Source organism: Hyperolius riggenbachi, chromosome 4, assembly GCF_040937935.1.
Source record: "Hyperolius riggenbachi isolate aHypRig1 chromosome 4, aHypRig1.pri, whole genome shotgun sequence".
NCBI lineage: Eukaryota > Metazoa > Chordata > Amphibia > Anura > Hyperoliidae > Hyperolius > Hyperolius riggenbachi.
The window spans coordinates 307,482,304-307,626,482 of record NC_090649.1 but is presented as its reverse complement, the minus strand read 5'-3'; positions in this window follow the sequence as shown (position 1 = coordinate 307,626,482).

Below are 144,179 nucleotides of genomic sequence, written 5' to 3'. Positions count from 1 at the left end.
CACTCGACATGGAAAAGGCATTTGATACCATTGACTGGCCCTTCATGCTCATTGCCTTACAAAAAGCAGGAATTAATGGAGCTTTTCTCCAAGCAGTACAATGCCTTTACTCCCACCCCACTGCCCAACTTAAACTGCCCTCAAATGCTCATAACATTATACCTATCCAACGCGGTACTAGACAGGGCTGCCCCCTGTCTCCCGCAATTTTCGCCCTGATCATCGAACCCCTCGCTAAAAAAATTAGATCTTCTATCGATGTACAAGGCGTCAAAATCGGTTCATCAGAATATAAGGCTAACTTATTCGCAGATGATCTCTTACTCACACTGACCTCCCCCCACACTTCTGTCCCCAATCTCCTAAAATTTGTCAAACAATTTGGGAGTATCTCTGGATTATGCTTAAATATTAACAAATCAATCAACCCGGAAGGAGGAAGTGTTTGAAGTCACGTGAGCGCCGAGTGGAACGCATCGTGGGAGGCGCCGAGGGACGGCCGGAGAAGACGTCAGAAGGGTAAGCTTGATCCTCCGCCCAGCCCGCACAGCACAGCAGTACTGGGTGTCATCCGGATAACTACTATCCGGATCACCCGAAGATTGCCCGCCGCTGCCCAGACACTGCCCGGACTTAGATTTAAGGCGGAGGAAAGCGCAGAGGGGAGAGCCCCGAGGTGAGGGAGGGGGGGACCTTCCCCCCTCCCCGCCGAATTGCTGCATGGCTTTCCCCTCATGCTGCGTCCCCTCCAACCCCCACAAAACGGCCCCGAGCGGGCCCCAGGAGGGGGGCCGCACCCCCCCCCCCCCCCCCCCCGCGGGTGCAGGGGCTGCAGGCCCTATTGTTACGCCAGTGCCCACAGGGATGTGTCCTGTCACCATTTCTGTTTTCACTATATACCAACAACTGCACATCCAAAGAGAACTCCGTCAAAGTCATCAAATTCGCTGATGATACCACAATTGTTGGCCTTGTTAAGAAGAACGATGAACGGGCCTACCTCCAGGAGGTGGAAAGAATCAGCCACTGGTGCAAGGAAAACAAGCTAGTGCTCAACAGCACCAAAACTGTGGAAATGGTCATTGACTTCAGAAGGCAGAGCACCACCACCCCCCGCCCGATCCATATAAATGGGTCCGAAGTCAGTAGAGTCTCCAGTGTCCGTCTCCTGGGCACGACCATCACGGACGATCTGAGTTGGAAAGCCAACACCATCTCAACCCAAAAGAAGGCCCAGCAGAGACTCTTCTTCCTGCGGCAACTAAAAAAGTTCGGTATGGCCCACGAACTCCTAAAGTCCTTCTACTCCGCCACGATCAAGTCTGTCCTCTGCTCCTCCATCCTCGTCTGGTACGCTGGGGCCACAGCCAGCGACAGATACAAAATCCAGAGGGTCATCAGAACTGCAGAGAAAATAATTGGGAAGCCCCTTCCCCCACTGGAGCTCATTCATGAGGCCAGGATGAGTTCCAGAGCAACAAGGATTGCAAACGATCTGTCGCACCCAGGCCATCGCTTCTTCCAACGGCTCCCGTTGGGGCGTAGATTCCGGGCCATCCTCACCAAGACATCAAGGCACAGAGACACTTTTTTCCCCACAGCAGTGAGAATCTTGAACTCTGTACGAGCCCTTCGGGGTCCCCCGCCACTCAGGGAAGCACCTACGTAGTCTGACACACCCAATGTTAATATTAGTGTTCTACTTCTCTCTGTGCTGCTCCTCTTGAAATGTCTCTGTATCTGCTGATGAGTTGCTTTACTGTCGTGTTTTTTATGATTACTTGATTCTTTTTTTTTTTGCTGTATTTACTGCTCTCTTCTACTGTCAGTGTGTCTATTTAAACAAATTCTAAGGTGTTCTGTGCTGCTAAAACCAATTCCGGGCATGACTCAAATCATGCTTGGCGAAATAAACGGATTCTGATTCTAATATCTTCCCCCAGGACTTGACACCGTTAGGCGGTCCTGGGGAGCCACCTTGAGGCCACTGATTGATGTTAGGTGGTCGTAAGGTGGTTAAAATGTGAAATAAAAGAATGAACTTTTTTTTTATCAAACACCTGTCAGAGGTGTAATGCTTGGGGTACTCATTTGTAGAACAATAAAAGATGCAATACAGTCAGTCACACTGAGTGAAAATGTCAAACTGGAATGATGAAGGTTATTTTTATTGGCTTGAGCAGTGGAAACAGTATGACACAACTGCTATATTGAACTTGTACAGTAAGTAATTACACATTAAAGAGGAACTTCAGTGAAAATAATGTAATAAAAAATTGCTTCATTTTTACAATAATTATGTATAAATGATTTAGTCAGTGTTTATCCATTGTAAAATCTTTTAAATCCCTTATTTACATTCTGACATTTATTACATGGTGACATTTTTACTGTTGGCAGGTGATGCAGCTGCTGCTTGCTGTTTTTGGCAGGTGCCAACAGCTGTAAACAGCTATTTCCCACAATGCAATGAGGTTCACAGACAGGAAACTGCCAGGAGTACCACGGCCCTCAGAGCTTCTTGCGGGAGGGGTTTCACCACAATATCAGTCATACAGCGCCCCCTGATGGTCTGTTTGTGAAAAGAAATAGATTTCTCATGTAAAAGGGGGTATCAGCTACTGATTGGGATAAAGTTAAATTCTTGGTCGGAGTTTCTCTTTAAAGTAGTATTTCAGTAACTCCTAGGAATGACAGTTATCTATGTTGGTAGTACAAAATGACTAGTTAAAGTGAACCTCCAGACTAAAAATCTACTCAGCAGCACTGAAAAGGCTTGTTGTTTCTTTAACAGTTTCACAGCATCAGAACTTTGTTTTTCATATCCAAGCCTAATTTTTAGATGCTTAGAAGCTAAGCTCTGCCCAATCAAAGAAAACTGCCCGGGCATTTTTACCCTGATGCTGTGCAAAGCATGATGGGATTTCTGATGCTGTTGTTCTCGTTGACTAGCAGCTGGGAGGGGTGATCAGGACACAGGACAGTTGGAACTGTGTCTCATGCTCCCTGTCACCTACTTTCAACAAAAAGATGGCTGCCCTCATGAAATCACAAACATTTGCCTGTTCTTTTAAAACTGGGTGGGTAAGAGATTATATTACCTACCTATTTTAATTAACATAACGAATGTAACTTAATGACAGTAGGTTTGTTTAGGCTGAAGTTCCTCTTTAAGGAACAATGTGACCCTGCACAGTACAGTGCCACACTTCTACTTAAGTTGCACAGCACAGCAGCATTAAAGGGATGCTGTAGTGGACAGTTCTTTTCATAGAACTAGGTGCAGTGTACAGCTAGCAAACAAGCTGGGGAACAACAGGTACCAGGGGTGTAGCAATAGTCATAGCAGCTGCTATGGGGCCCTGGAGCAGAGGGGGCCCAGATCAGGGGTCGAGTGGGGCGTGGACGTGGGTGGACGACGTCCACGTGCTTTTTTCAGAGGGTGGACGCCGTCCACCCTGGCATGTATGGAGGGGAGCAGCACAGTGGAAGGAGAGCTGTGCGGACAGTGGGGAAGGGCGGACATCTCCCCCCCTCCCCTCTTCCCTCACCTTAGGGCTCTCTATCCCTCGCTGCATATTTAGTTCTGGAGGGGAGAGCGAAGGATGGAGAGCCCTAAGGTGAGGGAAGGAGGGGGGAGATGGCCCCCCTTCCACGCTGTCTGCACAGCTCTCCTTCCACTGCGCTGCTCCCCTCATGCTGGGGACGCACCTGACTACCTATTCTGGGGCCAGTTTCTAGGGCCGTGCGGAGCGTGCCGCCCCCTGGGCGCTGTTAGGAGGGGGGCTCTGTAATGGAGGGGGGAGCCGGAGCTGCGGGGAGGGCAGCCCGACCTCTCCCTCCCTCTCCTCTCCCGGGCCGCCCTCCGTGCTCCCCCCTCAGATGCATAGTGAGCAGGCAGGAAGCGCTGTTTACAACTCACCTCCCTGGCTCTAAGCGCCGCTCTCTCGCCGCCGGTCTCCTCTCTGTATACACGCTTATACACACGCTGCTTCCTGTTTAGCCGGAAGCAGCGTGTAGGCAGAGAGGAAAAGACCGGCGGCGAGAGAGCGGCGCTTGGAGCCAGGGAGGTGAGTTGTAAACAGCGCTTCCTGCCTGCTCACTATGCATCTGAGGGGGGAGCACGGAGGGCGGCCCGGGAGAGGAGAGGGAGGGAGAGGTCGGGCTGCCCTCCCCGTGGCTCCGGCTCCCCCCTCCATTATGGGGGACAGCTACCTATCTAACCTATACTGGGGGGGCACCTATCTAATCTAACCTACGCTGGGGGGCAGCTACCTAATCTAACCTATACTGGGGGGCACCTACCTAATCTAACCTACACTGGGGGGCAGCTACCTAATCTAACCTACACTGGGGGGCAGCTACCTATCTAACCTATACTGGGGGGCACCTACCTAATCTAACATACACTGGGGGACAGCTACCTAATCTAACATACACTGGGGGGCAGCTACCTAATCTAACCTACACTGGGGGGCAGCTACCTAATCTAACCTACACTAGGGGGCAGCTGCCTATCTAACCTACACTGGGGGGCAGCAATTTTTACACCCTCGCCCTGGGTGCATTTTAGCCTAGAAACTGCACTGCATATACCCCTGACTACATATACTGGGACATATACCCCTGACTACATATACTGGGCACATATACCCCTGCCTACATATACTGGGACATATAACCCTGCCTACGTATACTGGGACATATACCCCTGCCTACATATACTGGGACATATACCCCTGCCTACATATACTGGGACATATAACCCTGACTACATATACTGGGACATATACCCCTGACTACATATACTGGGCACATACACCCCTGCCTACATATACTGGCCACATATACTCCTGACTACATATACTGGGACATATACCCCTAACTACATATACTGGGACATATACCCCTAACTACATATACTGGGACATATACCCCTGACTACATATACTGGGCACATATACCCCTGCCCTGACTACATATACTGGGCACATATACCCCTGACTACATATACTGGGCACATATACTCCTGACTACATATACTGGGACATATACCCCTAACTACATATACTGGAACATATACCCCTGACTACATATACCCCTGACTACATATACTGGGCACATATACCCCTGGCTACATATACTGGACACATATACCCCTGACTACATATACTGGGCACATATACCCCTGACTACATATACTGGGCACATATACCCCTGACTACATATACTGGGCACATATACCCCTGGCTACATATACCCCTGACTACATATACTGGGCACATATACCCCTGACTACATATACTGGGCACATATACCCCTGGCTACATATACTGGGCACATATACCCCTGGCTACATATACTGGGGCACTCCCCGTGGCTCCGGCTCCCCCCTCCATTATGGGGGACAGCTACCTATCTAACCTATACTGGGGGGGCACCTATCTAATCTAACCTACGCTGGGGGGCAGCTACCTAATCTAACCTATACTGGGGGGCACCTACCTAATCTAACCTACACTGGGGGGCAGCTACCTAATCTAATCTACACTGGGGGGCAGCTACCTATCTAACCTATACTGGGGGGCACCTACCTAATCTAACATACACTGGGGGACAGCTACCTAATCTAACATACACTGGGGAGCAGCTACCTAATCTAACCTACACTGGGGGGCAGCTACCTAATCTAACCTACACTAGGGGGCAGCTGCCTATCTAACCTACACTGGGGGGCAGCAATTTTTAAACCCTCGCCCTGGGTGCATTTTAGCCTAGAAACTGCACTGCATATACCCCTGACTACATATACTGGGACATATACCCCTGACTACATATACTGGGCACATATACCCCTGCCTACATATACTGGGACATATAACCCTGCCTACGTATACTGGGACATATACCCCTGCCTACATATACTGGGACATATACCCCTGCCTACATATACTGGGACATATACCCCTGACTACATATACTGGGACATATACCCCTGACTACATATACTGGGCACATACACCCCTGCCTACATATACTGGCCACATATACCCCTGACAACATATACTGGGCACATATACCCCTGGCTACATAAACTGGGACATATACCCCTGGCTACATATACTGGGACATATACCCCCCTGACTACATATACTGGGACATATACCCCTGGCTACATATACTCTACACATATACCCCTGACTACATATACCCCTGACTACATATACTGGGCACATATACCCCTGGCTACATATACTGGGCACATATACCCCTGACTACATATACTGGACACATATACCCCTGACTACATATACTGGGCACATATACCCCTGACTACATATACTGGGCACCTATACCCATGGCTAGATATAATGGGACATATACCCCTGGCTACATATACTGGGACATATACCCCCCTGACTATATATACTGGGACATATACCCCTGCCTACATATACTGGGACATATACCCCTGACTACATACACTGGGCACATATACTCCTGACTACATATACTGGGACATATACCCCTAACTACATATACTGGGACATATACCCCTGACTACATATACTGGGACATATACCCCTGACTACATATACTGGGCACATATACCCCTGACTACATATACTGGGCACATATACTCCTGACTACATATACTGGGACATATACCCCTAACTACATATACTGGAACATATACCCCTGACTACATATACCCCTGACTACATATACTGGGCACATATACCCCTGACTACATATACTGGGCACATATACCTCTGACTACATATACTGGGCACATATACCTCTGACTACATATACTGGGCACATATACCCCTGACTATATATACTGGGCACATATACCCCTGGCTACATATACTGGGACATATACCCCTGGCTATATATACTGGGACATATACCCCCTGACCACACCCATTTTTTGGCGCGCCGCGCAGGTTTTTAGGGTGAGTCCACTCACCTCTTTTTCCAGGACTAGACCCCTGCGGGTACTTGATGTATTTACAATAAACGTTCTTGTATTCCTCCTCCCCCTCACTTTTGTCTCAGTATCCATGGAGTATATGCAGTGTAGATTGCAAGAGAATGTAAATTACCAAATAATCTCTTATCCATAGGGTAGGGGCAGGTGGCATTGGTCAAAAATGCCCGCATCTGATGGCCCTATGAAAGTTTTGCTATGGGGTCCCATAATCTCTAGCTACGCCATTGACAAATACTCGCTGTAATTTATAACTAAGCACACACAGTTCTATTACACCCTGTAAATCACAGTTATAAATTGGTAAAACATTCTCAACTAACAGCTATTTATCCCAGAAGGCTTGCGGTCCACCCTGGGAGCAAATGATTTGCTCAACAGATGCACATTCTGACCACATTTTTAGCACCGTAGTACTCCAAAGTTTTGCCTACGATTATTTGTTGAGAAAGTAGGGGCATGGTGAATCACTGGGACTGTGTCGCAGGAGACTTCGGTGAACAAGAAAGGCATGATTTGCCACAAGATCGTGCTTTGTATTCTTGCTCAATCACCCCTACGTCCCAGAAAATACATAGAAAACCTCCCTAAGGCTCCCTGCACACTGCATGCGATTCCAATTTTTTATAGTTTTTTACATCTGATTCCGATTTTTAATCGTTACTGTATGCTGCTTTTTTCCTCCCTTTTTCTGTTGATTGCATTCAGGGAATATCGGAATTGCAAATCTGAATCGGAAACGGAACCGGAAATGCAAAACGGATTTGCAGTGTGCAGGGAGCCTTAAAGCGATATGAAGAATCAGACCTCTCTAATAAGGGTTGCAAAGGTCATACACAATGCAATCAAATTGTTTAATTTTCCAGTTTATTTTGGGAAATGATTACAGCAATTGTTTAGAACATTTTTATGCAACTTTTCTTAGGAAAGATGATTCTCAATCAATTTTGTAGAAGATTCTTTAAATACTAAATTAAGTGTAGAAAACATTTTTATGCAATCAATCCATAAAATCAATCATTTAAATTAGAAAAGGCTTTCAGAACTTAGTCCTAAATAAAACTTTTTGACTGTAGTTTCATCTTACTCTATATATGAAAGTACTTCTCCTGTGAGATTTTATCCTCTGCTACTCAAAAGAAGAAAGCAAATAATATACAGTGGGTTGCAAAAGGATTCGGCCCCCTTGAAGTTTTCCACATTTTGTCACATTACTGCCACAAACATGCATCAATTTTATTGGAATTCCACGTGAAAGACCAATACAAAGTGGTGTACATGTGAGAAGTGGATTGAAAATCATACATCATTCCAAACATTTTTTACAAATAAATAACTGCAAAGTGGGGGTTTGCGTAATTATTCAGCCCCCTGAGTCAATACTTTGTAGAACCACCTTTTTCTGCAATTACAGCTGCCAGTCTTTTAGGGTATGACTTTACCAGCTTTGCACATCTAGAGACTGAAATCCTTGCCCATTCTTCTTTGCAAAACAGCTCCAGCTCAGTCAGATTAGATGGACAGCATTTGTGAACAGCAGTTTTCAGATCTTGCCACAGATTCTCGATTGGATTTAGATCTGGACTTTGACTGGGCCATTCTAACACATAGATCTGTTTTTTTTTTAACCCTTCCATTGTTGCCCTGGCTTTATGTTTAGGTTCATTGTCCTGCTGGAAGGTGAACCTCTGCCCCAGTCTCAAGTCTTTTGCAGTCTCCAAGAGGTTTTCTTCCAAGTTTTCCCTGTATTTGGCTCCATCCATATTCCCATCAACTCTGACCAGCTTCCTTGTCCCTGCTGAAGAGATGCACCCCCGAGCATGATGCTGCCACCACCATATTTGACAGTGGGGATGGTGTGTTCAGAGTGATGTGCAGTGTTAGTTTTCTGCCACACATAGCGTTTTGTATTTTGGCCAAAAAGTTCCATTTTGGTCTCATCTGACCAGAGCACCTTCTTCCACATGGTTGCTGTGTCCCCCACATGGCTTGTGGCAAACTGCAAACGGGACTTCTTATGCTTTCTGTTAACAATGCCTTTCTTCTTGCCACTCTTCCATAAAGGCCAACTTTGTACAGTGCATAACTAATAGTTGTCCTATAGACAGAGTCTCCCACCTGAGCTGTAGATCTCTGCAGCTCGTCCAGATTCACCATGGGCCTCTTCTTGACTGCATTTCTGATCAGCGCTCTCCTTGTTCGGCCTGTGAGTTTAGGTGGATGGCCTTGTCTTGGTAGGTTTACAGTTGTGCCATACTCCTTCCATTTCTGAATGATCACTTGAACAGTGCTCCTTGGGATGTTCAAGGCTTTGGAAATCTTTTTGTAGCCTAAGCCTGCTTTAAATTTCTCAATAACTTGATCCCTGACCTGTCTTGGACCTGTCTTGTGTGTTCTTTAGACTTTAAGGTGTTGTTGCTCCCAATATACTCTTAGACAACCTCTGAGGCCCTCACAGAGCAGCTGTATTTATACTGAGATTAGATTACATACAGGTGCACTCTATTTAGTCATTAGCACTCATCAGGCAATGTCTATAGGCAACTGACTGCACTCAGATCAAAGGGGGCCGAATAATTATGCACACATCACTTTGCAGTTATTTATTTGTAAAAAATGTTTTGAATCATGTATGATTTTTTTTCCACTTCTCATGTGTACACCACTTTGTGTTGGTCTTTCATATGGAATTTCAATAAAATTGATTCATGTTTGTGGCAGTAGTATGACAAAATGTGGAAAACTTCAAGGGGGCCGAATACTTTTGCAACCCACTGTATATCTTGTTTTTTTGCCACATATTAGTCTTTTTGCAACCCACTGTAAAAATATGAAAAGGGATGCATGAAGACTATTTTAAAATTAGGATGTAGAAGAGACAGAATTGTGTCGGTCCATGTAAAGGTAAAGCCAACATTGCTTTGTGAAGTAATGCCTTATGCACACATACCGACATACCTATTTATGCCAATCCCCAGACCTAGTTTTTCCTGTGCTGTGGCCATATGGACAGGAAATCCAATGTGTTTCCTGGTTTCGCTGGTGGCATCATCAAAAGGGCAGCCAGCGAAAGCAAATGTTCAAAGTCTGATATTCCTGCTTGATTCTGTAAAGATGAGACTTATCCTGTAGTCACCATGTCTGCTGGACAAAGTGCATCATGATTCATGCCAAAATATTCAGCAAACTTATTTTCCAGATATTAAACCTTTTGTTAGAAATATTTTACCCTCCTCAGGCTCATTGCAGGAATAAAAGCAAGATAAATATATGTAGAACCAGACTGTAGGTCATACAGAATATTATTAATTTATTCATGTATGTACTCTTAATGACAGCTGCAGATTAACCCAAGTTTGCAGAAGATCTCCTGGAGATGACCCTTTGAAAGCATTTTGCGGCACATGATCAGCTTTATTTGGAGGTGAGTTTTTAGTTTTTTTCTTAGAGATTATTGCCTAGGAGAATTTGTGGAGGCACATGATTAAATGCCTTGCAAGTCTCTAATGTGATGGTCAAAATCACGTAATCAAGATTTACTTCTGCTTCCTATTTAGCTTAAAACAAGAAGAAAAATTGAGACATGATCATCTGATTGCGACTAGCCAATAAGAGACTTAATAATAATCTATCACATGGTATTATATGCAGGACGTTTTGAATCAGGATGATACCATTTAATAGCTAACGTAAAAGAAAAGGAGTAAACTTTCAGCTAATAAGACTTCTTTAGACTCTATTCCTGCTACTACTATGGCATTATAAGTAACATTTCTGTTAATCCTTGATGATTGGACTGCTGATGTTGTTTGCGGACTATAATGATGTTGTATTGTTTGCATCCTGCTTTGTTTTATTTGTACATGCTGTCACCTGCACTGTATTTGTTTGTTTGATAAACTTATATCATTTTCCACAGGCTATTTTACCCTTACCGCCAAGATCCATTTTCACCTGTCAGCACCCCTCCCATTCATTTGCCATTAACTTTATCACTGCTAATCACCAGGGCAGTTTCTAGGCTAAATTGCTCCTTGGGCGAGGGTGTTAAAATTGTGCTTTCGTAGGCTCAAAAATGTTATTTACGATGTCATATTTAACCCCCAGTATAGGTAGCGAGCTATAGGTGCCCCAGTGTAGGTCAGGCAGCCATAGGTGCCCCAGTATAGCTTAGACAGCCATAGGTGCCCACAGTTTAGGTTAGCCAGCCATACGTGCCCCAGTATAGGTTAGCCAGCCATAGGTGCCCCAGGTATAGGTTAGCCAGCCATAGGTGCCCCAGTATAGGTTAGCCAGCCATAGGTGCCCCCAGTATAGGCTAGTCAGCCACACGTGCCCCCAGGATAGGACAGCAAGCCTATGGTGCCCCCAATATAGGTTAGCCAGCCATAAGTGCTCCCAATATAGGTTAGGCAGCCTTAGGTGCCCCCAGTATAGGTTAGCCAGCCATATGTGTCGTCTCCCCCACCCCGCAGGCTATGGAGCGAGGGGGAGTAATGGCAGCACATGGGACTCAGCCGTGAGGAAAGGGATCCAACTCTCCCTCCCTCTCCTCAGGTCCCCCTCCGTGCTCCCATTCCATTATAAGAATTGTCCGTCAGCGGCGAGTTAGCAATAACTCATCTTCCCAGTTGCAGGGGATGCTCATGTGCCGCTGGGCTGCTCTCTCTGTGTACAATGCCGCTCACAGGAAGTAGGAAGTAGTAATTACACTACACCCTTTGAGCAGCAATGTACACAGAGAGAGCAGCACGTGAGCATCGCCTGGAGCCCGGAAGGTGAGTTATTGTTAACTCCCTGCTGCCGGACATCTCTTTCAATGGAGGGGAGAGCATGTCAACTGTGCTGCCGTTGCTCCACCCTCCTTTACTGTGCCCCCTCCCCCACTACACCCTGGGCGGTCAACCGGTGTGCCCGCCCATTGAGACTGGGCTGCTTATCACAACTTAATGATCTACAGTGGGTTGCAAAAGTATTCGGCCCCCTTGAAGTTTTCCACATTTTGTCACATTACTGCCACAAACATGCATCAATTTTATTGGAATTCCACGTGAAAGACCAATACAAAGTGGTGTACATGTGAGAAGTGGATTGAAAATCATACATGATTCCAAATATTTTTTACAAATAAATAACTGCAAAGTGGGGTGTGTGTAATTATTCGGCCCCCTGAGTCAATACTTTGTAGTACCACCTTTTGCTGCAATTACAGCTGCCAGTCTTTTAGGGTATGTCTCTACCAGCTTTGTACATCTAGAGACTGAAATCCTTGCCCATTCTTCTTTGCAAAACAGCTGCAGCTCAGTCAGATTAGATGGACAGCGTTTGTGAACAGCAGTTTTCAGATCTTGCCACAGATTCTCGATTGGATTTAGATCTTGACTTTGACTGGGCCATTCTAACACATGGATATGTTTTGTTTTAAACCATTCCATTGTTGCCCTGGCTTTATGTTTAGGGTCATTGTCCTGCTGAAAGGTGAACCTCCGCCCCAGTCTCAAGTCTTTTGCAGTCTCCAAGAGGTTTTCTTTCAAGTTTGCCCTGTATTTGGCTCCATCCATCTTCCCATCAACTCTGACCAGCTTCCCTGTCCCTGCTGAAGAGATGCACCCCCCGAGCATGATGCTGCCACCACCATAATTGACAGTGGGGATGGTGTGTTCAGAGTGATGTGCAGTGTTAGTTTTCTGCCACACATAGCGTTTTGCATTTTGGCCAAAACGTTCCATTTTGGTCTCATCTGACCAGAGCACCTTCTTCCACATGGTTGCTGTGTCCCCCACATGGCTTGTGGCAAACTGCAAACGGGACTTCTTATGGCCAACTTTGTACAGTGCATGACTAATACCCGGTAGTTGTCCTATGGACAGAGTCTCCAACCTGAGCTGTAGATCTCTGCAGCTCGTCCAGAGTCACCATGGGCCTCTTGACTGCATTTCTGATTTATCCTTGTTCAGCCTGTGAGTTTAGGTGGATGGCCTTGTCTTGGTAGGTTTACAGTTGTGCCATACTCCTTCCATTTCTGAATGATCACTTGAACAGTGCTCCTTGGGATGTTCAAGGCGTTGGAAATCTTTTTTGTAGCCTAAGCCTGCTTTAAATTTCTCAATAACTTGATCCCTGACCTGTCTTGGACCTGTCTTGGGTGTTCTTTGGACTTCACGGTGTTGTTGCTCCCAATATTCTCTTAGACAACCTCTGAGGCCCTCACAGAGCAGCTGTATTTGTACTGACATTAGATTACATACAGGTGCACTCTGTTTAGTCATTAGCACTCATCAGGCAATGTCTATAGGCAACTGACTGCACTCATATCAAAGGGGGCCGAATAATTATGCACACATCACTTTGCAGTTATTTATTTGTAAAAAATGTTTTGAATCATGTATGATTTTTGTTCCACTTCTCATGTGTACACCACTTTGTGTTGGTCTTTCATGTGGAATTTCAATAAAATTGATTCATGTTTGTGGCAGTAATATGACAAAATGTGGAAAACTTCAAGGGGGCCGAATACTTTTGCAAGCCACTGTATATCTTGTTTTTTTGCCACAAATTAGTCTTTTTGCGGGCGATACTTGTATTCAGTAATTACTTTATTTTCTATACACTTTATAGAGAAAAACAAGGAATTACAATGAAAAAATACATTATTTCTCAAATTCCATCCCTAGTATTAAAATAAACAATGCTACTGTAAATAAAACCTACACATTTGATTTGCCCACTTGTCCCAGCTATCACATTTAAATTATGTTTCTGCTACAATGTATGGTGACAATATATTATTTGGATATATAGGTGTCTTTTTTTTTATATACCCTAATGACATACATATTAAAAAGTCCCTAAGGTAACTATTTATGGGTTTGTTTTATTTGTAAATGCTGTCACTATTTTATTTACAAGTGTTTTATTTGGGTAACTACAGGGGAGGTGGTGATTAGAAGGGGTCAATAATTATATTAAATGTATTTTTTTATTTTATTATTATTTTAATTTTACTTTTTGTCCACAAGATGGTGCTACACACTAACCTTTTTTTTCCTCTTACTTTTCTTTTATTATTATGAATGAACACGTTCCCATTCACCAATCTCCAAAATGTAAGTCCCGCCGTGAGCGAGCATGGACGTGCATGCACCTGCCGCTGATTGACAGGATGTCCTCCAGAGGCTTCCCATGTCCTTCTCAAGACCACTGAGCCTGTGCTGGAACCCTCTGAAACGTTGTGGCTGTGCTCACATCCATGAACAAGCGCTGTTGCACTAAGCTCTTGCTGAAGAGGTTCCAGTGCTGGATCGGTGGAGGCGGCAGAGGGGCACTTTAAATGGTACACTTTTTCCCCTACAGGAACCCTTCAATAAAATTATGTTTCAAACTAAACAACTTAAGGTTTCCTAAACCTAGCCCTAGTGTGGTCGCTAAGGATCAGGGGATCCCCAACAGCCATCTTGATGATGTCACTACTCATATATGGTTATATGCTGCCTGTAACCTCCCAAGGAAAGAAGGATTCATTCAGATAGCAGCTCTTCTATGGGTAAGTATCTTTGGTTAATTTAGAATATATTTTTTTTCTTTGTTTTATTTTTTGTAACTTAACCCTTTGTGGAAATGGGTAATGGTTACATAGGTACACCTATACCCATTTCACTGGGGGAGGGCATTTGGGGTCCCACTTATCAGATCAGAAGGCAGCAGATCTTTGGACGTGTTTGTGGATCCTATGCCAAGCATGCATTTTCTTTAGAAATGTCCTTTGCCAACAGATCGGTTCCTTCAGTTTCTAGGAGCACAATGCAGGGCTGTGTGATGCATGATACTTCAGGACATTGTATGTACTGTAGATGCCAATGGAAACAACAAAAGCCTATGGAAATAAACACTGTCCATTCTCCCTAGGATGTTTGCTGGACACATTTCTACACTTTCGGGGCCCGTTTCCACTAGTGCCGCGCACGGCTGCGAGACGCATGGCAACACTTCCTGGTCTGCGGGAACGCTGACGAATCCCATAAGCCATGCCATGCACGGCTATGGGATATGCAGCCTCCCGCACGGAAAGTGATGGCAATGTCAGCCGAATCGCCATTGTGTCCTATGGCAGAGTTCAGAGTTTCCCCGCGCGATTTGCCTGCGGGGAAACTGTGGATTTTGCCTGGTTTCTGCGGTAGTGGAAACAGGCCCTTCTTCTGTTACTTTCTGCCTTCTTCTGTCATCTTTGGGTTTCCTCTGTCACCTTCTTTTGCCAAATGTAGAAAAGTTGGCAGAGCTACTAATGGTCAGATTTTTTTGATTGATTTCAGTGGGAACATTTTAACTGCTGAAATTCTCACAGTTTCAAACCAGTTTGCATTAGACGGAATATACACGGCAGGTGGCTGCAGATTATATCAACAGTGTAGTTTTTTTGCACAAATTTCTAGAAATGTTGTACAGTGCAAAACTGTCGTGGAAATAAGAAGTGGTTGATAACACTTCTAAAAATTGTGCAAAACTGCCACACTGTGGGATTGAACTGTCAGCTTGTGTTGTACAGTATGTGTTGTTTTATTTCGCACATAACTGAATTTAACGCTTTCACAGCTGTCAGTCACATCTCTTCCTTGTCAAGCCCAGACAGCAGCTATATTGTGAGAGAGGAGAGACACTTTTTATGAAGCAGGAGTATCCGGACTTATTGACATCATCCAGTCTATCCTACCCTAAGAAGTGCTCTGACTGCTGCTATTTTACCATTAAAATACTATTATGAGACCCTTTTTTGTGTTAAAGCTGCCACGTTACTGCTTACCTTGCTCAGAGGATTCTCTCACAAACTGCACCAGTTCTGAGAATCCACCTATCGCCTCATATTTTAGAAGGAAATTGCTCCTTCTGAAAGTGTCTGAGGCAGTTCTGCATGATTTCTAGAAACTTCCTAATATTTTTATTTCAGACAATATTAATAAATTTGCCCCATAAATCCAGTCATTAGCAAGACACGGTCTATGATGGCATGTGATGCTGCTTCCTCAGGCGGCATTTACCTTATTTAAACAAGCGGCAGCTGCCTCCTGCAGCAGGGCAGACTCGCCGGCTCCCTCTCGGCTTGCCTGCCTGCTTAAAGACCTCAGATCCGTGTGGCCGGCAGAGCCACAGTGAAGAAAAGACAGCGGTTCCCATAGCACGTATACCTGAAGTAAAGTAATTACCTAACTATGGTTACCCCCAGGACTTATGCGTGCGAGGTTGAAAGGCTGGGAAGACAGGAGTACCACCAGAACCTCACTTGACAGGTACAGGTGGGAAGTTCAGACAGTCCAGGTTAGCAACAGATGATAAGAACAGCATGGTATGGAGTCTCAAAAAATAAGCCAAACCAGTAACAATATAGGGGTCATACATAGTAAATGAGAATTACACGGCATCAGAGGATCGGGCAATATCAGATCAAATACAGTTCGAAGGTTGGTCCAGGCAGCAATCCAATAACAAAGTCAAGAGGCAAAGCAAGGACGTACATAGTAGTTTCATGACTAATATCTCACCCAGAGACCCATGCACGGCTCATGGGAACTTACCTTCCATTCGAGTCCATGGCTCCCGGGGGATGCAGACTCGCCATGGTTTGAATGGCAGGTAGGTTCTTTACACCCTGTTTGAAATAATAAATAGAACAATATAAGGGTCATCTTTATCCATTGTGATAAATACTAGCTTTGGAACCATTACTGTATAACATTTAAAGGGTTTAAAGGGATGGGATAAAAATAATGTTGTAGAGTCTCAAATTTTAAAGTCAATATGATCAAATCAAATCACATATTTAAAACATTTAAATACCAATGGAGGGAAAGTCTCTACTTCAAAAACAATAACCCATTTAAATTGACTATGAACTCAATGGCGTATCTAGAGGTCAAGACAATGTAGAATCTCACAGACCTGTATGAATACAATCAGGGGCGCCTCTAGGCATGTTGTCACTCCAGGCGAGAAAATCTGTGGCGACCAGCCCCCCCGCACCCCCATGGCGCCCTTCCATGAAAATAATCATAATGCGGCAGCGTTTCATCAGAAAATTCGCAATGCGGGCAGTGTTTCATCAGAAAATACACGTAATGTAAGGCTGCAGAAGTGAGCTTACGGGCTGTGGGCCAGTGAACACCTGTTCACCACCTGGGGACATAACATCTGGCGGGGGGTGACCGTGGTCCCCCCTGCACAGCACTCATGCCCGCCTGGTCAGCCTGGCACCCTCTACAATGGGTCTGAAGGAGGCACAAAGGGTGACAGAAGGAGTCACGGGGGACTAAAGGAGGCACACAGGGACAGAGGACTAAAGGAGGCACACACCGACAGAAGGAGGCACATGGGGACAGAGGTTGCACATGGGGACTGAAGAGACACATGGAGACATGAGGAGGCACAAAGGGATACAGAAGGAGGCACAGGAGGACAGAAGGAGGCAGAGTGGGACTAAAGGAGGAACAGGGGGGCAGAGGTAGCACACGGTGACAAATAAAGGCAAAGGGGACATAAGGAGGCACAGGGGGACAGAAGGAGGCACAAAGGGCACAGAAGGAGGCAGAGATGGCACAAAGGAGAAAAGAAGGATGCACAAGGCACAGAGGTGTCAGCTGCCTGCAACAGGGGGGCAGAGGTAGCACACGGTGACAAATAAAGGCAAAGGGGACATAAGGAGGCACAGGGGGACAGAAGGAGGCACAAAGGGCACAGAAGGAGGCAGAGATGGCACAAAGGAGAAAAAAAGAAGGATGCACAAGGCACAGAGGTGTCAGCTGCCTGCAACAGGGGGGCAGAGGTAGCACATGGTGACAAATAAAGGCAAAGGGGACATAAGGAGGCACAGGGGGACAGAAGGAGGCACAAAGGGCACAGAAGGAGGCAGAGATGGCACAAAGGAGAAAAGAAGGATGCACAAGGCACAGAGGTGTCAGCTGCCTGCAACTTACGCTAATTAGATTCAGCAGAAGCAAGTAATAGAACAGCCACAGGGGTGTGGCTTAATCTTGGGTGTGGCTTAATTTGGGGGTGGGGCTTAATTCTGCAACATGGCGCCCCGCCAGGACCAATGGCACTCCAGGCAATGGCCTGTACTGAGTATGCCTAGAGGCGCCCCTGAATACAATAGAAAAATGCTGCTTGAAGTGACCCTGAACTGACCTAAAAAATGCAATACTGAACTTACCTGGGGCTTCTCCAGCCCCCCATAGCCCGCGAGATCCCTTGGCGTCCTCTGTATCCCATCCGATCTTTGCTGGCAGCTCCATTAGCTGCACGACTTGGCCAGGAGTCGTGCACAATGGTGCAATGGTGCATGCCCTAGCTTAACCACTTCAGGACTCCGCCTTTACCCCCCCCCCTTAAGGACCAGCGCTGATTTCGAAGATCTGTGCTGGGTGGGCTCTACAGCCCCCAGCACAGATCAAATAATAGACAGAGCAACCAGATCGCCCCCCTTTTTTCCCCACTAGGGGGATGATGTGCTGGGGGGGGGTCTGATCGCTCCTGCATGCGTGTGGGTGGCGGGGGGGCACCTCAAAGCCCCCTCCACGGCAGGATTCCCCCTCTCCCTCTTCTCCCTCCCTGCCCCGGAGATCGGAGGCTGCACAGGAACGGATCTGTCCTGTGCAGCCTCTAACAGGCTCCTGCCTGTCATGTGACAGCGATCCCCGGCCGCTGATTGGCCAGGGATCGCTGATCTAGTACAACGCTGCTACTGTTAGCAGCGTTGTAAAAATGTAAACAAAGCGGATTATTTCCGCTTATGCTTACATTTAGCCTGCGAGCTGCGATCGGCAGCCCGCAGGCTATTCACGGAGCCCCCCGCCGTGAATTGACAGAAAGCAGCCGCTCGCGCGAGCGGCTGTTTCCTGATTAATTAGGCTACAGCCGGCGACGCAGATGTGCGTCGCTGGTCCTGCAGCTACCACTTTGCCGACGCGCGTTATGAGTGCGCGGTCGGCAAGTGGTTAATCATGCACCCGTCACCATGAGTGTTCTGGGCATGCGCGGTTCATTCTTTTGAGATCTGCTCACAGCAGCGGGCGCGTGGTTGAGCCAAGTGTGCGGACGTGCCGCGCATGCGCAGTTGCACGCGTCTCCCGGCCAAGTCACGCAGGTAACGAAGCTGCCAGTGGGGGAACAGAGGGGAACCTGAGGACGCCGAGGGACCTTGCGTGCTATGGAGGGCTGGAGGAAGCCCCAGGTAAGTTCGGTATTGCATTTTTTAGGTCTGTTCAGGGTCCCTTTAAGGAGACTGAACGACGTTTAAATTACTTGCGCCATTTAACAATATTGTGGGATGGGAAATAAATCTGATTAAGATGAATGTTCTCCTAAGGTGATGCATTATGAGTCTTGCTTTTCGGACAGATGGAAGTGCTCACCTGCAACTTCCTTCTTATTTAACCATTTCAATACCAGCTGGTACCACAAAATGAGGCTTACTGACGAATCGATGCACAGACCAGCCACTCTCACCGGTCAGGCCGCGCTCGCTCATCGCTGCAGGCCCCTCGCTCTGCTGTCACTATGACAGCAGAGCTCTGTGAGCCGGTCAGGAGCCGCTTTCTATGCGCCTGACCTTGTCATCAATGTGAGCCAATGTGCCCTGCTCACAGAGCTCTGCTGTCCTAGCAACGGCAGAGGGAGAGATGGGCGAGAGTGTCTGGTCCATGCGGCACGGTAATTAAGGAATAAGCAGCCACAAACGGCGTGATTTCAATTACCGTGGTCAAGAAGTGGTTAAGATGGCAAGACTGTAATTTGTAGTGTAGTAATTTTTGTCACATTACTGTACAAACAAAGAGCACTTGAGTAGTAGCTCTCACTGCAACCTATTAAGTCTGGGTAAATTACAGATTTGCAAAAAAAAAAAAAAAAGTGCAACCTGTTGTAATGCATCAGTACATTTAAAAAAAATATTCCACTGATTATGGCTCAGTAATATTGCTTAAAAGGAACCTGAGGTAAAAAGGGATAACAATTCTGATTTTTCTTTCCTTTTAAATAATTCAGACTGACCAATTGTCCTGCTGATCCCCTGCTTCCCATAGACCCTGAACAAGCATGCACATCAGATGCTCTGACTGAAGTCTGACTGGATTTGCCACATGCTGATTTCAGGTGTGTGATTCAGACACTATTGGTGCAGATCAAGATCAGCAGAACAAGGTAAATGGTATTGTTTAAGGCTGGTTTCACAGTGGGACGTTACAGGCGCACGTTAGAGCAGCCTGTAACGCAGCCCACCGCACAGTAATGAAAAATCAATGGGGCTGTTCACAGTGCCCACGTTACGTTACATTGTAACGCTCCGTCACAAGACAACGTACTGCATGCAGTACTTTAGTTGCGGCTGAGCCGCGTTAGACTGCTTGCACATGCTCAGTAATCTTGTGGAGGAGCGGAGAGCGGCCAGGCACATGGCTAATTAATATGCACTGCATGTTGTGACGTGCAGTGTTTACTTCCTGGAGCAGCCGCTCTGTGCGGCGATTGGCCGGCGGGACCACGTGATGCCGCATGCGCACAAGAGTGCGCATCACTGACACCAGAGTGAGCTGCACAATGCGGCTCACTCTGACGTCCAGATCCAGCACCACCAGGCGTTCCGTTAGGGGGACGTTATGCGACCTTAACGCCCCCTCTAACGCAACGTCCTGGTGTGAAATTAGTCTAAAGGAAATAAATATGGCAGCCTCCATATTCTCCATATTTTCATGTCAGGACACAATAAAATGTGTTTATTAAGTATTACAGCAACCAGGGTATTAACTTATATGGATTTTAAGCTCATACTATTTTCCAATTGGATGGTTTATTGAACTGCAGCAATGAAAGGAAAAGATAAACCCAAAAGCTTAAAGAAAATCTGTAACAAACCCTGGGGGGTACTCGCCTCGGGTGGGGGAAGCCTCCGGATCTGATCGAGGCTTCCCCCCATCCTGTGTCCCACGGCAGTCTCGCTGTCCCCCTCCGAACATCGAGTATGTAAATATTTGCCTTCCCTGCTCCAGCGCAGACGCAGTATCGGCTCTTCTCTCGGAGATAGGCGGAACTAGCCGATCGCTGTCGGCCTGCTCTACTGCGCAGACGCAAGTCTCCTGCACCTGCGTAGTAGAGCGGACCCGACAGAGATTGGCTATTTCCGCCTATTTCCGCCTGCTGCAGCCAGAAAAGGTAAATATTTCACAGCCTTACAAATTGTCGGCTGTGTGTTCCGTGGGCTGCAGCGAGACCGCCGTGACACACAGGACGGGGGGAAGCTTCATTAGGATCTAGAGTCTTACCCCTACCGAGGTGAGTACCCCACAGGGGAACCTTTTTTTTGTTACAGAGTCTCTTTAAAGAGTAACTCCAGTGAAAATGGCTTAGTGAACAAAAGTGCTTAATTTTTACAATAATTATGCATAAATGATTGTCAGCGTTTGCCCATTGTAAAATCTTTCCCCTCCCTGATTTACACTCTGACATTTATCACATGGTGACATTTCTACTGGTGGTAGGTGATGTCAGTGGAAGTAGCTGCTGCTTACTTTTTTTGTGGCAGTTGGAAACAGCTGTTATTTCCCTCAATGCAACAAAGCTCCCACAGTGTGATGACAGCACCATGGTCCTGACATCACACTGTGGGAGTTCAACACAATATCAGCCATACAGAGCCCCCTGATGATCCGTTTGAGAAAAGGAAACGTTTTCTCATGGAGAAGTGGTTACCAGCTACTGATTGGGATGAGGATCAATCCTTGGTCACGGTTTTTCTTGAAAGGGACTCCGAGCACCTCTCATCTCTGGGTATGCTTTTAAGCTAGACAACTTTCAACAAAGTCGTGCTGTGACCCCTCTTGCAATGGCCATGCGCGTCACTTCCTCTTCCTGCTTCATTCAGTGATCTTCTCTAACAGAGAAGACAATGGTGACCCGGAAGTTATAACATAGCCAAGATGGCAGCCGCGATTTCTAAATTGAAACCGAACAAAAACTATTTGGTGCAGAACGGCGATTCAGACATCAAATAAAAGAGGAGAACACAAGCTACAGAAAGGTATGCATCTTTAAGTACTTTGCAGTACTAATCGGAGTCCCTTTAAAGGCATACCCATGAGAGGTGCTCGGAGTGATATAATATAGGTAGATGCACACTTTAACATGTATACCATTTATTTATCCTTAGCTGCTTTCAAAGCTTCGTATTTCCTTGATTTGGTTCCCTATCTTAATGTTTTCAGTTTTTTCATTTTATCGGTAGAACCCTGAACTCGTTTCAACATGTATGCACACAGCGGAACAACAAAATGTTATTTATTGCAGGATTTATGTGGTTATCACAGGCAACTTCGTAATAGTTTTCATCTGAATGTTTACAGTTTTACACATGTGGTGTACACCACAACTGTCCAAGATTTCCTGACAAAAATATGAGAAGTTCTAACAAAATTATAGAGTAGCTCTATTTCAGATGAAAACTGTTCAGTGTTGAATCATCAAAATACCAGCTGTAACTGATCTGTCTAGAAGGCTACACCTTTATGTAATCATGTATGTATTACAAATGTGCTCATGTGTATGCTTTACAAATGTATGAAAAGTGTATATGACTGATAGAGATAAACAACATATTTTAATTACTCTTCCAGGACAAGTTTTAACTTTTAACTTGGGCTGCTGCCATTCCATTTAAAGGATACCCGAAGTGACATGTGACATGATGAGTTAGACATGGGTATGTACAGTGCCAAACACACAAATAACTATGCTGTGTTCCTTTTATTCTTTCTCTGCCTGAAAGAGTTCAATATCAGGTATGTAATTGGCTGACTCAGTCCTGACTCAGACAGGAAGTGACTACAGTGTGACCCTCACAGATAAGAAATTCCCCTTTTTATCTGTTTCTTGCTCTCAGAAGCCATTTTCTGCTAGGAAAGTGTTTTATAGTTGGAATTTCTTATCAGTGAGGGTCACACTGTAGTCACTTCCTGTCTGAGTCAGGACTGAGTCAGCCACTTACATACCCGATATTTAACTCTTTCAGCAGAGAAGGAAAAAATGAACACAGCATAGTTATTTGTGTGCTAAGGCACTGTGCATATACATGTCTACCTCATTATGTCACATGTCACTTCGGGTATCCTTTAGAGTGATTTTTTTTTCATTACTATCCTTTCTGGGTCACCCTCACTGAACTACAAGTAAGCAACCAACCAACTAACTATAACCCCCCCCCCCCACACACACACACACACACACACACACACACAATTCTTGGTGAAGCAGCAGTGATAATGTCATGTGGGCTTCTAAAATCTTAATGTCCTCTGGAGGCAAGTTACTGCTAAAATGTCTAAGAGGAAATGGAGGAAGTGGGGAGTGAGATGCAAAGTGTTTGGGCTTCTAAAAACTGTTTATGGCCCAAGCTTTTTGGGGGAGTGAGAAGCAGAGGCGAGCCTTGCTTGCAAAGTAGTGTGCGTGAGCGTGGCAGGGCATCCACAGCTGCGATTAGAGACTCAGTGATTTCTAGTTACACTTCTGATTTGGGGGGGGGGGCAAGATTTTCAAATAGAAATATATACCTAACTGGACACTGATTCGAGCACAGTGATCTTTAATAGTTAAACCTTGGTTTCTTATTTAGTAAATCGTCCTCAACAAATATTCTTTGCAAGCAGGGGCATAACCATAGCCCCCACGATGGCAGGGGGAAATCAGGGGCTATGATGGCCCACTTCTCCTACCACACACCTTGCAGAGTATTAGATATGTGTTTGTCCCGCTGCGTTGCATTTTCTTTTCTTGCCTGGACAAGCATGCAGATCAGATGCTCTGACTGAAATCTGATTGGATTTGCCACATGCTTGTTTCAGGTGGGTGATTCACACATTACTGATGCCAAACAGATCAGCAGGATGCCAGACAACTGGTATTGTTTACAGGAATTAAATATGAGAGCTTCCTTATGCCTTTCACTCAGGTTTTCTCAAATATTATCTGAATGTTAAATGTAAACACTCCATGTACAAGTTCACAAAAGCAGGGTTTCTTTCTTTTTCCGAATGGTACAGCCCCTGCAAAATTTTATAATAAAAGAATAAAGGATTACTTTAGGTGCAGACTTACATCTATTACAAAACACAAGCATACATTTATTACTAGCAATAACTCTAACAACACCCATCAATGGTATGATAGGTATGTTTGAAAACATGGTATTTAAATATAAGCATGAAATAAACACTTGTTCATTGTGATGCTAAGCTAATTCCTTTTATTTTGGATAGCTTATAATGAATTTAGTTCACAGTGGAAATTTTTGTTACCTTATTTTGCAAGTATGGTACAATCTAAAGTCTGTACTTCAATTCCCCGGTGTCCAGTCATTTCTTTTTAATACTTGGAAACATTTGGCAGCCACGTAGCTTCCATGGTCTGCTGACGTAAATGAGAGAGGTTTGGTGTTCTAGTAGCAGGTGCTGGTGTTGAAGATTTCATTGAATAAATCTGTTTAGGACATCAGTAAAGTCCTTTTAGGGCACCGGTGCTGGCAATAAATGGGCTGAATTCCTCCACACACAGTGAAGTACTTTGCAGCTATTTTGCATTGAACTATACTGTGTTGAGAGATGTGCTGATTCCAAAAAGTCATGAATAATATGTCGATGTGTTTTTTACTGGTCATAAGACTTACAGGAGAACTCACAAACCTCTTATTGCCTAACTGGAAGGTGGATGCCAAATAAAATATCAATGCAAACAGGCCTAAGAGATGTACAGGTAAATAAACTACCACACATGGTCCATAGGGACTGAACCTATTATGTACAAATATGTGTGTAATGAATAGCGGAGATGCCGCCGCGCGGACAATCGGCAGGGCGGCAGTCTCCGCGTTCAAGCCGGCGGCCGTTTCCGCGCAGCAACATGTCTCTGGTTTGCCTGGTCCTTCTAGTGCACACAGATGGAGAGCTAGGCGACAGGACCTTTATGCCAGCAGAAGGGGAATCAGCTGATCAGGCTGATCAGCTGATCCCAGCTGGAATCCAGATTGGCTGAGTGGCTGGGGCGGCGCTGCGGAGCGCTGTAAGTATATATAGGACCTGCTTGCCAGTTGCTGGTTGTCTGCCGTTGCGAATACTCACGTGTGATCACTCACGTCTGAGCACCTCAGTCAGATCCTACAGGGTGTTAGAACCAGTTGGAACTGGGAATTCACACTTAGCCATATTCCGCTTTAGGAGATTACTAGGTTATTACGGTATTATTCTTCAGACTAGTTCCCGGGTGTTGAGATCAAGGACCTCACACCTAAGTCTAGGATATTACTGTTATACTTCAGACTAGTTCCCGGGTGTTGAGACCAAGGACCTCACACCTAAGTCTAGGATTACTGTGTTATACTTCAGACTAGTTCCCGGGTGTCGAGACCAAGGACCTCACACCTCAGACTAGGATTGTATATTATTGATACCTGTTATGATCTCTGGCTTTGCTGACCTCTCTTCTGCTTTCTGATTCGGTACCTCGCATATCTATCTACCCGTTGCCAACCTGGCCTGTACCCTGACACCGAATCAGCCTTCTGTCTCTGTACCTTGTCTGCTTGTGTGTTGCCGACCTGGCTTGTATGACCCTTCTGGCTGTCACCCTTCCCTTAAGTGAACAGTCACTCTGTCATCCTTGAGACACCAACTCTATAGGTGTCCATTAGCTGTAAGACTGCCTGCTCCTCAGGAAATCCTTCTTACAGTCCAGTAAGGGGACTTTACCTATAGGAGTCCACTGGCTGCAGTACTGTCTGATTCCCAACCCATCAGGGAATCCCTGGCTGCAGTACAATCTCCATTTCCTCCTCTTAAGGAGGTTAGTGTCTACACATTCAGAGGCCACCTGCACCTCAGGTGTCCACTGGCTGCAGCGCAGTCTGATTCCCTGCTCTTCAGGGAATCCTTAGCTGCAGTAGTGTCTGTATCTCCCGCTCCTCGGGAGATATCCTTTCTTACTGTTGCACCAAACACTCACATTACATTAGGTGTCTTGTGTCAAGCTATACTTGTATTATTGGTGATTCTGCAGATCACCATATAATCAGGTATAATATCTGTATTATTGGTGATACTGCAGATCACCAATAATCAGATACACTCTGTGTGCTGACACCAATCGTTACAATGTGGCTATTATATACCACTCGTCAACAAAAATGTAAACTTTATAAGTCGAACATTAAAATACACTGGTGCTAGTAACTTTCTGAGAAACCTTTCCTAGCTAAAGCCTGTAAAGTGAACATTGCCCTGTAAAGAGGTGATAACATGCACAGAACCCCCCCCCCCCCCGGTTAATCATGACGTGTGAGACCTAGTAGCCCTGTGAGACCTCAACATGTTTCACACTTAGTGGGTTTCATCAGGAGTAACTAACAGTGCTGCAACAGAACACATAACTATATACAGCTCCCCCCCACATCAGAGCTCCGACAGGGGCTATTGCTGGGCGAATTTTTGATGGATGTGGTGGGGGGCTGTATATGTTTTGTTGCTGCACTGTCACTCCTGATGAAGCAAGCTAAAGGGAAAACATGTAGAGTTGACACAACACTGTATATATTTGAGCACCCCTGATTTGATTCTGGTAACATGTACCTTCTGGTTTTTATAGCCTGTAGAGATTGGGAAACCTTTTTCTTTGCTGTACGCTCCACTTTAGGTGATGCATCATTCCATACATTGGGAATGGCGTACACCTACGTCACCAATCCTACTGTTAAGAAACACCTCGATATCACGTGAGGGCCCAATGAGGTGACGGCTACTGGGTCACACACATCATGGTTAACAGAGGGGTGTCTTTTCTGTGTACGCCATCACCTCTCTATAGAGCGACGTTCTGATTGGAATGGGGGCTTTACAGGCTTTGGCTAGTAGGAGGAGCCAGGATAGCTTCACCCCACTGTACAGTTTAGGTGGGGAGGGGGAGCTAACACTTCTGCTGGTCACACACAGCCCTCCCCTGCTGTATACCTCCCACACTTATACTGTACGTGGTGAAGGTTTCTCAGACGATAACCAGCACCAGCGTATATTTTAACCTCTGACTAATAAAGTTTACATTTTTATCAACGAGTGGTACATAATAGCCACACATTTGTACATAATAAGTTCGGTCCCTAAGGACCAAGTGTGGTAAATAAAATATCAAAACTAAGATTCATATGCAGAACATTTCCTTCTTGCTTTACATTGCTAGCATCTCATTGATCACCTCTATTGACAGCTGCACTCCTGCCCTCTCTATTCACTCAGTGCTAGTACACCGTACATGGCAGATGGTCTTTCCATTTACAGTATTTCAAAGGAGAAGCTGTCTTGCGTGTACAGTGCAGGAACCAGTAAGGGCTGGGACAGCAGCAGCATGGCTGGTAAATAACCTACATATTTACCCACAGGATCTGTAAATTATGCCGATAATACAATACCCCTGAAAATGCCCAGGAGGTGAAACCGTTAGGGTGGAATATGGGCAGCATTAAGAGGCTATGATAACAAACACCTATACACAAAGCGATATCATTAATTTATAACATCCTGGTCACTCCTAGTATCCTGATTAAAAATTCCTTGCAAAAGGCTTGGGAGGTAGACCTAGGTAAACCCCAAAACCAAGATGTTTGGAGTACAATGTGGAATAACACTCTAAAATGTTTCTCCAATACTAATATCACAGAGACTTCAATTAAAGTCTTCCATCGCACCTACCTCACCCCTCTAAGAATATCTAAATATTGTCCCTCTATACTTCCAGGATGTTTCAGAGGATGCCAAGATATAGGTAATTTCTGGCAAACTTGGTGGTCTTGCCCAATTGTTAAGGCAATATGGTCTAGATTGCAGAGGCGGGACAAGGTCCTCCAGCACCCAAGGCTGAGACACCAAAGTGCGCCCCTCCATCCCTGCCACCCCAGCTGTCACACACGGATTGCTATTAGACTAAGAGGTGCCACAGGGCCCACAACCTCCCCAACACCTTAATCTCTAGTTATCTGGCTTGCAGTCACTGCTATGTATCCCCTTTTCTTATTTCTTTCTGCTTCAAACACAATTAGGAATGACAGCTGAATGAATTGTGCGCCCCCTCCTACCCTGCGCCTTGAGGCTGGAGCCTTTCCAGCCTATGCCTCGGCCCGGCCCTGCTAGATTGTATAGAATGGCTAGCATTTTATTTAATAAATCTATCAGCCCGTGTCCAGTTAATGCCCTTCTTAATGCGAAAATAGATACATTATCCCAAAATGAAAATAAATTACTCGCTGAGTTTGCCTCAGCAGTTAGAATATCCATCGGAGCCAAATGGCTTTCTAAAGATCTAGATTGGAATCAAATTGTGGCCAAAATTAACTTCATTTGCCAAAATGAGTATCTTACGAGTTGTATCCAGGACGACTTTAATACCTTTTAAAAAATATGGAAAGCTTGGCTCATTTCTACGTATGGCTCTCATTTACTTCTACGTATCCAGATTTGACACTCAATCTCTGTTTCTTTCAGACATTATCTTTGTCTTTCTTTTTTCTCTTTCTTCTTTCTGGATGCACAATTATTAGAGAATTTGTATGTTCGTAACCTCAACTACCTTCTTTGTTTATTTTGTATGGTATCATTTTAGGATTGTATTTTCTATATTCTACTTTGCACATCCTATTGTTTACTCAATTGATATACACTCTTCAATTCAGTTCCCCATTGTTATGACTGTAGTGAAGCTCTAATAAGTATGTACTGTTTATCTTCACTTTCAATAAAGATGTTTGATAGCAAAAAGAGGCTATGATAAGTGCTGTTTATATGCCGGGTTCCTTTACCAGGGCCCGCAATGTGAGTGCACTGGTTCTTATTGTTTTTTTACTTCTGCTAGAGAGTTTTATGTTGCAATTTACAGGATTTTTTTAAATTAAACATTTTGTTTTATTTTTGTCTCACACCTTTGATATGGTGGTAGGATCACTGTGAATCCTTGTTTATGGTGGACACAGGATCAGACGGCATTGAAGCAGAGGTTGCGATAGCCAAAGAAGCACTGATGAGCATACATGCCATTTGGATTGAAACAATCTATTGAAGTTTGGATTGATTGATTGACTGATTTTTTATCATTCAGTTCTGTGAACTATATAGCACTGAGGTTTGGTGTTGCTCTATTTTATCCTAATGCGCAGGTAAGTACCCTCAGCTGCTGAAACTATAGTAGGTCAGTGCCCCCCAAGAAAAACTTTCTTGTTCGATTGCGCATATCTTCAAGCATGCAGCCATGTGCAGCACCTGACTATTTGAAATCGTCATTGCTTCTGTAAGCCACCTGTACTGCTGTTACATTTAACTGAACTATAAAATCTGCCAGGTCAATATACAAGCATGTGTCCAGCAGTAGGATGGGAGGGAACAAGTGTTAGGGTGGCCTTTAATGAGAGATGAACAGTTCCAGGAGCTTTGGACAGTTGGTATAATAAGTGGACTTTGGGTGGACTAATCTTCTAAGTTTCTAAGTTATTACTCTATGGATGTCAAATAACCTAGCATGTTAGCAGATATTAAAAACTTGGCCAGATTTCCAATGCCTCACTTTTTTGTGGAAGGGGTGGAGAATTGCATTTGTCCAGATTGGATTTATTTTAGCTGATTACCACTGCATTACCTAAATTAACTACCTAACGACCGTGTCACACCAATGGGCGGGAACACGGCAGCAGCCCCAGGACCGCATAACACCAATTGGCGTCAAGTCCTGGAGCTGCAGTTTCCCAGGGGATGGCCGCGCACATGCGCGATCATTCCCTGCTCGTTCACGGGGCGAAGCTCCACAATTAGCCTGCTAGCTGCCGATCGTGGCTTGCAGGCTGTTTGTAAGCGAAAGGGGAAAGAAATCCCCATTGTTTACATCCGTACAGCGCTGCGGTCTCTGGCAGCGCTGTACGAGATTGGCTATCCCTGGCCTCTGATTGGCCGGGGATCGCCATCCTCTCATAGGCTGATGCCTATGAGAGGTGGAACAGAACTGATCGCCGTCCTGTTCAAATGCAGTGAACGGAGTGGAGGAGGGGAGGGAGGGAGGGTGAAACAGCCTGATACATGCTGAAAAAAATAAAAAAACTACTGCCACAGCGATCGGACACCTCAAATGGCATGTCCCATTAGGGACAAAAAAAGAGGTGAGTCCGATTGCTGGGTTCCATAGCTGGGCTGTGCAGAAGGCTGAAAAGCCTGCACAGCCCAGTGCAACAAAAAAGAGCCTGGTCGGTAGGGGGGTTTAACACTGTGGTCCTCAAGTGGTTAAGATGACTTCAGGAGATCACCTGGCCCTCTAACCTTTCCAAAGTAAACAGCTCATCTGTAGGCTCTGTAATCCCAGTTTCCATCCCAAATTCACTGGTAATTCATCAGAATTCTGATTTGAATTCAGACTGAGTTTTACAGCTTACCACTTTTATAAAAGTACTTTTTGCACTTGTTGCTGTTTTTGTAAACTAGTTTCAGAGCATATTTTATAGCTAAACTGTGTGCTTTTTCCAGTATTTTCAAAGGTGGAGAAAAAAAAATAAGTAAACGGTTTACACCTGCATCCACTCCAAAGAAGGACCGGCACCACACCAAGGAATTATAGCTCTTCAAGGTTTAATCAAACACATGTTAGCAACGACAGACTGCTGTTTCGACCCTCCTGGGTCTTTGTCAAGTTGCAGGAATCATATAACACCAAATAACATACAAACATACATATATAGTGAGTTAACACGCCCACAGAGGGGCCTGGTGACCAATCCTGAGAGCGCCTTAATGGAGGACCTGATGGGAGACTGACCACCCTACTACACACCAATAGCAACTCAGCATTTCAAAATGTCACTCACCAATCAGGGTAAAGCGGCGAGTTCCCCGCTGTCAAAGTGTCGGCGGTGCGCATCATAGCAAAGCCGCTACCTCAAACGGAGCAGGCAGTATGACTTCCTAGTCATGTGATCAAATCACATGACTTGAGTCAGATGGCAAAATACAGCCAATCATGTGCGCCCCCCTTTCACAGCATACACAGCCTCCGCATCAGAGCGGTGGGAGGTGCCCAAGCGGCCCAGGATACCGCCCATGTAACCATACCTACATAGACGCTCCACAATACATACAGGCCGCCGCACTCACCACACCACGCGGAGTTAAAGGGGAACCCTGCCAGTCTCTCCCACTGCGCTCTCCACATTGGTCTGAAAGAAATAAAATAATAAAATATCACTCATCAAACATTAAAGAGTAGAAAACCTAATAGAAAATGTACAATATACAATACAAGGCAGACTAGCAGAGGACTCATATTAATTAGGCGCAGAAACTCAGGTCAAGCTCCCTATTCAGCCCTGCTCTCCCCCTTGCGTCCAACCTTCTGATCCATCCCGCCTCCCTACGAAGCAATTCTTTGAGCCTATTCCCCCCCCGCCACTGTGGTGATACCCCATCAATGGCCATAACCCTTAACTGAGAAACATTATGTCCAAAGTTAATAAAATGATCAGATACTGCCTGTCCTGTAGTGCCATTCCTAATAGCTGACTTATGGGCTGAGATCCTAACCTTAAGGCACTGAGTAGTCATGCCAACATATATAAAACTGCATGGGCATTTAATCAAATATACCACGTGATTTGAATCACAAGTGTAATGGCCCCTAACATGATACTCAGTGCCCAGGGTAGGATGTTGGAATACATTACTCCTAATGACACTATTGCACATGTGACAGGACAGGCAGGGAAACATACCAGTTCTCGACGAACAGGATTGTACCGGGGGAGCCGATTTGACACGTAATTTATCTCGCAGCGTGGGCGCACGTCGAAAAGACATCATAGGGGGGCTCCTGAACTCAGGAACCCTTGGAAAACCATCCCGTAGAAGATGCCAATGTTTCCGCAATGAACGTGCCACAACGTCACTACAGACGTTATATGTGGACACGAAGGGAATACGTGGTATCCCCCTAGTGTTACGCTTGCGTCGTTGTTTTCGCCCCTGCGAGGCCTCCAACGGATACCCCCTGGAGCGAAATTTGTTTATCAATTCACTTTTGCGTGATACACATATGTCAGGCTCACTTACAATCCTGTCTATTCTAGACAGTTGACTACCCGGAATTCCATCCTTCACTCCTGCTGGATGAAAGCTATTATAGTGAAGGGTGGAGTTCCTGTCCGTCGGTTTGGTATATAAGTCAGTCCAAATCACTCCCTGCCTATTACACACCAGAACATCAAGAAATGGAATACACTCCAAACTCCAATTTGCTGTGAGTTTGATATGTGGGCATTGAAGATGTACTTCCCGAATAAATTCATCAAGGGCACAACGTGGCCCCCTCCACATGCAAAACACGTCATCAATGTACCGCCACCAACAAAGGGCATGTTTGCGATACAGTGGGTTCAAATACACGAATGTCTCCTCGTATAATCCCATAAATAAGTTTGCATAGGAGGGGGCCACGTTAGAACCCATGGCGGTCCCACGTAACTGTCTGTAGAACCGCCCTCCAAATTCAAAATAGTTCTCTTGCAACACAATTTCCAACAACCGTATCAGAAATCTACGCTGAGCATTACTGCAATCTGTCTGTGTCATAATGTACCAATCTACCGCCTCTACACCTCCATCATGTGGGATGGAGGTGTAGAGGCTCTCGACGTCTAATGTGACCAAAGCCACACCCTCATCAAGGGATGGCAGTGACTTTAACTTGGCTAGGAACATACTGGTGTCCCTAAGGTAGGAGTCCAGAGTCTGAACCATAGGCTGTAAGAGTCTATCGAGATACTTGGCCAGTGGAACAAATACCGATCCCACACCCGCCACAATAGGACGTCCAGGAGGATGAAGTAAAGTTTTATGAATTTTGGGAAGTATATATATATGTGGCGTGGTGGGATTAGCTTGCTGTAGATAATTAAATAATGGCTCATCAATTAAGCCACTGACCAAAGCATCTCGCAGAACAGCCAAGATACGTCTCTGTATCCTAGGTAAGGGATCATGTTGCAATGCCTCATATACACACACATCAGAAAGTTGTCTCTCGATTTCTCCATCATAATGACTCCTATCTAACACAACCACAGCTCCCCCTTTGTCTGCAGGACAAATGACAATATCAGCATTATTCTTTAAGGTTTGCAAAGCGGATTTCTCATTTTTAGATAAATTGTGTGAAGTATGGAATACTCCATCCCTGAAGTCCCGCTCAATCTTAGACATGTCCTCAGTTACTCTAGCAATAAAATTATCAATAATGACATGGCTAGATGGAGTAAATGAGCTCTTATTGCGTAAACCTGCATCCTTCAGTCGTAACACATCATGTTCTGCATTCACAGAGACACTAGGAAAAGCAGGTATACTGCTAAAATAATGTTTAAGCTTCAAGGCCCGAAAAAATCGAAACAGATCTTGATCAAGTTCAAAAAAATCAGGGAGGAAAGTTGGACTGAAGGAAAGACCAAAATTGAGCACATGCTCCTCAGTCTTGGTTAATGTATGGGAGGATATATTTACCACCAGGTTGTCATTGTTCATCTGCCCCTCCTGGGCCTGAGGTTCATCGGGTTCCTGGGCGGTTTGTTTTTGATTCCTCCGCCGGTACCGCCAGCCCCCCCTCCGCTTCCTCCTTCTTGGGGGTGAGCCGGGGAAACGTCCCTTGATGTAGATATATCCTCAGAGCCAGATGATCCAACACCCGAACCTGCACCACCAGGTTGACCTCTGCCAGGATTTCTTCTTTGACGTCTTTGCGGTCTATTCTGTATAGGGGTAACCTGTTTCTGCCATGGATATACATATCCGGACACATAGTCCGTTTTATCTCTATTAAATTTCAGACGTTTAGCCTCCTCCTGGGTTTTAAGATAATCAGCCAACTTTTTCTCCAACATCTCCATAAATTTGATGTAATCATCTTGTGGCATCAAATCTTTAATCTGCAGGGACAAAAATAACCGAGTAGAATTCATAGGGCCAGATGCAATTGTAAGACTTGCCAGCGTTAAACGCTGAAAGTCTGATAATCAGGCGACAATGACGTTGCCTATTCCAATTACACTTAGCTCTAGGCAGGGTGTTAAAAAACTCGCTTGGGCGATATTATCGCCCAGCAAGCTCTATACAACCTATCCGATTAAATTTTTCACGCTGCCGGTGCCGGGAAGCGATTAGCTTAGATGTGCAAAAAGCAGCTCTAAACACACTAACGCACATCTTCTTCCCATGCATCTGTGTCACAACACAAACCACGTACCTGGTGCTCCGGAGACTGAAGTGTAGAGAGCAGCTACTTATGCAACTCGCCACCCGGAAACCCTGAAATGGGAACAGGGCCTCTGAGAAGCGGAGGGCAGAAGTGCTTGCAGGCCAATCGGCGTGACGACTGAGCGCGTGACCAGTATGACGTTGCAGCACCTCCGCTGGCTGAGTACGGTAGTGCAATAACTCAGCAGCCGTTTGATGGGAAGGTTTCTTCTTCGTAGAAGTCTCGTAATCCAGTAAACAGTTCCTAGGTTTGGCAACAAAGCGGGCAGTCGTACGGGCAAGGTTCATCAACAGAGCAGGTAGTCGTCCATAGCAGTAGTCGGCAGCAAATCGGGAAGTCATACAAGCAGGAGTCGGCAGCAGAGCGGGTAGTCGGAACAGGCCAAGGTCAGCAACGGGTAAGGCAAGCATACAAACAGGAACAAGGCAGACAAAAGTCTCGTCACAGGAGAACACACAATGCTGCAATACAACAGCACTGAGCAAATGTTCTCTGCAGACCTAAATAGGCCTGTTGGCGCGCAGCACGTAACGCACGCCCGTGCACGCGCAGTACGCAACGCCGTACGTGCGTAACACGTAACGACGTACACACATGACACGCAATGCTATACGCGCGCATGCGCAACAAGGCAACATGTATGCGTGCACGGCCCTCCGCATCGCGCACGCGCAACACGCAAACCCCCTAAGTCTTCAACCTCCAGGGTCTACGCCATCGAGCGCAACGCGCACGGACACACATCGCCAAGCCCCCTCGGTTGAGACAACGGCGACATGCCCCAGGCCACACGCGGACATCGGTAAGTGCCAGCCGCCGTGTCTGCACAGGTAACTGACCGTGACAATCTGGAAGCCCTTGGTTCATCCATGCAGTGCCAAACCCCTGCAGCTGAGCCGGGCACCCACGCAGATGAGCAACTCACTCTGCAGGGCCGCCGAACATCCGCCACCTCTCGCCGCAACTCCCGTCCCTATAATAATGTCTGAGCCCCGGCAAAGCATCTTTGAAGCTCCTGCCGGGGCTCCCCATTGGTTCACTGTGTGGACCAGTGAATCGTGCGCATCTCCTTGGGGAGTGAGGCAGCAGTACCGTGGTGCTGAAGGACAGCACCACAGCGCAAAACCTTGCATCCCTTTCGCCTAAGTAATGCTCCCTAACAGTCCACCATCGCACGAGTGAAACCGGCAATAGGATTTGCCGGTAATCCTTGTGCGGTGATAAGTAGCTTGCACATGCACATGCAAGCTACTGATCACCCATAGAAAATTTATTGGGATAGCAAAAAACACGATTTTTTGTATTGCTGACTATGAAAAATACCCTCAAAAATGTTTTCACACATCTTCTACAGAAGTATTATTTGGAGCAAACTTGTAAAACATTGTCTAATGAACATATATGCTAGTTATGTGTTGGGGGGGGGGGGGGGGGGGGATTAGGCCAACAGGGTTTTGCTTGGGGGGCCAGCAAATCCCAGTGATGCCCCTGCACCATATAATTAACAGAGAAGGACAATTAGGTATCAGCAGATAGTAGACTGCCAGATTTATTGATTGGTACTTATCTTTGCATTTTCCTGTGTAAATGTTCATTGTGTAAATCACCTCACCAGAGTTATCAGATGTACAGCAGATAGAGAGCAATGAAAAGAGTTTTGACAGGAAATATGACTCAGGACTTTGGGATGTTTACCATTACATGCTCCACTGAGAAAGTATGCAAGCAGGAATTAGGATTATACAGGAGAGAGAACACTTATGCAACAATTAGTAGATCAAAATGTCAATGTATAATGAAACCAATTTTGATTAATTATAGGTTATCCCACCCCAGACAAACGTAATAAAATATTCCATAACGTAAGCCCCCTATGCTGGAGATGTGGGACCCACAGAGGTTCCTTTCTACAAATGTTTTGGAGCTGCTCAGCCCTTGCTCCCTTCTGGGGCCCGGTGAAGTCTACCATCTCCGACTTCACCATCACAGGAGTGGTACCATCTTCAAACCCGGCTTACTATCTGTTGCACAATACCCCCAGAAGATTGGGAAAATACAAAAAGTTTATATCCAAGCATTTGGTTAATGCAAAATGGAGACCGAGAGCCCAATATAGTGTAGTATGTTAATAAAAAACGGAAGAAAATTAAATCGTAAGTATTATACTTACAAACCGGGGTTGCTCTTAGGCAACCACTGTATAAGCAGGTGGGGAGATTAGGCCTGACCCCACTCAGGACTAAGATGTCGCTCTCTGTGGAAAGAAGAAAGGAGGGTTTGTCACCCTTCCACCAAGGGTGGTCGACTTAATGTATGGAAGTACAGAGGCGCCAATAGGATAAAATTCGATAAAAAGTTTAAAAATGTGGCGGTGGTGGACCGGCCACACACAAACAGACAAAAATGCTGTTGATTGGAGAAACAACAATTTATTCACATACTCCTAAACAAGAACTGCAGCGCGTTTCACGGGCAACATCCCGCTTCATCAGGCAATGATTAACCGGTGTAAACACACAGAGGTGCCAAGCTATCATTGGACTCAAAGCTGTGTTGATACTCTGGTTAATCATTGCCTGATGAAGCGGGATGTTGCCCGTGAAACGCGTTGCAGTTCTTGTTTAGGAGTATGTGAATAAATTGTTGTTTCTCCAATCAACAGCATTTTTGTCTGTTTGTGTGTGGCCGGTCCACCACCGCCACCGGAACATTTTTAAACTTTTTATCGAATTTTATCCTATTGGCGCCTCTGTACTTCCATACATTTGGTTAATGCAGGCTGGCTTATGATTGATTGCCACTGGAAATCCTCTCAAGCTCCATCTGTGGCTGAATGGCTTCAGGTTAAGCAGATTGAAGGAGATGGAAAATTTAACACAGACCCTTAAAGGAATACGATCGATGTATGCATTTATTTTTAAATGCTGTATGTTGTAGCACACATTAGGACAAGTACTAGGAGCAATTTGATTCCTCACACAGCTGTTCCTCTCAGCTGTAAAATCCTCCGTCAGTTTTGGCGTCAGTGTTGGATACAAAATGTATCTAAATACTGGGCTCCCAGAGGGCTAGACCATGTGTCTGCACAGGGGAGTTGCTATCAACTCCTCAGTTTATAGTTTAATTATCACCTTGCTGAAAGAATCTTGTTGATATGGTGGTAAGGGGTTAAAGATTCTAGCAATGTGTGTTTATTATCTTTGCTTCTCTTGACTGATAAAGATACTAATAATGCTAATTGTAAACAGTGGTCTGCCCCTCTCAGCAGCTTTTAAAGTGGATGCAGCCTGGAGTGAATCACCACAAGCAGGCAGCCAGTCTGAGTGTAAACACAGACTAGTTAGCTAGTTATATTCCAGCAATATTACAGCTCATTTAGTTACCTGTTACCACCTCAGATCAGCCTATTTCTCCTCATGTCTCCTGCATGCTGTGAGAGTGACACAGTGACATATATTTGTGAGCTGTGTGACAGAGTAACCAAGCAGCTCAGGGTAACCCAAACTACTATGAGCTGTGTGAGAAATGAATTTTTAAGCAGGGATAGCGAGAGAGAGACCTGGGTGAATAAATAAAGTGCCCCTAGCACTAGTGGTAATGTGTACACTAATATGGAGTATTAAAACAAAAAGTCGTTTCAATCGATAGTATTTCTTTAATAATAGAAATGAACAATTTAGCTGTACGTGGGCCCCCAGGTTTGAATAAATTGAATCTGAGGACTATAGAAGGTTGTTATAGCAATTTTTCTGTAAGCAGTTCTGTTCCACCTGACATTGAATATGCATCCTTTCTTGACACCCTTGACTTTAGGGATACGCTAGTCAAATTAGCCACTAATTCCCCCTGGTTCTTTCCTCACTCATTGATGGATGATTCCCCCCCCAAGCGATCTCTTTTCTCTTCTTCTTTCCTTTCTCTTCTGTCCACTCACCTTTTTTTTCATTCCTTCTATCTCTTGTGTTGTGCAGTTTGGTTACCATGCACTTTGGTGGATGCAGCAAGGTCCCTTGCGAGCCTCTTGCAAAGGATCTGTTTTTGGGGACCCTGGGTAGATGATCACTATAGGCCCTAGGGTACCTTACAACTTGAAGTCTTTCTGTGATAGAGGTGTATTACATGCTCATGTTTTCTGATTGCTATTGAGATTTAAAACACTCGTTATGCCAATGTGCTCACCCTTGTGCCCATTGCACTTTGTATCATACATTTTTGTATGCAGTGTTTGCCATGTTGGGTTTCACTGTGCTGGCAGTGCTGGATGGCTGCTACAAGGTTATGTACTATTTTGTATTCCTGACACTGTGTGTAAAGGTGCCCATACACTCGTCAGATTGGCAGCAGATAGATAAGAAATGCATCTGATGATCTATCTGATGCGATTTTAGAACATTTTTTACCAGGATAGAATTCCAATAGATTTCAGTTTGATATCTATTGAAATTCGATCTGATGGCATTTTTTTGCCATCAGATTTCCATTAAGGCCAATGCAAAATGATAAGCAATCTCATCAGATCGACCTAAATTTTCCATCCTGCCAGTTCGACAGAAATCCATCAAAATCGATCGAAATTGGCCATCGATCGGTCGATTGGCCAACCGATTTTCAACCGATTAATCGATCGATCGATCTGGATCGATCGGTCGGCCAGAAAATCGGCTCAGTGTATGGGCCCCTTTATTCGATTTTATGTTCTTTCTGTGAGGCTTGGCAGATCTCCAGTCTTCCTTCAGTCCCTATGCCCCAATCTGACACCACGCTCTTCACCTTATAGCCAAGCCCCCACGTGAATAAGAGACGGAGTTACGCCTACCCCACTACTGTTAACCCCAGGAGTTTTGCATGCAAGGTATAGGGACTGAGGCAGTGAAGACAGTAGTACCACCAGAACCACACTAGACAGGAACAGGCAAGAAGTTCAGACAGTCCAGGTCAGCAACAGATGATTAGAATAGTAGGGTACAGAGTCTCAAAACGTATGTTGATCCAGTAACGGTCCAGGGTTCATACATGGCAGATCAGTTTAACACAGCACCAGAAGATCAGGCAATATCAGGTCAAATAGGCAGAGAGCATCATGGAGCCACAAATTCCAGCATCTAATTGGCTGTTGAATTGCATTAGTCATTGTGCCTGCAGTACCCATGTTTGGCCACTAATGGGGCAGTCTGAGACCATATGAAGAGAGATGAGCCGCACGCCAGCGTTTATAGACACTCTGAGCTGTGCATGCAGACACAAGTGCACGGCTCCTAAGAAAATTGCACCGGCCCGACCCAGAAGCTGGCTACTCGGGCCGCCTCCCAGAGGACGCAGACACGTTGTGGACTCGAACAGAAGGTAAGTTCTTTACACTCTCATTCTTCATCAAATATTTTGAAAAATAAATCTTTAACCACTTGAGGACCCACCCTTTACCCCCCCTTAAGGACCAGCGCTGTTTGTTTGGATCTGTGCTGGGTGGGCTCTGCAGCCCCCAGCACAGATCCGCGGCCACACAGAGCGATCAGATCGCCCCCCTTTTTTTTCCCCCTATGGGGATGATGTGCAGGGGGGGTCTGATCGCTCCTACCTGCAGGCATGTTGAGGGGGGGGGCACCTCAAAGCCCCCCTCCGCGGCGACATTCTCCCCCCTCCCTCTCCTACCTGCTCCCCCGGGAGATCTGGGCTGCACAGGACGCTATCCGTCCTGTGCAGCCAGTGACAGGACGTCCCCTGTCACATGGCGGCGATCCCCGGCCGCTGATTGGCCGGGGATCGCCGATCTGCCTTACGGCGCTGCTGCGCAGCAGCGCCGTACAAATGTAAACAAAGCGGATTATTTCCGCTTGTGTTTACATTTAGCCTGCGAGCCGCCATCGGCGGCCCGCAGGCTATTCACGGAGCCCCCCGCCGTGAATTGACAGGAAGCAGCCGCTCGCACGAGCGGCTGCTTCCTGATTAATCAGCCTGCAGCTGGCGACGCAGTACTGCGTCGCTGGTCCTGCAGCTGCCACTTTGCCGACGCACGGTATAAGCGTGCGGTCGGCAAGTGGTTAAAAAAAAGTTTATTGCATTGCAGCCTGGCCTCATTGAATGCAGCAATGCCCCCTGTTTCTGTGTCTGAAGTTGCACTTAAATGAAATGGTATAGTAAAAATTCATAAAAGGTGGCTTTCTTCTGTGGAATGCTAGGTGTTGCTACATGTTTAGCTGTTGTATCTGCTTTACCAATTTTGAAATCCTTAAAGAACAACTATGAAATAAACTGTTTTTCTGTAAACCCCACATACTTATAGAGCTTTTAGGAAACAACACTAGAAATCTTTTCAGAGGTCTCTCAGCCCAGCCTGTGTGGAAAAAAAATGCCTTGTTTACCAGCTGTTTGTAAAAATTTTGTGTCAGCCTCGGGGGGAGGGGGAGACAGCGCTGAACAGTAAGCTGGATGTAAACTGTTTACTTTACACTGTGAGGCACAGGATTAGGCACACAGAGCTGCTGCAGCTGATGATTATTTACACACATTTGAAGCTATATTTCTGCTTTCTATCATTCTGAACACATTTTACTCACAGGATACTGTTTTGTGAAGATTGTTTCCATATGCTGGATAAGCTGGACACAGTCCTCTATAGTAATGCTCACAGTGAAAACTGTACTCTTTAAATTTCATTATCGTCATATAAATCATGAAAAGATGAAAACAAGCCTTTGTGTTGCTATTTGCTAGTAATTACTGGAAATATTTGTGGCATTTAGAATTTTAGTTAACTTTGATAGTTGTCCTTTAAGTACACATTGCAAACTATTTTCTTTGCTATTCTAGTTAGATGGTAGACCTAGTAAAGAACAGTCTCTATGTTCCTATTGAGATGTTCAAGGCTATCCTTGAACATCTCAATGGTTTCTCACTGATTCCGTTGCTCTTAAGATAGCAATAGAAAAAAACACCTACCTCAGCAGGTTAAGTGTCCGATTTATGAGGTGGATTGTACCAGCTCAGAAGCAAAATGATCACGCTAATGTAACACTACAGCCAGAATTGCACAAGGTATAACATTAAGCTTTTAGAATAAAACTATTCAGAAACAGAACAACCAATGACAAGTGATAAAAGAGGCCTGAGTAGCAAATCATTCATGGTATATGCTGTACATGTGCTCAGTGGTATATCTGAACCAAAAAGAAGTTAATTGAAGCAGATTTACCAACGCAATCACATGACAAACTAAAACAGAGCTCCGCTGTTTCACTTTTACTAACGTTTTACTCCAATTTTGCATGCAATTGTGTTGACCAATCTGCCTCATTACCTTGTACTTAACAGCCTGTCTTCAACTAGTCTTATCATATGCAGTATGATGCACATAACTGTGTGCTTTACACGCTGGCTGGCTGGCTGTTGCTAAACTCTCAGAACATCTGCAGTGTGCTTTTGTGCCTCCATTCACCAGCTTAAGAACGCATGCCCAGAATATTTTTTTTTATCTCATCCAATCAAATATCCCTACTCAGTAAAATACATCTACATCTTACTTACTGTCCCTCCCATTTCAACAGAGCATGTTCCAGAAGACTTCTAGGGTTCTGGCCAGTTATGGAAAACTTGTCTCCATGTTCACACTGACATGTTCCCAGTTAGGTGTGTGTGTGTGTGTGTGTGGGGGGGGGGGGGGCAGATGTTTCAGCTTGTGAGCAGGAAGTCCTGGATTCCATGCACTGTTACTTCGATATTGGGGATTCTCTACACCCTAGGTTCTCAACGTGTGTGTAATGATCTGCTCAGCTGTCTGCACGGGCAGACAGCTGCTTGTCCATTCTTTAGGTATGAGTGCTACAGGTCTCTGGAAAAGAGACCTGTCTTCACTTTGCAAGTTTCAGAGTTGCTCTGCTGCTGAGGAATTTGCATATACTTGTCATGCAAATTGCTTAGCTGCTTCTTCTGATAGCTTGCAGTATAAGGACCATTTCTTCCCAGAGTTCCTTGCTGGTCATGATGGTTTGTTCCTGCTAAACTCTCCTGGAGTATCAGCCTTGCTATTGTTTGTTAGATTATTTTAGAGTAATTCCTTGGGACTGCACTAGGCATCCCTTCTAGTGCAGTCTGGTTGTATTATCTCTATTGCCTTGTTCTGTCTCTCTGTTTCGATTATCTTGTCGCCAGCGGCGGTCGACAGGAAATCGTTCTGTCTGTCTGGGAGTGTAGGCCAGAGCTGCAGTTGCTACTGGCTGCTCCATCTGTCTGGATTGCATTGGCCCTAGTGGTAGCGGCAGTGCTTCCTTCTGCATTCTGTTTTAGGGGTGCTAACCAGAGCAGCGGTTGCTACTGGTAGCCCCATCTGTTTGTCTGTCTGGATCACATCTGCTCTAGCGGTAGAAGCGGTGGTTCCTTCTGTATTTAGCCTTAGGGGTGCTAGCCAGAGCAGCGGTTGCTACTGGTAGCCCCATCTCTCTGTCTTGTCTGGTACGAACGCTTGTTGTAGGCTCGGTGAGGTAACCGTTTAGCAAGCGTTTGCGTTCTCTACTTCATGTTTGTGTTTCATTGGTTAGTTAGGGTGGCACGCTTATCACTGGGCGCCTAACGCGTGGTGATCGTGTCTTTAACGCGTTCGCTGTTGCGAATGAGTGCGGTGTTCACGTTTAGCTAGCGTTTGTTATTTTCCTTGTTGTTCTGATCATTGTGTTGTGCATGTCTTTCTTGTTGCATTTGTGCTCTGTCTGATTCAGTCTTGTGTCACTCTTGGCAATCGCTACACTTGCGATTGCGTTCCCACTTCGTTTTCGTTGGTGTGTGTTCGCCATCGCTGGGTGGCGACTAGATTAGTGGACACACATACATTCTGTCTTTGTGCTCCTTCTCTACACTTGTGCTCAGTCTAGTTCGGTCTTGTGTCACTGTTGGCAATCGCTACACTTGCGATTGCATTCCCACTTCGTTTCCGTTGGTGTGTGTTCGCCATCGCTGGGTGGCGACTAGATTAGTGGACACACATACATTCTGTCTTTGTGCTCCTTCTCTACACTTGTGCTCATTCTAGTTCGGTCTTGTGTCACTGTTGGCAATCGCTACACTTGCGATTGCATTCATACTTGGTTTCTGCTGTTGAGTGTTTCACAGTCGCCGGGTGTCGACTAGATTGGTGGACATACATACATTCTATATCTGTGCTCTTTCGGTCTTGTGTCACTGTTAGCAATCGCCACTCTTGCGATTGCGTTCCCACTTGGTTTCGGTTGTTGTGTGTTAACTGTCGCTGGGTGGCGACTAGATTGGTGGACACACATACATTCTGTCTCTGTGCTTTCTCTCTCTCTAAGGGCTATCTTGCCCTGCATTTCTTCAATTCGTACAATTCCCATCATGGCATCTGTGGCCGTGCAGAGGCTGTGTTCATCTGGACGCCACAGCTCCATCTGCCGGTGGGAATCTCCCTCTACAGGTGCATTGCACCCAAGCTGGGTTCTATCAAATTATACGCTTGTGGAGGATTTCCATAGTGTTGGCGCACCTTCTGTGTGCTGACCACGGAGATAATTCCACAATCCCTACAGGGGGTACTTCTGATGGTTCCAGGGGGTACTTGGAGATGCACGTGCATCTCTCACATGTGACTCGGCGGCGGCTGCTCTGCGGTGGCGGCGCTGGAAGTGCTCCCGCTCTCTCTCCGTGTCAGAGCGGTCAGCTGTTTGGGGTGAGCATATATCGGCACCTGGTCCTGGGGGGGAGAGGGGGGTCGGGCAGAGCTAGGCATGCTATGCATGCTCAGCAGTATCTGATATGCGGCTTTGCGTCCGGAGCTTGGGTAAAAGGATACATAGTAAAAAAAATTATATTGATTTTTAACTTCTACAATGCCTTTTTGGCTCATTTAAATAGTAAATAAAACATTGCAAGAGAGATTTAATTTTCAGTTTTGGGGCTAACAGTTAGTCTTTAACCACTTAAGCCCGAAGGGTTGAAATTTTTTTACATCCGAGCAACTTTCACCCCCCATTCATTTGCCAATAACTTTATCACTACTCATCACAATTAATTGATCTATATCTTGTTTTTTCCGCCAACAATTAGGCTTTCTGTGGGTGGTATATTTTGCTAAGAGCCACTTTACTGTAAATGCATTTTAACAGGAAGAATAAGAAAAAAATGGAAAAAATTCATTATTTCTCAGTTTTCAGCCATTATAGTTTTAAAATAATACATGCCTCCATAATTAAAACTCACGTATTGTATTTGCCCATATGCCCCGGGTATTTCACCGTTAAAATTATGTCCCTATCACAATGTATGGCGACAATATTTTATTTGGAAATAAAGGTGCATTTTTTCCGTTTTGCGTCCATCACTGTTTAGAAGCCCATAATTTATTAAATCATATTGATATACTCCTTTGACATGAATATTTAAAAAGTTCAGACCCTTAGGTAACTATTTATGTTTTTTTTTTTTTTTTTATTATTGTAATTTTTTTTTTATTTAAACTTGTATGTGGGTATTTTTTTGGTGTGGGAGGTAAACAGGGTTTTTTTTAATATATTTATAGGTTTATTCTTAAAACTTTTTTTTGGGGGGGTGTAATTTGCTATTTGGCCACAAGATGGCCAGAATCAAAAAGTCCTGGGAGCGATCGATCTCGCTCCCAGGCAGAAGAAAGGAGACCAGAGCTCAGAAAAGCCGCAGCGTCTGAAGAGACGCTGTCGGCTTTTCTCTGGGGGGGTCCGATCAGCGAAAGGGATTTATAATCCCTTTCACTGATCGGTGGGCTAGCGGCCAGTAGCGGGGGCGCGCACGGGGGGGCCCGCGGGCGCGCGCGCGACCCGCGGGAGTGCGCGCAGCCCAACTGGACGAGAAATCTCGTCCAGTTGGGCTTAAGTGGTAAACACCAAATTAGCGTTGGCTAATTAAAAGCAATAGTAAATGCTTGGAAATTGTTTAGAACCAATTATCATGTATATTATGATTATGGTACTTGTGATAATGTTTACTATGGTAGGGGGTACTTGATGAGTACAGGGTTTTAAAAGGGGTACATACCAATAAAATGTTGAGAAACACTGCTCTACACCCTAAGGAAGAAGCTGCAGAGCCCCAAACGCCAAGTCCACAGCTTAGGAATTAATATTCTGATAACAGCAGCCATCACAGACTTTAGTAAGCAAACTTTGACTACCTGCTCCCAACCCACAATACTTTCTACATACACCTGACTGCAACCCAGTTACAAACCATGAGGGTTGCCAAGAACAAGCCTCAAGTACCTTGCAAGTATCCAAACCAATGCAGATTTTTAGTTTGAACTGAATTACATTTCTTGTTGTGCTACTAGACAATATTCAGTATCACTCACCTCCTAATAAAACTTTATATATATATATATATATATATATATATATATATATATATATATATATATATATATATATATATATATATATATATATATATATAGATAGATACAGATATATATATATATTTTTTTTTTACTGCAGTAATTATATGGCATAAAGACTACGTGCGAACAAAAAAAGGAGAAGTATACAAAAACTTTTAGGCATGACGTATTACAGATTGTGCAGACATTATGGTTTGCTGAGCAGCACAAGACCATGGCTATATAGGAAACAATGATGTTTAAATACAATACATCACACTCATCAGGTGGTGAGTGGGAGGACCCAGGGGGAACCTAACAAATCATTTGTCCCATATGAGATTGACTCTACCGAGGTTGGACTTTAGGGAGTATGAAATCTGCTCTATATGATATATCCACCACATCCTGTCCAAAATTGTGTGATGTGGAGGGATTGGGCTTTTCAAAAAAGCTAGCAATAATGCATCTAGTGGAAGTGCAAAACAATGCAGTGAGAATATTGTGCTTTCTAGTGAGCTGGGGAACTGAAAGAAGAACTGTCGCAAAAATCTTACCATTTAAAAAACACATACAGTACAATTAAGAAGTACATTTCTCCCAGTGTAAAATGAGTCATAAATAACTTTTCTCCTATGTTGCTGTCACTTATAGTAGGTAGTAGAAATCTGACATTACCGACAGGTTTTGGGCTAGTCCATCTCTTCATGGGGGATTTTCAGCATGGCCTTTATTCTTTATAAAGACATTCCCTAAAAATGATTAATACAAAGATGCTGGCCAGCCTCTCTGCTCGCTGCACACTATTTTGGCATTTGGACGGAGCAACTGCCATTCACTAAGTGCTTTTAAAAATAAAGAAACTCCTGAGAACCCCCCTACGAGAAGATGGGCTAGTCCAAAATCTGTCGGTAATGACAGATTTCTACTTCTTACTGTAAGTGATAGCAGCATAGGAGAAAAGTAATTTATGGCTCATTTTACTCTGGGAGAAATGTACTTATTTGTATGTGTTTTAAATTTTAAGATTTTCGTGACAGTTCCTCTTGAACAGAGCGACATACAGGTCTGGGACCACTGACGTGTCAAAGGTCAGGAAGGTTTCTTAGAAGCAACTGGCCCACAGGTCTCAAATAGGAGGGTAGTACCACCAGAAGTATGCTATATCAACATTTAAATCTGTACAATGGAAACACTGATTGAAGATGGAGTCATTAAACTTAGATGATACTAGGGGTCTGGTACCATTCATAAAACAACTTATAGGATTTATCTTTGACAATGATGTTACTAGAGGTCTTTGACATGCCTTTGAACAGTTTGTCCCATTCAATCGGAACAGAAGTAGCAAAAATAGAGGACCATTTCTCCATGGGGGTAATAACTTCCAGGAGAGAATCTTATCATAGTAGAGAGGATATTTTAGATAAAAGACCCAGAGCATTAATATCATAGAGAAAGACCTTCTCCATAGGAGTCAGGTCTGATACAACAACTTTTTGCTGGATCTCAAGGTCAAAGAAGCTTTCTCTAAAGCTGATCCTCAGCATCTACACTTAAGAATATTTATTTTTACTGGCTTTTTTTAGCTTAGAAATAAATATCTGTTGTTATAATAATTGTCATTATTCCTATATTTTTGATGGTGAACTGTCTACAAATTAACCTGTAAGGGCTAGCGGACCAGGCTCTCATCTCTGGTGTGCCGCCGAGCGGGGCAGTGCGGACGGCGGAGTCCGCATGCTCGGCGGACTCCGCCGTGCAGTTGCTTCCTGTGGGGTCCCCTTTGCCGGCCCTCAATCTTCGCATGACGCGCAAGCGCGCGAGGCAGGATCTTTATGCCTCTAGACGGGGAGTCAGCTGACCAGGCCGGTCAGCTGACTCCGGCTGCTCTAGTGATTGGCTGTGGCTCTGGGGCGGTGCTGGGCAGCTCTTTGGCTACATATAGGACTTGCTCAACAGTGGCAAGTTGTCTGCTGTCGTGAATACATCCGTGTTAGCGCTCAGACCTTAGTTCAGTTCCCTGGTTTTGATGCTAAGGATTTCACACCTTAGTTTAGGATTGTATTTGATATTGTACCTGTGTTTTGACTCTGGCTAGCCCTGACTATTCTCTGTGCTAATCGCTATTGTACCTCTGCCTATCTGATTCTTGTTGCTGATCCTGCCTGTTTACCGACTCTGCTCTCGCCTTCCGTTCCTGTACTGCTGCCGCCTTCTCTGTTGCCGAACCTTTGCTTGTCTGACCTTCCTCCCTTCAGTGGAACGTCTCCCACTGGAGGGTTATCTCTGAGGCTTGCCTCTCCGAGACGCCTGCCCTAGCAGACGATTACTGCTAGTGGCTGAGATTCCTCGTTTCTGCCTGGTTTGAGGATCTCACGCTCGGGGTTCCCATTCAGAGGTAACCACACCTCTGAGGAATCGCCGGGTGGTGGATATTTCCACGGTCTTGTGTATTATTTACTGTATTTATTGTCTTTACTGTTTAGGTGTCCAGAGGTCAGTCACACTTGTATTATTGGTGATTCTGCAGATCATCAATAATCAGGTTACATCTATATTCTTGGTGATACTGCAAATCACCAATAATCAGATTCTCTCTGTTCGCTGACACCGATCCTGACAGAACAGCAGACCCACATTATGGATGCATTACGCAGCCAGGTTGAGGCTTTGACCACCTCGGTAAATAACCTCATCGAGGTGGTTAATACGCAACAGACCCAGATCAATCAACTGACTGGGTCTGTGCAGGTCCTTCAAACGACTGTTACCACAATGCAATCCCCTTCGGTCACAGATCTTCGTATGTCAGTACCTGAGAAGTTTTCAGGGCATAGGTCTGACTTCCAGAATTTCCGCAATCGAGTATTGCCCTATTTTGAATTAAGGCCAAATTTATCAGGTTCTGAGCCTCAAAGGGTGACGTTTATAAAGACCTTATTAACCGGGGACTCACAAACCTGGGCATACGGTCTACCGCCGGAAGATGCGGCATTAACTTCAGTCCAGGAATTTTTTAAAGCAATGGCTATAATTTATGATGATCCGGACGCTTCCATCACTGCTGAGAGGAAGCTTAAAACTCTTAAACAGGGTCAGGATTCTGTTGAAGTCTATGCGGCAGAATTTCGAAAATGGGCTGTGTCGGCTAGGTGGGGGTCATATGCGCTGTTGGACCGCTTCCTTTCAGGTCTGTTAGACGCGGTCTCCGAGCTAATGTTGGGTCATCCTGAGCCTAAATCTATTGATGACGCTATTTCGTTGGCCGTCCGAGTGGACCGCCAGTTACGTTATCAGCGTCAGTCAAGAGGGAAAAGTGCACTAAGGTCACTCTCCTATGCTTCCTCGTCACTTACCCTACCCACAGATGAACCGATGCAGATCGGACATTCCCGCTTGACACAAGCGGAGAGGGATCACCGGAGGTCTGAGAAGCTTTGTCTGTATTGTGCAGAGGAGGGTCACTTTGCAAAAAATTGCCCCAAGAAGTCGGGAAACTCTGCCGCCTAGGAGTAGTTGGAGGTAGCACCCTAGGCGAGCAGACGTTACCTCTGAACAATAATCGTTTACTCTTACCTTGTTCTATTTCTTACAATACGATTGCTGGACTGCGCTCTCCACTTCCTATAACAATACAAAATTGCACATAGCGTAACTCTGTATACATTAATTCACACACCACCCGTGTTTCAGTGATCAAAAGTGCGACACACGTGACTACACACTATATGCGCACTCACGTGATAGTTTCTTGGAGTCATGCACATCAAAATAGCAACAGCGAGGTCTGCCCTGCACTTGGATAAATGGATGAGTGGCGTCCCGACTCCCCGTTACCCTCCGCGGCAATCCGGCTGCTGTTACGGCGCTTGAATCTCCCTCTCCGTACTCCCGATCTGTTTCAGTGTAGTAACGTCAGACGCGCTGGACGTAGCTCCGCCCTACGTGAGTGCGCATATAGTGCGTGGGCATTGCGGCTGAGTTTGAAACAGGATTATACTATTGTGTTCTTATGTGTTTTTTTATTGAGGAATTTTTTACATTAAAGAAAAGATGAAGATTTGAGAAAGTGCCTTGTGGAATATGTTTAAACGCTATATTCACCTGTTATCTGAGGTGGTGAAAATCTGGTGAGCAGAATCAGAGAAGGAGTGTGTGGTCACGTGTGTCGCACTTTTGATCACTGAAACACGGGTGGTGTATGAATTAATGTATACAGAGTTACGCTATGTGCAATTTTGTATTGTTATAGGAAGTGGAGAGCGCAGTCCAGCAATCGTATTGTAATTACTATCTGGAAAAGTGTGACAGCGATCCCATTGAAGTGTGTGGATACTTTGTGGACAATTCTGATTGTTATTTCAACCTTGGAGGACAGTGTATATATATATATGATCTATTTGCGGACAGCGCAGCCTAGTTGCTAAATATATCATTGTTCTATTTCTTGGGAAGGCTGGGCCGCGTGCACTGAGGCCTTCGTGGACTCTGGCTCGGCGGCCAATTTTATTGACTACGAGTTTGTAAAAAGATTGGGAGTTCCGTTACATTCATTAAACCGTCAACTAGTAGTCACTGCAGTAGATGACTCTCCATTGCAATACAGACAACCCCTCTCTCAGACCCCGCTGTTGTCATGCACGATAGGGGTTTTACACAAAGAAAAATTACAGTTTCTTGTGCTACGCATGACAACCTCCACTATTATCCTTGGTATGCCCTGGTTGCAGCTCCACTCCCCGCAGATTGACTGGGCGTCAGGCCAGTTACTCAGTTGGTCACAGTATTGTCATAGTCATTGTTTGGCGAAAATAGCTATTTGTATCACCAAGGTGGAAGTTAAAGGGGTGCCAACACAATACACTGAATTTGCTGACGTGTTCTGTCCTAGGTCCGCTGATAAACTCCCACCTCATCAGAGTTTCGACTGCCCAATTGACTTGAGATCTGGTTGTATGCCCCCTAGAGGTCATCTCTATAATTTGTCAGGGCCTGAGAAGCTGGCAATGCGGGAATACATTACAGAAAATCTGGCAAAGGGTTTCATCCGTCCTTCCCGGTCACCGGCCGGGGCAGGGTTTTTGTTTGTGCAAAAAAAAAGACGGTGGTCTTAGACCTGGTATCGATTATCGTGGTCTAAACAAGATCACCATAAAGAATCGCTATCCTCTGCCCTTGATAGACGATCTTTTCACTCAGATAACTAGTGCCAGGATTTTTTCAAAATTGGACTTACGTGGGGCATACAACCTGGTACGCATCAGGGACGGTGACGAGTGGAAGACGGCCTTTAACACGCCTGACGGGCATTACGAGTATTTAGTTATGCCCTTCGGGCTGTGTAACGCCCCGGCCGTCTTCCAGGAGTTGATCAACGAGGTCTTCAGGGAAGTGCTGGGAAAGTTTGTACTCGTGTATCTAGATGATATATTGATTTTTTTTCTCCAAATCTTGTTGAACATCGTAAACATGTCAAATTCGTATTAAAGAAATTGAGACAGAATTCGCTGTATGCAAAACTAGAGAAGTGTCTCTTTGAAGTCACTCAGATTCCTTTTCTGAGTTACATTATTTCCACTTCAGGTCTCTCTATGGACCCAGAAAAGGTCTCCGCAGTCTTGGGGTGGCCCCAACCGGTAGGCTTGAAGGCTCTACAGAGATTTCTTGGTTTTGCCAACTACTACCGAAAGTTCATCAAGGGGTTTTCCTCAGTAGTTGCCCCCCTTACCAGTCTTACCAAGAAGGAGGCTGATCCATATCATTGGACATCGGAGGCCCAGGCAGCCTTCGATACCCTAAAAAAGTTATTTTGTTCTGCACCCATTCTGAGACACGTAGATGTTACCCTTCCCTTCATCTTGGAGGTAGATGCATCAGACATTGGGGTTGGAGCTGTGCTGTCTCAGCATTTAGGACTTCAGGGTAAACTGCACCCATGTGCCTTCTTTTCCCGTAGATTCTCTCCGGCGGAGAGAAACTACGACATTGGTAATCGGGAACTGTTGGCCATTAAGTTGGCCTTTGAGGAGTGGCGCCATTGGCTAGAGGGGGCAGAACACACGATCAGTCTTCACAGACCATAAGAACTTGGAGTACATTGATGGGGCCACGAGGCTTAGTCCCCGTCAGGCCCGCTGGTCTTTATTTTTCTCGCGTTTCAGATTTGTCATCACATACACCCCAGGTAGTAAGAACGTCAAAGCGGATGCTCTCTCCAGATGTTTTGAGCCTGAGACAGCGCAGTCTGCAATTCCCGAGAGCATTCTACCTCGCAAAGTGGTGCTTGCTGCCACTGAGACCTGGGAGGATTGGGCAGTCACATTAGCTGCCTACCAGTTAGATACTCCGGAAGGGAAACCAGAGGGGGTTTTGTTTGTACTACTTCCCTTCCGATTACAGATCATGCAGTTGTTCCATGCCCATAAAAACGCAGGTCACCCTGGGGTCACTTGCACTCTGGACTTGCTCACGAGGTGTGTTTGGTGGCCTTCATTGGCCTCTGATTGCAAAGAGTTTGTCAGGGAGTGTGTTGTGTGTGCCAGGAGCAAACCTTCTCGCCAGGCCTCGGTGGGTACCCTGCAACCCCTGCCAGTGCCGAGTGAACCATGGACCCATCTGTCCATGGACTTTGTTGGCGAGCTTCCTCGGTCCGAGGGTATGACAGTCATATGGGTGATCGTAGACAGGTTCAGCAAAATGGCCCATTTTGTCCCTCTGAAAGGATTCCCTTCGGCTCAAGAATTGGCAGATCTCTTTATACAACACATTTTCCGCTTGCATGGGATTCCGGATGATGTGGTTTCCGATAGAGGAGTCCAATTTGTGTCTAAATTTTGGAGGGCTTTTTGCCGTAGTTTGGGTATGAGTTTGTCCTTTTCGTCTGGGTACCACCCACAGACCATCGGACAGACCGAAAGTGTTAATCAGGCACTAGAACAATTTCTCAGATGTTATGTGGCGGATGCCCTTCGCGGAATTTGCGCACAACAATCTGAAAAGCTCCTCCACGGGGTTGTCCCCTTTTCAGGTTGTATCAGGAAGGTCTCCTAAATTTTCCCCTTTACCGGTGTGTTCCTCTCCCTTCCCAGCCCTGGAAGAGTGGCAGAAGGTTTTAAAGGAGCTTTGGGCACAGGTGAAAAAGAGTTTAGGGGTAGCCTTTCAAAATCAGAAGAAACAGGCAGACAAGAGGCGATCTGTTGAGTGGCACTTTACCCCGGGGGACATGGTGTGGGTGTCGACCAGACATTTGGCACTCAGACAACCGTCCACCAAGTTGGGTCCCAGGTTTATAGGGCCTTATCCGGTGGCCAAAAAGATCAATGCCATTTCTTATGTGATTGACCTCCCAACCAGCATGAGAAGTGGGAGATCATTCCACGTCTCTTTGTTGAAGCCGGCAGTGTATGTGGATTCCTCTCCCCCCCCCCCCCCCCCCCCTCAGTGGTAGTGGAGGGCCAGACATTGGCTGGGGCTCTGGGGCGGCGCTGGGCAGCTCTTTGGCTACATATAGGACTTGCTCGTCAGTGGCAAGTTGTCTGCTGTCGTGAATAAATCCGTGTTAGCGCTCAGACCTTAGGTCAGTTCCCTGGTGTTGATGCTAAGGATTTCACACCTTAGTTTAGGATTGTATTTGATATTGTACCTGTGTTTTGACTCTGGCTAGCCCTGACTATTCTCTGTGCTAATCGCTATTGTACCTCTGCCTATCTGATTCTTGTTGTTGATCCTGCCTGTTTACCGACTCTGCTCTCGCCTTCCGTTCCTGTACTGCTGCCGCCTTCACTGTTGCCGAACCTTTGCTTGTCTGACCTTCCTCCCTTCAGTGGAACGTCTTCCACTGGAGGGTTATCTCTGAGGCTTGCCTCTCCGAGACGCCTGCCCTAGCAGACGATTACTGCTAGTGGCTGAGATTCCTCGTTTCTGCCTGGTTTGAGGATCTCACGCTCGGGGTTCCCATTCAGAGGTAACCACACCTCTGAGGAATTGCCGGGTGGTGGATATTTCCACGGTCTTGTGTATTATTTACTGTATTTATTGTCTTTACTGTTTAGGTGTCCAGAGGTTAGTCACACTTGTATTATTGGTGATTCTACAAATCATCAATAATCAGGTTACATCTGTATTCTTGGTGATACTGCAGATCACCAATAATCAGATTCTCTCTGTTCGCTGACACCAATCCTGACATAACCCATGTTTTTAATTATAAACTATAATAGGGTTAGCTTTTGTGGATTATTTTCAAATCCAAAGTGTTTTTTGGAAGAAAAGTTTCTTATGTAAAAAATTCTCATGGCAAATAGTACACGGTAATATGACCTCTTCTAAATGAAAAAAATATATTCACAACATTTGCTTAATGGCTGCTACTCAAACAAAATCTGTTCCAACACACTTTCATATTAAATATTTTCTTTGAAGATGGCATGCCTTTGAATTTCCACAAAATGTCCTATAAAAAGCTGGCATTTCTTATCTTCCAGCAGAATTTATGGGGAGATGGGTGTCATACAAAATAGTCTTATAAATGGTTGGCGTTATGCCTACTAGTATACAAAACACACCATTATTAAAAGCCAGACTGTTATTCAGTAGCATTTTATTTACGTGCTGTTCAAAATTGTGGGTTTTGAGCTCAGTCTTAAGATTGCATGTCGCCTGTGGAGGCCCCCTCCCACTGCATATAAGGGATATTTTTCCTACATTATGTCTTCATTTTTTCAAAAGTATATTGGCTGTCAGGCATGCTCAGATGTACCAAAATTCGATTCGGGTACATTCGAATTCGGGCAAGGGGGACATTCGGATTCGATTGCAAAATTCGGTTCGGATTCGAATTCAGTTCGGGTGTCGTTAGCAAAATTCGGTAAAAAATTTGTGTTCGGGAATTCGGAAGTGACGTGTGGCAGCAGGCAATGTATTGTGTGGACCCTGGCGGTGGGAACACAGACAGCAGATGGATGAAAATCAGGGCGGCGTAATATGTTGGTGCTTTATAAATACAAATATATAAATAAATTCATAAATAAATAAATACAGCAGCAGCAAGAGGAGGAGTGATGTATGGCAGCAGGCAATGTATTGAGTTGTGGACCCTGGTGTTGGGAACACAGACAGCAGGAGGATGAAAATCAGCGCGGCGTTATATGTTGGTGCTTTATAAATACAATAAATACATAAATAAATTCATAAATAAATAAATAAATACAGGAGGAGGAGTGACGTGTGGCAGCAGGCAATGTATTGTGTGGACCCTGGCGTTGGGAACACAGACAGCAGGAGGATGAAAATCAGCGCGGCGTAATATGTTGGCGTAATATGTTGGCGCTTTATAAATACAATAAATACATAAATAAATTCATAAATAAATACAGTAGCAGGAGGAGGAGGAGTGACGTGTGGCAGCAGGCAATGTATTGTGTGGACCCTGGCGCTGCGTAATATGTTGGCGCTTTATAAATACAAATATATATATAAATTCATGAATAAATAAATACAGCAGCAGCAGGAGGGGGAGTGACGTGTGGCAGCAGCAGGCATGTCACGGGCCATGGTACCTAGCGTTAGTACCACTGCAACAAAAGAAAAACCAGGGAAAATTATCAGGACCCCAGCGACTGAAGGTCAATGTCAAAGAATAATTCCCAGGCACCTCATGTCCTTCTGTCGCCGACAACAGGTGCCAGGAACATGCCTTCAATCCAGGCCTGGTTAATCTTCAAAAATGTCAGTCTGTCCACGCCCTCTGGTGACAGACGATTGCGCTTCTCGGTGACCACGCCACCGGCCGCACTGAAGCACCTCTCAGACAGCACGCTGGAAGGGGGGCAAGACAATACTTCCAGGGCGTACTGCGCCAGCTCCCTCCAGATGTGCAAGCGCTCCACCCAGTACTCCATGGGGTCCCCAGACTCCGCCCTGCCTGTGTCAAGCCCACTGAAGTACCCTATGTAGTCGGCCACCGTCCGGGTCATGCGCTGACTGTGACTTTCCGAGAAGGTGGCTGCTGCACGCACCTCCTCTCTCGGCTGCTCTACCGTCATGTAGAATGCCTGCGTCAGTGACAGCAGGTCTCCTGGGTGCCTGACGCTGCTGCTGGCCGCAGGCACCGGCTGCTGTGCTGGCTGGACAGGGACAGAGGGGGTGGAAGGCTGGGGGAAGGCTTCCTCCAGTTGCCGAACAAGGATCTCCTGCAACTCCCTTGTTCGCTGCTCACGGTCTCTAGCAGGCAGAAACTGATCCCACCTCCCCTTCAGCCGTCGGTCCAGGATCATGCTGATGCAGGCATCCTCCCTCGCTTGCATCTGCTTGACCCTGGGGTCTGTGCACAGGCAGCGCAGCATGTGCACTGCCATGGGGAACAGGGTGGCCCGTCCAACAGAGACATCAGGGTCAGCGTCCTCCTCCTCCTCCTCTGGCCTCTGAGCCTCTTGGTGGTGGTGGTAGTGGTGGTGGTGCGCAGGTAACTAAGTCGTGCGGCAGACATTTAGTGACAATTAAAGTCGGTCAGACGCAATCAATCAATAGGGTCGGGCAGATGACAGTCACAGGTCACTCACAACGGATGCTGGCCTGTGATGTAACTAAATATTATTTATTACACAGTACAAAAGCTAATAAAATCACACACTAACAGTAGAAAAAATTAACTGAACGGGTAGTAGTAGTAAGCAGGTAACTAATAAATCCCTAGCGTACTACACAATAATTAAGTCGTGCGGCAGACAGTGACAATTAAGGTCGGTCACACACAGTCAGACACAATCAATCAATAGGGTCGGGCAGATGACAGTCACTGGTCACTCACAACAGATGCTGGCCTGTGTTGTAACTATTATTTATCACACAGTACAGAAGGTAATAAAATCACACACTGACAGTAGAAAAAATTAACTGAACCGGTCGTAGTCGTAGTAGTAGTAGTAGTAGTAGTACGCAGGTAACTAATAAATCCCTAGCGTACTACACAATAACTAAGTCATGCGGCAGACAGTTGGTGACAATTTAAGTCAGTCACACACGGTCAGACGCAATCAATCAATAGGGTCAGGCAGATGACAGTCACAGGTCACTCACAACGGATGCTGGCCTGTGATGTAACTATTATTTATTACACAGTACAGAAGCTAATAAAATCACACACTAACTGTAGAAAAAATTAACTGAACGGGTAGTAGCAGTAATAGTAGTACGCAGGTAACTAATCCCTAGTGTACTACACAATAACTAAGTAATGCGGCAGACAGTTGGTGACAATTAAAGTCGGTCATACACGGTCAGACGCAATCAATCAATTGGGTCTGGCTGATGACTGTCACAGATCACAACAGATGTTTGCTGGCCTGTACACAGTCACAGTCAGTAACTAACTAACACAGTACTGAAGCTAATAAACTAACAGACTACAGAAGTACTAAATAATTAACTAAACTAGTACTAGTACACAACTAACTAGAATCCCTAACCTACCTAAGCTAGTAGTAGGCTAAGGCTGCCCTAGGCTAGCAGGCCTAGCCTGCACACAGACTAACACTAGCCTAGCACAGTATACACTATACACTAGCTGACTACAAACAATCAAATAACTAGCTATCTAATAAAGAGTACAATCAATGTGTTTATGAGGTGTTTAGGAAGCAAAACGCTAGGTTTGGCAATGTAAAATGCATAAACGCAGTACAGCACTGGAGATACTCTCAGTACCAGCACAGTCACACAAGTACCTGGCTCTGCAACATGGCCGCCGCCTTTTATAGAGGAGGGGAGGGCCAGGCTCCCCTCCTCTGATTGGTTGCTAGGGTTGCCAGGTCCTCGGCTGGAGGACTTCTGATTGGCCCAATGACGTCATCCCCGAAGCCGAACCCCGAACCCACCGTGTCATCCGGGTCGAATTCGAGTGCGCACATTCGGGAAACTTCGAATTCGGATTCGGCATGATTTTGAACATTCGGCTTCGACTTCAGCAACCCTGAAAAATCACCCAAATTTTCGGGGAAAATTCGCTGTCGGGGGACCCGGACAGCACCCCTGTTGGCTGTTCTGGGGATCCTGTGCTGCCACTGGTGGCTTTGCCAGTACATATGGTATGCCTGCTTGCAATTAAATATTTGGTAGTGTGATCCATGTTAGGAAATGCTGTTCCTTCTGCCAATGTCTAAGTATGTAGAAATTAACAAACAAAGTGCAGATCATGTACTGTATGTTTCTGCTGCGTCTATCTGCTTGGCAACAGAAACTCATCCCAAAGGAGAACTTTTTTCTTTTTTAAAATATTCTTGGGGCACCTATGAGACTGGACCGTTAAGGGCATTTTCTCTTTCTTCTTCGTCTTTTTTGTGTGTGTGTGTGTTTTTTTTTTCTTTTTTCTTCTGACTGTGTTATGTCAAGATAATTGGGTTCGGACTATAATGTGATGATGCACCCAGAGACACAGGAACACAGCTGTGAAGTCATGTGGATGGAAGTCTGGGCAAGACAATGAGCTGTGTCTGTAAGGGGGCAAGCAGCACTCTGCAGAAACTCATGAAGGCACACTTCCTATTTTTTGCATGATAACATTTGCAGCATAATTGTAAAGCATTTCCCTAAATTTAAATTAATCAAATTGATCAATTCAGTGATATTCTATGTCATAAAATTGTTTAACCACTTAGGTCTATCTGGACGGATATATCCGTCCAGATAGCCTACCCTGCTGCAGCTGAGCCAGGCATGCTCCTGCCGCCTTCCGCTGTCCCGGAGATCAATGAATGGGAACACAGTTTAATTCATTGATCTTTTTCTCCCTATGAAAAACCGACGGCTTCTCTGGAAAGCCACGATTTTTCTAAGTTTCATGTCATTCCTTCAGTTCCTGTAGGTGAGAGCTATCGCTTACAGGAGGAAAAAACAAAAAATGACTTATGTGACTAAAAATTACAAAAAAATATAAATAATAAAAATGGCTTACCTCAAAAGAAGAACCAAAACCAATTTCAACCAAAATGTTTATTATTCTTGAGACACTATAAACGATAACGCGTTTCACGGAACACAGTCCGCTTCCTCAGATCACATACAAAGCAGTGTCTTTATACTGTAGACAGTAAGTTCGGAGCGCTTAAAAGAAGGCGTTCCAAACTGTTATTTTTATTCACAAACTGTTTTAGTCACATAATATAGATATACCGTTTATCCACTACCACCTATTTTTTTGGGGTGCCTTCTCCCTCTCAATTATCTTCCAGAGTGATTGAATGACCTTGCAGTCCCACCACATATGTTTATTTGAGACTACAGTATAACCGCATTTCCAATAAATATATCTGAAATTTCTGGTGAGAACTTATGTACTACTGTAGTACTGTTGGACACCTGTACCATCTTGTTAGGACTTTGTAAATGTGTTCTTGTGTGACATGCGCTTATAGTTTGTGTGTTAATGTACAGATTTTCTCCCATGTCTCCCCATCCATAGAGAGTTGTAGATGATTTTCCCATTTTGATATTAGTGGAGAAACTGCACCTAATCAAAGAGGATAGCATCATTTGATCGACCTTCAAGACCAAGTTTATCAATGATTGCATAAAATTTTTTAGCTGTTAGGCATTTCTATCAGCAATGTATCAATGTCACACTTCAATACACTAGTTAACCACTTCAGCCTTCAGTGTCGTTTCACCTTATGCATCCGAGCAACTTTTACCTCCCATTCATTCGCCAATAACTTTATCACTACTTATCACAATTAATTAATCTATAATCTTGTTTTTTCCGCCACCAATTAGGCTTTCTTTGGGTGGTACATTTTGTCAAGAATATTTTTTTCTAAATGCATTTTAACGGGAATATTAAGAAAAACTGGAAAAGTTAATTATTTCTCAGTTTTCAGCCATTATAGCTTTAAAATAATACATGCTACCATAATTTATTTTAATTATTATTATTTTTTTAATCATGTAGCTAGCCTAGCGCTAGCTACATGATAGCCGCTGTGCAGCGGCATCCCCCCACCCCCTCCGATCGCCTCCGGCGATCAAAGCAAACAGGAAATCCCGTTCAGAACGGGATTTCCTGTTTGGCTTTCCCTGTCGCCATGGAGATGATCGGGATGACGTCATCGACGTCAACGACGTCGTGATGTCAGAGGGAGTCCCGATTCACCCCTCAGCGCTGCCTGGCACTGATTGGCCAGGCTGCGCACGGGGTCTGGGGGGGGGGGGGGGGCGGCGCGGCATGGCGGGTAGTGGCGAATCAGCGCGGAGCGGTGGCGATCGGTATATACACACAGCTAGCAAAGTGCTAGCTGCGTGCAACAAAAAAAAATTATGCAAATCAGCCCACCAGGGCCTGAGAAATCCTCTGTGGCGGCTTACCCCGAGCTCAGCTCGGGATTATTCCCCAAAGGGGTTAAAAAATGTATTTGGGTTTTTTTGGAGTGGGGAGGTAAGCAGGTAATTTTAAATGTAATTGATTGTGTATCTTTTTTTTTTTTTTTTTTAAATGTTCGTAGATGTGGTTTTACTATTTGGCCACAAGATGTCATTTTCATGTACTTGTAAAACTTATTTGGATTTGAGTTTATATGCCTAGAGATTTGATTTTCAGCTTCAATCTTTGCCAGCCTAATTTCTTTCTTTTTTTTACAACTTTTATTGCACGCCTTAGAATTGCTTAATTCAGCCTTGGACCTCTCCTGCTTTAAGGCCTCATAGACACTCTTCTCACACATCCCTGAGTTAATTCACCCTTTTTTTTTCTAAAATTCATATTTTCTTTGTTGTGCGGATCCACAATCTATTCATCACCACATCAAAAGTTAACATGTTGTGATAACTATTCCACAAATGTTCTTCAACCTGCACATTTAATACATTATCTGGTCGATTTGAAAAGACCAAATCCAGTTGTACATTCTCTCTAGTTTGTTCAGTTACCATTTGAGCCAAGTAACTGTCCTGTAGTGTTGCTAGACATCTGCCACTTTTACCAGAATGAGCTGCTTCAATATCCCAATCGATGCCTGGAAAATTGAAAATCTTGATCCCTAGTAAGCTTATTAATCTACAAAATGGGGTTTCTCAAGCTGTTAATATTTTTATTCTCGGCACAGTCAAAATACAGTATATCTTGCAGCTATGTCAATCTGCTATAAGTGATTCTTATAAGTAAACTGCATTAGCTTTATATAAATACTTAAATAAATAAATTGGCTTTCAATTTATAATATTCTAATACAATATTCTAATACTCGGACATGTTTAGTAAAACTTAATTGTAGAATTTGACCACATCTATTTAATATGAAGGACTATTGTAAGCAGCCATTCAAAGTATATTTACTTGGTTTACCCTTCTACTACACAGATTGTGATAAAAATGCTTTTCAAGATTTTATTTTCGATGTGCACCCTAAAAGATCTTGAAAAGTCTTTCACTTCCAGGTGAAATGTAGTCAGTGCAAGATAATAGTTGCTAAAAACAGGACAAGTTAGACTTAATAGAAAAGGAAAAAAAAAACAACAACTTTTTTTTCCCAAGAGGAATGCAACAGGAAAGAGAACATGGTTGTTCCTAAAACTTCAAGGAATTGTCAGGCAAAAAAAAAAAAAAAAAGAGTTTCACTTACCTAGGACTTCTACCAAGCCCCTTGCAGCCATCCTGTGCCCTCGTAGTCACTTACTGCTGCTCCAGTCCCCCGCTGCCAGCTACTTTCGTTTTTGCCGACCTTGGGGTCGGCGGGCCGCATTGCGTCCATTTTTACACATTCCCGCTGGTGCAGGAACATTAACTCACACATTTTTTTGCGTTAGTGATGCAATGTGAATTTTTTTTGCGTTAGTGGTCCAATGCTAAAAAATTTCCGCGTTGCACTGCTTACACTAAAAAATGTATGTGTTAATGTTCCTGCACCAGCGGGAATGCGTAAAAATGGACTCAATGCGACCCCAAGGTCGGCAAAAACGAAACTAGCTGGCGGTGGAGGACTGGAGCAGCAGTGAGTGACTACGAGGGCACAGGATGGCTGCATGGGGCTGGTAGAAGCCCCAGGTAAGTGAAACTCATTTTTTTTGTCTCACAATTTATTTCAGGTTACAAGTATTCCTGTAAAATGAAGTATGAAGGAAACAAAATAACTAAATATAAAATTAAAGAGGAACTGTACTAAAAATAACGTAATTAAAAAAATTGCTTATTTTATAAAATATTACTTTGGCATTTGTTTAGTCAGCATGTGCCCATTGTAAGATCTTTGACATGCCTCATACAGGTGTACAAGGCTCTAAGCTACGTATGTGCTCACTCGATGCAAAGCAGCCAAGGCGACAATTTGGGGCCATCTCATTCAGGAATCTAGCATTTGTACAGGTGTCCCCCAAGGTCACTGAATGGTCTGACATCCTAAGCACATTGTTCTCCTCCATACCCCGCCTACCAGAGGCTGATCCATCACAACAGTATATGCAGAGCCGGATTAAGGCTAAATGGGGCCCTAAGCAAAGTAACTGATTTGGGCCCCCCCATCATGTCATAATAGAATCAACTGATTTGGGCCCCCCCATCATGTCGTAATAGAATCAGAAGATGCAGCTGCACAGCAATGGGCAGCACACACCGGGGCAGCCGAGCTACTGGTTGCAATGGGCAACAGCCCGCTTTCCTCTGTGGGTGCACAATGCAGGGAATAGCAGTGGCAAAATGCAGAGTGAGAGATGAATAGCTGGGATATTTGCACTCAGGGGCTGGGGCACCATTGTGAAGAGGGCGCCAGATATCACAACAGCAGCACTTTCCCCCTGCATCTCCAGCCTGGCAATAGCAAAAAGCTCTGGACACCGCCAAACCGGAAGCTGTTCCCCAGACAGAATTACATAACCACCCCCACCACCGAACAACCGATTTCCTCCCAAACTAGACAGCCACCATGCAGCCTCCATCCCAGTGAATACGATAGTCCAGCAGAGAAGGCAGCCGCAGCGGGAGAAAATGACAGCACCAGATGACTCATATTCACCTATTGCGATCCACGCAATAGAGGTCCCATCATCCGGAGCCCATCTGTCTCCTCTAGAGTGCTGCCGCTCTGTTACTACTACTATTACTACTTCCTGTCTGATCTGAGAATCAGGAAGTTCAGAGCGAGCGGTTGCACTGTAGAAAAGACAGATGGGCTTCAGATGACGGGATCTCTATCACTTGGATCATGGATAGGTGAGTGAGCGTTTGCCATCTGCTGCTATCATTCTTGCTGCAGCTGTGGTTCTCTGTGGGAAGGGAGGGAGGGGTGGGCAGTGGCAGAGCGCACAGTAGCAGGAGGGAGACCTAGGAGGAGAGCCTGGCTCTGAAGACAATCAGCAGCGCACAGCATCATTTGACAAGACAAGACAAATAACATTTATATCGCGTTTTTCTCCTGTTGGACTCAAAGCGCCAGAGCTGCAGCCACTAGGACGCGCCCTATAGGCAGTAGCAGTGTTAGAGAGACTTGCCTAAGGTCTCCTACTGAATAGGTGCTGGCTTACTGAACAGGCAGAGCCAAGATTCGAACCCTGGTCTCCTGTGTCAAAGGCAGAGCCCTTAAAGGGACTCCGAGCAGTGCCTGTGGGTATGCCTTTAAGCATACCCACAACTAATTAATTACATCCTCACACCTACCAGCATGATGTTTGTAATTATATCCCCCTGTGCTGAATCGAGCTGCCGACTTTGGAGAAAAGTCGTCCTGTGTAATACAATGTAACTATGGAAAGATGCATATAGTTTTGAAGCTCTCTTTCTCCTCTTTCCAATGATAGATAAACTGCCACCCTACGCCTTTTAGTTTTCGCTATTTACGCGATTGAAATTGCAGTGGCCGCTATTTCGATCATGAAAACAGCGAAAACTAAAACGCATAGGGCGGAGGTTTATGTATCATTGGAAAGAGGAGAAAGAGAGCTTTAAAATGATATGCATCTTTCCATAGTTACTGCACTGCTCAGAGTCCCTTTAACCATTATACCATCCAGCCACCGCTGACAGGATGGTGAGGGCTGGTTTATGTGCTGATGACTCTGAATGGGGCCCCAAGTGACTGCTTTTGTTGCCTGGTCGGTAATCCGGCCCTGAGTATATGTCACTATGTTGTACCAGAGAAACACGTCCATGTTTTCTTATACTTGGAAGTATAGCACACATTTAATGTACAGTATATGCCAATTGAAAAAAATTATTAAAGCTGAACATGCACTCACTACTGATGCTTGAGACTGAAAGTAGGCATGTATAGTTCATAAATCATATGTTGGTATACATTCAGTTGGCTAGATATTTATCCTTGAAATGAAATGCTCACAGTGTTACAAGTTATTTAATTATAGGACATAAATTCTTGTGTGAATGGTTGAGTTCTTAATAGCCACTGAAGCAAGGAGCTCTGCCCTTTCTGTTTTCAACTGATTTAACCACTTCAGCCTTTAGTGTTTTTTCACCTTATGCATCCGAGCAATTTTCACCTTCCATTCATTCACCAATAACTTTATCACTAATTAAATGAAATAATCTATATCTTGTTTTTTTCCGCCACCAATCAGGCTTTCTTTGGGTGGTACAATTTGCTAAGAATTATTTTATTCTAAATGCATTTTAATGGGAATATTAACCTCCTTGGCAGTCTGATTCTTTCCAGATTTTAGGGTCTAAAAGCGGTGCAATTTTTTTCCACTCTTCTAGACCCTAAAACCTGAAAAAAATCATTCTGGCAGGGAGATCTGCAGCAAAATAAAAAAAAAAAATGTACCTTCCTGGGCTCCTGTGCTGCAGTTTTCTCTTTGCCCACAAGATGGCGCTAATATACATATAAACGAAGTTCTCTATTTTTCTCTAATATAGAGAAGTTCGTTTTCAATATTAGCCCCGCCCCCGATGACGTCACGCTGCCACCACCGCTCTGCTGCCACCACCACGGCTCCGCTGCTCCAACTGGCTGCCGGGTCCCCGGAAGAATAGCGGGGACATGGGGGATCCCGGCGGCCAGGGAAAGACCCCACACTGCCGGGGAGAGAGGCTGGAGTCCCGCTGCGCAGCGAGATCACGCGCGGGACTCCACAACTACAAGTAAAGCTCTGCAATGCCTACCCCGACCTGAGCTCGGGATCACCGCTAATAGCTTATTTTTTCTACCCCGAGCTCAGGTCGGGAAAACCGGCAAGGAGGTTAAGAGAAAAATGGAATAAAATTCATTATTTGTCAGTTTTCAGCCATTATAGCTTTAAAATAATACAGGTAGTCCCCGGGTTACGAACGCCCAACTTACGAACGACCCGCCGATACGAACTCCTGCCGACCCGCCGTGATGACGTCATGCAGCCCGGGGACTACCTCTTGTGCCCTCTTTCCTAATGCAGAGTATGTGTAGCAGAAGCGATTACAAGTCTCACCTATTCCATGGCGGCTCCGGGCCAATTAGCGGCGTCCTCTCTCCCTTCAGAGATGGCACAGAGGGGGGACACTGGAAGCACAGGGGACAGAGAAGGCACAGCGTTCCGACTTAAGGACGGATTCAGGTTAAGAACAAGCCTACAGTCCCTATCTCGTTCGTTAACCGGGGACTACCTGTACATGCTACCATAATTAAAACCCACGTATTTTATTTGCCCATTTGTCCTGGTTATTACATCATTTAAATGATGTCCCTATCACATTGTATGGCGCCAATATTTTATTTGGAAATAAAGGTGCATTCTTCAGTTTTGCGTCCATCACTATTAACAAGCCTATAATTTAAAAAATATTAGTATTATAACCTCTTGACATGCATATTAAAAAAGTTCAGACCTTTAGGTAACTATTTGTTTTATTTTTTATTTTTTTTAATTAAACATTTTTTGGGTGTGTGGGAGTTAAACAGTTAATTTTAAATGTAAAAATGACTATTCATTTAAAAAAAAATGTATGTAGATGTAGCTTTCCCATTCATTGATCTCTGGGCTAACAGGCGGCCTGCGCACCCCAGCGGTTGTGGCCCTGTGAACCCCCGGCAGCTCTGTTTTTTTATGGAGGTAGCTCCTACGTCCAGCATGCATATTTGGACGTAGGAGCTACGTCCTGTGGGCTAAAGTGGTTAATTGACATCTGTTTTCATAAAAAAGTTTGCGGGTAAATATCTGAAAATATTGTAAAGTGGATAATGAATCCACTATGGGACACAACAGGGACCAAACTATCTAAAGAAGGAGATGTTACTTGATTCAATAGGTTTGCACGCAACAAAGAGAAATGCAAATTAAAATATAAATTAAATACAAACTAAACACTTTTTTCCATAACTATAACTCCTTTCAGAGTACATCCAATATATACTTTCATCATATAAAACTTATTTCATGTAAAACCACACTGGCACAGTTCTAGTACAAATACATCTCTTGATTAATCCTCATCTATTCAAACTGTTCATCTATGGGCAAATCAATCCTTAATAAAACAGACTGCACTCACCAGATTACTTGGCTGACCACATCACAGATCAGCAATTGTGCTTGACAGGGGTTCCCTGGTGAATCCCTTTAATCTCTGGCAACCATCTTCCTCCAGATATCATATAAAACAAACAAACATCTCCACCTAGCATAATACCATTGTGTTTATAGTTCACCCTTCAGTGCATATGCATGCAAACACAATGTGCCAATGATCCCCCATCATGTAGAATTCTGGGGAGCTCACCAGATCTAATGGCTGACCCTTTATGGAACCAGCAATCTGCGCATGAGCCCCTCCGGGCAATCGACCATTTACCACTACCTCAAAGGACAAGTGAGGTGGCATGTGACATGATGGGCTTGATTCGCAAAAAAGTGCTAACTGTTAGCACGGCCGTTTTCGCGCGAATTTTCGCATTGCGCGCGATAGCGAATTTTCGCGCGAAACGATAACGTAATTTTCGCGAGAAACCGTTATCGATTTTGCGGTAAAATTCGCGTTTGCGCTCGAAAACGTTATCGTTTCGCGCGAAAATTCGCGATCGCGCGCAATGTGAAAATTCGTGCGAAAACGGCCGTGCTAACAGTTAGCACTCTTTTGTGAATCAAGCCCGATGAGATAGAAATGTGTATGTAAAGTGCCAAGCACACAAATAATTAGGCTGTCATGTGTACGTAAAGTGCCAAGGACACAAATAACTAGGCTGTGTTCCTTTTTTTCTTTCTCTGCCTGAAAGAGTTAAACATCAGTTGCGCAAGTGACAGTTTCTGTCCGGGTCGGACTGGGTCAGGCTTTAGCATAACCCTCAGGGGCGTAACTAAAAATCGCCGGGCCCCCCTGCCGCTGCCCCGCCGCCTGCATACACTTTATTCAATGCAGAGGGGAAAGCCCGAGGTGAGGGAGGGGGAGGGACCGCCCCCCCCTCCCCACCGACATGCCACAAAGCTCTTCACTCATGCTGCGACCCCTCCAGCCCCCCAAAAATGGCCCTGAGCGGGCGCGAGAGCATGGGCTGCATCCCCTATTGTTACGCCCGTGATAACCCTCATTGATAAGAAATTACAGCCATAAAACACTTTCCTGTTAGTAAATCTCTTCTCAGAGCAGGAAAGAGATAAAAAGGATCAATAATTCATAGGTTTGAGCTCTGACATACTTCAGTGCATGTGTCATTGAGCAGAGACAATGAAACAGTAGAACCTAAAAACTAGATTTAAATATAAAATAAAACAGTGGGATGTATAAAAAAGTAATTTGTAGGAGAAGAGCGATAGATACAATTGTTTTTCTCATCAGTTTATTTTCACCTTGGATGTCCTTTAAAAACTCCAAAACAGAGCTTGCATAGCGTAATACCGTTTATTTAAAAATATATATATATAAACTGACATCACTCACAAAAGTAGCTATACAATGCACATTAGTTAAAATAGATGTGGAATCAGCGTCTCACACTGCGTTCCAGGCTCCGCCCTACCGGTTTCATCATACATGACTCATCATCATTCATGACTTATTACAACTATGGATATCTGAATTCTTTATATGCACAGACATTGCACTTTATATAAGTAGGATCGGAACCCGGGTTCAATCACTGGGGAGGCTCTATTGTGAGCACCTCAGTTGATAGTTTAGTCTATTGATGTTCTCATGGGTGGTTCCATGATGCAATATTATTCTATGCATATTGGTATATACATTGCATGAGGTGTGTGACATTGCTTTTTTAAATGGTTTTATTTCTTTATATAGTGTTATGATGGATTCATAAATCTACATATATGCGTTGTGCTATTCTATGGCCCGTATTGTTTCCTCTTTCTGATCAGTATTTAGTGGCTTAGCATACCGTTTGCTGCATAGTGCAGGAAATTTTTTCCTTTTGAAAGTGTCTTTGCTCACTAGATGGCAATGTCTCTCAAAGGTGTGTATTAAATAAGCTGTTTGTTCATTTATTTTTATTATAGTAATTACTGAATACATGATTGCTATATAGCTTATTTAATATTTTTTTTTCATATTTGATTCAGTATATGTATGATTATGATTGAAACCATAGGTGGGTAAATATGGTGGAGACCATACAGTACTTATACCCTTACATTTACATCTGCTCTAACCTGTGAAGTGCTGGTGTTAGTGCCTGTGGACAGATACTGCATGGATTTATAAGTACATCTATTTATCTGATCCCTTCACAATTTCTTCCAAGACAAGAGTACTGAGTTAGGATATTAACTTTGAACTCACAATAGTGAAGATGCAAATACTAAAAGTTTATACATCTACTGGGCCCAACGTTGCTATTGCACTTGTTTTTTTTTTTTTTTAGACTATATATTTTTTCCTCTCGAGGAATTGAGACTGATCGTTTAGTCCCGCTTCAAAAAGGGGCACTTAATTGATAGTCAGCGGCTGCCTGCGCACGCCCGCATGTGTATTTGACCAAGTTGGGCCACACCATTCTTCCCACCTGCCCACCCATCATACAAAACATACAAACCATATTGATTCCTGTTTTGTCTCCTGTTTGGCTTTTAATGTTTGTTTCTTAGTCAATGTAATTGGTTTAAGAAACAGCCATTCTCTCAACTTTTTTCATTAATCAATATTAAGTTCCTCAGGAGCAAGGTTGATTCAAGGAGTGAAGCAGGGGTCGAGTCCTGCGTGAACGCGGGGGGACGACGTCCACTCACTTTTTTTGGAGAGTGAATGCCGTCCCCCCTAGCACCCTGGAGGGGAGCAGCGCAGTGGAGAGGAGCATTGAGCACAGCGGGGTGAAGGGTGGACGTTTCCCCCCCTCTTCCCTCACCTTGGGGCTCCTCTCCCTGGCTCTCCCCTCCATAACATTGCGGCGGTGGCTAGCGGCGATGGCTGGCAGCGGCATCAGTGAGCAGGACTCACCTCCTCCAGTGTTCCTGGTTGACGCTGTGCGTGCCGCTGCTCTGGTCTTCACTAGACCAGACTAGCTGCACGAAAAGCGTCAACCCGGAACACTGGAGGAGGTAAGTCCCGCCCACTGATGCCGCTGCCAGCCATCGCCGCCAGCCACCGCCGCAATGTTATGGAGGGGAGAGCCAGGGAGAGGAGCCCCAAGGTGAGGGAAGGGGGGGGGAAACGTCCGCCCTTCCCCACGCTGTGCACAATGCTCCTGTCCACTGCGCTGCTCCCCTCCAGCTGGGGGGACATCTATACACCTGGCTACATATACTGGGCACATATATCCCTGACTACATATACTGGGCACATATACCCCTGGCTACATATACTCGGCACATATACCCCTGGCTACATATACTGGCACATATACCCCTGGCTACATATACTGGCACATATACCCCTGGCTACATATACTGGGCACATATACCCCTGGCTAGATATACTGGGTACATATACCCCTGCCTACATATACTGGGCACATATACACCTGGCTACATATACTGGGGACACCTATACACCTGGCTACATATACTGGGGACACCTATACACCTGACTACATATACTAGGCACATATACACCTGGCTACATATACTGGGCACATATACACCTGGCTACATATACTGGGGACACCTATACACCTGGCTATACTAGGGACACCTGAACACCTGGTTACATATACTGGGGACACCTGGCTATACTGGGGACACCTATAGACCTTGCTACCTATTCTGGGGACATCTATACACTTGGCCACCTATTCTGGGAATATCTATACACCTGACCACCTATTCTAAGGACATCTATACACCTGGCTACCTATTCTGGTGACATCTCTACATCTGGCCACCTATTCTGGGGACAACTATACACATGGCTACTTATACTAGGGACACCTATAGACCTGGCTAGCTATACTGGGGGTACCTATTTTGGGGGAACTGCTGTCAGATCTGTATTTTTGGGGAACCGCTGATGCCAGATTACGTGTATTTTGGGGAACCGCTGCCAGATTGTGTATGTTGGGGGACCACTGCTGCAAGATTGCATGTATTTTGGGTATTACGTGTATTTTGGGTGATCCACTACCAGGTTTCACGTATTTTGGGGAACTGCTTCCAGATTATGTGTATGTTGGGGAAACTGCTGCTGCCAGATATTTTGGGGGAACCACTGCCATATTATCTGTATTTTGGGGGAACCTCTGCCAGATTATGTGTATTTTTGGTGAAATGCTGCGAGATTACATCTACTTTTTGGGGATACACTACGACAGAGCTTAAACGTCCCCTGGCAGTCCTTTTATACCACTGCTAAGGCCATGTATATTTGGCCCCACCCATGACCACGCCCACGCTATGCTTAACCACGCCCATTTTTTGGCGCACCGCACGGCGCAGAGGTTTTTAGGGTGAGTCCACTCACTTCTTTTTCCAGGACTAGACCCCTGGAGTGAAGGTATCCCTCAATTTAAAAAAATATGATTTTTAGTATAAATTTTGGTTAAGGGCAAAGTATGTCAAGACTCTCGGTGCAATTTAATGTAGATATGTTAAGTAAAACACTGCAACAGGTGAAAAAAGAGGAGACAGGGAGGGGGAAGGTAGTTAGAGGCAAAATAGGAGGATGGAGGTCAGCATAGAGGTGATAAGGAAAAGGTAGGGGGATGAATACCTGGAGGATGAACTGATTTCAGCAGCTATAGGCACTACAAGTAAGAATGCACATACATCTATAGATGCTGCTATGAGCTCAATAATACAGTACAAGCATGCATTATCAAAAGGCAACTTCATATTGTAAGCATTAAACAGTTATTTTAACCAAAGTTACACATTCTAAAACAGGTAGTTGTCCACAGACAAAAGATAAACATGCAGTGGTTCATATGTAATAAGTCCTACCAGAAGTGATGTATATTCAAGAAAATAATGATATATGAAGAAATTTGTCCAAACATTGCTAGCTACCAATAATATATTTTTCCCTATAAAGTCTTCTGCCTTTGGGATGTAGTGTAAAACAACATATGCAGTTTAGATGCTATTATCTTGTAATGCATTTCAGGGAAACCCTGTCTCAGTCTGCCAGAGACCTGAGACTGTGGTGAAGGTTCGCCTTCCAACAAGACAATGACCCTAAACATGCTGCTTAAATTAAACCTGTAAGGAGAAAAAGTCTGCCCTAGGGGATACTCGCCTCAGGATGTGGAAGCCTCAGGATCCTAAAGAGGCTTTACCCGTCACCCTTCGCTGACCCCTTCCACCGGTGGGTACCCCGAATGGTGTGCTGCTCAGGCTCCAACTGAAATAGCTGAGCCTGCTCGGATCCATTATACTTCCCAGGCGCAGATGGCTTATGTCTGAGCATTAGAGTGGACCCAACTGGGCTCGGCAACGGCAATTTCCGCCAAAGCTTGAGTAGCAAGCAGGTACTGCACCTGCACCAGGGACACACTGTTCAGAGTTCCAGCATTAGAAGCTGTCAGTGTGCCTGCGCAACCCACCAACAAGCCCTTTTGGGGGGGGGGGGCAGCGCTGGCTCAGGGGTGCTAAGGAGGATGAGGGAAGCTTCATTAGAATCCAGAGGCTTACGAGGTAATTACCCCCTAGGAGCTCTTTTTTTTTTTTTTTACTAAAAAAGCTTGGCAGATAAACTTTTTGTCCCTAGGGTTGTACAACGGACAAGGGGACATTATCTGCGTATGGGGGTAAAAGTTTTTGTCATCTATTTAGAAAGGAGTCCTTCACAGTGAGAGGTATAAATCTGGAATATCTTACCTTAGGAAGTAGTTATGGCAAACTCTATATCTGCATTTAAAGAGGGCTTGGATGCTTTCCTTGAATTAAAGGGCATCCACGGGTATAATTAGTACCGTCTCACTGCTGCAAGCTCTCATTCATCACAGGCACTGTGATCAGGTTTGGGAACAGCTGTTTCCAATTCCCTGATCATGGAAGGACAGCATTGTGGCAAAATTGAATGGGTGCGACACAACGATCTTGAACGTTGACAGTAAATAAACAGTGCATATATATACTCCCCTGATCCCCAAGTGAAGTACACAGGGATATACAGTGGGGTGTGAAAGTTTTGGCAACCTTGTTAAAAGTCATGATTTTCTTGTAATAAATTGTTGGTTGTTATGATAAAAAATGTCAGTTAAATATATCATATAGGAGACACACAGTGATATTTGAGAAGTGAAATGAAGTTTATTGGATTTACAGAAAGTGTGCAATAATTGTTTAAACAAAATTAGGCAGGTGCATAAATTTGTCATTTTATTGATTTAAGAACCTTTAGAACTAATTATTGGAACTCAAATTGGCTTGATAAGCTCACTGACCCCTGGCCTACATACACAGGTGAATCCACTTATGAGAAAGAGTATTTAAGGGGGTCAATTGTAAGTTTCCATCCTCTTTTTATATTTTTTTCTGAAGAGTAGCAACATGGGGGCCTCAAAACAACTCTCAAATGACCTGAAGACAAAGATTGTTCACCATCATGGTTTAGGAGAAGGATACAGAAAGCTGTCTCAGAGATTTCAGCTGTTATGGAGCATGTTGAGGAAATGGAAGACCACAGGCTCAGTTCAAGTTAAGGCTCAAAGTGGCAGACCAAGAAAAATCTCGGATAGACAGAAGCGATGAATGATGAGAACAGTCAGAGTCAACCCACAGACCAGCACCAAAGACCTACAACATCATCTGCAAAAGGAGGATCTACTAAATATTCATTTTATTTCTTTTTTGTGGCGCCCAAATTTATGCACCTGCCTAATTTTGTTTAAACAATTATTGCACAAGTTCTGTAAATCCAATAAACTTCATTTCACTTCTCAAATATCACTGTGTGTGTGTCTCCTATATGATATATTTAACTGACATTTTTTATTGTAACAACCAACAATTTATACATGAAAATCCTGACGTTCAACAAGGTTGCCCAAACTTTCGCATCCCACTGTGTGTGTGCGTGTGTATATATATATATATATATATATATATATATATATATATATATATATATATATATATATATATATATATATATATATATATATATATATATATATATATATATATATATATAATACTTAAGGCTGATTGGATCAACTGGGATCAGTGCCGCCAGTTTAAGGTGGTATTTGTTTTTCCCCTTTCTTGTTCAAATTGATGGACGGATGTCTTTTTTCAACGAAACTATCTATATTACTATGTTACTTCAGAGAATTTATTGCTAGGGTTTGTATTATATGTACTAATGTTAATCTCATAATGTCATGTCACTTCAGGTGCACTTCAAGTTGTAAAACAAACATGCAAATGTGGACTTATACCTTTTACCATTTACAGTAAAAGTCTGTTTTAATTGTGGAAACGTTCCAACAACCATGGATATACATAAAGGATACACACTTTGCCTATCCTTTTCAGAAGTGGACATTTAAATTATCGAGAAGGAAGATGAGTTTCTCTTACTGAAAAGAAAAGTAAGTGGGTGTTCTTAAGACAAATGAATATTTTTATACAAAAGAAAGAGAGAGAGCGAAAGGGACAAACCTACAGACATGAAAATGTAACTTGGTGAGCTGTAATAGGTAATAGCATTATCTGGTATATTACTTTCTCAAAACCATTTTCCCAAGCCTGTTAGACTACACATTTTTGCAGACAAATCTACATTTTGTGTTCTCTGACAAAAATGCCAAAGCTATTATTGTTATTACCATTATTATTATTGCTTTGTGATGGATTGGGGGGAGGGGGGACTAGGTGGAATGTCTGTCTCATAGCAGATTATAGGAAAATAATCTGTGCCCGTCAGGGAAATTGTTTATGGGGTGGCAACTGGTACCAGCTTCATAAATTATTACTGAAGTTGATACAATTGTAGGATGTTGGAATGATGGCAACCTAGGTAGCAGGTAACGGTCACACATTTGAAAAAAAGTATATTGTAATACATAGTGTTCAGTTAAAAGGGCACTATGGCGAACATAGCTGACTTAAAGGGAAGGTTCAGGGACAGTTGATAAAAAATAAAAATCCAAATCCACTTACCTGGGGCTTCCTCCAGCCCGTGGCAGGCAGGAGGTGCCCTCGGTACCGCTCCGCAGGCTCCCGGTGGCCGACCTGGCCAGGCCAGCGGCCAGGTCGGTCCTCTTCTGCGCTCCATTGTGCGTTCCACGCCAGCGCGCTGACGTCATCGGACGTCCTCTGGGCTGTACTACGCAGGCTCAGTAGTTCTGAGCCTGCGCAGTACAGCCCGGAGGATGTCCGATGACGTCAGCGCGCCGGCGTGGAAAGCACAATGGAGCGCTGAAGAGGCCCGAGCTGGCCGCCGGGCCTGGCCAGGTCGGGTTGGCCACCGGAGACCACCGGGAGCCTGCGGAGTGGCGCCGAGGGAACCTCCTGCCTGCCACGGGCTGGAGGAAGCCCCAGGTAAGTGGATTTGGATTTTTATTTTTTTTCAACTGTCCCTGAACCTTCCCTTTAAGTTAATGAAATAAATAAATAATGTGATTCCTATGTATGGAGTAGCACTCTCTGGTAAACCATCCAGTAAGGAATGGTAGGTGTGCTGGAGAAAGATCCCGGACACCACAGGATCCAATAGTATCCAATCGTAATAATCCGCACCACCTTCAAGTATGTATCTTCATTTATTGGTAGAAAAAGACAAACAAATTAAAAAGAACTGCATGGATCTTAGCTTAAGTGTTCTAAAGAACCGGTTTAACTCAATGTCCAATGTAAAAAAATCTGGGACAAAAGTAGGGCAAAAGGAAAGTCCATATTCCAGAACTCCCTTCTCAGAGGGCGTAAGTTCATACTGAGAAATATTCACAACAAGAGATGGAACCTCTATCTCCTCCTCAATTGGATGGGACTCCTTCTTTTGGGATCGGTGGTGTTTTTTACCGCCGCGTCTGGTCTTGTGGATCCTGTGTCCGGAGATGGGTCTCTCGATGATAAAAAATCTGAGCACGAGGCCTCTCCTCCTGATGTATCCACTCCCGATTGATTATTGGGATTCCTGTTGCCCCTTGGTTTGTTTGGTTTCTTTCCCTTTTTGTGCATATGTGGTCTCCTGATATTCATGGGGCCACGTCTCTGCCAACTATAAACATAACCACCAGTGTAATCACCTTGGTCTCGTTTAAATTTGGATCTCTTATTTTCCTCCAAAGACTCAGAGAATTTTTTCAATTTCGCCTCCATAGCATCAAAATGAGCCTGAAACTCACTATCAGTGAGGGTTTCCTTTAATTCAGACTCCAAGGCACTCATCTTTATCTCCAACTTCAAAAGTTCCTGATGTATCCTGGAGATGGTATGTATCATTGAATCAAAAGATGCCTTGTTCCAGATTTTGGCCCAGACTTCTGTAAAGCTGTCATCATCGGCAAACAAAAAGGGCGCAACATGGGATCTACTTGAGCGTGGTATAATCCCTTCTCTGTGATATTCCACCAGGGTCTTAGCATGTCGATCCATAGTGATCCATCTCCTTTTCACCATTTCATGTTCACGTTTGATTTCTATTGGACGGCAGACCTTTCCTATCAATTCTTATCAGTGGGGGTTTACTTATAGGTTTTTTTCCCCATGTGAGTATTTACTCTTAATTTTTGACACCCGCTCGTGCTTATATATGCTTATATATGCTTATATTCATATATCGATGGGGCATGTTAATAATGATCATTATTGTGTTTTTAGTGCTGGGAATTTGAAATTCTTTTCCAGCCAATCAGCTTATTGTGTGGCCTTGTAGGTGTGGCCGGAATATGTAAATGATCAGTTCCCCATCAGGTCCTCTAATTTGTATACCTTCTGTGATTGGATGATACTTGTATATATGTGTGCTTTTGATATGTGTTTTAATCAGAACTGGGCAACTTGAAGATGGGCAGGTAGCCCGAAACAGCGGACTGTCTTGCCATGCAGTTCTTTTTAATTTGTTTGTCTTTTTCTACCAATAAATGAAGATACATACTTGAAGGTGGTGCGGATTATTACGATTGGATAAATAAATAATGTGCACAAGAGGTACAAGTTAAGAAAAAAGTAAATGGCTGAAGAAATGTAAAGTGGTGTGTGAGAGAGAATATTGCTGCAGCTAGGAAGATGGGCAGTACACAACTAAGCAACGGAGGTCAGACAAGCTCAATATGTGGGGGGAGGCCCGGAGCAACTGTTGTGCTGACTAGAAAGATCCTTTCCCTGTGATAAGGAGCTACATGCTGCTGGCGATGTGTTGTTTGATCTCTGAGGCCCCCTGCAGTGTCTCTGGCTCTGTGGAGGACACATGCACTGTAAAAAGTTTGTGTGAGAGAAAGGGGGGCAGACTCACTGATCGCCAGAGACATTGCAGAGATTAAACAGCACATCGCCGGTAGTATGGTAACTCCTCACCAATTGCTCCGGGCCTCCCCCCACATATTGAGCTCTTCTGACCTCTGTCGCTTAGTTGTGCACTTCCCATCTTCCTAGCTGCAGCAATTTGTACTGTCACACACCACTTTACATTTCTCCAGCCATTTACTTATTTTTTTTTTTTTTTTAGAACTTGGACCTCTTGTGCACATTATTTATTTTATGACCTAGAATCAGCTATGTTCGCCATATTGCCCTTTTAAGTATTTAAACTCTGTTCAAAATGTGGGAAATACATGTGCTTGTAACATCTGAGTAAAGCCTTGCAGCTATTTAGTTATCTTCTACAGAGTTCTAACTCGAGATGTTTTCCCATCTTATGTTTGAAATAGCTTTTCAGCACCTATCTAGTAAAAGTGTGCCAGAACTTAGGTTACAAATGAAGAACTGTAGTGAAAATAACATAATCAAGAAAATTGCTTATTTTTACAGTATTCATTTATACATTATTTACTCAGGATTTGGCCATTGTAAAATCTTTCCTCACCCTGATTTACATTCTGAAATGTATAACTGGTGATGACATCTTTAGTTCTGCCAGGTGATCTGTGCAGAATGATCCTTTACTGAGAGTTCTATGCTCAGATGGAAATATTGCTAGCTTGACAGTTAGAAAAGCCCTTATATCTCACTATAAAACAAGGTTAACAGACAGCAAACTGCCATGACCATGGCTGTGACATCACACTGTGGGAGGGATTTCACCAGAATATCAGCCACACAGATGTCCCTGGTGATCTATTCCAGAAAAGGTAAAGATTTCTCGTGGAAAAGGGGTATCAGCTACTGATTGGGATGAAGTTCAATTCTTGGTTAAAGCTCCTCTTAAAGTTAAATTGGGATAACCTTTTTGCATGCTGGGGGCTAAAATGTTGATGAGATGTAATATATATATATATATATATATATATATACTAATAAGAGTTCTAATATGTTTGGAAATTAAGTCTCTAAAGGTTGTTGTCAGAAAATGAATTGAAATCTGTGACCTTCAGTAAATCTATTAAGAAATTGTTTGTGGGATTGTAGCTCCTATTACCTTCATAAATTAAAGTTGGTAAGAATGTAGGTTGTCAAGGTTTGGAACCAAGGTCAAGGAGATAGCTATATATTTGCAGAAAGGTCAAGGTTTTTAAAGCTAGCCTGATCACCTGAACATTTTAGAGCATTTCATGCTTTCCTCTGCTAACAAGCTGTATGGAGATGCCGATTTAATTTTCCAGCAGGACTTTGCACCTGCCCACACTGCCAAAAGAACGAATACCTGGTTTAATGAATATGGTATCACTGTGCTTGACTGGCCAGCAAACTCACCTGACCTTAACCCCATAGACAATCTATTGTCAAGAGAAAGGTGAGAACACTAGACCCAAAAAGCAGGATGTGAAAGCATCCTGGGATTCAGTAACGTTGCAACAGTGTCACAGGCTGATCACCTCTTGCCAGGGGCAAACGCAGGATTTTTAAGGGGGGGGTTCCTGAAAGGTCCAGAAGCACGTATGTCCCGAGTGCTTCCGAATACAGGTGGCTCCATACTGCCCATGCACAAAAGTGCGCTGGCGTATTACGGAGCTGCCTATCTTTGGAAGTACTCAAGGACACTAGTGTTTCTGAGGGCTTCTGGTAGCAGCAAATGTGAACGGGGTACAGCGCTGGAACAACTCCCCGAGAGAGGAACGGGAGATAGACTTAGTTTGGACAATTCAGTGGAATATGCCACATAGTGTCACATAGCGCAAGCGATACCCATATGATGCAGGGATATATGCATCTGCGGAAGATGTCGGCGCTACATAAATACTAAATAATAATATTTTGCCTCACCAGGATTGCACTTTTATTTAGCTTTCCTGTATGACAAGAACACACAGCCAGCTCTAGGGGAACAGGGAAACAAAGGTGAATGAGGGAGGCTGGTGCACACCAAGAGTGCTTCTGAGCGTTTTTCAAATCAACAGTGATTTGAAATGCGCTTGGCTAATGTTACCCTATGTGGGTGTTCCCACAGCAGCGTTGTGATTTTTTCAAAATCGCAGGTATACTGCATGTAGCATGTTTTTGAGCAATTCATTCAAAAATCGCTCTGAAAATCACTTCACAAAATCACACTCACAAATTGCTAGCGATTGCTATTGTCATTTTGGCGTGCACTAGCCCAGAGAGAGGAGTGGAGAAATTGAGAATAGCCTGAGATGGAGCAGAGAACTTATCTGTATTGCAGTCCCACATCACACAGGCTACTTGCCTGTAATCTGACTCCTGTCCCTGTCAGTCTCTCACACAAGTCAGAAAGAAGCCCTCCTGGAGTCTAGGGACTGTCAAAAACTTTTCAGCTTGTTATCCACACCTTATCCACACATGCAGTCATTATAACAATGGGGAGAGACCAGACAGATGTTTGCCCACAGACCCTGAGTCCAGGCAAGCTCTGCATCATGCTGTGCATATTTACCAGCTTGCCTGCACTCTAATTTCATCATGTCTGACACTTCTGTGCTGTGGAGAGTCCAGGACTCCATAACCAACATTTTCTCACTGCAGGCTGCATCTTCTTGTGAGGGTTGTGAGGGAAGCTCGGCTGCCTTTCTCATTCTATTAGCTGGAGGGAGGCACCAGAAGTAAGAAGGGAGGGAGAATGAGGCTGTTTATATTATGCAGGCTTCCCTGGCTGAATACACAGCTCAGTGCAGGGGGGAGGTTCCAGACACCCGGAATAGCCCCCTGAGTTCGCCAGTGCTTGCCACACTCCATTTATGCAGTACTGTAATTCACACAAAAGGAGCTATAATCAAGTATTGAGTGCATATATGGGCATACTTTTCAGTAGGTGAACATTTCTGTATTGAAAATAATTTTTGTTACTGGTCTTCCATTGTATTCTTGTTTTCTGAGATATGGAATTTGGGGTTTTCATTACCTGTAGACCATAATCAACAAAGTGAAAAGAAATAAATACTTGAAATATATCACTCTGAGTGTAATGCATCTATATAATTTGAGTTTTACTTTTTTTAAATTGAATTACTGTAATAAATAATGTTTTTATTGATATTCTAATTTATTGAGATGCACCTGGAGTAGCACATTTTAATTCACCATATTTATAAAATTGTTAATGCATACCATGTAATTCTGTCTGTTTGAAGTATTGTGTGTCTATCTGATTTTTTTCCAGATCTATTGCACTTTTTATATTTCAATATTTATTTTATAAAACTACAAAAGACTGGCGAAGAAGTCTCCCTTTTAACCAATTAACCACTTTGAATCCCTTGTTACGCTTATCTACTCCCCACAAAACTTCATCTGAAGCTCAGGGGAGTAGATATGCGTACTTGTGGTAAACAGTGTGCTGTATGCCCAATAAGCTATCTGATTATGTATATAGGGTATCATTTTAACTGTGACAAGTGAGAGAATAGATTTTGTGGTGTTTGACAACTGAGGGCTAAGTCATGTGATTGTTTTTACCGGAAAACTGAATGAAAAGCAATAAAACTGTTATTTTCATGTACTCTATACCCCTAAATAAATACTTGTAAAAAACAAAACAAAAGTGACAGCATTAAAAAGATAATACATAGTTACCCTAGGGACTTAGCTTTTAAAATATGTATGCCATGAGAGTGTATTACTGTTAATCATGAAGATAAGGGCTATTAATTACTGATAGAGTACAATGAGAAAACAAAAAACACAAACCAGAAACTAATATATTATCGCCATACATTGTACTAGGAACATTATTTAAATGTTGAGATAACCAGGACAAATTAGCAAATACAATGTGTGGGTTTTACCTATGGTAACATTGTTTATTTGAAAACTATAGTGGATGCAAATGGAGAAATAGTGTATTTTTTCTTTTTTTTCTCATTTTCCCTTTAAAATGCAAAGATAATAACATAATTACTAAAAGCAAATATCACCCCCACAAAGCATAATTTGTGGCAAAAAAAACAAGATATAGACCATTTACATCTGATGAGTAGCAATAAAGTTATTGGTGAATGAATGGGAGGAGCGCTGAAATGTGAAAATTGCTCTGGTTTTTAAGCAAAAAACCCTGTGGTGCTGAAATTAAATTGACAGTAAAAAATGGATGAGAGTGATTTGGAGACTCCATTTTCTATACAGTATTACTAAGTTTAAAACGTTTTTAGCATTACTAGAAACAATGTTATTGATATAAAATTTACAAAAAAGTATGAAACAAAAATGGGCTGCAGGTTACTTTTTCCTTTTTAATTTTTTTTTCTTCTTCTTACCCCATAACATTAGTAAAGGAGTATTTTTGAAACAAAACATGTATTAAGCCCCATACTGTGTATGGCCTTTTATGCTTTCACAACTCTTGTTGTGAAACGAGTTGAAACTAAAAAATGTATTTTGCTGTTGTTCAAGCAGCTGATAAGACTGATAAGAAGTCAATCCAACTGTTGTATTGACTTCTTATCCGTCTTATCAGCAGTTTGAACAATAACAAAAGCCTTTTTTTAGTTGTTTTAACTTGTTGCTCAACAAAAGTTGCGAAAGCATAAAAGACCGCTGTTGAGTGTGTGTATGGGGCTTTTGAGATGGAAAGTGTCTGTTGATGTGAAATCACTCCAATGTGGATCAGACTTTGCCTTCTTTATCTTATAAGGTCTAAGGCACAGAAAAAAGTTTCTCCAATGCAGTAGTACATGGATTTGTTTGTTTTTATCAAAAAGCATCTTTTATATTAACCACTTTACCCCCGGCGGTACGAATTTCTCCGTCCCTTTCTTCCCCCCTAAAAAACCAGGGACGGAGAAATCCGTACCTTCCGCGCTACCGCCGCTGTCCGCGCTCCCGCCGCTCGTGCACGCCACCGCCCGCTCGGAGATCAATGAACGTGAAAATCCATTCCCGTTCGTTGATCTAAGCCCCCGCAATGATCTGCTGCTTATTTGAGAAACAGCGCGATCATTGTGATTCTCCCAGCCTCCTACTGCTTCCTGTAAGCGTCCTTCCGGACGCTTACAGGTCGCATGTAAACAGACTCACTGTGGCCATCTTGTGTCCAAAGAGTAAACTACACCCTAAAGCATTTTACACATACAAATACATTGTTTTACACAAGAAATTAACTCATTACCTCCCACACCCCCCAATTATTTTTTTTGTAATTAAAAAAAATAAAAAAAAAAAATACAATAAAAAAAACAAAACATAAATCCACTGAGCCTCCGTGGAAGCGCATATCTGCGCGAAACGGCTGTAAGGCCCACAGTGCTCAGCACCCACCGCTACCTACACTGCTTCACTGACTGGTATGTTTCATCTCCTACACTGCCATGTGTTTTTTGTATGCAACTGTCACAATATGGATTAAATAGCTGAATGCAGTGCCGGTCTACTCTCCTCTCTCTTTCTTCTTTTGTACAGCGACGTTACGTTTTACACCAGAGCACGCAATCGCAACCATATTGTATGAAGCATAGTGGGCCCTGCCAGCTCCCCACTCAAGATGAATCCTCTGTTGCAGTGCCAACCTCCACATCTTTCTACACCTTATTTAAAATAAACACATGACGTAGCTGCAAATGAATATTACATACTAATCTCACCATCTGTTCCTCTCAGAGGCTCACCATTTTCTTCTTACAGTGATCCCTTCCAGTTCTGACAATATTTTGTCAGAACTGAAATATACCAGTTGCTGTCAGTTATATATCAGCAGCAGTCAGTTACAACTGAATGTGCAAGGTAATTTCCATGTTTCCCTATGACTCCATGTTTCCTTGTTTCCCTATGGCCTATGGGTGATATGACAGTTTAACAGTATGCTGGCCAGGAAGCTGTTAGGGGGTAATGGACATTTTTAAAATGGAGAACGAAGAATTCCATTGATCACATTGGACAAATGGGATGCAGGAGAGGAGATTATGACCTGTATGGTTATTTTGACTTGTTATTTTCAGTTCAGGTTCTCTTTAAGTTTATGACTTGCTGCTTGCACTGAGATTCTCTGTTCAAATGAATAGAGCTTTTGATTGTCACTTTGTTGATTAGAGGAGGCAATCCAATATCTGATTGCCATTGCAAAAAAAATACAAATTGGTCCTTTATAAATGAGATGATCCTAAAAGGCGATTCATTTTTTTATAGTGTCTTCATAACTTGGCCTCTAGTTCTTCAGTAAGTTGGTGTAGCAAATTAGCTTGTTGTGCCAATTAGCTAATATGCCAATTGTGCAATTAGCTAACATGCAAACAAATCTAGTGTGATCCCTCTCTAGTAAAATGGTCAATCTTATCATCTCCCAATTCCTCAGGCTGCCACATATGTACACTTACTGTAAACCGTATGTCATCATTTCCTATATGGCCATGTTTTCACCTCAATGGAGTAAGTTTGGGTTCATCAATAACCTTCAAACCCATACAGCAATAGCAAGTATATGCTACTTGAGACCTCCATAACCTTTTTCATTTATAAACCAAGCCATTTATAAAGTGTTCAATACCCATATTAAGAAATCACATGAATTGCATATCCTGTATTTCTTCTTCCGTGGCCATATTTTCACTGGCAGAAAGAATGTAGCACAATTCAATTACTGGAATGGAAATATATCTAAATCATGGAAAGAATATTATTTGCCAAATATGATTCTTAAACATTCCTAAGGTGACAGAGATGAAGGGATTTTCTTATCTATTTTTTAGAATATTTATATCATAATCATCTCGTCTAGTGAAGCCAACTTTTTCTGGAAGCTTCTTTGGCAGAAAAGCTAATTACCGGTCCATATGATGTGATAGCCACGGTCAAATCAAAACCATACAGAGAAGATGGAATCGGTATGCTTGAATAATCTTGAATAATCTACAGTATTGTTGTTTTGTACGTAATCAGCTCAACTTTGTGTCTTCACAAAGTTTTGTGTCTTCATGTACTCACATGCAGCTTTATCCTGTCATCACTAGGTTTCTGGGGACCACATAGGGTACTTTCATTGAGGTATGACAGCATAAAAAGGGACTGCAATTTTCATGTTGAATTTTAGATAGAGATCGTTCAAACTGCAGCCACAGAAACACAAAAAAGTCCTGCATTCTGTCCAAATACTCATGTGGGTATTGTGCATTGATGGTACCTCAAAGGACTGCAGTTTAGGAGGATAACACAAACAAGTTAGTTATGAGGGTGAATGACACCATCTCACAAGCATTCTCCTCTCCGGGAAGCAGAGAATAACACCAGAGAATAACAAAAAAGCTGTAATGAGGTCTGGTCTACAAAGGTCTGAGTTGATAGGAGAACCTAAGTGGTGCTGAAAATGAATTTATGAAATATCGTCTGCTACTATGTGGCAAAAATGCACAACTCCTGTTTATGTTAACCACTTTATCCACCACCACTACAGTATATCTATGTCCTCTGTGACTTCATCTAAGCCACGAGTCAGTAGATATACGTCTTGTAGCAGAAGCAGTGCTGTGCAGGATTGGCCTTGCTCCTGTGCACATTTCTGGCACTATCTGAAGCAGCACTAATTGGTGAACGTGAATATAGGTTTCCTGAGCTAATGAGATTGATTTTTACCATTAAAAATACTTTTATTTTCTCAGTTCATAGAGAAAAATACACTCTGTGGCATTATTTCAGAATCGAATATCTTCACAATAAATGGTGACAGGTACATAATCTAAGTTTTGTGATAAGCGGTAAGAATAGCCAAACAAAATTTGTGTTTTTATCTATACAGTAGCACTTTTTATTTTTAAATTCAAAGACTTTTATTTGGTAGCAGTTTAACCGTACAAGAATGTGTACATTTCAGAACATTTCAGCAGAGAAAACAACAAACGTTCAGCATCAGAAATAAAACAAGCGGATAACATTTACATCAAGATGTTGATTACATACTTATTGCTGCAAGATAATGCAAATATATGTCTTATCTATTTTGCAATGCTACCTTTAGTAACTGTAAAACCAACAATAACAGTTTATAAACTTATAAACAAATGAAAACTAAAGTTCACCCATATCCAGCTGAGAACTGTGCTGTTTAGATTGATTTTTGAGAAATTGTATTATTAATAATGTAACAGCGAGCGAGGTCTTTTAGAACGAGGTCAAAATCTCCTGAACACCAGCAGAGGAGGTGGCCTGGGTCCAAGGCAACCAAATTTTATCAAAATGGTGCGTCCTATCCAGCAGATTAGCTGTGATTTTCTCATTTATCATTGTAGTATGGATGCGATCAAGGACACAGCAGAAGGATAGGGTCTTCTGTAACCATTGGGACGCTATATAAGTTTTTACAGCATTCATTATATGTTGAATAAGCTTATGCTGAGCATAAGAGATTTCATCAGGGTGCAGTACCAGAAGGCAAATAGCTGGGTCTACTGCTAAACGAATAGAGAGACCTGAATTGATTTTTCGGATAACCTTGGTCCAGAGAGCAGCCACTACCAGACAGGACCACCAAGTGTGATACATTGATCCTGGATCCAGACAACCTCTATAACATAATTTTGATCTATCACTATAGATTTGATGAAGCCGTTCAGGTACTAGATAGGACCTGTGCAGTACACCTAGAGAGGTCTCCATATGGACTACACATAGGCTGCCTTTAGAAAGAGTGTCAAAGCATTGTGACCATTGATTATTGTCTAGAGTAACGTTTAGATCACCTTCCCAGTCAAGTTGGTATTGAAATTTCATTTCCTGAGGCCCAGTATTCAATATTCAATAAGTATTCAATATAGTAAGGATAGTGTCCCTTTTCGCAAAGGATCAACCAGACAGAGGGTCTCGAAGGTGGTGCTCCTGACTTCCTGGCCTACTCTGGCCATAGATAATACGTAGTGCTGAATTTGATGTAACCTAGAGTGACCAGACGTCCCGGATTGCCCGGGACACGTCCCGGATTCGGGGTCCGCTGTCCCAGGCTTGATGAGGTCCCGGGAAACGTCCCGCTTTCAGCAGCGGGATGTCCCGGCCTCGGGACTCTGGCCACTCTCTCTTTATGAACTGGCAGCGGCGTCTATAGACGCTGTGCCAGTTCATTGCCCGCAGCCCTGCTCCAGCCTCCTCTTCCGGTGTCTGTTCCGACACTGGCAGGCGAGCAGGGCTACGGCAAGATGGCTGCCCGAAGCCCTGTACTGGAGACTATTTGTCTCCAGTACAGGGCTTTCGGGCGCCATCTTGCCGTAGCCCTGCTCTGCCAGGCTGTCAGCGTGGGAGACTTCAGGAGGAAGGTGGTCCCGGGAGCAGCGCGCCAGAGGCCGGAGACTTCTGCCAGGTGAGTAAATGCTTTCTTTTTCAGGTGAAATGTTTGCCCGCATTGCGTTTCTTTTCCAGGTGAAATGTTTGCCCGCATTGCGTTTCTTTTCCAGGTGAAATGTTTGCCCGCATTGCGTTTCTTTTTCAGGTGAAATGTTTGCCCGCATTGCGTTTCTTTTCCAGGTGAAATGTTTGCCCGCATTGCGTTTCTTTTTCAGGTGAAATGTTTGCCCGCATTGCGTTTCTTTTCCAGGTGAAATGTTTGCCCGCATTGCGTTTCTTTTCCAGGTGAAATGTTTGCCCGCATTGCGTTTCTTTTTCAGGTGAAATGTTTGCCCGCATTGCGTTTCTTTTCCAGGTGAAATGTTTGCCCGCATTGCGTTTCTTTTTCAGGTGAAATGTTTGCCCGAATTGCGTTTTTTTTTCCAGGTGAAATGTTTGCCCGCATTGCGTTTCTTTTCCAGGTGAAATGTTTGCCCGCATTGCGTTTCTTTTCCAGGTGAAATGTTTGCCCGCATTGCGTTTCTTTTCTGGTGAAATGTTTGCCCGCATTGCGTTTTTTTCCCCAGGTGAAATGTTTGCCCGCATTGCGTTTTTTTTTCAGGTGAAATGTTTGCCCGCATTGCGTTTCTTTTCCAGGTGAAATGTTTGCCCGCATTGCGTTTCTTTTCTGGTGAAATGTTTGCCCGCATTGCGTTTCTTTTCTGGTGAAATGTTTGCCCGCATTGCGTTTCTTTTCTGGTGAAATGTTTGCCTGCATTGCGTTTCTTTTCTGGTGAAATGTTTGCCCGCATTGCGTTTCTTTTCTGGTGAAATGTTTGCCTGCATTGCGTTTCTTTTCTGGTTAAATGTTTGCCCGCATTGCGTTTCTTTTCTGGTGAAATGTTTGCCCGCAATGCGTTTCTTTTCTGGTGAACTGTTTGCCCGCATTGCGTTTCTTTTCTGGTGAAATGTTTGCCCGCAATGCGTTTCTTTTCTGGTGAAATGTTTGCCCGCATTGCGTTTCTTTTCTGGTGAAATGTTTGCCCGCATTGCGTTTCTTTTCTGGTGAAATGTTTGCCCGCATTGCGTTTTTTTTCAAGGTGAAATGTTTGCCCGCATTGCGTTTCTTTTCTGGTGAAATGTTTGCCCGCATTGCGTTTTTTTTCTAGTGAAATGTTTGCCCGCATTGCGTTTCTTTTCTGGTGAAATGTTTGCCCGCATTGCGTTTCTTTTCTGGTAAAATGTTTGCCTGCATTGCGTTTCTTTTCTGGTGAAATGTTTGCCTGCATTGCGTTTCTTTTCTGGTGAAATGTTTGCCTGCATTGCGTTTCTTTTCTGGTTAAATGTTTGCCCGCATTTCGTTTCTTTTCTGGTGAAATGTTTGCCCGCAATGCGTTTCTTTTCTGGTGAAATGTTTGCCCGCATAGCGTTTCTTTTCTGGTGAAATGTTTGCCCGCATTGCATTTATTTTGTACTGACATGTTTGCCCGCATTGCATTTATTTTGTACTGACATGTTTGCCCGCATTGCGTTTATTTTGTACTGACATGTTGCCCGCATTGCGTTTATTTTTGCTGACATGTTGCCCATTGCGTTTATTTTCTGGTGTCCGAGGTAACTGTTACTGCAATTATTATTTAATGGTCATAGGTGGCTATGTTTGCTGCTTTGTGGTTACGGTATACTATTAGCATCACACAGTTTCTGCACACCCATGATGCAAAGTCACGTTTGTCCACATCATGGCATAAACACTGCTTTCTTATGCCTCGCTGTTACATCATTACGTTAGCTCCGCCCATACAATGGCATGGCCACGCCCATTTTTCGCCGCGCCACAGACCCCTCCCCAGTCTTCGTCGCTGCGCGCTCCTCAATCCTCCCCACTTTTCGCCGCTACGCGCGACGCCCCCCCCCCCCTCCCCGTCCCAGGTTGGACCCACAAAAATCTGGTCACTCTATGTAACCTAAAGCTTTCATTGGTAGGTATATCAAATTTCTGCATAAGCATTTGTTTTGTGCATGTTTTACTCTGATGAAGAATATGTTTGAGGCCTGTAAAGTTATTTAAGGACCACCAGCTGAAAGCCTTAGGAGTTTGGCCTACCATCAAGTCAGGATTGCCTAAAAACTCTATTAGCTTTGACGGTTGTGATTGTAGCTTATATTTAAAGTGCACTCTTTTCCAAATGAGGAGGAAATGATGGGTAAAATGAGATAAGGATTTAATACACTACATTGCTGAGACTGAGCCCATATGATACCTTTTCAGTTTAGTGATTGAAGAAGGCTGTTTTCCAGTATTACCCAGCAGGGAACATGAACACCTGCATAAAGCATCAGGATGAAGGCCAGTTGTGCAGCAAGGTAGTCCATGGGTGATAGGTCATCCACTGGCTGTGTTTTTGTTTTTGTTTTTTGTTTTCCTGCCACCTCTGTCTCTATTAGTGCCTTACTCTGTAAAGCTACACCTTTTTAGCGTACATCTACCTACTGTTTTTGTTGTAAGTTGTCATGGTTGTTTTTAATGTCCTTGTTGTTGCCTTTTTGTGCCGCTGAGTTCTCTGTCTGTGCTGAACCCAATTCCGGGCATGACCCAGTCATGCTTGGCGAAATAAACTTGATTCTGATTCTGACAATCCCCCCTCATTTTTGTGTAGTAGCATGATCCTACGTAGAATTCTGTTTTTTTTCTGAGACCAGATAAAGGCAAAAATGAATGTTCTTTTAGTGATAGGGATGGGGAGGGTGTGAAAATAATATAGCAGTTTAGGGAGGAGGGTCATTTTTATAGCTGTTACACGGCCTGCCCACAATATAGGATAGTGCATCCAAGACAGTATAAGTTTTTGCAATGATTGAAGCAATGGCCTATAGTTCCAGTGATAAAGTTGGGAAGGTTCATTAGCTATCTTTATCCCTAAGTATTTTAGGTAGTATGGTTGGTGTTTGAACTTAAAAATATTAGAAATATAGGCTCCCATTCCCTGTGGAAAATTACTAAACATAGCTTCTGATTTGTCCAAATTCAGTTTAAGTCCAGATAAAGTCTCCAAGTTTTTTTTAGTTCTATTAAAAGGTTTGGAATGGAGATTGCAGGGTCTGTCAAAGTCAGGAGGACATCGTCCGCAAACATACTCAGCTTGTATTCCTTTTCACCTAGTTTATAGCCTTGGATTTTAGAGTTCGTCCGGATAGCAGCTGCCAGGGGCTCCATTACTAGAGCAAATATTGCTGGAGAAAGAGGGCAGCCCTGGCGCATTCCTCTTCGAATTAAAAATGGATTCATCATGGAGCTTGCTAATTTAAGATATGCCGTCGGAGTCGAATATAGTTGGCTAATAATGTGCATAAAAGGTCCTTTAAGGCCAGCTCTTGTCAGAACATTTGTCATATATGTCCAAGAGATAGTGTCAAAGGCCTTTTCTATATCCAGGGCCAGTGACACTGCCTGTTGTCCCTTTTGGGTTGCATGCTGGAGTATGTTTAATGTCTTACGGACATTGTCCGAAGCCTGCCGGTAGGGTACAAAACCCACTTGATCCTTATCAACTAAATGTGGGAGGACTTTATTAATGCATTTAGCTAAGATACTTGTTAAAATTTTATAGTCTAAATTAAAGAGAGTCTGAACCGAGAATAAATCTCGCTTCAGACCTCATAGATAGCAGGGGCATGTGTGCCCCTGCTAAAACGCTGCTATCCCGCGGCTTAACGGGGGTCCCTTCACCCCCAAATCCCCTCCGTGCAGCCGGGGAGAGCTTCCGCATTGGGGCAGGGCTAACCGCCGCAGCCCTGCCTCATGCGCGTCTATAAGACGCGTACCTCCGCCTCGCCGCCTGCCCCTCTCAGCCTTCCTTCACTGAGAGGGGCGGGGGAGAGGCGGCGATGCGCGTCTGATAGACGCGACTAGAGGCAGGGCTGCAACCGTTTAGCCCTGCCTCCAGGAAGAGATATTTCACGACCAACTTTGAGACAAAGTCTTGTGGGGATGGGTTTGGGGGTGAAGGGACCCCCGTTTAGCCGCGGGATAGCGGCATTTTAGCAGGGGCACACATGCCCCTGCTAACTATGAGCTCTGAAGCTAGATTTATTCTCGCTTCAGAGTCTCTTTAAGGAGAGCAATGGGCCTATAATTTTTAGTATTGAGGCGATCTCTCTCAGGCATTGGACAAACAGTAATACGGGCGTCTAAATAGTCAGCGTTAGCAAGGGGTTTCATTTCTGATAGTATTGTAACATCTGGTAAGGTAGGGAATTAGGGTATGAGCAAATGTTTTATAATAGATAGCATTTAGGTCATCTGGACCTGGGGCTTTGTGTAACTTTGTTTTTTTTTTTATAACATCCTCTACTTCTTCAGTGAAGGCTGAATTAATTTCTTTAATTGCATTGGTAGTGAGGCAGGGGAGATCAAGTGAAGCCAGGAAATCTGGAATGTCTAGTGGTCTTTTATGATCTTGATTAGCGTAAAGCTAGAGTAGTATTCAAATGTTTTATAGATCATATCTGGGTCAACAGAGATCTGGCCATTAGATGTTCTAATTCTATTTATAGTGTTTTTAATTTTTTTTGCTGGTGGAGTTTCATAGCCAACCACGAGTCTGGCTTGTTGACATACCTATAGTAGCTTGCTTTAGTGAATCTAAGCATTTGTTCTGTTGATTTTGCTAATAAAATATTTAACTGTGCACGTGTGTCTCTTATTTGTTTAAGGAGATATAAAGATGGGGTCTGTTGATGAATGTGTTGTAGCCGAAGTAGCTTAAATTGCAGATTATCTAGTTTTTCTAGGGAACGTTTTTTTAACTTTTTTTTAACTTGGGAGGCGGTTTTGATTAAAAAACCTTACTGCCTTGTGAGCCATCCATAGTGTTACAGGGGATATTTGATTCACATCATTTGTGTTGAAGTATTCTGTTAGGTGTTCATCAATTGCAGCTCGAGTAGTTTGGTTAATCACTAAGGACTCGTTTAAACGCTACCAGTGACGTGAGGTGCGGTAAGTGTTAAGATCAAGGCTTAATAATAGTATATCATGATCAGATAGTGGAGTAGGAATATGTCTCAAGAATTGAACACTAGGAACCAGTGAAGATGTGACCAAGACGTGATCTATTTTCGCATATGTATGATGCACATCAGAGAAATGGGTGTAACCTCTTTTGTCTACAAAAAGTTCTCTCCAAATATCTGTTAGGAAATTATTCTCTAGTAAGTTTGTCTGGAGAGGGCTTAGATTTATCTAGAGCATCATTTAGTGTAAGGTTGAAGTCACCACACCAGACAAACATGGTATTTGGTCCAACGTCTAATGTTTCTTGGATGTCACAAAAGGTTCGGAAAGCTCTATCTGGGGAGCATACCAATTTATTAAGTATAATGTTTTGCCACAGAGAGATCCCTTTACAACTAAATAACAGCCATCTTGGTCTATATCTACCTGGTTAAGCAAGGGTAAGGTATTTTTGATTAAAATAACCTCTATGTTTTTTAGAAGCATGGGCATGGTAGACTGAGGTATATAACTTATGGAAACATTTTGGACAAGAGCTAGAGGTAAACTGTGTCTCTTGGAGACATATGATATCAGGCTGGTGCGAAGTAAGGCTATAAAGGTTTGTTTCCTCTTAATAGGTGAGTTGAGGCCCCTTACATTAAATGAGATTAATTTTAAGGATCCCGTAATGTAAAGATGATAGTATGTTGCTGAAGCACATTTAACTGTTCTGAGCTGGCACGGGTGTAAAAAACAAAACGAACATATTTACAAAAATGTAACCTTATAATACCCACTAGGATATGACAAAGAGGCGCTCAGTGTTGATGATACTGGCAGATGCTGTTTACTCCTATCTGTTATTGCCTGATGAAGCGGGTTTGTATCCCGTGAAACGTGTTGCACTTTATTTGGAGTATCCAATAAAATTGTTTTGACTGAAAATCCACAGTCTTGTGTTCTGCTTGGAGGAGGTGAGTCCACCACCGCCTCCTCTATTACCAAGATGGGTTTTTAAGTTCTTTCAGTGTTTTTTTATCCTGTTGGCGCCTCTGTTATCCTATTACCTACATCAAGTCCACCCTTGGTGGAGGCTTGTACCCTTCCTTCTTCTACTACAGAGAGCGACTTTTTAATCCTGAGTGGGGTCAGGACAATCTCCCCACCTGCTTTGACAGTGGTTGCCTACTTGGTAACCCTGGTTTGTGAGTATTAAATTAATATTATTACTCTTCCAATTATACATTACCAGTACATACTACACTATATTGGGCTCTTGGTGTTCTTTCTTTTTCTCAGGATATGACAAAAGTTCATATCCAAATGGTCAACAGCAGTGTAGGGCAGGGGGAATTAGGATATAATCCCTTAAGACTGCCGTTTGAGAGGGACAACAATGTATACCTGGTCGGGGAACGGCTCATAAAGTTAGGACAATCCGTTTATAAAACATTTGAACATTGAAAAGGGATCATTACCAATTATAGAAGATTGGGTGTGGGAGCGTTAATTTAACAGATTGGGACAGGAGTCTACCATTTTGGTCTGTTAGAAGATATTATTTCCCAAAAATCACAGTCACATAATTATAGGATTTATATCAAAAGGGACTAGTTAGGTATTTAGGTGGTCTCATACTCTTCTAAATGGCTATGGGAGCTATCAAGAAGCTTAGCCATGAGGCTTACTTAACGAGGCATAAGTAAGCACATTATATGTATAAATATGATGCAGAAGAGTTGCACGAATACATTAATATAACATGAAATACAACTCTCAATAGAAGATATGCATCTGTAACCTAGCATTAAAGTCATCAAGATAGGACTATTCCGATGGGTAGCACAAGGCGTGGCCTTCTATGCATAAATAGTTGTTCCCTAGGTGGTACGATGATTTATGAAGTTAGTGTTCGAAACATAGTTTCTAAAATAGATGAAACTGTTTGGATAGCACAAGGTGTGGCCTTCTGTGCAGAGATAGATAGTTCTGTAGGTGCATATAAGATTTATACAGTTAATGGCAGATCAGTTCAGATTAGAAATCCAGTATCCTTTGTGCACGTTACATATTCTAATAAATATGAGAGGGAGATATCCAAGGCATATACGTACAGACACCTCGCTATTAGGAACGTTCACTTTATGCAGGCTAAGGTAGCAGAGCATATGAAACGCAAAAGTGGAGGAGAGCATTGTCCATCTTGCCTATGAGTCTCACACTGTAATCCTGGGGAAAGGCACTCAACGAGGAATGACAGTTTTCCCCCAGTAGTAGAGCAGTAGTGTCATAAAGTTAGGCACTCCAAATAGAAAATAGTATGGATCTGAAAGGATACCCGAACTGACATGTGACATGATGAGTTAGACATGTGTATGTACAGTGCATAGCACACAAATAACTATGCTGTGTTCCTTTTTTTCTTTCTCTGCCTGTCAGAGTTAAATATCAGGTATGTAAGTGGCTGACTCAGTCCTGACTCAGACAGGAAGTGACTACAGTGTGACCCTTACTGATAAGAAATTCCAACTATAAAAAACTTTCCTTGCAGAAAATGGCTTCTGAGAGCAAGAAAGAGATAAAAAGGGGAATTTCTTATCAGTGAGGGTCACACTGTAGTCACTTCCTGTCAGGACTGAGTCAGCCACTTACATCCCTGATATTTAACTCTTTCAGGCAGAGAAAGAAAAAAAGGAACACAGCATAGTTATTTGTGTGCTAGACACTGTACAATCTCATGTCTATCTCATCATGTCACATGTCAGTTCGGGTATCCTTGAAGGAACGTTCTCTGAGCTAATAAAATGGTGAAAGAACAACAGAAACATAAAGCAATACTAGAAGCATAGTACTTATCTAGGAAATGACGAGGGAGAGCCTGTAGCGGAGGCGGAATGTCTACCAGCAGATTGCCAGATCCTCTCCGGTCGTTACGATCTAGGGGAAAGCGATGTTGAGACTGCAGTATTGACTTGAATATTCACAGCTTCCAAGGTTCTTTTACCTTCTTCTGGGGAAGTGATCTTGCAGCTGTTACCTTGTAGGGTGAATTGCAGAGAGCATGGGAAGCTCCACTTGTATCTGATGTAGTTTGCGATCAGGGCTTGTGCAATTGGTCTCAGAAGTCGTCTTTTCTGTAGAGTTAGTGGAGAGAGGTCTGCATATAGTTGCACCGTAGAGGGGAATCCAGGCAGCGGTGATAGATTGTGAGCTGCCGCCATTATCTGTTCTTTGGTTTCGTGGTAGTGGAATTTTAAGACCACATCTCTTGGTAGCTCTGGGTTACGAGGCTTACCCAGCGCCTGGTGAATTCTATCTAGGCGTAGAAGAGAGTGCTGAAGTTGCGGAATCAGTGCCGAGAATAAGTTGGTAGCAACAGCCCTCAGATCCGTGAATGACTCCGGTAGCCCCCTTATACGGATATTAGACCGGCGAGCTCTGTTCTCCTGGTCCTCCTGTCTCATTTCCAATTGCTCTATTCTAGTGTTGTGGGCATCCAATCAACTCTTATCCTCCTTCAGGGAGTCAGCAAAGCTGTCCAGTCTTTCCTCCACCACGTGGACTCTGTCTCCTATGTCTCGTATCTGTGTATTGATGCTTGCAATGGCGGCATCCTGTTCCTTTTTTTAGCATCTTGTGGATTGAGTTCAGGATAGCCGAGTGGTCTTGTTTAGAAGGTTGAGGTGGGGAATCCTGGGCACTCTGTCGTGAGTTTCCCGGAGAAGGACTTGGCGGCTGTGAATAGGAGGTGGGGGCCGCGTCCGCCATGTTTGAGGCCTTCTTTTTCTGGCTTTGAGAAAACAAGTCCGGTAAAGAACCACTTAGGCTGCTTGTTTCTTTGCCTTTCTTGGTCCGTCTGCGCGTGGACATGTCCTGAAGGCAGTTCTTAGCTTCAAGGGTGGGTTAGAGGAGTTTAAATGGCTGTTAGACGCCGTTTTCACCCGATCAGGCACTGAACTCAGCACACCAGCATCTGGTCACGCCGGCGCCGTGCATGCGCCCCTCCACTTTTAAACTGGAATTGGTAAAACTGAGAAATAATGTGTTTTTTTTTTTTATTTGTTTTCCTTGTTTTTGTTTTTGTTTTAAAATTCATAGAAAATAAAATAGTTTGAGGAAAAAAATGGCATACAATGAAAGCCTAGTTTGTCTTGAAAAAAAACAATATTTTGTTTCTGTGTTATAAGTAGGGATCAAGTTATTTCTGATTAAATAAGGACATAGCTAAACTGCCAAAACTGCTCTGGTCCATAAGTGGAAAACAAGGTCTGGATGCGAAGTGGTTAAAGAGGGTTGAAACATCGGAAAACAAAAAGTTGCCAAAAAAATAGTTATGCCCTAAAAATATATGTTAACATCTTTTTTTTCTAGAATAGGTCCCTATGTGTCCCCCATTTATTTCTTTTTACCTGGTCAGCATGCAAATAACGGAAAACTTGATATTGTGGATAAGATAAGGACACTATGACCAAAAAGTAATTGAACCCCCCCCCCCCCCCCCTCAAGTGCTTACACAGTGATGTAAATCTGTTGTCTAGGTGATGCTCAATGTGGAAGGGACAGTAAGATGTGGAAGTGGGGAGAGAAAATTGGCACCGAGCTGGTTTAAAAAAGGAAGGGGGGGGGGGGGGGGAGGGCAGAAGTGATGTCACTGTTGGATTCACAGAGAGACAGTAAAGATATAAACCAGCAGAAATACATATTTCTACTACATCTAACAGTGAACACTAAAAACAAGTGGCTAGGTTAGCTGAATAAGTAATTGCTTATTGGATGGGTTTTTTTTCTGTTAATATGGAGTTATATGGACTTCAACGTTACAGTTTCTGTTACACTAAGCCTTTAGTTGTCACCACTATGGTCTGACATGAACCAAACTGGAGCTGTAAACTTTTGCTGTATAGTAACAGAAAATTGTAATAAAGGTCAGGTTTGCTAGGTTTATTTAAACTGGCTTGGGTTTACTAAAACTGTTTGCTTTTCATTAGGATGCACACAGGAGAATATACACTGTTTGGCAGGTAAACAAAAGAGTTCAATATTCAAATAAGTAAAACATACAAATATGCATCTTCATGACAGCTGCAAGAGCAGAACAATGATCTTTTTCTGTCACTTCCCATAAGTTTATACACAAAGTTAAATCGGGTTGGGACATTCAGCTAATGTAATTGAAAATGTGTACTTCTTTGTAAGTGTGGTTAAAATGTTTAGCAGTGCAATATGCAAGGGCACCTCAACTCACCCCCCCCCCCCCCCCACCCCCTGTGTTTCTTGTTTCTGTGTATTTTATCAATTTAACATCTATCAGTATTGGGGATATTTTTTTTTAACTACACGCATCAATTGTATGTATTTGTAATTGTGTTACTGGATGCCCTGATTGTACAATGTGTTGAACTGCTCATGTATCTCTGTTCTCCTTTATTGTATATTTTTGTACTATACATAGCGCTACAGAATATATTAGCACCATATAAATAAATATTAATAATAATAATAATAATAATAATATAACAACACTAGCCTCATTTTAAACATCCCATTGTTTTATCTTATATTTAAATATTTACAAATTAGATTGAATGTTTTGTTGTCTCTGCTCAGTGGCAGCCTATTAAGTGTCACTAAATGAAAATAAATTAACTATGGACCGTTTTCTATCTCCCCCTGCTCTCAGAAGTTGTATTCTGCCCGGAAAACTTTTATGACTGTAATTTGCTTATCAGTGATGTGTACTATAATCCGACAAGGTAAAGACAAGAAAGAAGCTGACACTTCTATGCCTAAAAATTAACTCTTTCGGGAAGAAAAATAAAATGGTTAACCACTTGCCGACCGCATCACACCAATGGGCGTGGCCGCGGCGGCAGCCCCAGGACCGCCTAACGCCGATTGGCGCAAGGTCCTGGAGCAGAGGTTTGCGGGAGATCGCGCATCCCTGCTTGGATGAGGGAGCTCCGCTCCGCCTTCAGTCCCCAAATGGCGATCGCCGCTTGGAGACTGTTAGATGGTGAAACCGCTGTCTTTTAACACGGTACAGCGCTGCAATCTATGGCAGCACTGTACGGGGACAGCTGTGTGACACGGCCGTCCCCCTGGGTGGCACAAAAGTGATCCGCTGTCATGGGCTGAAGCGTATGACAGCCGATCACGTTGATTGGCTGGCTGTGGGGGGAGGGAGGGGGGATTACAAAATAAATAAGAAAAAATAGCCTAAAATATTATAAAGAACTAATATTTATTTAAAAAAAAAAACATCTGGGGAGCGATCAGAACCCACCAACAGAGAGCACTGTTGGTGTGGAGAAAAAGCGGGGGTCACTTGTGTGCTGAGTTGTGCAGTCCTGCAGGGAGGCCTTAAAGCTGCAGTGGCCCTTTTTGTGAAAAATGTCCTTGTCTTTAGGGGGGTTTAAGCCTGTGGTCCTTAAGAGGTTAAAGCAGCCTGGTTATTAATGTGTCTTGCACTGTACATGCAAGTTTATTTCATCATGTCACATATTGCCTCGGGTACACTTTAAAGTAAAATTATAATCTTACATAAACTACTCTTTGTTGTTCATTTAGTTATTGTGCTTGCTTTTGTCCCAAAGTAATGTATTGTATATGTTACGGCCAGAACCCGAAGTGTGGCCACTTCGCGTTCTGGCCAGCCACTTCGGGTTCTGGCCGGCCAATGTGCGAAGTGGCCGCAGTGCAGCGGCCAATGTTAGAAATGGAATGATTACACTAAGCTACAATGTATTTTACGGCCGTCTCGCTGTGCCAAATGTATTAGAAGTTGGTTAATTTAATTAAATATAGCCGGCGGCAATGTAATAGATGAAGCCGCCGGCTTTCGCACTGCCTCCTCTCTTCCTCCTCCCCCCGGTCCCCCCCCCCCCCTCGCACCTCTCTCCTGTCCCTGCCTCCTATATACAATATACGGAGCAGCCGGCGGGGACACGCGTGCCCCCCCGGAGTCGTTCTTTGCGGCAGGGGAATCCTGCCGTTCTTGCAGAGCGGGTGCTGGCAGAAGCAATGTCTGCAGCCTCCCCGCTCTGCTGCCCTGCTGCGACGAACGACTCTCCGGGACATGCATGTCCCCGGCTGCTCCGTATTGTAAAGGAGGCAGGGAGAGGAGAGAGGTGGGGGGGGGGGGAGGAGGAGAGAGGAGGCAGTGCGAAAGCCGGCGGCTTCATCTATTACATTGCCGCCGGCTATATTTAATTAAATTAAACAACTTCTAATACATTTGGCCGCAGCGAGACGGCCGTAAAATACATTGTAGCTTAGTGTAATCATTCCATTTCTAACATTGGCCGCTGCGCTTCGGCCACTTCGCACATTGGCCGGCCAGAACCTGAAGTGGCTGGCCAGAACGCGAAGTGGCCACACTTCGGGTTCTGGCCGTAACATATACAAAAACCTTCCTTCCCCAGCTCCAGTGCTGGCAGCTACCATTTTATATCTAGTTCATATCTATTTTATAGCTAGTTCACTGAAAGAGCTTGAAAGTTAATAAAATGAGTAGTAAAAACTTCTGCTGTCTTATTTACTGAAATTAGAATCTGAATGTGACAGGTAAAGGTGGCCATATATCTAGCGATGATGGGCAGATTCGACCAAGAGAACTATCTCTCTCTAAGCGAAATTTAGATCAAAATGAAGGTCAGGTTGCCACACCACTGTTGCAAAGCAGATCTTGATTTATTGCATAGTTAGCACAGACTTGACAATTGTTTCGGGGCCTAGAGGGTTCCCTTCTTCAGAAAAGTGCAGACAAACAACAACACCATGTGTACACTTATATGTATATATACCCTATAGTTTGGAACCCACCTATGACAATCAGGGAGGAATCACTCCTCCTCCTGCCCCAGCATCATCAGTAAACAAGAGTTGTAAACAAACGGTTATCATCATGCTATTACTGAACATTCATGTACTATCCTATCCTACCTAATAATATACAAGAGTCCCTGCATCCTGTCCCTGTGTCAGTGCTTTTGTGCTACTGCGCAAGTCCTGCACTGACAGCCATTGGGACAGGACGCAGGACAGGCCAAGCGGGCGGGCAGGTGCACGCGCACGGCAGTGACGGACCTAAAGCCTGTTTGTAAACGGGCTTAGGTTACTAGTCCTATATAATAAAACCCTACCTGTCCCGGCGTCATCCTCCTGTCCCTGTGTCCCGTGTGTTTTCACTACTGCGCATGTGTAGCCGTAGATACTGGAGGAGGACGGGCCAGGGGGGCGGGCGGACAGGTGCGCGTGCTGCGGACAGGTGCCCATGCGTGCTGGCATGCGGCGGTGGTGAGATAGACCTAGAGCCTGTTTTTAACCTCCCTGACGGTCTATTAAAACCGCCAGGATGCTGGCGCAGCACTTTTTATTGTATTTTATTTTTTTTAAATCATGTAGCTAGCGTAGCGCTAGCTACATGATAGCCGCTGTGCAGCGGCATGCCCCCACCACTTCTGATCGCCTCCAGCGATCAGAGCAAACAGGAAATCCCGTTCAGAACGGGATTTTCTGTTCGGCTTCCCCCTTCACCGTGGCGACGATCAGGATGACATCATCGACGTCCTCCACGTCATGGCGTCTGCGGGAGACCCGATCCACCCCTTAGTGCAGTCTGGCGGTCATTGGCCAGGCTGCGCAAGGGGTCTCGGGGGGGCCATCTAACGCGGTGGGTAGCGGCAAATCGGCGTGGAGTGGTGGCGATCGACTTGTACACACAACTAGCAAAGTGCTAGCTGCGTGTAACAAAGCAAAAATCGTGCAAATCGGCCCACCAGGGGCTAAGAAATCGGGCTTACCGCTGAGGAGGTTAAGCGGGCTTAGGTCTACTAGTCCTATATAATAAAACCCCTGTGTCTCTGCGTCCTGTCCCTGTGTGTGTGTGTCCCTGCTTCCAGACTTGACAGTTTGCTGTCTGTGAACTTCATTGCATTGTGGGAAATAACAGCTTTTTCCAACTGCCAAGCAAGCAACATCTCCCTGTGTGCATATACTGCAGACAGCAGTGGAGGACGGGCGAGCGCATCTGTGCTCACGTTGTTGGGGGGGAGCACCCATAGCCTAGCGCCCATTTTTCAATGGGCCAGCTCTTTTCTAGTATATAATAAAACCCCTGTGTCTCTCCGTCCTCCTGTGTCCGTGCTTCCAGACCTGACAGTTTGCTCTTTGTGAACCTCATTGCATTGTGGGAAATAACAGTTTTTTTCAACTGCCAAGCAAGCAACATCTCCCTGGTGTACATATATTTTGGACAGCAGTGGGGGACGGGCGAGCGGGACGTGTCTGTGCCTGCGTTGCTGGGGGGTAGCAGCGGGCCTTTTTACTTGTAAATGTATGTTCACCCTCTGTCATTACAAATCTGACCAGTATGCATGTGCATGTACGCATGCAGTCCTCGTCACCGTGGGAACCTGACGTCAGCTCCAGGTCAAGTCATCTCGCTCGCATGAGAATCAGTGCATCCCACTCACTTTTCCCTGGGTTACTGGAAGCTAGGTGCTGCAACCAATAGAAGGTTTGCAGCGGCCCGCGTCATAAATCACATCATGGGAAACCACACCTCTCATTTGGCCATTGTGGCTGTCATTGGGTGTCTTCACGTTGTGACAAAGACAGCGTTGGTCAGGTTGTCAAAGCAACCCATACGCAACGCTGCAGCATGTGTTATCTATGCAATCCTAATGGGGAAGCCTGCAGGAATCGGAGTGTCAGCAAAGGTGACACAGTGTAATGCTTATGCTGATGGAGGCAATTTCAGCATGCAGCAAGGGCACAACAGGCATACATGTCCTAATTACAAACATAACAATAAAGCAATCTGATTGATGCAATAATATTCAAATCTCTGATCAAATCTGATCGGAGAGAGATCTGTCAGCTGTCTATACACCGCGGGCCAATTCCGGATCGATTTCAGCAGGAATTAGAATAGTGACACGCCTTGCCACCCCCAGCACTGCCCCCCTACTGTAAAATGTGCCCCCCCCCTCATGCCCGTGCATGAATACTTAACCTGTCAGTGTCTTACCCTGGCTCTGTGCTCTTCCTCACCCACGCAACCCACATGGTTGCCAGCGTAATATGGCCGCGTGTGTGATGATATCACACACACACCACATTATGGCGGCAACCACGTTGGGTGCATGTATGTGAGGAAGAGTGTAGAGATGGAGTTAGCAGCAGTAGTCATGCATTGACACCAGGTGGAGGGGGCAGAGGCATGACACTTTACACTGCGGTGACAGCGCCAGGAGTTTCGTTGTGTTCATCAGTTGTCCCAATATCCCACGCTGTTACCGCCACAATCGAGCACATCGGCCCGACATCTTGTTTGTATGTCCGATCCACATATGCGAGTCTGCGACCAGTTTTAGAATGAAATTGGTCGCATCATCGAGCAAGCATGCTTTTGGCAGTACTGATTTCTTTTGATTTTAATTCAGTTGGACGGTCGATCGTCCGCCAAATTGCTTAAAGTATGGCCACCTTAAACTTTACAAAGTGAAACACAATCTATTAAACCTTCTAATAACTTTTTTGTAAAATTTTTTGTTCCTAGATGTCTTTTATAGTGGCAAATATGAGAGGATTTTTTTTTACAATAGCTCCACTTTAACCTCCCTGGCGGTAAGCCCGTGCTGAGCACGGGCTATGCCGCCGGGAGGCACCGCTTAGGCCCCGCTGGGCCGATTTGCATAATTTTTTTTTTGCTGCACGCAGCTAGCACTTTGCTAGCTGCGTGCAGTGCCCGATCGCCGCCGATACCCGCTGATCCGCCGCTATCCGTCGCGCCGCAGCCGCCCCCCCCTCCAGACCCCGTGCGCTGCCTGGCCAATCAGTGCCAGGCAGCGTTGTGGGGTGGATCGGAGTCCCCCTTGACGTCACGACGTCGGTGACGTCATCCCGCCCCGTCGCCATGGCGACGGGGGAAGCCCTCCAGGAGATCCCGTTCTGCGATCGGAGGGGCTGGGGGGATGCCGCTGAGCAGCGGCTATCATGTATCGAGACTTTGTCTCGCTACATGAAAAATAAATTTTTTTTTTTTTAAAACCGCATTTGCTGCCCCCTGGCGGATTTTTAGCAAACCGCCAGGAGGGTTAATTAATTAGTTGTCCCTCTATACTCCTTATCATCCTTGTGCAGATTGTTGTCATTGTTGTAAAGGACATAGTATAGGCTGCTCAGCAGCTAGCATATACTGTAAACAACTGGTGGAATATGGTAATCTGCAACTATCTTTAATTAGGACTAAAATAAATAATACAGTATACAATACAGTATGTAATAAAGTATATTGCATTGCTTCTCCGAGTCCCATTTGAAGACATTACTCACACTTAAGTACTCTGTCTCTTTAATGTGTAAGCTTCCACGACAAATAATTAATCTAGGTAACTACTCGAGTCGGTTGCTTAGCCCAGGCACACATTATATCTGCTGTACATGAACACATGGCTTCAGAAATACTACACTTGCTTTGTCCTTCAAATCTATCTACATAACAGTTCAGAAAAAAGAACACTTGTCTAACAAGATGTGGTAAACCAAGGATATAGCCTTGAGACACAGCACTTCAATCAGTTAATGTGGTTAATCTATTCAAGGTTATCGGACCTTGATTTATTTATAGCAATAGACTTCTGTAATCACTAACTGCTTTACTGCAGAGATGCTTGGACAGAACCAGTTTTATGTCTAAAAAATGAGGTGTAAACACAGAGACGCATTTTAGAATCTACTATGATACAATTTGTTTAGTAAAGATCATCAGTTCTCCTAGAAGAAATTATCTTGCAAGGATGATTCATGGAGAAGAACATAATCAAACAGAGGCGCTCAGTGTGGTTTTGATGCTGTTAAGCTGTATGCTCCTTTTTGATTGGCCTGATGAAGCAGGATTGAGCCCGTGAAACGCGTTGCCTATTTTTACTGTGGAGTATAAATAAATTGTTGTTTGACTGTTGATACCACAGTCCTTCCTTTGTTTGCTTTGTCTGCATGGATGGGATAGGCCCACCACTGCCCCATCGGTTTTAAGCTCGTTTCAGTGACTTTTATTCTATTGGCGCCTCTGGAAAGCTTCTACATATTGCTAAGTCCACCCTTGGTGGAGGGTTGTACCCATCTTCTTCCCATCTACAGAGAGTGACTTTTAATCCTGAGTGGGGTCAGGTTAATCTCCCCACCTGCCTTCACAGTGGTTGCCTAATGGTAACCCTGGTTTGTGAGTATTAAATTGTTATATTACTCATTATTAATTATCATCTATACAATATCACACTATTGGGCTCTTGGTGTCCCCCCTCCCTTTATAATCAAACAGAAAATCAGTTTTTACTTTTGCTATTGTCAGCTCATGATTAGACTGTACTGGATGCAAAAGGAAGTAATGATAACACGTCCCCAGGGTCGGTTCAAGTCGCAATGGGGCCCTGGGGCAAAATTAACATGAGGGCCCCCTCCCCCAGCACATTCATCCCTAGGGCTCCTAAGCCAGCTGCTGCCGCCCTCCAGTTCACTCCCTTCAAATTTACTGTGTTCCCCAGGGTCCCTGCACTGTTTTTGTCAGAATAGCAACTTACCTATCCCGGCACACTGTTCCAATCATGCTCCTTGTCTTCATCCCTGCGACCTATTTTCCATGTGCTTGTCATTGCATAATAACTGGTCGTGGAGGAAAGGCAGACAGTGTGGATGAGGAAAGGGAGCATGAATTAAGCAGCGTGCCGGGATAGGTGACTTGCTATTCATGACAAATCAATGCAGGGATCTCATAGGGCTCAAGTCAGGGGGAGAGAGACCTGGGGGCCCTGCAGTGCTCAGGGGCCCTGGGGCAATTGCCCCCTTTGCCTCTATGGTAGCACCGGCCCTGCACGTCCCCAGCCAATTACAGAAGTACTAATCGGTCACCTGCTAATTTGGTTGGGTGCTTCTTCCAACAGAACTGATCATCTCTGTTTTTGAGATTGCAAATACTGGATAGTGTTCAAATTACTTAAAATTGGCAGCACAAGATAGAACCAAAATGTGCAAAAGTGCTTTATTTTAAAACACTCCATTTGAATTAGTTATTCCCTAATCTTATTTTAGTTAGACTACTAAAAAGAACTTTTGGTTTCTAAAGACTGTGGATAATCACTTATTTTTACATTGTATTACTAAAAAACACGGCTGCCAATCCATTGCTTGGCTATCTTTCTGATTCTCTTCCTCTAATTATTTAAGCCATAGACCCTGAACAAGCATGCAGAACAGATGTTTGTCTGAAGTTTGACTGCATTTGCCACATGCTTGTTTCAGGTGAGGGATTCAGACACTACTGACTCATGCAAGATTAGCAGGATGCCAGGACACTGGTATTGTTAAAAGGATCCCTATCACTTCAAGTGTCCTATAAAGTTAAGACAATACCTAAGCTATAGTGTACAGCTTACGACTATGACTAAGGGCAGATTGTAAGCACAACACGCATTAGTTGTTCCTGTGAAAGCATTGTTTTGTGTCTGACTTTTTTAATAAAATACCAGCTTTTAGTACTTCATGAAGTTTGCGGATCTCCTTCTTTTTCTGAACTGTGGCCTGGCTGCCTGGATCCAGCACCAGTGAGTACTACCTTTGGGGGTCAGAGCGTTAAGACTTTTCTCCATGGAAGTGATAAAATTGGCCAATCATTCGGCAATCAAAATTGGATGTGTATCTGCACCCTTACGTTGTCCATATTTTACTCGATTTTCCTGTAAAATTGATCATTTGATTACCGTATTTTTCAGACTATGAGATGCTCCGGACTATAAGATGCACCTAGGTTTCTAGGGCAAAAACCAGGAAAAAAATACTTAACCTGGTGCATCTATGGTCCAGGGGTGTCTTGTAGATGTTCTTACTCCAATTTTTGTATCCTCCTCCTGTCCTCCTTGCTGTCCTCCTCCTGTACCCCCTTTGTGGCCTCCTCCTGTCCCCCTTAATGTCCACCTCCTGTCCCCCTTGTTGTCCTTCTGTCCTCCTTCTGTCCTCCTTTGTGTCCTTCTCCTGTCCCCCCTTTTAGCCTTCTGTCCCCCTTGTGTTCTCCTCCTGTCCCCATTTGTGGCCTGCTCCTGTCTCCCATTGTGGCCTGCTACTGGTAGCCATGAGTAGCACTCAAACAAATAAACTGCGCTGATATATCAAAGGCGGGTGATAGTTCACTGGTGCTGCGCTGCTCCACATAAACCAGTCCAAAATATTCAAAATTCAGCTGCGCACACAAGATTCTGCTAAGCAAGTTCCTCTCCTCTTCATGAGGTACAATCTCATATACCAAATAGTTCAACACTCTTCCTATGGTTCAGGTTAGCCAGAATAACCACTCCGGTGAGATATCACCACCACCACACCCCAAGCAGTGGGCACTCACCGTAAACAAATTATCCTTTGTTAGATGGATCTTCAGTGCTTATGGGGTCATCTAGCCGCTCCCTGCTATTCAAGAAATCTTGTTCACTGCTTCCAACTTGCTGCAGGATCAATACACCTCAAAAGAATATAACCAGAGCTCCCATAGCGTAAAATTGGAAAATCACTTTAATTTTAAAGCATATGCAAACGTCCAAACGTATCCGTGGTTCAACGTACAGAGTTTTTTTGGGCTCTATTCCAATCGTGGGCCGCCGGGTCGGCTTAGTTGCATTGATTCGTTCACCTTCCCCTTTGCTTCTCCACTCTGCCTCTACAATCTGTACCATGTTTTCTTTATGCTGGCCGCGTGTGCTTTACCAGTTTCGTCGCTTATAACGACTCATCGGAAGCAGGACAAAATCCTTGTCTAATATCAATTACACTGTCCCAGCTGCTAGCTTAGTTCTTATCGATGCAGTACAAAGTTATGCAACATAAATCATGTGCTGATGTAAGAAATTCTCTACTCTTGATAATGCTATCCAAACACCTTGTGCTCCATACTGTCTACATTCTAGCTATCTTTTATGTCCTTTCATAAATTTAATATGAACAAAACTAAACCCCTTTTTATGCCTTGTGAATTTGCTTCATGAGATTGCCTATCCAACTCTGTGCTCCCTGTGCGATGTCCATGTATATAACATGGAGACTCTCATCTGGCCCACCTACAATGGTGAGTAAGAGCACACTGAGCAGAGGGTAGAGGTGATGGCCAGGCTTGCCAGGGAACAGGGGTAGTGTGCCAGGGAACAGGGGTAGCGTGCATTGCGGCTTGGCATGCAAACCTGTGAACTCATGTTGACATTGGGTTTGGGGGACTTAAAGGAATTTAGGATCCTGAGAAGTAAATCCAGCCATGAACGCCAGTAGACACACACAGAATGTTTCATAAACCATTCCTGTTCTCCGAAATTCCCTTGAAATCTTTATGCGGAATTAACAAAAAAAATTTACAGTAACTAAAGGTGCCCAATAACGGTACAATTTTAACAGATGATCGACCTTCCATTCCGATAATTGCTCGGAAGCAAGCGATCTAGCCTTTAAAAAAAAAGATCTGGCCCATAAATGGGATAGAAAATATAACTAAGCTGATCTTTTCAGCTAGAATTGATCTACAAAATGGATTGATTATCTGTTCATTAAAACAACCATTTGTTAGCGATTGGCTTTATCAACACTCTGCGATCTCCAATTCGATTGGAAGGTGGACCGCTCGCTAAAATCGAACAATTAATGGCCACCGTAAGAGTCTAACTCAAAACATTTTAGTCAGTTATTGATGTACTTGTTTCTACCTCTTAGTTTAGGGATGTCGAACTCCAGTCTTCAAGGGCCGGGTCCTCACACATTTTTGACACAGCTCAAATTAATTGATGGGACTGAATCCAAATCTCAATTTATCCTAAATACTGGCATGGACACCTATGCCTTAATCCCTTAGGCTGAGTTCATACTACACTGGTTTGAGCTGCAGATGGTGACAGCACATAAGCTATCAGTATCCACAGTACAGAACCCCTTGTTCAGATATGTCTGTTGCATCACACATGTCATAATAGCATTGCTATTATGAAAGATATCTTCATGAACCATAAGGCAAGAGGAAAAGTCTGGCACTATAGTGTTTATTGTGCAAGGAATTGACACAAAAAAAGCAGATATCGTGAACATCAGCAAGATATGACAGTCAAACAAAATATGACAATTCAAAGGGTCATATCGAAAGTGTCTCTGGTGGTACCTGGGGGTGGGTGGGAGGCAGCGGTGGTGGGTGCCAGAGGGTGCACGGCCTAACGACCGTTTCGCGTGGCTTGCGCCAAGCTTTTTCCAAGGTGGATGTGCATCAAGTGCTGGGAAGGTGGCGGAGTGTGTTAAAGTGTAGAGAGGTACACTTCTGGTCTGCCGCATGAAAACCCCGCCCCTTCCGGGAGTACAGAATGGTACTGCTCAATCACCATGCGGATACTGGTGGAACGCATGAAGTTACCTATGGCTGGTCGCGTGTGTGCGTCATGAATGACGCAAGCACACGTCGACCAATAGCAATGCGCAGGGGTCCTGTTATGTACGGAGCTGCAATTAAGCGCTCTACTCGTACGTAAACGATGGTAGTCATGACAACCTCAGTGCCTCCAAGTCCAAAACGGGCAATAGAGGAACCGAGGATAGCAGTACTTAACAAAAATTCCAAAAGGCATAAACTGAATATGTAAAAAAGAGAGAGGACCAGATATGGAGTTATTCTCACATATACAGGCTATATTAGCCTTAGAATCTTAATGCGAAACCAGCTATAAATACCTAAGGGAAGAGGGCAAGTACCAGGAAGGGGAAGGGAGTGAAGAGAAGAGAAGTGAACCCTGAAAGAGTGAAAGCTGTGAAAGTAGTGAGTAGATGAAAGGTTGGAAAGGAGAAAAATACAAGAAGAATAGTGTGGGTACACTAAGGAGAGTAGGAGGTGGGGGCCACAGGGCGGCATCCAAGTGGGGAGGCAGCAGTCAAGACCCAAAATGGCACATCTCGTAATTATAGGAGGTAAAAGCTGCATTTTATTGTAATGCTATAAAAACATTAAAATAAACGAGAAGTTGTAGCCATAGTGGGAATGGACGGGCAACAGAAGGCGATACAGAGGTAGAGGACATGGAAGCAGGAAAGGCACCGTCAATGTGATCAAGGATCAAGAAAACGGCAAGATCCACATAATCGTTGAGACCCAAAGGACCCATAGCGTCAGTGCGTAGGATCCAATGCGCTTCTTGCCTGAGCAATAATTTTTTCCTGTCGCCGCCTCTGCGAGGGGCATCACAGGAATCAATGCAAGCAAAGGACAAAAAATTGGGATTGCTTTGATGGAAAGTTGACATATCCTCAACGATCCTAGGACAACCTTTGTTTTTAGGAAGCAAGCGTACATGTTCTAGGATGCGTTCTTTCACCATCCTAGTGGTTTTGCCAATATAGAATCGTTGGCACGGACACCATAAGGCGTAGACAACGTATTTTGTTCTACATGTGGCAAAAAAAGAAACATTATGATGAACTGGGCCTAAAGTATAGGACTTACCCATCTTCATAAAATGACATGCTTTGCAAAAGCCACACTTATGATTACCTGAAGAGGCAAACTCGCTCAGCCAAGTGCGTTGTGGATGCTCACGGAAATCGCTGTGCACCAGAAGATCACCAATAGTTGGTGCTCTTTTGAAAGCGATTAGAGGTTGGGGCGGTAGGGAGTTCTTCAAAATTGGGTCCTCCAACAGGAGGGACCTGTTCCTGCTGAAGGCCCACTTAATTTGGTTGGCCATGGGGGAGAAGTCGAAAGAAAAGACTCCTGATCCCCTGGCAGTCCTATCCCGATTTCTCCTTTTGATAAGGTCAGATCTATCTTTGTTAAGGGCCCTTTTGAGAGCCAGGTCGAGATTTTTCTCATTGTAACCCCGGGTCAAGAGCCTCTGTTTCAATTCTTCTGCTTGATGAAGAAAGTCTTCGAGTGCAGTATTGTTCCTGTGCAACCGCAGGAACTGACCATAGGGTAGGGATTCTGTCACATGTTGTGGATGGTAGCTCTTGCAGTGCAGTATAGTATTGGAGGCAGTGAGTTTTCGATAGTTCTTAGTTACTATGCCTTCTTCTGAAACGGCCAATTCCAAATCAAGAAAGCTAATGCTTTCCATTGACCATTCCATAGTGAAAAATGAAGAGAAAGATCCGCACCACCTTCAGAAAAGCTTAGTCTGTTTTATTCCATTGACCATTCCATAGTGAAAAGCATATTAACATTATTACAGTTTAAATACTCCAAAAAGCACTGCAATTGCGGGATGTCTCCTGACCAAAAGGTAAGGACGTCATCCACATACCTGGACCACATCCTCAGGGCCGAGCGATAAGGATTATTAGGAGAATGGATGTACATTTCTTCCCACGCCCCTAAAAACAAGTTAGCATATGTACAAGCGACTGGGTCCTCATCGCGGTGCCAGAGACCTGCTGGTACCATGTGTCACCGAACAGAAAGGCATTATGTGTGAGAATGAACTCCAAGCACTCACACACAAATGCATTATAGGAAGCCTCCTTATTGGTATTTCTATCGAGAAACATCCTCACAGCACCAATGCCATCTGAGTGTGGAATTCTGCTGTAAAGGCTGGTGACATCAATAGTCACCAGCAAATCTCCCCTACACCACGATGAGGACCCAAGGCCCTCTAAGACATCAATGGTGTCACCCAGGTGTGAGGGGATATGGGTCAGCAAAGGCCGGAGGATGTGGTCCAGGTACCTGGAGAGTCTTTCCGTGACCGTCCCCAGGCTTGAGACAATTGGTCGGCCTGGGGGATCGGTCAGGGATTTGTGTATCTCGGGGAAGCAATACCAAACAGGTTTAACCGGGAAGGTGGGAAGAAGGTTATTTGCCAGAGTCGAAGTTAAAAAGCCTTGTTCAACTCCTCTCCTTAGAAGCGATCTCAAGGCAGAGTGATAATTTACAGTAGGATCTTTTTTGAGGAGTTTATAGGTGAAGGTATCGGACAGCTGTCTCATAGCCTCCATTTTATATTTCTCCGTAGAGAGGATCACAACGGATCCTCCCTTGTCAGCTTTGCGAATGGTGAGGTCAGGGCGATCTCTCAACCACCGCAAAGCTTTGCTTTCTGTGGGAGAAAGGTTAGGGTTTGCTGTAGGATAGAGCAAAGCTTTGATATCACTATCTACTTGTTTCTCAAAATGGTCAATACAGAAGCCTACTTGTGTTGGAAAGGGCATAGTGGACCTACATGGCTTGAACTTGATGTCCTCAGTTACCGGTACATCAACCAGTGCTGATTCTATCATAAGTTCATTTAAAGCTGTAATTTCTCCAAGTCGTGTTTCCTTCCATGAACCTATGGTACTAAAGCCCAGAATTCCTACAGATGTTGTGTCAAATTCTCCCGGGCTTCTTAAAGTTAAAGTCTCTTCTGTTTTCATTTTTCCAAAATGATGTTGTATATTCAATTTCCTAACTCCTTTGTATAGATCAACTTTGAATCGAGAATAATCAAATTGTTGAGTCCGAGAGAAATTCAAGCCTTTGTTGAGGAGACTTTCGACTCCATCTGGCAGTTCTACTGAGGTTAAGTTTACTATGCTGGTTTTAATGTTAGAAGGCATCTCTGTTAATGGGTCACTTTCCTCTTCTTGCCCTCTCCTCTTGGTTTGTCATCCCAAGTGACTCTTTTGTCTCTTTCTTCCTCTTCCTCGCCTGATGCACCGCCTAAAGGAGCGCCAGTGGGATTGGTAGGAGGCTGCTTCTTAGAGGTACGCTTAGGGCATGGTTTAGGTACGTCCTCTCCGCTGGACTCAGAGTCCGTGGTCCAATAGCCTCTGGGTTTTTTCGGTATGTTGGGTTTGCCTTTAGGATTAGGACCAATAGATTGTGCCCAAGAAAAAATTCTCGCAAACTTATAGTCCTCTTTATCACGAAGAAATTTGTGTAGCTTACGAGCTTTGATGTTATCTTGTGTTGTTGCTAGCTTTTTGTCAATTTTGTCCACTGTATTTTTGAATTATTCTTCCGTTACTAGCTTCTTGAATTCAGTTTTATTCTCTGAAATGGCACTTGTAAGTAAATCTAATTCAATCTTGCTCCTATTTAGTTCAATATCTTGCAAACGGGCTGAGTGCTCCAAGAATTCCTGCTTCCAAGTTTCAATGAATTTGGGATCCTGTCTGTATTCAGAAGGTTCTTGGTATCTCCTGAAACCCCTGGCTACCAACTGCTCTCCCTTGTACCTCTCCAAAGTGGTGACCGTCCAGAAGACCCCCACCTCTCTGTCACATAATCTCCTCAGATTTTGTTCCAACACCTTGGCACACACAGATTTATTTGAACCGCTGGATCCACCAGTATTTGCAAAAAAGCTGGTGAGATCAGACCTCCCTGCTGTAACGTGGTCACCATGGACCGTAGCTGACTGATCAGCAATGTCCAAATCTTCAGGAGGACTATCCTCTTCAGTATTGGACATGTCAGTGCTCAATGCCAAAAGCAAAAAAGTGCGGTACAAAGCGTATGGGAGAGCTGGCAGGCACTCGGGGTATATGCTGTTATAGCAGGTTGTACACCCAAACAACTACCATCTTTCCCCGACAATAAGACTGTGTCTTATATTAATGTTTTCTCTAAAAGATGTACTAGGGCTTATTTTCAGGGGATGTCTTATATTTCTATTAGGAAGTGTCTCTCAGAAGAACATTTCCTGATCCTTTGTACTGTGATGTTCATGGATTTGAAAGTATGCTACTGTACTGATCAGGCACCTGATCTGTCTTCCCTGCACACAGCTGATAACCGTGCTGTGTTTTGGGATGAAAGGATCAGTGCTCGATTGGCACTGCACCACTGTGTCCCAACTTACTGGCTGCCTCTTCCTCCTCTTTAACTTCCGCTAGGGATTATTTTCAGGGTAGGGCTTATATTTCAAGCATGTTTAAAATTCCAGCTAGGGCTCATTCTCAGGGTAGGTCTTATTTTCAGGGAAAGAGGGTATGTGCTCAAGACTGGTAAAGGAAAGGAATCTTCATGAACCATAAGGCAAGAGGAAAAGTCTGGCACTATAGTGTATTTCGGTATGACCCTTTGAATTGTCATATTTTGTTTGACTGTCATATCTTGCTGATGTTCACGATATCTGCTTTTTTTGTGTCAAGTCCTTGCACAATAAACACTATAGTGCCAGACTTTTCCTCTTGCCTTATGGTTCATGAAGATTCCTTTCCTTTACCAGTCTTGAGCACATAGTTGTTTGGGTGTACAGCCTGCTATACCAGCATATACCCCGAGTGCCTGCCAGCTCTCCCATACGCCCTATTATGAAAGGTCCAACTTCCATCTGGTTTCTGTAGAGATCGCGCAGGGTGGAACTTTGCATTCCCTTACTGCAATGGACACAATGGAACAGCCAAGTAGGAACATGTCTGAACAGATCCGAGCTGAACATAGGATCAGCTGATGCGCTTTCCTCCATAAGAGGCGCCCTGGTGTAATATAAAAGCATCTAAAAGCAGTTTAAAACGACAAATAAATTTGAGATGGGTTACCTCAATGAGGAAAAATCTTTGTATTTAACAAAGGTTTTTATTAGTAGCACAGGCAACGCATTTCGCGGGTCAGAGCCCGCTTCCTCAGACCAATGACAGTGCCAAACTAAACAACAGATTCGGCAAAGGGAGCTACTAATAAAAACCTTTGTTAAATACAAAGATTTTTCGTCATTGAGGTAAGCTACCTCAAATGTATTTCTCGTTCTAAACTGCTTTTAGATGCTTTTATATTACACTATGGCGCCTCTTACACCCTTATTGTGCTATCATACCCCCTTACCTCACCCGTCTGAGGGGTGGAGACAGACCACATGTGGCCTTGACCACGGTGGACATCTGTTTTTGACATACTACACCATTGGGCTCCCACTTTTGTCTCCTGTATTTTTTCACTAGAGGGTGTTTTTGACACCCACATCCCACTATTTCCTCCATTGTGGTCCGTTTCATGAAACAGACTGATTGTGGCCTTAGCCTGTTCTACACTGTACAAGATATGCTGAACATCTACGTGTTATTCTGAGGGCAAACATTTTGAAAAAATAGATTGTTTTGGTTATTTTGACAAGACAACATTATCTGAAAAGGGAAAAACATACGTACGTACATATCTAAAATATTCTTAGAAATACAGAATAGATACAGTATATATGTATATTTTGTCCTAGTTTCTAATGATATCAGACAAAACTCTCTGAACCTTTGGTTAAAATAAACACAATCGTATACTTGCTACAATATGAAGAATAAGGTAATTGGCATCGGAGCAAAGAACTGATCAGTAGTGATGAAATTTAGGTTTGGGTTGAACAAAAATTGGACCTGGATTTACTAACTTAAAGGGATACTGTAGGGGGGTCGGGGGAAAATGAGCTGAACTTACCCGGGGCTTCTAATGGTCCCCCGCAGACATCCTGTGTTGGCGCAGCCACTCACCGATGCTCCGGCCCCGCCTCCAGTTCACTTCTGGAATTTCTGACTTTAAAGTCAGAAAACCACTGCGCCTGCGTTGCCGTGTCCTCGCTCCCGCTGATGTCACCAGGAGTGTACTGCGCAGACACAGACCATACTCGGCCTGCAACACAGGATGTCTGCGGGGGACCGTTAGAAGCCCCGGGTAAGTTCAACTCATTTTCCCCCGACCCCCCTACAGTATCCCTTTAACCACTTCGCATCCCTGGTCATTTTCCCAGTTCAGCTCAGTTCTGATTACTTTGGCAATAACTTTATCAATAACTATCACCACTAAATGATCTATGTTTTTTTTTGTGGCTGATAGTTGTTTTCAGTACTTACCTTATTTTCTATGCATTTTAACCACTTCAGGATTCTGCGTACGCTTAAGTACACCCCTGAATCCTGAAGTGGATGCCGTTCCATGTCAGTTCACGGAGGGTGTCTCCGTGAACACCCTCCGGCAGGGTAAATGTAAACACGCGGGGAAGATCTTCCCCGCTGGTTACATATATACGGCGCTGCTGCGCAGCAGTGCCGTAGAGGAGATCGGCGATCCCCGGCCTCTGATTGGCCGGGGATCTCCGGCATCTGATAGGCTAAAGCCTATCCCATCAGGCGCAGGACGGAAATCCGTCCTGCGCCGCTCACAGCGGGAGGGAGAGGGAGGGAAGGGGAAGGAGGCCAGGAAGCTCTGCGGAGGGGGGCTTTGAAGAGCCCCCCCCCGCAAGCGCAAGCAGCCGGCGGCGATCAGACCCCCCCGGCAGGACATCCCCCTAGTGGGAAAAAGAGGGGGGAAGTGTGATCGCCCTGGCTGCTATCTGATCGGTGCTGCGGGCTGGAAAAAAACCCCTGGCACAGAAGTGATGAAAATAGGGAAAAAAAGTTAAAAAATACACAATTTATCCACTTTCATACATTATAGCTTGATTGTATAAAAAGTCCTATTGTACATTAAACCCACACATTTTATTTGTCTATCTCTCCTGTTTATTTAAGCAGTTATTTTGTTTTTATAGTGTATTGGTAACACATTGTACACAACACCTAATTGTTACATTTGTCTGCTCCTAAAATGTTTATTTTTCCACTTATTAATTCATTAGGCTTGCCACTGAATTCCCTAGGAGAAGAAGAGTGCTTTGCTTTCATTCTGTTACAACTGTATAGCATTTTTATCCGCTCAGAGATAACTAAACAGTGTTATCTAGGTCACAGGGGTCCCCAACCCCTGAGCCGCGGCCCACTGCTGGGCTGCAGGCTGCTCTGAGCTGGGCTGTGCTGTCATTACAGTGCAGAGAGAAGTGTCACTAAAGTTTGCCGGAAGCTATAGAGAAGAGCCGTCTGCAGCCAGTGTTACTGCTGCCACCTAGTGTCTGTTATTTGAAAAGGAAGCATGCTTTCCGTCTGTGCGGACACCAGGTGGCAGCAGTGAGGATGACTGGGACGCTCTGGTCTCTTGCCAGCCAGCCACAGAGTTCAGTCTGCGGGGAGGTGAGCAGCTGATGCTGGAAGCTTGAGTGGCAGAGGCGTAGCTAGGGTTTTCAGCGCCCGGGGACAAAGACTATTAATGTGCCCCCTAAGGTGAAGGGTCGTGACCAAATGTGGGCGTGGTTATGGGTGCTCCACATTTGGTCACGCCCCTTCAAATGTACATGGAGGTTAGCAGGCTCACGCTCACCCACCCTCCCTCAGTATGTACAGTACCTTCCAGCATGTTCCAAGACAAATTCAGCAATCATGAGCCCCCCCCCCCATCAAGACAAATTCCGCAATCATGAGCAAACATGAGGCCCCCAACATGACCAACTCAGCAATCATGAGGCCCCCAACAAGACAAATTTAGCAATCCTGAGGCCCCCAACAAGACAAATTCAGCAATCATGAGGCCCCTAACAAGACAAATTCAGCAATCATGAGGCCCCTAACAAGACAAATTCAGAGATCTTGAGGCCCCCAACAAATCATGAGGCCCCCAACAAGACAAATTCAGTAACCATGAGGCCCCCAACAAGACAAATTCAGCAGTCATGAGGCACATAAATAGACAGCATTTCACATAAATAGGCAGAATGCCCCCTTAATATGGTAGACACCTTTCACCTGGCAGCAGTTCCCCAAAATACACTCAATCTGACAGCAGTGCTTCCCCAAAAATAGGTAGCCCCAGGTCTATAGGTGTCCCCAAAATAGGTGGCCAGCAGTATAGATGTCTCCAGAACAGGTAGCCAGGGGTAGAGATGTCCACAGAAAAGGTAGCCAGGGGTATATGTGCCCAGTATATGTAGGCAGGGGTATGTGTCCCCAGTATATGTAGCCAGAGGTATATGTGCCCAGTATATGTAGCCAGGGGTATATATGCCCAGTATATGTAGCCAGGGGTATATGTACCCAGTATATGTAGTTAGGGGTATATGTGCCCAGTATATGTAGGCAGGGGTATATGTGCCCAGAGTAGGTAGCCAGGGGTATATGTGCCCAGAGTAGGTAGCCAGGGGTATATGCCCAGTATATGTAGTTAGGAGTATATGTGCCCAGTATATGTAGGCAGGGGTATATGTGCCCAGAGTAGGTAGCCAGGGGTATATGTGCCCAGAGTAGGTAGCCAGGGGTATATGCCCAGTATATGTAGGCAGGGGTATATGTGCCCAGAGTAGGTAGCCAGGGGTATATGAGCCCAGAGTAGGTAGCCAGGGGTATATGTGCCCAGAGTAGGTAGCCAGGGGTATATGCCCAGTATATGTAGGCAGGGGTATATGTGCCCAGAGTAGGTAGCCAGGGGTATGTGCCCAGAGTAGGTAGCCAGGGGTATATGTGCCCAGAGTAGGTAGCCAGGGGTATATGTGCCCAGAGTAGGTAGCCAGGGGTATATGCCCAGTATATGTAGGCAGGGGTATATGTGCCCAGAGTAGGTAGCCAGGGGTATATGTGCCCAGAGTAGGTAGCCAGGGGTATATGTGCCCAGAGTAGGTAGCCAGGGGTATATGCCCAGTATATGTAGGCAGGGGTATATGTGCCCAGAGTAGGTAGCCAGGGGTATATGTGCCCAGAGTAGGTAGCCAGGGGTATATGCCCAGTATATGTAGGCAGGGGTATATGTGCCCAGAGTAGGTAGCCAGGGGTATATGTGCCCAGAGTAGGTAGCCAGGGGTATATGCCCAGTATATGTAGGCAGGGGTATATGTGCCCAGAGTAGGTAGCCAGGGGTATATGTGCCCAGAGTAGGTAGCCAGGGGTATATGTGCCCAGAGTAGGTAGCCAGGTGTCCCCCTCCCCAGCAGGAGGGGAGCAGCGCAGAGAAGAAGAAGAGCTGCTCTCCCTCCCTCGCTGTCCCCTCCAATGTCCGGTGGCTGGCAGCGGCGGGCGGAACTTACCTCCGTCTCGTCGCAGCACCGGATGGATCTGCCACTACTCCGGTCTGGTCCAGACCAGAGCAGCGGCTGAGCACCCGAACTTCCGACCGGCGCGGGAGCGAGACGGAGGTGAGTTCCGCCCGCCGCTGCCAGCCACCGGACATTGGAGGGGACAGCGAGGGAGGGAGAGCACCTAAGGTGAGGGAAGGAAGGGGGAGATGGCCCCCCTTCCCCACCGTCCGCACAGCTCTCTCTCCTCTGCGCTGCTCCCCTCACCCGCCGAAAACAAAACAAAAAAAAAACCCGCAGCTCAGCCAGGCGGAGGGCGCCCTTGGAGACCAGGCGCCCCGGGGCACTTGTCCTACCCCGACCCCCCCTAGCTCCGCGCCTGTTGAGTGGGAAGAAGGGTAAGGGTAAAGAAGGGTAAAAGTGAGTGTGGGGAGGAGTTACGTGGGTGTAGGGAGGAGAAAAAAGTGAAGTGAGTGTGGGTTGGAGGGTAAAGTGGCTGTGGGGAGGAGGGAAGTGTGAAGTGGGTGTGAGGTGGAGGGAAGATAGGAAATGACTGTGCCAGTAGATAAGGAAGCCCAGGCAGTATCCCCTTCACACCACCTGTCACACCAAATGTACCTTGTGCTGGTGGATTATGTAGCAGCCCCAGTGCAGTGCAAAGACATCTTTTGTGCTGAAGGTGATGAAGATAGTGGTTAGGTAGGGCTGGCGTTGCCAGGACTTTTTATGTAATGACCCTGCATGTGCAACAGGCCTGCACCCCCCCCACCCCACCCCACACACACACACCCGCGCAATTACGCATATGCTTGCATACACCCAGTCCTTGTAAAAATTGCCTGATGCTGAAGCGGTCCTTAGGTCAGAAAAGGTTGGGGACCACTAATCTAGGATGTTGTAGGGAAGAGAGTGCAGAGACTTATTTTAACGTCATGGAGCTTCAACTGGTTAAAGAGTACCTAAATTATAAATTACAGTTTGCTTTAAACCTGCCTAATAAGTTGCCAAGGTATATAAAATCACACATGACAAAGTGTGATTGTCTCCCCCCCCCCCCCCCCCCCGGGTCCATATTCCACATATGGGCTTGAAATCCCCGCCCCCAGTGTGGAATTGGGCCCTGGCGGTTTTTTTTCTTTCCAAACCATTGGTGCAAAGGATGCTGTCATAACTCCACCCCTCATGCCCATGTGCTCTAATCTGGGCAGACAGACATCTGAAATAAGAATTCTAGCAAACAGACCTAAGACGGCTGCTGCAGTTTTCCTGTCTCTTCTTTCTCCTACACACTGTGAAAAGAGAAGTAATTTGATCCAGGCAGGCAGAGAGCAGGGGAGGGAGGAGCAGGGGAGTTAATCAGGCTGAAGAGGTGGGCACAATACTTTAGCAAGGCTTCAGCTTCAGGAGAAATAAGGAAGTGCTACTTACAGATATAAATGTGAGTCTATTCTATCCATTATGATGTAACAGATGTAAACTACCGTATACACTCGCATATAAGTCGAATTTTTGAGTACCAAAAAAGTGCTCAAAAGTCCCCCCTTCGACTTATATGCGAGTCACCAACATTTGGGGTCGTCTCTGTCTGGGGGTCACTTATTTTTCTGCCCCCGAGTGTCCGTTTGTGCCTGGATTAATGTGCTTTGTAGCCCCCGAGTGCCCGTTCGTGTCTCACCTTATGTGTCCCAGTTCAGGATGGCTCAGCGTGACCAGCGTTCAGGATGGATGGGCTGTCAATGCCTGATCAGGCAGGAAAGCGAGACAGAAGCTCCTCCACTTTTGCATGCAGCTATCCGCGGGTCCCACTTTCCCTGCACGTGGGTGGCCATGGTGCACGGATCGGAGGAGGCAAGCGCACAGAACGGAAGGCGCGTGTTCATTCAGAACACCGTGCGCTCCTCCATATCTATTGGCTGGGCAAAGCTGTCCTATTGTCTAGGCGGAAGAGCTCTCCTACCAGAGCAGGGCAAAGGTAGGCCGAGCAACCATCCTATAGCCGCGAGCTCAGTACTCGGAGCAAGAGGCGTGACAGTGCTGTGTGTTCGCAGCAGCCTGTTAGCATCATAACTGTTACTAGAGGTAAATGGCTGATAGTGTACTATCTTGTTGGCTGCTGCACTCTAACATATGTTATCTGTGTGTTCGCAGCAGCCTGCCAGCCAAGGCAAGGATCAGCCCATATAGAACAGATAACATATGTTAGAGTGCAGCAGCCAACAAGATAGCACACTATCAGCCATTTACCTCTAGTAACAGTTATGACATAGGGGTGATTGTGCATTTTATATAGGGGTGATTGTTGCAATTCATATGGGGGTTAACGCTGCTGGGGGGGTCCTTACTGCCAGCAGCATTAACCCCTATATGACATGCAACAACCGCCCCTATATAACATGCAACAAACACCCCTATGTGCAAGGCAAGGATCACCCTGTATGGAATGCTGCCCCATATACCAGCTATACTAGAGTGATTCTTGCCTTGCACATAGGGATGATTGTGCATTTTATATAGAGGTGATTGTTGTAATTTATATGGGGGTTAATGCTGCTGGGGGGGGGGGGGGTCGATGTTTGAAACTCAGGAGCCACTGCATTCCCTACCCTCGGTTATGGGGGAAAAGTGGGTACCTTGGCTTATATGCGGGTCGGCTTATATGCGAGTATATACGGTATATGTTCATCTAACTGTACACAGTGCATAGACTACATATACTGTATGCATTTCCACTCAGACCTTTTTATGGCTGGAGGTGGTCTTTAACCAGTTCCTGTCCCAACTACAGTATAATCACGTCATTGCAAGTGGCTTGTGAAAGCCACATGACGTGATTATACGTTGTCCCCTTTATATGAGCACAGCGTGCGTGCTAGCACGCACCTGGGCTCATCAACCCCCCTCCCTCTAACTTCACTAATGAGGGATCCCCTCCCAGGTGTCCGATCCCCCCACCCCACGCCCGATCCCCTGTAATTACAACCCCCCTCCTCCTCCATGCTGCGATCGGCAGCATGGGGAATTGCTAAGAAAACTCTCACCTAATCTTGATGCTGCAGCGGCGATCGGCTCCCCTCCATTCAGTACCGCTGACAGCCTCTATGTGCAGAATGGATCGGGTCGCGGCTTAATGACGTCATCAAGATGGGACCCGATCCATTCTGCACATAGAGGCTGTCAGCGGTACTGAATGGAGGGGAGCCGATCGCCGCTGCTGCATCAAGATTAGGTGAGAGTTTTCTTAGCTTCCCTGCCCTGCTGATCTCGGGGGGGGGGGGGGGGGGATCAGTAAAAAATACACTGCTGCTTGGGGGCGGAATCAGTAAAAAAAAAAACCCACCGCTGCTCGGGGGGGGGGGGGGGTTACTTCCGGGGTTGGGGCAGTGCACGGGGAGCAACACAGGATCAACAAGGGGGGGGGGGGGGTAAAGGGGCGCGCACACACCTGGCTATGGAGGGGGGGGGGTAAATAGACACAACCAGACAGCTTGGGGGGGGGGGGAATAGATAAATATCCACATCTGGCTAGCTGGGGGGGGGGAGGGGTACTAAGGCCTGGCTGGGGGGGGGATCAGTAAAAAAACACCGCTGCTCGGGGGGGAGGGAGGGGGGATCAGTAAAAAAACACAGCTGCTGGGGGTGGGGTGGGTGGGGGGTTAGGGGCGGGTTAGGGGGGAGGGGGCACGGGGAGCAACACAGGATCAACAAGGGGGGGGGGGTAAAGGGGCGCACACATACCTGGCTATGGAGGGGGGGGGGTGAATAGACACAACCAGACAGCTTGGGGGGGGGGGAATAGATAAACATCCACATCTGGCTAGTTGGGGGGGGGGGGAGGGGTACTAAGGCCTGGCTGGGGGGGGGGGTATCCAGAGGCACATCTGACCAACTGTGGGGGAGGGAGGCGTATGTAGGTGCACATCTGGCTGACTGGGGGGAGGATCGAACTATGAAGTAGGAAAAAAATAACTAAATAAAAATCAGACACAAAATGAAAAAAATCATTTTATTTTCAAATAATTTATTGTCATCATACATTGTACTGGGATTGAATTTTAAATGGTGAAATAACCAGATTGAATGGAAAAATAAAATGTGTGGGTTTAACTTACAGCAGCAACTTTTATTTTCAAACTATAATGGCTGAAAACTGGGAAATGACTTTTTTTCATTTTTTACCCCTTGTTCCCTTTAAAATGCATAGAAAATAATTTAATTCTTAGCAAAAAGTACCACCCAAAGAAAGCCTAATTGGTGGCGGAAAAAACAAGGTATAGACCATTTATGTATGATAAGTAGTGATAAAGATATTGGCAAATGAATGGGAGGAGTGTGAAATGTAGAAAATTGCTCTGGTTTTTTAGGGGGAAAACCTCAGGGACGCGAAGTGGTTAATCTTTGAAGGATATTGTTGAATTTCAGCCAAGTTTTCTTTTGCCCAGATTTGGTGCTGACCCATAATATGCTCTCGACCCTTTAAATCTGGTCAGTTTACTCGCAGAAGCCAATTAATAGTGGGAGATGGCAAACCTGAATCTCCACTATAAAAGGTAAGCTGAGTCATCTGCATGGCAGCAGAGGAGTTCACTGCTCTTGGTGTTGCTGTTGGTGTTCACAGGGATTTATTTAGCCAGAAAAGTTCGGTTTTTCCATGTTGGTTGGATCTAAAAGAAGCTGTCACTTGTTGCTGACTTTATCAGTTTGTTGAGCACGCTGCTCAACAGAGAGCCAAGACGCATGGCTGCATGGGGAGATAACCATCAACATCATTATGAACAACCATTTTATGCAACCAAAGTCTAAGATGTGTACAGGTCATCAAACAAACACTGCAATCTAATTTCTACATGACCATATCATTCAATTCCCTATCATTAACACCTCAGCCCATGCAGAAATGAAACTGCAGTTTTTGGTAGGAGTTGGAAAGCTGAACTGCTGTGCTGCCTTATTACACCAGGGCCCATATGCAATTCACTTTTTCTCCTAAGTTTCTCTTAGGTGATATTATCATACCTTGTTATAAAATGCCCTTCAAACCACCAGCCAGCAAAAGAATGCTTACTTGCTCTACTTTTTCACCAGTTGTGGGTACTTTTCCAATTGTAAAATGTTTAAAAGTTATTTTAAAGAGAACATAAAAATATCCCCTAGGAGATAACTCAGGAGAAAAAGTTAATTGCATATGGGCCCTGGTGTGGCACCCCTGCTTCTATATCTGAAAGAGGCAGCAACAAGGAAGCCAAATGTGATCATATGACCATTGCAGATGGGATGAAAATAAGATACTTGCACAAACCTTCTTTTTATAATGGCACTATTGTCAGCAGTTACTATGTGTGTATTTAGTAATATTCCAAGATTGAGTTTACTTGTTTTCTAGATTGTTTAAAGCAGGGGGATTAGCCATACTATGCCATGGGAAAAAACATATATATATATATATATATATATATATATATATATATATATATATATATATATATATATATATATATATAAGAAGAAGATAAATACTTGATCTACCTACATAGCACATGTATTGTACTATCCACGTTTTGATTTCAGTGAATTTTATATAGTAAATGAAGAGAATTCTGTTCCTGGTGGGAACCATGTCTTTTGCCCACAGTTTGAGGCTAAATACTGATGTCATTTCTTTCCTTAAAGGGACTCTAAGCACCTCTCATAGGCATGCCTTTAAGATTCCGACCAGTACTGCAAAGTACTTAAAGATGCATACCATTCTGTAGCTTGTGCTCTGAATCGCCGTTCTACACCAAATAGTTTTCGTTCGATTTCAATTTAAAAATCGCAGCTGCCATCTTGGCTATGTTATAACTTCCGGGTCACCCCTGTCTTCTCTGTTAGAGACGTGCATCACTGAATGAAGCAGGAAGAGGAAGTGACATGCATGGCCATTGCAAGAGGCTCCTCCAGAGGGGTCATAGCACAACTTTGTTGGAAGTCATCTGGCTTAAAGGCATGCCCATGAGAGGTGCTTGGAGTCCCTTTAACTTTTTTTCTTTTCTCCTCCAATCGCTTAGTCACCTCAGCCTTGCTTGTAAACAAGTGACCAGAGGATCATGTTTCAACTAGGCAGGGAAATAAAGAATAGAGGAGGAATATATTATAGATAAAAAGAACCCCCAGCATGCAACTGAATGGCAATGGCTATTAAAGGGCCAGTGCTCCTAAGGTATGTGATAACTCCAAACCATAACAGCAGAAAAAGTTTTGAAAGTTTTAAATGCAGGAGTAGCATCTTTATCACTTAAAGTGGACCCAAATTAAAAATACAAGATTTCAGAAATAACATCTATTTTCTAACTTACAATAATAAATAGCAGCCTTTTTTCAGCTGCATGATGACAAATATAAAATATCTTACATTTATTGGAGTAACCCCTCCCTTCCTTTCATATTGCCGGGACAGAATCCGGCAGACTGGTGGAGGAGATAAAAAAAAAAACACAGGCTGCTACTGATGATGTCACAGGGGAGATGATTTCAGCTTGTGTGAGATTTCACATAGACGACACCCCTGGGAGGGAGGGTAGCTGATGACAAACACACCCATGATCTAAAACCTCCTACTAAGCTCAGAAGTAATGGCTGCCACCTGTATAATCCTAGAGAAGGGTGAAAAGCATGCACTGAAATGCTCATAGGCTTGAAGGAGTGTTTATTTATCGTTGTATGTGTCAGAGTGGTGCAACTACATATTTTGTATTAAAAAATGTTTGGTTTGGGTCCGCTTTAATACACTCAGACCAGTTGCGGTTGAAATTTGATTTTTATGGTGACAATCCCGTTTTAACAGGTAGGGAGGAAAATACAATTATTTTGTAGTATAAGTGGCAATTATCAGCAAAATGTCTTACATCAGAGACAGCTACTCCCCCTCATCCAAGATATTTATTAGATCATAATGTGTAGATGTGTAAAGGTTATAAAGCTTAGATAAAAAAACAACAACATTATTACACTTCTGACTTCGGGTAAAAGGCTTTGACATATTGCTGTTTTGCCAATGCTCAGCTAAAATTTGGATTACATTGCCATGGAAGGGCTTTGAAGCTTGAGATGTACTACAAGGAACATAAACATCAAATGTTTGATGGAAGAGGCTCACTTTTTACAGGGAGTCTGAACCTCTGCTGTTTTTCATTCATGTTGCAGCCTATTTCATGGATAGTTTACTTGAGCAATAAAAGACAGATGTTTGTCAAACTGCAGAATCAAACTTGGTAAATTATGAAACCTCATGGCTCAGTTTCAACAGCTTAAAATGAGCAGCTAGGGCAGAACCCACTGTTGAAAGACTTGACCTTCCCAATTTATTATTTGCATGGGAACTAACTCTGTTGTCATGGATCTTTGATGCATTTTAGGTACAGTAATCTACACCAACTTTATTTTCCATTTTATGAATGTGCGTGGTTTAATTCCATACTACAATATTACAAAGAGTGAGGTATGCTGGATTCTTTGAATTCAACTTCATCTCCCTCTTATCTTCTATTCTCTTCCATCAGCTCTTTCTTCCAATACATGATTCTGAATTTTTGATGAGCCTTCTGAGCATTTGAAATCAAATCAAAAATAGCTGTATTGTCATGCCCAAGATACACGCAGGCATTACCAAAGAAGGGGAAATTGGGGGCATGAAAGGGATAAGTCCTGGTGGTTGGGGGCGGGATAGAGGAACAATAACTAAGGAGTTTGTGGACATTTTTTAGGATTACAGTTCATTTATGCTCAGTGGCATGTTGTGACATAGTGTGCAGGGATTGTCACTGTCCTGGATTCCTCTTCTCCCAGTACAATGTAGAGGTTTTTGTTGTTCTTTAATGAGTAAAAATCTGGATCCATTAACACCATTTCTTTCTCTAGACCCAAGGTCCTACAAGATGGACTAAGGGCCCTTTTCCACCTGCAGTCGCTAGCGTTCACGCTGAACGCTAGCGATTGCTGAATCGCAAAACCGGCGATTCCCCGACGTTTTTTTTGCGGCCGCGATTTTGCTATCCTATGCACTGCATAGCAAAATCGCGGCAAATATCGCTCCGCCGCGCGTTCGCGTTCGGGTAAAAAACGAATCGCGGTAGTGGAAATGACCTACCGCGATTCCTATGTTAAAAAGCAAACCGTAGCGATTGTAAAATCGCTAGCGGTTTGCGACTTTGCGATTCAGCCAGCGCAAACGCGCTGGTGGAAAAGGGCCCTAAGTCAAAGTGGAAAACTATCCTGTAGTCCAACAAAACAGAAAATTCAGCTCTTTTTAGAAATAATAGACACTGTGTCGATTGGGTTAAAGAAGAGAAGGACCATCTTGCTTGGTATAATGCTATTAAACATCAGCATCTATGATCATATGGAAGTGCAATAAAGAGATCTGTCAACTGCCCATACGCCACAGGCGAGTCACGATCAATTTCAGCATGAAATCTATCGTCAAACGGCCTTGTGCGCCGCATATGTCTGCTTCGCCACCACAACGTTGTGCCCCCCTAATGAAAAATGTTCGCCGTGCCCAGTTCAAGGTATACATTACCTTTCCGTCGCCTACGCTAGTCTCCGTGGGCCCCCGGCGCACTCTGCTTATAATACACGCATGCCATGTGGTTGCCTAGTAACGTGGCTGTGTGTATGACGTCTGACATCATACGCACGGCCCTTACTAGGAAACCACGTGGAGCGGCCATGTATGGCGAGTGGAATGCGCCCAGAGCCTGCAGAGACTAGTGGAGGTGGCAGAAAGGTAAAGTATTACATGCACGGGGCACCGGGTGGGACATTTTTAATTAGGGGGGGACAGCGCCAGGGGTTTCGTCATGCACCCGATTGAGCAAGTCGGCCCAACATCTTGCAGCATGTGCGATCGACTATGTGACCAAATTCGGAACTGAAATTGCATTGTCGGGCATGCACTTGGCAGCACCGATTTTCATCTGATTCGATTATAATAATCGAATCGGATGGTCTATTGGCCGCCAAGTCGCTTGATGCATGGACACCTTTAGCCAAGGCTTTATTGCACTACTGTGAGAAGGACTGTATACATTTCTCTGTTCTGCATTATTTTTGCAATAAAGCTTGGCTTTATAAAAAAAAAAATAGTTAAAAAAATACACTGACCAAACACCTACTAAATGTAGGTGTTTTTCAAGCATTTGGTGAGCTATTTTAAGTATTTTATAGGCTTTCACATAGATTTTATTGTAACCTCATCACTAGCTGAAAACTAGAAAAAAAAGTCTTTCTTTTTTTAAATGGCAGCCAGGAAAATACAACTTTTGGCTGCCTATGTGAACTGTCCCATTATAATTTATGGGGATTTTACACTTTTTTCCCCTTTTAATATGCTTAAAAAATACCTGCCTAAAAACATCAATCTAACAAGCCCTTGGGGCGTATACAAATACCCAATTTTAAAGAGAATCTGTACTCTAATATTCTTACAATAAAAAGCATACCATTCTATTCCTTATGTTCTCCTGTGCCCCTCTGTGCTGTTTCTGCCACTCCCTGCTGCAATCCTGGTTTGTAATTAACAATTTTAGGCAGTGTTTACAAACAAAAGACTGGCTTCTAACCAGAGTATCATAGGCTGAGAACTAGCTTACTGTGTGACTCATGCAGAGCTTGGAGGGGGTGTGTAAAGCTTCTGCCAATGACAAGCAGTGCTGCACATTCCACACATTCCAGCCTCAGCCCGACAGACACGACAGAGGAAAAGAGATAAGATTTATTACAGAGACAGTGCAAGTAGGAAAGGCTGCAGTAAGACAGACCACATTAGAACAGGCATAGGAACCTATAGGATAGAAAAAATAAGGCTCAAAATTTTGTTACAGAGTCTCTTTAACTGGCCAATGATTGGCAAATGTTACCATTTCAGTGTAGTATGAGAGTTACAGTTCCTGCAAAAGATCCGTTCCTGCAAAATGTATTCATAGTCTATGATATCTGCAGATCTCATAAACATTTTGTTTAACAGACATTAATCTGCAGATCAGATCCACCAGGATGGATCTTCAGATCTGCAGATAAAGATTGTCTGATCTGCAGATGAATGTCTGTTAAACAAGGTGTGTATGAGATCTGCAGACTATGAATGCATTTTGCAGGAACTGATCTTTCGAATGTGTACAGCATCTTGCAAATATTTTTATCTGATGGAGAGTTTAACTTAATAGAATAGACGGTGTAGGTTTGCTCTCATACTACATGGAGGGTGATAAAATTGGTCTGTGATCTTTCATTAATTTTTCAAGTGTGTACTTAGTTTGATGCTACATACACACTTGAGATAAAAGTCTTTGGAAAAGGCAAGATCACTGTAACGATCGGTGTAACACAGAGAGGGTCTGATTATTGGTGATCTGCAGTATCACCAAGAATACAGATATATACCCGATTATTGATGATCTGCAGTATTACCGATAATCAGATATATTACTAACCTCTGGACACCTGAGAGATATGAGTGTTTGGTGCAACAGTAATACTTTGAGAACAATACCAGGAGGACAGGTACAAGGCAGTAAGGAATACTGCTGGAGTAGTACCTTTCAACAGCCTGAGACTCTCCCGTGGGGAGGAGTCAGACTGGGAGAGGGAAGGACCAGAGTGTGAGTGACACCAATAGAAGGATGCCACTGATTGATCTGTGAACTATCTCTTAACTGGGGAGATAGCTCTCAAGGTCAGACAAGCCAGGTCGGCAACACACTGACATACAAGGTACAAAGACAGGAGGCTGATTCGGTAATCCTAAGGCAAGCAAGGTTTGGCAACAGAGTATCAGATATAGCGAAGTACCAAATCAGTGAACAGAAGAGTGGTCAGGAAAGCAGAAGGTCATAACAGATAATAAACAATGCCTAGTCTTGGGTGTGAGCTCCGTGATCATCAACACCCTGGAACTAGTCTGAAGTATAACGGAATGGTAACACAAGTCCCTAAACTTTGGGTGTGAGGCAGGGCCGGGCCGAGGCAGAGGCTGTAGAGGCTCCAGCCTCAGGGCGCAGTGTAGGAGGGGGCGCACAACTCATTCAGCTGTCATTCCCAATTGTGTTTGAAGCAGAAAGAAATAATAAAAGGGGATACATGACAGTGACTGCAAGCCAGATAACTAGAGATTAAGGTGTTGGGGAGGTTGGGGGCTCTGGGGCACCTCTTAGTCTAATAGCAATCAGTGTGTGATGGCTGGGGTGGGAGGGATGGAGGGGCGCACTTTGCTGTCTCAGCCTTGGGTGCTGAAGGAACTTGTCCCGGCTCTGGTGTGAGGTCCTTGATCATCAACACCCTGGAACTAGTCTGAGGTATAACAGAATGATAACACAGATTCCTAATCTTTGGGTGTGAGGTCCTTGATCATCAACACCCTAGGACTAGTCTGAAGTATAACAAAATGATAACACAGATTCCTAATCTTTGGGTGTGAGGTCCTTGATCATCAACACCCTGGAACTAGTCTGAAGTATAACAAAATGATAACACAGATTCCTAATCTTTGGGTGTGAGGTCCTTGATCATCAACACCCTGGAACTAGTCTGAGGTATAACAGAATGATAACACAGATTCCTAATCTTTGGGTGTGAGGTCCTTGATCATCAACACCCTGGGACTAGTCTGAAGTATAACAAGAATGATAACACAGATTCTGACAATAAGGTCTGAGTGCTTCCATGTAGTGATCGCACCGGCAGACAACCAGTGAATGACCAGCACCCAGTATATATAGCCCAGCGCTCTCCAGCGCCTCCCCTAATTGCTGGACCAATGGTAACTGGTACAATCGTCAGCTGACCGGCTTGGTCAGCTGACTCCCTTCTGGCTGTCATAAAAGTTCTGCCTCTCAACGCGCGCGCGTCCTTCTGAACCTGTGTGGACTATTAGTCCCAGCCACACCAGACTTGTCTTGCGTACCACCCGCCGCGCTGGACGCAGAATCCGCCGCACCGCTATCAAGGCATGCGGCGGTTTCTCTGCGTTCGGCCATACTAGCAGATGTAGGCCCACGCGTGCAGACCGCCGTGTTGGACGCGGAAACAGCCGCCTTACTCTGAGCGCACGCGGCGGCTTTTCCGCGTTTTCTCACAATCACAGACCAATTTTACCCCCTTCCATGTAGTATGAGAGCCACATTCAACAGATCAGTATCTGCAAAAGATACGTTCCTGCAAAATGCATTCATGGTCTATGATGTCTGCAGATCTCATACACACCTTGTTTAACGGACAATCATCTGCAGATCAGATCCACCAGGATAGATCTTCAAATCTGCAGATGATTGTCTGTTAAACAAGGTGTGTATAAGATCTGCAGATATCATAGACTATGAATGCATTTTGCAAGAACTGTTTGTTTTTTTTGCAGGAACTGATGTCTTGCAGATACTGATCTGTTGCATGTGTACAGCATCTGTGTGTGCAGCATCTTGCAAAGATTTTTATCTGATGGGGAGTTCAGCTCAATAGAGTAGACTGTGTAGGTATGGCTCTAATACTACATGGAAGGGGGTAAAATTGGTCTGTGATCTTGCCTTTTCCAAAGGCTTTTATCTCAAGTGTGTACGTAGCATGAGTATTAAAAATCTGTTGATACTTATGCTACCTGGAGGTGTTAAAATTGTCCAATCTTTGGCCAATCAAAATTAGATGTGTGTAACAGGCTTGTGACTAGAGGTGGCCAATGAGATGCTGATAATTCTGAATTAAATATATCAAACCTATGTTATCAGCTCAGCTGAACTGATAACCACTAAGGGCTGGTGCAAACCAGAGTTTATGAAAACGCTAGCGGTTTGAAAACTGCTTGGGTAATGTATTTCAATGGGCTGGTGCACACCAGAGCGGTTCATTTTTTCCACAAATGCAAACTCGGGGGCTGCAGCATTTTTTAGATTTCTGAGGTGTTTCTGCCTCAATGTTAAGTATAGGAAAGTGGAAAACTGCTCTGAAAAACGATTGATAGATCAGAGCGGTTTGCCAGGCGTTTTTGTTACAGAAGCTGTTCAGTAACCGCTTTACTGTAACAATATATGAAATCTGCTACTCAAAAACGCTCCAAAAAAACACTAGGCATGTTTAGAAAATCTCTCTAAATTGCTTAGATTCGCTATGAAAATCTGCTTCAAAAACCTCTAGCATTTGGCGGATCTGCTAGAGGTTTTTGGTGTGCACTGGCCCAAAGAGGGTGTGTTTGTATTGCAAGGGTTAAAGAGACACTGAAGTCTCCTAAAAATCATGTTTTTAATAAAAAAATGTGTTTAACATCTTTGCCCTACCTAAACCGCCGCATCCCCGCTGCTAAATCCCCCCTAACACCCCCCTCCCTCTCCCCCAATCCAAAAATCCACGACTTTCTTGATCATGGATTTTGCTGCTAGATGAGGCAGAGTTATGAGCCCCAGCTCCGCCTCCATGCCCGTCTATCAGCGGCGGATCTCCGCCTCTCCCCCGCCCCTCTCAGTGAAGGAAGACTGAGAGGGGTGGGGGAGAGGCGGCGATCCGGGCTGACAGACACGGTGAGAGGCAGAGCTGAGGCGCATAGCTCTGCCTTTAACGGAAGTGCTGCCCGGATTGCTTCCCAGGGAGTTTGGGGGATTTAGTTAGATTATAGCAGCAGGGGTTGCGGTTTAGGTAGGGCAAAGATGTTAAGCACATTTTTTTTATTAAAAACATGATTTTTACGGGACTTCAGAGTCTCTTTAAGACACTTTGCACGTTGCTCTTTACTGCCATTTAAACCACTAACAAGCAAGAAAATAGTAAGAAAATAGTCAAACTTTTTACAATATTTTTTACATACTGTATGTCATGAACGGGGCAGCTGCAGCGAACAGCGCCGCCGCAGCTGCCTCCATGCCGCCACCCGTCCTCCCGGCGTCTAGGACGCCGAGGACGGAACGTACGTTTGGTAGGGAGGTCACCGTCTCGCGCGGGCGCGCACACAGACGGGACCTTTATGCTGGGAGGAAGCCGATCAGCTGACCTGCTGGTCAGCTGATCGCAGAGGAGACTCACGGCGTTCAGGATTGGCTGTGCACAAGGGGGCGTGCTAGTGAGGTCTCCTCTGCTTCTTAAGCCTCCGGGCTTCAGTCTGGCGCTGTCTGCTGTCGTGAATACCTCGTGTGTTAGCGCTCAGACCTTAGACTAGATCCCAGGTGTTGAAACCACGGCCTTCACACCTAGACTAGAATATTGTTTATATTGTACTGATTTCCTGTGTATGACTCTTGGCTAAACTCTGACTCCGATCTCACTTTCTGATTCTGTACTTCTGCCTTTCTGCCTTAAAGTTGCTGAACCTCTGCCTGATTACCGACTCCTCTCCTGCCTCATGATTCTGTACCGATACTTACCTCTCTGTTGCTGAACCTCTGCCTGATTACCGATTACTCTCCTGCCTCACGATTCTGTACCGATACTTACCTCTCTGTTGCCGAACCTTGCATGTCAGACCATCCTACTCACCAGTGGGCCCTCGCCACTGGTGAGGTCCTAGCTTCACCAGCTCCTCTGGTGAAGTTATTCTTTAGTGCAGTACTGTTTGCGTTTTCTGCTCCTAGGCTGCAGTACAGTCTGAATCACCTGCTTCTCAGGCGATCATTAGTGCAGTACTGTTTGTATCTCCTGCTCCTAGGCTACAGTACAGTCTGAGTCACCCGCTCCTCGGGTGATCACTCAGCTGCAGTACACTCTGAATCACCCGCTCCTCGGGAGATTCGGTCTCTTCAGTATTGTATCTCCAGCTTGCTGGAGCTTGTACCCTATTACACGGTCAGTGTACTGATAGTACCTCACCAGCCCCTCTGGTGAGGTCTCATAAAACTATTAAAGTTACGGTTGCACCAAACACTACACACTCAGCTCTTTGTGTTGTTATACTGGTATTATTGGTGATTCTGCAGATCACACATAATCAAGTATAGCGTCTGCATTATTGGTGATTCTGCAAATCACCAAATAATCAGACGTCTGAGTTGCGACACCCAATCGTTACAGAACAGCAGACCAGAAAAAATATGGAGGCACTCTGCCACCGGGTCGATGTGTTAACCACCACGGTTAATGAACTCATTAAAGCGGTTAATGCACAACAGACTCAGATTAAGCAACTGACTGACTCAGTTAACCGCTTACTAGACCCTAATGCACGAGTGTCACCTCCTCCTGTGATCGAGCCGAGGGTGCCCCCACCTGAGAAATTCTTGGGGCATCACTCAGATTTTCGTAATTTTAAGCATAGATGCTTATCATATTTTGAGTTGCGACCCGTTTCTTCAGGTACAGAAGGTCAGAGGGTCACTTTCATTAAGACTTTATTGTCTGGGGATTCCCAGTTCTGGGCATATAGTCTCCCTACAGGGCATGAGGCCTTGACCTCAGTGGAGGAATTCTTTAAGGCTATGGCCGTAATTTACGACAATCCTGATTTAGCAGTAACTTCTGAAAGGAAGTTAAAGACCCTCAGGCAGGGACACAGTACAGTTGAGGTTTATGCTGCTGAGTTCAGGAGATGGGCAGTGTCAGCCAGGTGGGGGCAGTATGCACCCTTAGACTGTTTTTTTATCAGGATTGTCTGACGCCGTGTCTGATCTCATGTTGGGTCATCCAGAACCCAAGACTTTGGATGAGGCCATATCTTTGGCCATCAAGATTGATAGGCGAGTTCGCTATCAAAAGCAAACTCGGGCTAAGCCTTCAAGAAGCTTTTCTCCTTGTACTTTCTCAGCTCCTACGCCTTCCTCTCCACCCGCTGATGAGCCAATGCAAATTGGACAGACCAAGTTCTCAGAAGTGGAGAAAAACAGAAGGCGTGCAGAGAAACTATGTTTGTATTGCGCCGACAAAGGGCATATGGTTTCTGCTTGTCCTAAGAAGGCGTAAAACTCTATCGCCTAGGAGTAGCTGGAGGTACTACCCTAGGCGATCCAGATTTACCTCTAAATAATAAATGTGTGCTGCTTCCATGTTCTATCACCTGGGAGGACCAGGTTCACACTACCCAGGCTTTTATAGATTCAGGGTCCGCTGTAAATGTCATGTCTAGAAAATTCGCTGACCAATTTGGATTTCCTTTGATTCCTGTGGGGGAGCAGATTAAGATTACAGCTGTGGACGATTCTCTACTGCCACTCACCATCACTCAGACTCCTGTATTGTTATGCCAGATTGGGGCCCTGCACAGGGAACAAATGCAGTTTTTGGTGTTAGAGATGTCTACATCCACGGTCATCCTGGGGATGCCGTGGCTAAAGAAGCACTCCCCGGACATTGATTGGAGCACCAGACAGTTAATAAGCTGGTCTCCATACTGCCATGTCCACTGTCTAGAGCAGATTCCCCTTGCAGCTACTGAAGCCCAAGTAGTCGAAGCCGTTGAACAGGATGTGGAACCCTCTGGGGAAGAGGTTGAGTTGAATTGGGCATCTGAGTTGGCCTCTTTTCAACAGGAAATCCCTGAAGGCAAACCAGAGGGGGTTCTTTTTGTTCCCCTCCAGCTTAGATTCAAGGTCTTGCAGACATTTTGTGCCCACAAAAGTGCTGGTCACCCTTGGGTGGCTCGTACCCAGGAATTATTAAGTCGGAGTGTATGGTGCCCCTCAATCAATTCTGATTGTAAGGAATTCGTGGGAAGCTGCCCCGTTTGTGCCAGGAGCAAGGCTTCTAGGCGAGCTCCTGCAGGCACCTTACAGGCTCTTCCAGTGCCCGAGGAACCTTGGACCCATGTGTCCATGGATTTTGTGGGCGAACTGCCTCTCTCTGAGGGTAAAATGGTCATATGGGTGGTGTTAGACAGGTTTAGTAAGATGGCACACTTCATCCCCTTGAACGGACTCCCCTCTGCACAGGAATTGGCAGAGCTGTTCGTACTCCACATCTTCAGGCTGCATGGGATTCCCCAGGATGTGGTGTCAGATAGGGGAGTCCAGTTCACTTCCCGCTTCTGGAAAGCCTTCTGTCGTCAATTGGGGATGAAGTTATCGTTTCTCTCCGGCTACCACCCACAGACCAACGGTCAGACCGAGAGGGTAAATCAGGCCCTTGAGCAGTTCCTGAGGTGTTACGTGGCTGATGCCCAGACCGAGTGGGTCAAGTTTTTACCCTATGCCGAGTTAGCCCACAATAACTTGAGGTCTGCCTCCTCAGGATTCTCTCCGTTCCAGATTGTTACGGGGAGATCACCTAAATTTTCACCACTGCCAGTGGTGGCGTCACCATTTCCAGCTCTGGAACACTGGTCAGAGACCATGATAGACATCTGGGAAAAGGTGAAGGGAAATTTAAGAAGAGCCTTTTCGGTTCAAAAAAGGCAAGCCGACAAGAGACGTTCCATGGAATGGAAGTTCGCACCGGGAGATTTGGTGTGGATTTCCACTCGACACCTGTCCTTAAGGCAGCCCTCTGTTAAACTAGGTCCTAAATTTATAGGGCCCTATCCTATTTCTAGAAAAGTGAATGATGTTACTTATATGGTGTCGCTTCCACCCAGTTTCAGGGGTGGTAGGACGTTTCACGTATCACTTTTGAAACCTGCTGTGTATGTGGATTCCACTCCCCCCCTGTGTTGGTAATGGAGAGCCCGAATACGAGATAGAAAAGATCTTGGATTCCCGGCGAGTGCGTAACTCTTTGCAGTATCTGGTCCACTGGCGAGGGTATGGTCCAGAGGAGAGATCTTGGGTACCACTCTCTCTCGCATGCACGCAGAGGAACTCAGGGAGGACTTTCATGGGTCGCATCCAGATAGGCCGGGTGGTGCGTGTTCGGGGTCCACGCCTAGAGGGGGGGTACTGTCATGAACGGGGCAGCTGCGGCGAACAGCGCCGCCGCAGCTGCCTCCATGCCGCCACCCGTCCTCCCGGCGTCTAGGATGCCGTGGACGAACGTACGTTTGGTAGGGAGGTCATCATCTCGCGCGGGCGCGCGCACAGATGGGACCTTTATGCTGGGAGGAAGCCCATCAGCTGACCTGCTGATCAGCTGATCGCAGAGGAGACTCACGGCGCCCAGGATTGGCTGTGCGCAAGGGGGCGTGCCAGTGAGGTCTCCTCTGCTTCTTAAGCCTCCGGGCTTCAGTCTGGCGCTGTCTGCTGTCGTGAATACCTCGTGTGTTAGCGCTCAGACCTTAGACTAGATCCCAGGTGTTGAAACCACGGCCTTCACACCTAGACTAGGATATTGTTTATATTGTACGGATTTCCTGTGTATGACTCTTGGCTAAACTCTGACTCCGATATCGCTTTCTGATTCTGTACTTCTGCCTTTCTGCCTTAAAGTTGCTGAACCTCTGCCTGATTACCGACTCCTCTCCTGCCTCACGATTCTGTACCGATACTTACCTCTCTGTTGCCGAACCTTGCCTGTCAGACCATCCTACTCACCAGTGGGCCCTCGCCACTGGTGAGGTGCTAGCTTCACCAGCTCCTCTGGTGAAGTTATTCTTTAGTGCAGTACTGTTTGCGTTTTCTGCTCCTAGGCTGCAGTACAGTCTGAATCACCTGCTTCTCAGGCGATCATTAGTGCAGTACTGTTTGTATCTCCTGCTCCTAGGCTACAGTACAGTCTGAGTCACCCGCTCCTCGGGTGACCACTCGGCTGCAGTACACTCTGAATCACCCGCTCCTCGGGAGATTCGATTTCTTCAGTATTGTGTCTCCAGCTTGCTGGAGCTTGTACCCTATTACATGGTCAGTGTACCGATAGTACCTCACCAGCCCCTCTGGTGAGGTCTCATAAAACTATTAAAGTTACGGTTGCACCAAACACTACACACTCAGCTCTTTGTGTTGCTATACTGGTATTATTGGTGATTCTGCAGATCACACATAATCAAGTATAGCGTCTGCATTATTGGTGATTCTGCAAATCACCAAATAATCAGACGTCTGAGTTGCGACACCCAACCGTTACACTGTACTTGTTGATACTTTTTTAATTACAAATGCTGAAAAATTATTTTAAATACAAGATGAAAAATGATCTCCTAGGAGAAAACATGGGATAAAAATTAAAGTGTATTGCATATGGGCTGTAATCTTCACGTATTACAAACTGTACATGCCAAGTCTTTGCAGTGTGTACATTTCATTTCAGGAAGTTAAAAACAAATATGATATGCAGACACATGTTATTATAAGTTACACTAATGTGCTTCTTCCAGGATATTAGCATCACTCTATTATAACAGAAACACATTTCTGTTTGCTTTATTTGCTGTACTTTATTTTCATCGGTTAGAATTAGCACTTTCTGGATCACTAAGGCCCGGTTCACATTTGCGTTTTTTCACGGAACCGGCCATCAGGATCCGATAAAAACTGTCAGCCAGTGTGCTGTAAAATGCCAGTTTTCTATTTGTTCCTATGTAGCTGCAAAACTTTCCATTTCTGGTCCGCTGGTTAAAACGGTCCGGGAAATTGGGTCCTGCTGCATTTTTTGTCCAGTGAGCGGAATGGACAACGGATCCGTACAAGCGGATGGATGTGAACGGATTCATTGGTTTAGCGTTGGATCCGTTCGTATACCGGTCCGTTTGTACAGTATACGTTCCGCTCACCGCTAATGTGAACCGGGCCTAACCCAAAATGCGTGTGTAGGTTTGCTGCCCTGACTCCAGTAGCTGCATACTTGCCCTGCTTGTCTAGCCCAGACAATAAAAGCAAAAGTACTACATAACAACCAGGCAACTGACACTTTTTTAAAAAGGGAAGAAAAAAAGATGTTAAACTCTATATCCTCAGGTCAAACTGATTAATTGGAAAGTCAGAAAGGACACCTCTAGATTCTTCTCACTACCAGTTTACTTTAATATAAAACCACACAATGTCAGGAAATCCTGCATGCCTCAGAGCGTGTGACTAGAATTCTTTTTTGCTTACCGTCTGCTACTAACCAGTGAGCAATTTGAAAAGTGTATTTACATTTTAAGGGAAACCTGTCATGAGATGAATACCGGTGCTGCTGGTGAAAGAATTTACTACTGAATGCTGTTGCATGCACTCCATTTTGGAAGATGAAGCTGGCAGTGGCAAGCATCCACTGTCCCATCAGCAATACCAGCCCATGTAGTTTTTAACATAGGCGGGTACTTGCAAAAGATGGAGCAGCAGAGTTGCCCTACATTAACATAGCACCCCTGCTCCCAATAGTAAAGACAAGGGCTCAAAAATAAAGCTGACATTGGGTTGAGACCTTCACTTTTACCCTTTACAAAATAGGTTCTCTCAAGTACAATGCTAATAAGAAGAAAAAACGGGTCACAAAGCCTCCGCTAGTATACCAATACTTTATTCAAACACAAAATTGGCCAAACAAAACCCCATGGATAAAAATTATGTAGGTAGTACATCGCATTCCCACAACCAATAAAAACAAGTGACTAAGGCGGATAATATGGCCATATGCTGACTGCTAGCAATATAGATAAAGTGCATTAGCAATGAACTGACTGTAACCAATGATTATCTGGCCAGAAACAAAATAAAGTACAACACATGCATCTGCGCAAACATACAATACACCTCTGTGCCATTGTCCATATGCAGTGGGGGGTCCCCTTAAAAAAGGTTATAGGCTGGTAAAGAATGATCTAACCTGTGCATAGTTCACACAGGCCGAACAGTCCACAAGGCCGGCTAATGTCACTTCCAACAATCCAGCTATTCTCAAGTACAAGTCAACACAAAACTATTGCCATGTTCCCACTTTCCAACAATAAATATCGTTATTTTCCTCAGTAATACCCTAAATATTTTTATACCAAACCATTGCCCCCAGCTTGGCATCGTCCTCCATTACTAGTAATATCTCTACTCCACAATGCCCTTCAAAAATTGCCCCCAGTATGACAAGTCCTCCCCCACAAGTATTGTCCACAGTGTGCCATGTCCACCCCCACATTTACTGTCCTCAGCTAGCTATGCCCCACAACAAATACTGCCTCCAGCGTGCCTACTATGGCCTTTTCCCACAAGCAGTGTCCACAGTCTCCTGTGTATGTATGTTCTTTAAAAAAAAAAAAGGCAAACAATTGACAGCACTCCTAGACTACAAATTAAATGAAACCAACAGAGGTGTACAGTGCCCCCTCGGGGCTTAAATACACACCTTGAATATAAATCAGATGCAAATTATGCACTAAGGCCTGATCTAAAAATTGGAATGCAAACTGAAGCACATGGATGCAGCTAGCCATAAGTATACTTACATTTTTTGAACAGGAGGAGATATTTGCAGCACTTCCAGACAAAGGCTGCACCTGAAATAACTACTTGCATAAATGTGCAGAGCTCGAAATATGGCAAATTACACAACTTGCATTCAACACAGGTACAGCAAAGGAGGACGTTAGCTTCAGAAAAAATAATATGTGCACAAATAATTTCTTACTAGACTCTTCCACAATGTTGACGTGCCCTCACGGAAGAGACCTAACCACTAGTCTAACAGTTAATACATAATTCTTTCCTGGTGCTGCTAGCCATAAATGGCATACACATTTAAAAAAAAAAAACAGCAAACAATTTGCAGCGCTCCTAGGCTGCAAATAAAATGAAACTAACAAAGGCGTGCAGAGTTTTTGTGGAGTGATTTTTTTTTCCACTTCCTAACGTCAGTCAGGAAGTGAACTCTTTGACCCAGGAAATTAATAAATACAATGTATTTATTCATTAAAGCGCTCAGGAAATTACAATTCAAAGCACTTTTTCAAGCGCTTTCCGATTTCCCTATACTTTCTATTAAATCGCTAATGCTCAGAAAAAGGTGCAAGAGCTGCGTTTGGGATTGCATAGAAAGCTCCAAAAATCTATTAACCCTTTGCACTCTCGCATGCAAATGTTCAAACAAATGCATTCACAGATTCACTCATCCAGGCACAACTGTTATCCCTACAGCTAAGTTAAAAGCCGGGGTTTTCGTTCACAGAAGAATGCATTCTTATGCTTAGTCACCTATACTGCGCAGAAGTACCCAGGTAAACATAGGTGTCCTAACTCTGGCCCTTTAACATGCATAGTGCAGATATGCAAACACATTCATTGCATCAAACCTATCAATGGATTAGAAGCACACATCCTGACGTCCTCTCCTGGGACAGACACTGCATCTTACCAATCGCACAAGGGAGCTAACGTTATGTGTCCATGTGCACCATGCACATACACCAGCATAAGCTGTGTGCATGCTGACAAACACATACAGGGGAAGAAGGGAGTGCACTGAATTAGACCCTAGCCACAGGGGTCAGTAACCAGAAAAAAATACATATATCCAGGCACATCGCCTCTAGTTAGGACATTAAATAAGTTATTAAGGAAAGGGAGGTGCTGAAGGGGGTGTGGCTAGAAAACAGCAAAAATCTATTAACCCTTCGCACTCTCGCATGCAAATATCCCTACAGCTAAGTTAAAAGCCGGGATTTTAGTTCACAGAAGAATGCATTCTTATGCTTAGTCACCTATACTGCGCAGAAGTACCCAGGTAAACATAGGTGTCCTAACTCTGGCCTTGTAACAAGCATAGTGCACTTAGCTGTAGGGATAACAGTTGTGCCTGGATGAGTGAATCTGTGAATGCATTTGTTTGAACATTTGCATGCGAGAGTGCGAAGGGTTAATAGATTTTTGCTGTTTTCTAGCCACACCCCCTTCAGGAGGGAGGAAGAAGCGGCGCGCCGAAAATGTGGGGTAGTGTTAAAATGGGGCTACGTAAAAATGGGTGTGGTCATGAACCAAAATGTGGGTGTGGTCTTGGGTGGAGACAAGTTTACATAAACTAAGCAATGGTGGGACATTAGATTAGGACAGTGGTGGATAACTTTTTGGAGGTCGAGTGCCCAAACTGCAAAGTCACTTTACTACTAATATTTTAACTCATACATGAACATTATGGAAAATCCAAGTTGAAAATAAACTGTGAAGATAAACAATTTCATCCATCCTACTCCTGAAAAATTTATTCATTTTTTTAGAACCTCCCATTTTCTACCATTTTCTGTTTTAAAAAGTGGAAAAAGTAGGTTTAATGCTATTGTCTCATATGATGATGATTCAGCTTTTTCCATAGTCTCACAGTTAGCAATCATGTGACCCCCAACAAGACAAATTCAGCAATCATGAGGCCCCCCCATCAAGACAAATTCAGCAATCATGAGGCCCCCAACATGACCAACTCAGCAATCATGAGGCCCCCAACAAGGCAAATTCAGCAATCATTAGGCCCCCAACAAGACAAATTCAGCAATCATGAGGTCCCCAACAAGACAAATTCAGCAATCATGAGGCCCCCAACAAGACAAAGTCAGTAACCATGAGGCCCCCCAACAAGACAAATTCAGCAGTCATGAGGCACATAAATAGACAGCATTTCACATAAATAGGCAGAATGCCCCCTTAATATGGTAGACACCTCTCACCTGGCAGCAGTTCCCCAAAATACACTCAATCTGACAGCAGTGGTTCCCCAAAAATAGGTAGCCCCAGGTCTATAGGTGTCCCCAGAATAGGTGGCCAGCGGTATAGATGTCCCCAGAACAGGTAGCCAGGGGTATATGTGCCCAGTATATGTAGGCAGGGGTATATGTGCCCAGTATATGTAGCCAGAGGTATATGTGCCCAGTATATGTAGTCAGGGGTATATGTGCCCAGTATATGTAGTCAGGGGTATATGTGCCTAGTATATGTAGTCAGGGTATATGTGCCCAGTATGTGTAGTCAGGGGTATATGTGCCCAGTATATGTAGTCAGGGGTATATGTCCCCAGTATATGTAACCAGGGGTATATGTCCCCAGTATATGTAGCCAGAGGTATAGATGACCCCAGTATATGTAGTCAGGGGTATATGTGCCCAGTATATGTAGCCAGGGGTATATGTGCCCAGTATATGTAGTCAGGGGTAAATGTGCCCAGTATATGTAGTCAGGGGTATATGTCCCCAGTATATGTAGCCAGAGGTATAGATGACCCCAGTATATGTAGTCAGGGGTATGTGTGCCCAGTATATGAAGCCAGGGGTATATGTGCCCAGTATATGTAGTCAAGGGTATATGTGCCCAGTATATGTAGTCAAGGGTATATGTGCCCAGTATATGTAGCCAGAGGTATATGTGCCCAGTATATGTAGCCAGAGGTATAAGTCCCAGTATATGTAGGCAGGTGTATATGTCCCAGTATATATAGCCAGGGGTATATGTCCCAGTATATGTAGGCAGGTGTAGATATCCCAGTATATATAGAAAGTGGTATATGTCCCCAGTATATGTAGCCAGGGGGTATATGTCCCCAGTATATGTAGCCAGGGGGTATATGTCCCCAGTATATATAGCCAGGGGTATATGTCCCAGTATATGTAGCCAGGGGTATATGTCCCAGTATATGTAGGCAAGTGTATATGTCCCAGTATATGTAGGCAGGTGTATATGTCCCCAGTATATGTAGGCAGGTGTATATGTCCCAGTATATGTAGGCAGGTGTATATGTCCCAGTATATGTAGGCAGGTGTATATGTCCCAGTTTATATAGCCTGGGGTATATGTGCCCAGTATATGTAGGCAGGGGTATATGTGCCCAGTATATGTAGGCAGGGATATATGTGCCCAGTATATGTAGGCAGGGGTATATGTGCCCAGTATATATAGCCAGGGGTATATGTGCCCAGTATATGTAGGAAGGAGTAAATGTCCCCAGAATAAGTAGCCAGGTGTGCCCCAGCAGGAGGGGAGCAGCGCAGAGAAGAGGGAGAGCTATGGGCACAGTGGGGAGGGGCGGACATCTCCCCCCCTTCCCTCACCTTAGGGGGCTCTCCCTCCCTTGCTCTCCCCTCTGGAATGAAGTGTGCAGCGGCTAGCAGCGGGCGGAACTTGCCGCGTCTCGTCGCAGGCGCCGGATGGATTTGCCGCTAGTCTGGTCTGGTCCAGACCAGAGTGCGGCACCAGAACTTCCGGCGCAGGAGCGAGACGTGGTAAGTTCCGCCCGCTGCCAGCCGCTGCACACTTCGTTCCGGAGGGGAGAGCGAAAGAGGGAGAGCCCCCTAAGGTGAGGGAAGGGGGGGAGATGGGATGGGCTGTCTGAAGGCAGAGGAGGCGTGGCCTGTGAGATGGAAAGGCTGCCAGGCTTAATACAGTCAGAAGGAGGCGGAGCTATGCAAATCATTTGCTCTGTCCCATGAGGCATTGCGATGGCCAACATTGATTATGAGGAGCCTTATTTTCTAATGATTATAAGATTAAGATTACATATTTAGGATCAGAACTTTGCTAATGAATCTATGTAGCCAGACTATTGTACAATTATAGTCTTTGTGTGAGGAATGATGTTGTCACCATAATGTGAATGACAAATGCTGCAAATAGGGTATATGCATATCAAGGGTTTTAAGTTTTAAAATGAGCCTATCAGCTCATAAATGTGGATGTGTGAGGGGGTCTCAGCTGTCCCTGATGACAGGTGTGCTATCTCTGATTTATACCTTCTCATCCTACAAAAGTCCTGCCTGGCTTCCAAAAATTCTTAACCCTTAGGGCTCGTTTCCACTAGTGCGGCGCGAATCGCTGGGATTCCACCACTGACGAAATCGCATGCGGATGCGATTCCGCATGCGTTTTTGCCGCGATTTCGCATAGGCAGGGTATATGCGAATTTAACCATGTCACTGCCTGGTTTAATTTACATTAGTTTACATGCGAATTCGCACGCGAAATCGCGGCAAAAAACGCATGTGCATTTTCCCTATCAAATACATAGCCTGCGAATCGCCTGCATTCCTCACGCAGGCGAATTCTGCAGGCTCTACCGTGCAGAAAAATCCTGCACAGAAAAACGCTGGAAAAAACTGACTAGTGGAAACAGGGCCATCCACTTGTATTGGCTGTGCGAATCCGCATGCAGACAACGCATGCGGATTCGCTCTAGTGGAAACGGGCCCTTAGTATTGAGAGCAGAGGTATGTACACCCAGGTTGTTGGGGACCACATCCACCAATTTTTATATACCGTCAAAGAATAGACTTAGTAGAGTATACCAGCGCAACGGTGGTAGGTATACTGTAAGGGCCCCGTTTCCACTTGTGCAATGCGAGTTTGTTAGGGAAAAATGCTAAAATGCATTCAGAAGCGAATTTGCGCACGTTTTCGCATATGTTAGTAAGTATGCGAATTTTAACCATGTCAGTGCCTGACAATTCATATAGGACAAAGAGGCACATTCTGCATATTTAGTAGTTATCTGTGCAGGCGCTCAACATTAAGTCTTATCAGTAGTGACAGTTCCAATTTTTTCAAATCAATAGTAACAGTTCCGATTTCTGGTAATCTTCATAAACTCCACTCAAACAGACAACCCCACACTGGGTACTCTCGCCGAATCTGCAGAGGCTGAGCCTCTGATGAGTCACAGTTGACGAAAGTAGTAAGGCGGAGCTTCCGTACGAGTGTGAGCTGGGAGACACGCTGCAGATGAACACGGACGCTAACGAGACCTCTGAGGATTTATTTATACGCGCATGACTCAACGATGTTTGTGAGTGTATTGATGTGTTTTTAAACTTTTAATAAATACAGAGTTACGCTATGTAGCGTCTGTTTCTGAGTTTAAGGTAACCAGGAAGAGGGCTACATATCCTGAAGGTGGACCTTAAAGCGCTGTAGCTGATCTCTTACAAGTGGTCAGCATTTTTATCCGGTGAGCGGTTAACAGTACCATCACATATTGGTGGAGGGCTGTCACGTTTTTTTGGCACTATACGGGTGGAAGTGCTACACTGGATGTCACTTGTGTTATAGTGTAAACTGGATCACGCTATGTCCGTTTATTCCTGTTTGAGTTCCAGATAAAGGCTGGATTGGAGACCGATGGGATATCATCAAAACACGCGGTTTAGCTGATCTGTAACACAATCAGCCTGCAGATTCGGTGAGAGTACCCAGTGTGGGGTTTTCTGTTTGAGTGGAGTTTATGAAGATTACCAGAAATCGGAACTGTTACTATTGATTTGAAAAAATTGGAACTGTCACTACTGATAAGACTTAATGTTGAGCGCCTGCACAGATAACTACTATATTTGCTAATAGGGTGATTACCCCCAACTGTGTGGCGATCCATAGATACGGAGGAACATTTTAGTTTACAAACTGCACAGAATATTTTGTATTGGAGATACATAGAGTTTGTATTTGAGGAGCGCTCATAGCCACTTATAGACTTTAACATTCTGCATATTATCACCAGGCTCTGTGTCCTTATACTGTGCCCCCAGCCGCCCCCCTTATAAAAACCGCCACGCTAGCGACACAGATTGTCGCTAGCTGGCTGTTTACATTGATGCTGCCACTCTCCGTGGCTCCCCGCCTCCTGTATATTGCGCTCCCCGCCTTGTCCATAGTCCATACCCAACTTGAGTTTGTTAGGGGAAATGCAAAAACGCATGCAGATGCGGATTTGCGCACGTTTTCGCATATGTTAGTAAGTATGCAAATTTAACCATGTCAGTGCCTGTGTGCTTTTAGGGCCCGTTTCCACTACAGCGAATCTGCATGCATTTTATGCATGCAG